This window comes from Scyliorhinus torazame, chromosome 31 (assembly GCF_047496885.1).
Source record: "Scyliorhinus torazame isolate Kashiwa2021f chromosome 31, sScyTor2.1, whole genome shotgun sequence".
NCBI classification, from domain to species: domain Eukaryota; kingdom Metazoa; phylum Chordata; class Chondrichthyes; order Carcharhiniformes; family Scyliorhinidae; genus Scyliorhinus; species Scyliorhinus torazame.
In genome coordinates this window covers 12,918,240-13,062,418 of record NC_092737.1, presented here as the reverse complement: position 1 = coordinate 13,062,418, position 144,179 = coordinate 12,918,240, and the positions used below count along the sequence as shown (strand labels likewise).

The 144,179-nt window shown below is 52.3% G+C and overlaps 1 protein-coding gene across 1 annotated transcript; it reads right to left on the bottom strand.

Annotated features, from left to right (window-relative positions):
- Positions 1–79,472: 79,472 nt before the first annotated feature.
- LOC140404569 (ovochymase-like) lies at positions 79,473–130,611 on the bottom strand. Its single transcript, XM_072493171.1, is given in 18 exon segments — positions 79,473–80,317; positions 80,552–80,626; positions 81,100–81,237; positions 82,018–82,149; positions 83,495–83,672; positions 86,431–86,717; positions 106,715–107,485; positions 107,720–107,794; positions 108,268–108,405; positions 109,186–109,317; positions 110,663–110,840; positions 113,598–113,884; positions 122,240–122,507; positions 122,509–122,984; positions 126,471–126,545; positions 128,374–128,511; positions 129,595–129,674; positions 130,490–130,611. Coding segments are annotated over 17 exon segments (4,161 nt in total). The 5' UTR covers positions 129,632–129,674; positions 130,490–130,611; the 3' UTR covers positions 79,473–79,541.
- Between the last annotated feature and the right edge of the window lie 13,568 nt (positions 130,612–144,179).

The following is a 144,179-nucleotide window of genomic DNA, read 5'->3' as shown; positions in this document are numbered from 1 at the left end:
AGTGAATGATTCAGGTTTGGGGATTGTGAACAGTTTTCCTGAGAGTGTCAACATTGTCCTTTCCCGACATCATAACATTGCAAAATGTGGTGATAAACCCTCTGAATAAATATACTTACCATGGCTGTAGTAAGGAGTGTACCCTGTGGATCAGGAATAGATTTGTATTATTATTGTCTGTACAATTGGCGATTCACATTTTCAACACAATCGATTCAGTATCTGAAACGCTCAGATTAGGGTTTGCAGATCTTTCAAACATTAAATAAACATTCCTATCCATACTTACTACATGAAAATTATTCACCTCTCCACCGTCTTGTACAAATAGCTCACATATTTCACCCAAAACCTTTGCATCTCTGTAATAAGACATAAAACCATAAGGGCTGGGCAGCACGGTGGCATAGTAGTTAGCACTGCTGCCTACGGCGCCTAGGACCAGGGTTCGAATCCCGGCCCTGGTTCACTGGCCGTGCGGAGTTTTCACAATCTCCCCGTCTCTGCGTGGGTTTCGCCCCCACAACCCAAAAGATGTGCAGAGTCGGTGAATTGGCCACGCTAAATTGCCCCTTAATTGGAAAAAAAATAGAAATAGTTGGGTACTCCAAATCTGTATTCAGAAAAAGACAAAAAAAACCATAAGAACTAGGAGCAAGAGGAGGCCATTCGGCCCCTTTAGCCTGCTCCGCCGATCAATAGGATCGCGGCCGATCCGATATTCCTCTCGTCCATTTTCCTGCCCTTTCCCCATGACCCTCGATTCCTTCGCTGATCGAGAATCTATCTCAGCCTTCAATGCACACAAGGACTCTGCCCCCACAGCTCTCTGTGGCAAGGTGTTCCAAAGACTCACAACCCTCTGGGAGAAGAAATTCCTCCTAATCGCTGCCTTAAATTGGCACCCCGTTATTCTGAGTCTACACCCTCTAGTCCTAGACTCTCCCATGAGTAGAAACATCCTCTCGGCATTTACCCCTGTCAAACCCTTGAGAATCCTGTATGTTTCAATGAGATCCCCTCCCATTCTTCTAAATTCCAATGAGCAGAGCCCCCACCTGTTTAACCTTTGCTCAGAAGACAATCCCTCCAAACCGGGGATCATCCCAGTGAAGCTTCTCTGAACCCCCCTGAATTGAACGATATCTTTCCTTAAATAAGGGGGCCGAAACCTCTCACAGTTTTCCAAATTGATTTGACTGCCCACACTCAATGTACTTTATGCCTCCCAGCTGATTTTATGCAGCAAAAGCTTTGGAGTGGAGTTCGATCAGGAATCCTGTGTTCACTTTTTAATGCAGCTGGTTAACTTGGGGAAATAAGTTCACACCCGCGAGAAAAAGACACATCACCTTTTTGTCCCTGTGGCTGAAATGTCAAGTTCCAGCAATTTGCATTGCGGTCTGGTTAATGATCACATCTCAGGGCAGGACAGAGACCTGTGCCACTGAGGAATTTCTGCTCCAAGTGCTTTTTGTTTTTTTTTTTTGCTCGTGCAATTCACGAATGTACCTGATCGACTGGTCAGTGTGGCCTCTTGACCCAGATCACAAGATCGAACCATTTTTCCGCCAGTCAATTTTCAGAGTCGCTGTACAATCTCAGCGGTGGTTGTGTTTGGTTTGGTTTTGTGACTAGGTTTCTCCTTCACTCCCCCTCTTGACATTGTCATCAATGATCTGAAATCTCCGTCCTCTGGTCACTCTCTCTACTTTTGCTTGGAAACAATTTCTTAATCTTCATACAAATGCTCATAAATCTATATTTGGGTTAAATCCACCACCCCCCCCCCCCCCCCCGATATGCTTTATTCAAAGGAGAACAACCTCAGACTCTACAGCCTCTCTCTCTGTGCATTTAAGTTAGAACATACAGTGCAGAAGGAGGCCATTCGGTCCATCGAGCCTGCCCCCCGCCAGTCCCCCTAGCCCTTGCGGAAGCCCCCCACCGGCCAGCGGCACGGACCCCGGACGAGGGTGGCGGCGCCGGACACAGTCAACCTCGCCAACGGGAACTCAGTACATCGGGGGCGGAGCATCACGAGAGGGCGTTCCGATGACGCTCCAACGCGGTTGCAATAGCGCGCGGCATCGCCGTGATTACGCCCGTGACATTGTCATCAATGATCTGAAATCTCCGTCCTCTGGTCACTCTCTCTACTTTTGCTTGGAAACAATTTCTTAATCTTCATACAAATGCTCATAAATCTATATTTGGGTTAAATCCACCCCCCCCCCCGATATGCTTTATTCAAAGGAGAACAACCTCAGACTCTACAGCCTCTCTCTCTGTGCATTTAAGTTAGAACATACAGTGCAGAAGGAGGCCATTCGGTCCATCGAGCCTGCACCGATCCACTTAACCCCTCACTTCCACCCTATCCCCGTAACCCAATAACCCCTCCTAACCTTTTTGGACACTAAGGGCAATTTATCACGGCCAATCCACCCTAACCTGCACATCTTTGGACCGTGGGGGGAAACCGGAGCACCCAGAGGAAACCCACGCAGACACGGGGAGGACGTGCAGACTCCGCACAGACAGTGACCCAGCAGGGAATCGAACCCGGGACCCTGGCGCCGTGAAGCCACAGTGCTAGCCACTGTGCTACCGTGCCGCCCAAAGTTCTTATTCTGAATTCCACCAGTGCAGCTTTTGACAGAGGGAATTGACTATCTCGGCAGGGGTCAGGGTTCCAGGTTGGGGAATGTTGTGCTGTGAAATGGTGGGACAGGGAGAGGCGAATTCATTCTGTCGCCAATATCACCCCGAAGAAATTTAAACCTCAAATAGATTTGGAACACATGAGGAGCAGTCAATGAACAATGGGATGGTGCAGTCGCCCACAATGTCCATCCCGCATTGCCCCTCGGCAAGGTGGGTGGGTGAGCCACCTTCTTGAAACCGCTGCAGTCCATGTGATGTAGGCACACCCACTGTGCTGTTAGGGAGGGAGTTCCAGGATTTTGACCCGGCGACAGTGAAGGAACGGCCGATATATTTCCCAGTCAGAATGGTGAGAGACTTGGAGGGGAACCTCATTTTATTCCATGGAAGCTTATTCATGCCCCCTACCCCTCACATATAAATAGCAAACACCAGGGAGTGAAATAGCCCATCACCTCTTTTTTTTGCAAAATAAGAATTAGTTTCAATCTTTACAAATTCAATGAACGGAACTGGTTCACTGAATTTCAGCTTGAATTTCAGTCGGGAGATAATAGGAGCATAGTCACCAAACAATCGCCCCGCTGAGATTGGACAGAGAGTCTGAAAATTGTGTGGCAGATAAGTGTTTTGATTTTGTGACATGCGTCAAGAGGCTTCGATGATCTGTTGGACAGGCACATTCAGGAACACAATGGGCAAAGGAACCAATTGGTGCAGAAATTCCTCAATGACTCAGCTCTTTGTCCTGCCCTGAGGAGGGATCATTAACCAGACCGCAATGCAAATTGTTCCAACTTGACATTTCAGCAAAATGGTAATAATTCTTCCTCCACATTGTACAGGAGGGGGATTTAATTTCCCCAGTGCAGGATTTAGCAGCTGCTGATAAATACTGAGCATGGGAATGTCACACAGCTCATCCATTGTCCATCCGGAAAACTACAGGTTTCAAAAATGATTGAAGCTGAAATTCAGTGAATAGAAATAGTAACATCCATTTAATTTGCAAACATTAAGATTAATGCTTATTTTGTGGCAAAAAAAGAGATGAGAAACTATGTAACTGCCAGCTATTGGTTCAAGATGTTAGATATTTATGTCACATGGAAAGCATAAATAAAACAGGTAGAAATGGGAATTTTTATTTAATGTTTGAAATCATTTAAAGTGTCTGGTCAGAGGGATCTGGCAGAGGGAATTTCAGCTTGATACAACTTCTGCCTTAATGGTTTTCAGGACAGATAATGAATGAACTGTGTGACGTTTTCATGTCCAGCATTTAATGCGGGTATGAAATTGTTCATTGTGAAAAAGAAATCCCCTCCCGTACAATTTGGAGGTGACATTATTACCATTTTGCTAAAATATGAGGTTGGATCAATTTGCATTGTGGTCTGGTTAATGATCACATCTCATGGCAAGACAGTGTATAATTATCTGAATAAATATATTTACCATAATTCTTGTAAGAATCATATCCTGTGGGGGGGAATAGATTCGTATTAATATTGACCGCACAGCATCAAGTGGGGATTCACATTTCAACAAGATCTGTTCAACATCTGAAACGCTCAGTACGCATAGAACATAGAATATACAGTGCACAAGAAGACCATTCGGCCCATTGAGTCTGCACCAACCCACTTAAGCCCTCACTCCCACCCTATCCCTGTAACCCAATGACCCCACCCCACCGTTTTGGACATTAAGGGCAATTTATCACGGCCAATCCACCAAACCTGCACGTCTTTGGACTGTGGGAGGAAACCGGAGCGCCCGGAGGAAACCCACGGAGACACGGGGAGAACGTGCAGAGATCCGCGCAGACAGTGACCCAGCGGGGAATCGAACCTGGGAGCCTGGCGCTGTGAAGCCACAGTGCTAACCACTGTGCTACGGTGCTGCCCAATTACAGACATTAGGGTTTGGTGTCGACCTTTCAAATATTAATAAACATTCACATTCATACTGATTTCACTGAAGATTCCCACCCCCTCATATAAGTAATTATCATGATCCAACAGCAGGGAGTGAAATAGTTAATCATCCCTTTTTTCATAAATTGAGGATTAAATTCAATCTTTACAAATTCAATCCTACCATTTCTATTCATTTCCTTTCTGCATTGATCATTTTCTGCCTTAATGGCTTTGTTTACACTTGCAGATGGATAACGGACGAGCTCTGCGACTATGCCGACTATTTTGTGCGACTGCTAAATCCTTCACTGGGAAGATAAGTTCCCCCCTGTACGATAAGGAAGCAGAATATTTTCCATTCTCCACACAGTCACATCCTCATAAAACTGCACAGGTGGGCGAAATACCCCCCCCCGCACCGAACATTCTTAATTCTAAATTGACCAATCTCAGCTCCTCAAACCTCTTTGTCACTGAAACCCCCTCAACTCCTTGGCCTCAATTCCACCAACGAAGCTTTCGAAAGAGGTGTCTCGCCAGTGACAAGAGTCCGGGTTTGGAATTCCGCCCTCCACAATGGTGGAAGATGGCCAGAAAAGATTCATCCTGTCACCAATATCACCCCGAGGAAATGTACACCTTTTTTTTTTAATTTAGAGGACCCAATTCATTTTTTCCAATTAAGGGACAATTTAGCGCGGCCAATCCACCTACCCTGCACATCTTTGGGTCGTGGGGGCGAAGCCCACGCAGACGCGGGGAGAATGTGCAAACTCCACACGGACAGTGACCCAGAGCCGGGATCGAACCCGGGACCTCGGTGCTGTGAGACAGCAGTGCTAACCACTGCGCCGCCGTGCTGCCCGGGAAATGTACACCTTTAATCGTTTGTGAGCGAATGTGCAGTGGAATGGGGCAGCGAAGAGATTCGGGTTTGGGGATTGTGGTCAGGGTCTCTGAGAGTCAGCATTATAGTTTCTCGATATCGCAACACGGCCAGATGTGACAATAACTGTTCTGAATAAGAATATTTACCATTACCTTTGTAAGAGTTATATCCTGTGGGGAGGAATAGAATTGTATTAATATTGACTGCAGAGAATCAAGTAGGAATTCACATTCTCAACACAATCAAATGAAATGAAATGAAATGAAAATCGCTTATTGTCACAAGTAGGCTTCAAATGAAGTTACAGTGAAAAGCTCCTAGTCGCCACATTCCGGCGACTGTTCGGGGAGGCTGGTACGGGAATCAGTTCCGAATCTGAAACGTTCAGTATTCGAGACATCAGAGTTTGGTGTAGATCTTTCAAACACTAAATAAACATTCACATTCAGACGCATTCCATTAAAGGTTATTCATATTCCCACCCTATCATATAAATAATTAAGCTCATGATCCAATGACAGGGAGAGAAATAGTTATTCACCCCTTTTTTCGCAAAATAAGGATTATAATAATAATTTTTAAAATAATAATCTTTATTGTCACAAGTAGGCTTACATTAACACTTCAGTGAAGTTACTGTGAAAATCCCCCAGTCGCCACACTCCGGCGCCTGTTCGGGTGTACAGAGGGAGAATTCAGAATGTCCAAATTACGTAACAGATCGTCTTTCGGGACTTGTGGTAGGAAACCGGAGCGCCCGGAGGAAACCCACGCACACACGGGGAGAACGTGCAGACTCCGCACAGACAGTGACCCAAGCTGGGAATCGAAGCTTGGACCCTGGCGCTGTGAAGGCATAGTGCTACCCACTGTGCTACCGTGAAATGTCAAGTTGGATCAATTTTCATTGCGGTCTGGTTAATGATCACACCTCAGGGCAAGGCAGAGACCCTAGTCATTGAGGAATTTCTGCTCCAAGTGTTTCTTGGTCCATCTTGTTCCATCTCTGTCCAACAGAGAGTCATTGAAGTCTCTTGTCACATGTCACAAAATCAAATCATTTCTTTGCCAGATCATTTTCAGAGGTGCTGTACAATCTCAGTGGTGCGTTCGTTGTGATTTGTGATGAGGTTCTTCTATTCCCCCACACCGACACTTACCAATCGTAACAATTGGAAGACGTGAGGAAAATTAGGTTGTAAATGTAGTGGGCAATTTAAGGGTGAAGAGCCTGCTAGAATGTGTTTGTGCAAAAAGAAATCTGTTCTGAAGGGCTTGAGTTGTTTTAGCAGCCAGCAGGTGAAATTGTTGAAGGAATGCGGTTTTTCAGCCTGGGCTAATGCAGAGTGGTTTGCCTGGGGACCTCCGTGGGGGGTTAATGTGATTTACAGCCTGCAGTGATATGTTGTTTTTCAGCTTGGGGAGGTAAGCTCATTGCTGGATGGAGCGTTAGCGAGGTAGCTGGTGGAGAAACTTCGGAGAGAGGAGTTGGATTCTGATCTTCCTGACGGTGAGTCCATAATTCCCCACAGCAGCACGGGACAACACGGTAGCACAGTGGCTAGCACCGTGGCTTCGCAGCGCCAAGGTCCCAGGTTCGATTCTCCGCTGGGCCACTGACTGTGCGGAGTCTGCACGTTCTCCCCCGTGTCTGCGTGGGTTTCCTCCGGGTGCTCCGGTTTCCTCCCACAGTCCAAAGATGTGCGGGTTCGGGTGGATTGGCCGTGATAAATTGCCCTTAGTGACCAAAAAGGTTAGGAGGAATTATTGGATTACGGGGATAGGGTGGAAGTGAGGGCTTAAAGTGGGTCAGACAGACTCGATGTTCTTTTCTTGATAACGGGATATTTTGTACCAGTTGTTAAGGCATAAATTGTAAGCTGTTCTTTTTGGGTTTGAAGTTAAAAAGTTTAATATTGTAGTTGTGATAAACCTTCGTTTTAAAAAGAACCACACCCTATTCCTGCATGCAGTGAATCCTGGAGTGAGTCATTCTTCCTGCACACTCTCAAATAAACTAAAATATTGGCCCAGAATTGTGGCCACTGTTGGGAACAGGTCTGGGATCACTATTCAATGATCTGAAATCTCCTTCCTGTTGTTATTGTACCCCCTGCCTGTGGAAACAATCTCCCGTTCTTTACACAATCAAATCCTCATAAATCTGCTCAGCTGGGCTCAGTCAAACACTTTTAATTCTAAGGTGATCAATCTCAGCTCTTCAAGTTTCTCTGTCACTGAAGAGATCTAGGTGTACAGGTCCACATGACGAATGTGATAGTTACTTTAAATATATTAGTTACTGTAATGTAGATATAGGCCGGTCTGATTCATGTTAGTTCACAGACAAAGGATTTCAGAGAGCATGGCAAGGAAGGGGGGATGGGGTGTTTAGATTATGAGGAGAAAAGGATGCTGGGTAAAAAGAGGCCAGGGGAAGGAATGAGAAGTGAGCCAATTAGGATGTATGGCCAGGTCAGGAGGGGTTTAGGATGACCTATGGGAATCGCGTATGTGAAACTTGATGCCATTTGAATGTGTTGGTAGAGATTTCTTTGTTCTCCAGAGGCACTCGATACTGGAGAGCTAGGAGACTAGTTGTGTCCTGGGTTTTTGTGAAACGAGCCAGACTTGCAAGTCGAATAAAAATAACTAATGCCATGCCTACAAATCCATCTCGAGTTTTATTGAGGCCAGACTGACGGGTAAAGAATTTAGAAATTCTCAGACAGGTCACTGAAAGGGGCAACACAGGTGGAGAAGGTAGTCAAGAAGGCATACGGCACGCTTGCCTTCATTGGCTGGGGCATTGAGAATAGAAATTGGCAAGTCATGTTGCAGCTGTATAGAACCTTAATTAGGCCGCACTTGGAGTATAGTGTTCAATTCTGGTCGCCACACTACCAGAAGGATGTGGAGGCTTCAGAGAGGGTGCAGAAGAGATTGACCAGGATGTTGCCTGGTATGGAGGGCATTAGCTAAGAGGTGAGGTTGAATAAACTTGGTTTGTTCTCACTGGAACGAAGGAGGTTGAGGGGTGACCTGATAGAGGTCTACAAAATGATGAGGGGCATAGACAGAGTGGATAGTCAGAGACTTTTCCTCAGGGTAGAGGGGTCAATTACTAGGGGGCATAGGTTTAAGGTGAGAGGGGCAAGGTTTAGAGATGTACGAAGCATGTTTTTTACACAGAGGGTAGTGGGTGCCTGGAACTCGCTGCCGGAGGAGGTGGTGGAAGCAGGGACGATAGTGACATTTAAGGGGCATCTTGACAAATACATGAATAGGATGGGAATAGAGGGACACCGACCCAGGAAGCGTAGAAGATTTTAGTTTAGACGGGCAGCATGGTCGGCACGGGCTTGGAGGGCCGAAGGGCCTGTTCCTGTGCTGTACTTTTCTTTGTTCTTTGAAGTCCCGTCAAGCCCTGGTGCGAAGCCCACTAACGCAGTTCCGAGAGGGGGGGGGCGAAATTACAGTGGTCCAAGTTGGGAATCCTGTGCCCCGCAATGGTGGGAGGCGGTCAGAAAAGATTCATTCTGTCGCCAGTATCACCCCGAGGAAATTTACACTCTTAACCGTTTTGGAATGCAGGATGAGCAACCAAAGAGCAGTGGGATGGGGCACCGGAGGTATTCGAGTTTGGGGATTGTGGGCAAGGTCCCTGAGAGTCAGCATTATTTTTTCTCGATATCGCAACATGGCCGGACGTCATAATAAATGTTCTGTAAAAGCATATTTACCGTAACCTTGGTAAGGACTATATCCTGTGGGTGAGGAATAGATTTGTATTAATATTGACTGCAGAGAATCAAGTGGGGATTGACATTCTCAACACATAGAATATAGAACATAGAACATTACAGCGCAATACAGGCCCTTCGGCCCTCGATGTTGCGCCGACCTGGATAGTCAGAGGCTTTTCCCCAGGGTAGAGGGGTCAATTACTAGGGGGCATAGGTTTAAGGTGAGAGGGGCAAAGTTTAGAGTAGATGTACGAGGCAAGTTTTTTACGCAGAGGGTAGTGGGTGCATGGAACTCACTACCGGAGGAGGTAGTGGAGGCAGGGACGATAGGGACATTTAAGGGGCATCTTGACAAATATATGAATAGGATGGGAATAGAAGGATACGGACCCAGGAAGTGTAGAAGATTGTAGTTTAGTCGGGCAGTATGGTCGGCACGGGCTTGGAGGGCCGAAGGGCCTGTTCCTGTGCTGTACATTTCTTTGTTCTTTGTTCTTTGACCTGTGAAACCACTCTAAAGCCCATCTACACTATTCCATTCTCGTCCATATGTCTATCCAATGACCATTTGAATGCCCTTAGTGTTGGCGAGTCCACTACTGTGCAGGCAGGGCATTCCACGCCCTTACTACTCTCTGAGTAAAGAACCTACCTCTGACATCTGTCCTATATCTATCTACCCTCAATTTAAAGCTATGTCCCCTCGTGCTAGACATCACCATCCGAGGAAAAAGGCTCTCATTGTCCACCCTATCCAATCCTCTGATCATCTTGTGTGCCTCAATTAAGGCACCTTCTTCTCTCTAACCAAAACAGCCTCAAGTCCCTCAGCACAATTGGTTCAGAATCTGAAACGCTCAATATTACACGGTGTAGGGATGGCTGTAGGTCTTTCAAACATTAAATAAAGTTTCCCATTCATAGAAATATGGAAAATAGGAGCAGGAGGAGGCCATTCGGCCCTTCGAGCCTGCTCCCCCATTCATTCTGATCATAGCTGATCATCCAGCTCAATAGCCTAATCCCGCCTTCCCCCCATAACCTTTGACCCTTTTGGTCCCCGTCGCTATATCGAACTGCTTCTACAAAACATACAATGTTTTGGCCTCAACTACTTCCTGTGGTAGCGAATTCCACAGGCCGACCGCTCTCTGGGTGAAGAAATGTCTCCTCATCTCTGTCCTCAATGGTCTCCCCCGTATCCTCAGATTGTGACCCCTGGTTCTGGACACCCCCCACCATCGGGAACATCCTTCCTGCATCGACCCTGTCCAGTCCCCCCCCACCATCGGGAACATCCTTCCTGCATCGACCCTGTCCAGTAACCTCCCCCCACCATCGGGAACATCCTTCCTGCATCGACCCTGTCCAGTCCCCCCCCCCACCAACGGGAACATCCGACTCAATCTGTTCTCATACGTCAGTCCCGCCATCCCAGGAATCAGTCTGGTAAACCTTCGCTGCACACCCTCGAAAGCAAGAACATCCTTCCTCAGCAAAGGAGACCAAAACTGCCCACAATACTCCAGGTGTGGCCTCACCAAGGCCCTGTATAATTGCAGCAACACAGCCCGGCTCCTGTACTCGAATCCTCTCGCTATGAAGGCCAGCAAACCATTTGCCTCTTTACCACCTGCTGTACCTGCACGCTTACCTTCAGTGACTGGTGCACGAGGACACCCAGGTCTCGGTGCACACTCCCCTCTCCTAATTTATGGCCATTCAGTTAATAATCTGCCTTCTTGTTTTAGCGACCAAAGTGGATAACCTCACATTTATCCGCATCGTACTGCATCTGCCTTTAATTTGCCCACTCGCTCAGCCTGTCCAAATCACACTGAACAATTTCTGTATCTTCCTCACAGCTCACCCTCCCACCCAGTTTTGTATCATCCACAAATTTGGAGATATTACATTTTGTTCCCTCATCTTGTCATGTGAGAGTACCTTTAAGAAATGGGTGTTTATAAATGGGTGTGTATGTAAATATCTGTAGTGAGAGTACCTTTAAGAAATGGGTGTTTATTACTGCAGTGATGTCAGAGAGTGGGTGGAGCTGGGCTGTCTGTCAGCTTTTTACTTTTGTTTTAGGCTGTTTGCTGCAGGGTGTGTTTTAGTTTTGTTTTCAGAGCTGGTCAGCTGCGGTCACAACCAGAAGGTGTATTAGAGTCTCCCCCTGTAATCTAAAGAATGTAAATTGATCCTTTGGTGATTTGAAACTAATAACTGCTCTCAGTAGTGACTTTAACCTGATGTGCTTCTGTTTAAAGGTTTTTTTTTAAAGTCTTCTGGATGTTAAAAGGACAGCTTACGGATTACTTAGTGTTGTATTCTTTGGGGGTTGTATTTGAATTAATGTTGCTAAGATGTTCACTATGTTTTAAAAAGGTTAACTTGAGTTCATAGAATAAACATTGTTTTGTTTTTAAAAATACTTTTCCATTTCTGCTGTACCACACCTGTAGAGTGGGCCATGTGCTCCCCATACCACAATCTAATCAAAGTTGTGGGTCAGGTGAACTCCATGATACATTTTGGGGTTCTCTAAACCTTGGCCCATAACAAATTGGGGGCTCGAGGGGGATAAAAGTTTATCTATTGGATTGGCTCAGTGAACGTAAAGACAGTGAGGGGTGAGCATATTGTGGTTGCTTTTCAGGTGTGGTATTTTAGTTTAAGTAGGGAGTGTTTTGTGGACAATGGCTCTTTCAGAGGCTCTGAAGTTTTTGGGGGTGGAGACGGTCACACGCAGTACCTTACGGACAGAGACTAAAATCAGACTGTTAGATTTGGCAAAAACATTGCAGTTAACATTACCTAACAAAATGCGAAAAGGTGAGGTAATTACGGCGGGGGCTAAGCATTTAAAGTTGCCTGAGAAACAGTTTGACTCATTGGAAATGGCAAAAAATTCAGTTACAAATTAAGCAATTGGAACATGAGAAAGAATTAAAGCAGCTTGAATACGAAAGAGAGGGGGGGAAAAGAGCGAGAACGGCAAAAGAAAAAGAAAGAGAGTGAGCGGAAAAAGAAAGAGAAAGATAGGAAAAAGAAAAGGAGAGAAGGAAGGAGAAAAGAAAGAATAGCCCTAGCAGAACAAAAAGAAAGAGAAAGGGAGCTACAGATCAGGGAAAAAGATAAAGAGAGAGAGTTTGAACTTCAGAAAATGGCCATGAAACATGACAGTCAGTTAAAGTTGGCAGGCGTACAGGGAAACGTACAGTTGGTGGATAGTGATGAGGTTAGTGAGAAAGAGCTTCAAAGTCAAAAGCTTGGTGGGGATCTATTTAAATATGTCCAAGCATTGCCAAGTTATGACGAGAAGGAGGTAGAAGCCTTTTTCATTTCATTTGAGAAGGTAGCTAAACAAATGAAATGGCCACAGGACATGTGGGTATTACTGATTCAAACAAAGCTGGTAGGTAGAGCTAGTGAAGTGTTTGCATCGCTACCGGAGGAGGTATCTGGGTCGTATGAGGAGGTGAAAAAATCCATCTTAAGTGCATATGAACTAGTGCCTGAAGCCTACAGACAAAGGTTTAGAAATTTAAGGAAAGAACCTGGTCAAACATACATGGAGTTTGAAAGGATCAAACAGAGTAATTTTGATAGGTGGATAAAGGCTTTGAAAATAGATCAAATGTATGAAGCTCTCAGAGAAATTATACTTTTGGAGGAGTTTAAAAGTTCAATTCCTGATGTAGTGAGAACTAATGTTGAAGAGCAGAGGGTTAAAACTGCGAGATTGGCAGCAGAAATGGCAGATGATTATGAATTAGTTCATAAATCAAAGCTTGGTTTCCGACATCAGTCCCAGCCGGTGAGGGATAGAAACTGGGGACATGAGAAATACTCAAGGGGTAAAGGTAAAGGTGATCTGATGGGAGACAATAAGGAGAGTGTACCTCAGACTAAAAGAGAAATCCAGGAGGGTGGAAGAGAAATGAAAAGTTTCACATGTTTTCACTGTAATAAACTAGGCCATGTAAAGTCACAGTGTTGGTGGTTGAAGAAAAGCACTGGGAAGGCGCTGATGGCCTCTGCCACCTGCGCCCAGGCACGCTGAACGGTGGCAGCTGGCACCATTTCCCATTGGGGTTGATTGTGTTCCACATGGCGCCGGTACTAGCCCCTGCACAGTAGCTGAATCGGTCCAGGTGCAGCGCCTTACTGTCATGTAAGTCCACAAAGTCTGCATCAGTGTTAACACTTAGTCTCAGGAATGGAGAACCCTGCCCCTTATCTTTCCTCGCTATTGCATTAATTTCCTCTTTAACCAACACTGCAACTCCACCGCCTTCTCCGTTGTATCTGACATTCCTAACTACTGAATACCCCCTGGACATTCAGTTCCCATCCCTGGTCACCCTGCAGCCATGTCCCTGTAGTCCTGATTACATCACACTCGGTTTCATCTAATCGCGCAATTAGTTCATCCACTTTATTGCGAATGCCCCGTGCGTTAAGGCACAAAGCCTTTAAGCTTGTCTTTTCAACATTATTTGTCCCGCTCCCAATACTTTTCACTGTCACCCTGTTTGAATCTAGCCCTAGTTTCTCCACCTATCGCTTTGCTCATCCCCCTTTCTGATTTTTGTTCCTGTCTTTGATTCCCCCTCCTCTGACTCCTTGCACAGGTTCCAATCTCCCTACCATTTTTGTTTAAACCCTCGCCAGTCACTCTTGCGAATGCTCCCCTAGGACCTCAGTCGGGGACCTGCCCAGGTGTAACCACTCCAGTCTGTAATGGCTCCACCTCCTCCAGAACCGATTCCAGTGTCCCAGGAATCTGACACGCTCCCCTCGCACCATCCCTTCAACCACGTATTCATCTGATACATCCTGTTACTTCAACTCTGACTAGCACGTGGCACTGGTAGAAATCCTGAGATCACTCCCTTTGAGGTTCGACTTCTTAACTTTCTCCCTAACTCCCTATATTCCACTTTTAGGACCTCATCCTGTTTTTACCCATGTCGTCTGTATCAATGTGTACCATGACCACTGACTGTTCACCCTCCCCAACCCGAGTCTCCTGCAGTCGCTCTAAGACATCCTTGACCTAGCACCATGTAGGCAACATACCATCCTGGAGTCTCGTTTGTGGCCACAGAAACATCGGTCTATTCCTCTTACAATTGAATTCCCTATAACTATTACATTCTCACATTTTTTACTCCTCCTCGCTGCAACAGAGCCAACTGTGGTACAATTAATTTGGCTGCTTTCCCCTGAGAGGCCATTCCCCCCAACAGTATCCAAAGCAGTATATCTCTTTTGTGGGGAAATGGCCACAGGAGGTTCCTGCATTGCTTGTCCAGTCATCGGGTTCTGCCTGGTGGTCACCCATTACCTATTGCCTGTAGAGATTTAGCCTGCTGTGTGACCACCTCTCTATAAGTGCTATCCACAATACACTCTGCCTTGCGGACACTCCAGTGTCCACAGTTCCCGCTCCAGGTCCGAAACCTGAGTTTCCAGGAATGCTAAGTGGAGGCACTTGCTGCATGCATGCTGGCCCCTGCCCTGGAAATGATTCCGGCTTCCCACATAGTGCAGGAGGAGCACACCATGGCTTTGAGCTCTTCTGCCAGGACTTACCCCTTTGAATTAAATAAAAATACAAAGCTAATTAAAATCGAATAACATCAATGGTTCTGTGGCCCTTCCTCCCTGGTCCTCGTAAGTACAAAATATAGTCCTTAGAAACTGTAGATTAGAAAATATAGGCTTTGCAAACTATAATCATTAGAAGTAGTAAACCCAGCCGACCGTACTTACTCAATCAACTGCTTCAATTTGCCCACGTCTCTTTTGAATCCTGAGGTCACATCAGGAGCTCCAAAAGCCGGACTAGCACTCCACTCTCACTCTCACTCTTTCACGCTCTTTTACCCTCCAGCCTCCGCTCTCACTCTCACTCTTTCTCGCTCTTTATCCTCCTTCCTCCACTCTCACTCTCACTCTTTCACGCTCTTTTATCCTCCCGGTTCCGCTCTCTGTCTCACTCTTTCGCGCCCCTTTACCCTCCCGGCTCCACGTTTGGGAGAGAGTGTTAAATGCCCTGTCCATGACATTTTTTGTGGTGAAGGAATTTTGTGCTGTGGAATGCTGGGGTGATATCAGATGAGTCAATGCTGTCGATAATATCACCCCGAGGAAATTTACACCTTTAACCACTTTTGAACTAGTGAGAAGCAGCCACTGAGGAGTGGGATGGGGCAGTGAATGAATTGGGTCGAGTATTGTAAGGAGCCCCCAATTTTAACCTCTATTAATTTGTGTTTCTCTGAACGGTTACTGAAACCTCTCCTCACAGATCAACTATTTGGTTTGGCCCCTGTGAACCCGCCCCCCCCCCCCCCCCCCCCCCCAGTATCAATGCTATTTGGACTGACCCAGTGGATGATGTTCCGGAATGTTCTGCTGAACTCAGAATGACTCCATTTTGTAGAGTGGAGCACAATCCTTTGAAGAGTCAATGTATCGCTTTCTCGCTCTCTCTCTCTCCTGATGAGCACTCTGTTGATTAATCAGCTTGAAGAAGCAGTTTATCTCTCTCTCCACAGCCAGCTAAAGCTGCAGGAAGATTCAGACCAACACCGGCTGCAGGCAGGCCGGGTTATTTGGAAACCTCCTTTTAAAATCTGATAATTGGCGAACTCGAATCGTACCTCAGTGAGGCTGATAATTGTGAGTTCCGGCTGAATGCACACACCAGAAGATCCAATCCAACTGGTGGTTTTCGAACACTCTTCACCCTGAGAAGATAGCCGACTACAGGGACTTCAACATCAGCAATAAGAACACATCTCTCTTCCTCCTGTATTTTAATCCTTATCATTGTACCCCTCTTCCTCTCTGTGCACCCGTCTTGTGTGTGTTTCGGTAGAGGGTGGGACAGGCACATTGGGGGATGTAATAGATTAGCAGGGCATTATTCTCTTTTAATTATTGCATGTTTTAACCCTTTTCTTGTTGTAAATAAACAGTTCTATTTACAAATCTGGTGTCTGTAAGAGAGGTCGAGGGCCAAGATCTCGAAAGGTTTATGAGAATTATTTGTTAATTCACTTATATTGCGATTCCGGGTCAAGGGGGGTTGGAATTAACCGCACCCTAGCCCAGGGTGTAGTAACAGTATCAAGAACATTTTTGTCCAGAATTTTAGCATTAATGCTTCTCATTATTATAACATGACGAAATGCAGCAAATAATGCTCTGAATAAATATATTTACCATAGCCTTGGTAAGGATTATATCCTGTGGGGAGGAATAGATTTGTATTAATATTGACTGCAGAGAATCAAGTGGGGATTCACATTCTCAACACAATCAGTTTCTGAAACATAGAACATAGAACATAGAAAAATACAGCACAGAACAGGCCCTTCGGCCCACGATGTTGTGCCGAACCTTTGTCCTAGATTAATCATAGATTATCATAGAATTTACAGTGCAGAAGGAGGCCATTTGGCCCATCGAGTCTGCACCGGCTCTTGGAAAGAGCACCCTACCCAAGGTCAACACCTCCACCCTATCCCCACAACCCAGCAACCCCACCCAACACTAAGGGCAATTTTGGACACTAAGGGCAATTTATCACGGCCAATCCACCTAACCTGCGCATCTTTGGACTGTGGGAGGAAACCGGAGCACCCGGAGGAAACCCACGCACACACGGGGAGGACGTGCAGACTCCGCACAGACAGTGACCCAAGCCGGAATCGAACCTGAGACCCTGGAGCTGTGAAGCAATTGTGCTATCCACAATGCTACCGTGCTGCCCTTAAGTACAAATTAATTTACACTATATCATTCTACCGTAATCCATGTACCTATCCAATAGCTGCTTGAAGGTCCCTAATGTTTCTGACTCAACTACTTCCACAGGCAGTGCATTCCATGCCCCCACTACTCTCTGGGTAAAGAACCTACCTCTGACATCCCCCCCTATATCTTCCACCATTCACCTTAAATTTATGTCCCCTTGTAATGGTTTGTTCCACCCAGGGAAAAAGCATTACACGGATTAAGGGCAGGTGTAGATCATGCAAACATCAAATAAACTTTACCATCATAACAATTTCAATGATGCTCATTCATCACAGTGGCATGGGGATACAGTGGGTTAGCACTGCTGCCTCACAACGCCAGGGACCTGGGTTCGATTCCGGCCTCGGGTGACTGACTGTACGGAGTTTGCACGTTCTCCCCAGTATCTGCGTGGGTTTCCTCCGGGAGCTCCGGTTTCCTCCCGCAGCCCAAAGGCGTGCAGGTTAGGTGGATGGGCCGTGCTAAATTGTCCCGTAATGTCCAAAGGTTAAGTGGGGTTACGGGGATAGGGCAGGAGAGTGGGGCTAGGTGGGGTGCTCTTTCAGAGGGTCAGTACAGACCCGGCGGGCCGAAAGGCCTCCTTCTGCCCTGTTAGGATTCTGCGACTCTATGATCTCTCCAACACGAGGCCTCTAGTTGCTGACCTACCTGCCAATTACAATCAGTTCTTCCCTCATTGCCCAATCAGTCCGGTGCTGTGAAATGGTGAGGGGGGCTCAGACCAATTCATTCTGTCGCCACTATCACCCCGAGGAAAACTACACGCTTAAAGGTTTTGTAACTTATGGGATTCGGCGAATATGCAGTGGGATGGCGGAGTGAATGATTCTGGTTTGGGTATTGTAGAGTGTCAACATTGTCCTTTCCCGACATCATAACACAGCAAAATGTGGTGATAAACCCTCTGAATAAATATACTTACCATGGCTGGAGTAAGGATCGTACCCTGTGGATGAGGAATAGATTTGCATTAATATTGTCTGCACAGAGTCAAGGGGAGATTCACATTTTCAATACAATCGATTCAGTATCTCAAACGATCAGTATTACACTTTAGGAATTGGTGTCGATCTTTCAAAAATCAAATAAACATTCACATTTATACTCGTTTCCCGGAAGAATATTTATGCCCCCACCCTCACAGATAGATATCATGCACCAATGACAGGGATTAAAACAGTCAGAAGTCTTACAACGGCAGGTTAAAGTCCAACAGGTTCGTTTCAAATCACTAGCTTCCGGAACACAGCTCCTTCCTCAGGTGAATGAAGAGGTGGGTTCCAATGGCCTGAGACAATCGATGCGTGGCGTACTCTCGGAGTAAGCCGCTTCGGAGGGGGCGGGGCATCACAAAACGGGCGCCGCCCCCCCCATTTCGGCGGAAACGTGGATTCTCCGGCCGATCGCGATTTCGGCGTTGGGGATCTGAGGATCTCCTGCTGGGTGTCAGGCCCGCTAATAATATGCCGGCTGTAAGCTCACCCCGCGCGGCGAGCGACACATTTATGCCATTTTCGGGCTGCCGGAACATCCCGATTTGGCGTCAAGGCGGCGCCCACCGCGATTCTGGCGCGGAAGCTATTCTCCACCCAATCGTGTTTCACGATTTCGGCGTGGGCAAACTGAAAGTCCCGCCCTAAGTGTTGACGCCAACGCAGAATTCGTGGACTCTCACCACAGAAAAACTGGCGCCGCATCTGGATCGATTCCGCTCCCGGTGAGGGGCTCGCACCGGGGCCGCGGGGAACACAATCGATCCCAATGAGGAACGGCGCGGGATTGGCCGGGTCCGTGATCGACACTCGGGAGGCTGACAAGCTGCAGTCGCACATCCGATCCCCACACACACTCATCCCAGCCGCACACACACATTACACTCCCCACACACACTCATCCCAGCCGCACACACACATTACACTCCCCACACACACTCATCCCAGCCGCACACACACATTACACTCCCCACACACACTCATCCCAGCCGCACACACACATTACACTCCCCACACACACTCATCCCAGCCGCACACACACATTATACTCCCCACACACACTCATCCCAGCCGCACACACACATTACACTCCCCACACACACTCATCCCAGCCGCACACACACATTACACTCCCCACACACACTCATCCCAGCCGCACACACACATTACACTCCCCACACACACTCATCCCAGCCGCACACACACATTACACTCCCCACACACTCTCATCCCAGCCACACACACACATTACACTCCCCACACACACTCATCCCAGCTGCACACACACATTACACTCCCCACACACAGTCATCCCAGCCGCACACACACATTACACTCCCCACACACACTCATCCCAGCCGCACACACACATTACACTCCCCACACACACTCATCCCAGCTGCACACACACATTACACTCCCCACACACAGTCATCCCAGCCGCACACACACATTACACTCCCCACACACACTCATCCCAGCCGCACACACATTACACTCCCCACACACACTCATCCCAGCCGCACACACACATTACACACCCCACACACACTCATCCCAGCCGCACACACACATTACACTCCCCGCACACACTCATCCCAGCCGCACACACACATTACACTCCCCACACACACACATCCGAGCCGCACACACACATTACACTCCCCACACACACTCATCCCAGCCGCACACACACATTACACTCCCCACACACACTCATCCCAGCCGCACACACACATTACACTCCCCACACACACTCATCCCAGCCGCACACACACATTACACTCCCCACAAACACTCATCCCAGCCGCACACACATTACACTCCCCACACACACCATCCCAGCCGCACACACACATTACATTCCCCACACACACTCATCCCAGCCGCACACACACATTACACTCCCCACACACACTCATCCCAGCCGCACACACACATTACACTCCCCACACACACTCATCCCAGCCGCACACACACATTACACTCCCCACACACACTCATCCCAGCCGCACACACACATTACACTCCCCACACACACTCATCCCAGCCGCACACACACATTACACTCCCCACACACACTCATCCCAGCCGCACACACACATTACACTCCCCACACACACTCATCCCAGCCGCACACACACATTACACTCCCCACACACACTCATCCCAGCCGCCCACACACATTACACTCCCCACACACACTCATCCCAGCCACACACACACATTACACTCCCCACACACTCTCATCCCAGCCGCACACACACATTACACTCCCCACACACACTCATCCCAGCCGCACACACACATTACACACCCCACACACACTCATCCCAGCCGCACAGACACATTACACTCCCCACACACACTCATCCCAGCCGCACACACACATTACACTCCCCACACACACTCATCCCAGCCGCACACACACATTACACTCCCCACACACACTCATCCCAGCCGCACACACACATTACACTCCCCACACACACTCATCCCAGCCGCACACACACATTACACTCCCCACACACACTCATCCCAGCCGCACACACACATTACACTCCCCACACACACTCATCCCAGCCGCACACACACATTACACTCCCCACACACACTCATCCCAGCTGCACACACACATTACACTCCCCACACACACTCATCCCAGCCGCACACACACATTACACTCCCCACACACACTCATCCCAGCTGCACACACACATTACACTCCCCACACACACTCATCCCAGCCGCACACACACATTACACTCCCCACACACACTCATCCCAGCCGCACACACACATTACACTCCCCACACACACTCATCCCAGCCACACACACACATTACACACCCCACACACACTCATCCCAGCCGCACACACACATTACACTCCCCACACACACTCATCCCAGCCGCACACACACATTACACTCCCCACACACACTCATCCCAGCCGCACACACACATTACACTCCCCACACACACTCATCCCAGCCGCACACACACATTACACTCCCCACACACACTCATCCCAGCCGCACACACACATTACACTCCCCACACACACTCATCCCAGCCGCACACACACATTACACTCCCCACACACTCTCATCCCAGCCGCACACACACATTACACTCCCCACACACACCATCCCAGCCGCACACACACATTACACTCCCCACACACACTCATCCCAGCCGCACACACACATTACACTCCCCACACACACTCATCCCAGCCGCACACACACATTACACTCCCCACACACACTCATCCCAGCCGCACACACACATTACACTCCCCACACACACTCATCCCAGCCGCACACACACATTACACTCCCCACACACACTCATCCCAGCCGCACACACATTACACTCCCCACACACACTCATCCCAGCCGCACACACACATTACACTCCCCACACACACTCATCCCAGCCGCACGCACACATTACACTCCCCACACACACTCATCCCAGCCGCACACACACATTACACTCCCCACACACACTCATCCCAGCCGCACACACACATTACACTCCCCACACACACTCATCCCAGCCGCACACACATTACACTCCCCACACACACTCATCCCAGCCACACACACACATTACACTCCCCACACACACTCATCCCAGCCGCACACACACATTACACTCCCCACACACTCTCATCCCAGCCGCACACACACATTACACTCCCCACACACACTCATCCCAGCCGCACACACACATTACACTCCCCACACACACTCATCCCAGCCGCACACACACATTACACTCCCCACACACACTCATCCCAGCCGCACACACACATTACACTCCCCACACACACTCATCCCAGCCGCACACACACACTACACTCCCCACACACACTCATCCCAGCCGCACACACACATTACACTCCCCACACACACTCATCTCAGCCGCACACACACATTACACTCCCCACACACACTCATCCCAGCCGCACACACACATTACACTCCCCACACACACTCATCCCAGCCGCACACACACATTACACTCCCCACACACACTCATCCCAGCCGCACACACACATTACACTCCCCACACACACTCATCCCAGCCGCACACACACATTACACTCCCCACACACACTCATCCCAGCCGCACACACACATTACACACCCCACACACTCTCATCCCAGCCGCACACACACATTACACTCCCCACACACACTCATCCCAGCCGCACACACACATTACACTCCCCACACACACTCATCCCAGCCGCACACACACATTACACTCCCCACACACACTCATCCCAGCCGCACACACACATTACACTCCCCACACACACTCATCCCAGCCGCACACACATTACACTCCCCACACACACTCATCCCAGCCGCACACACACATTACACTCCCCACACACTCTCATCCCAGCCGCACACACACATTACACTCCCCACACACACTCATCCCAGCCGCACACACACATTCCACTCCCCACACACACTCATCCCAGCCGCACACACATTACACTCCCCACACACACTCATCCCAGCCGCACACACATTACACTCCCCACACACACTCATCCCAGGATGGCAGCGAGGAGAGCAGTTCCGAGGTTTACCGATGCCGAGCTGGAGACCCTCTCGGACGGGGTGGAGGAGCGGAGAGTGACCTTGTACCCCGAGCCAGGAAGGAGGCTGCCAGCTGCCGCCGTTCGCTGTGCCTGGGTGCAGGTGGCAGAGGCCGTCAGTGCCCGTGGGCATCACCGTCCGCACCGGCCAGCAATGCCGGAAGACAGTGCACGACCTCCACTGGGCGGCCAGGGTGAGTGGGCAGCACTGTGCCCCTGGCAGTTACCCACATGCCACACACCTGTAACCCGCACCCCCCCTGCCCAGGACGTCTGAATCCCCGCCCTGCACCACATGACAGCACCCATACCGGCCGCCATGGCCGGGTGACCTGGCCACTGAGGCCACCAGCTGCCCACCCCCTCGGCTGCGGGCATCGGACTGTTGAACACTGTCTCATTCTGTTTCCTCCCCCACCGCATCTGGTGGGTAGCTGGCAGAACAGGGCCGTACCACTTCCAGGAATGGGAAAAGACCGAAGGGGGACTGCCGGATCACCTCCTCGGCCTGTTGTGCAGCCGGCTCTCCAACCTGGGCGGCTGCCACCTGTCCCTCTTCTGCCCGCTCCGCTGCTGCCCGCTCCGCTGCTGCCCGCTCCGCCGCTGCCCACTCCGCTGCTGCCCGCTCCGCTGCTGCCCGCTCCGCCGCTGCCCACTCCGCTGCTGCCCGCTCCGCTGCTGCCCACTCCGCTGCTGCCCGCTCCGCTGCTGCCCGCTCCGCCGCTGCCCACTCCGCTGCTGCCCGCTCCGCTGTTGCCCGCTCCGCTGCTGCCCGCTCCGCTGCTGCCCACTCCGCCGCTGCCCGATCTGCTGCTGCCTGCTCCACCGCTGCCCGCTCCGCCGCTGCCCACTCCGCTGCTGCCCGCTCCACCGCTGCCCGCTCTGCCGCTGCCCACTCCGCTGCTGCCCGCTCCACTGCTGCCCGCTCCGCTGCTGCCCGCTCCGCCGCTGCCCACTCCGCCGCTGCCTGTTCCGCTGCTGCTCACTCTGCCGCTGCTCACTCTACTGCTGCCCACTCCGCTGCTGCCCGCTCCGCTGCTGCCCGCTCCGCTGCTGCCCGCTCCACCGCTGCCCGTTCCGCTGCTGCACGCTCCGCTGCTGCCTGTTCCGCTGCTGCTCCCTCTGCCGCTGCCCGCTCTGCTGCTGCCCGCTCCGCTGCTGCCCGCTCTGCTGCTGCCTGCTCTGCCGCTGCCCGCTCCGCTGCTGCCCGCTCTGCTGCTGCCCGCTCCACCGCTGCCCGTTCCGCTGCTGCCCGCTCCGCTGCTGCCTGTTCCGCTGCTGCTCCCTCTGCCGCTGCCCGTTCTGCTGCTGCCCGCTCCGCTGCTGCCCGCTCCGATGCTGCCCGCTCCGCTGCTGCCCGCTCTGCTGCTGTCCGCTCCGCTGCTGCCCGTTCCGCTGCTGCCCGCTCCGCTGCTGCCTGTTCCGCTGCTGCTCCCTCTGCCGCTGCCCGCTCTGCTGCTGCCCGCTCCGCTGCTGACCGCTCCGATGCTGCCCGCTCCGTTGCTGCCCGCTCTGCTGTGGTCCGCTCCGCTGCTGCCCGCTCCGCTGCTGCCCACTCTGCCGCTGCTCACTCTGCTGCTGCCCACTCTGCTGCTGCCCGCTCCGCTGCTGCCCGCTCTGCCGCTGCTCACTCTGCTGCTGCCCACTCTGCTGCTGCCCGCTCCGCTGCTGCCCGCTCTGCTGCTGCCCGCTCCGCTGCTGCTCACTCTGCCGCTGCCCACTCCGCTGCTGCCCACTCCGCTGCTGCCCGCTCCGCTGCTGCCCGCTCTGCTGCTGCCCGCTCCGCTGCCGCTCACTCTGCCGCTGCTCACTCTGCTGCTGCCCACTCTGCTGCTGCCCGCTCCGCTGCTGCCCGCTCTGCTGCTGCCCGCTCCGCTGCTGCTCACTCTGCCGCTGCCCACTCCGCTGCTGCCCACTCCGCTGCTGCCCGCTCCGCTGCTGCCCGCTCTGCCGCTGCTCACTCTGCTGCTGCCCACTCCGCTGCTGCCCGCTCCGCTGCTGCCCGCTCTGCTGCTGCCCGCTCCGCTGCTGCCCGCTCCGCTGCTGCCCGCTCTGCTGCTGCCCGCTCCGCTGCTGCCCGCTCTGCCGCTGCCCGCACTGCTGCTGCCCGCTCCGCTGCTGCCCGCTCCGCCGCTACCCGCTCTGCTGCTGCTCACTCTGCTGCTGCCCGCTCCACTGCTGCCCGCTCCACTGCTGCCCGCTCCGCTGCTGCCCGCTCCACTGCTGCCCACTCTGCCGCTGCCCGCTCCGCTGCTGCCCGCTCCACTGCTGCCCGCTCCACTGCTGCCCGCTCCACTGCTGCCCGCTCCGCTGCTGCCCGCTCCACTGCTGCCCACTCTGCCGCTGCCCGCTCCGCTGCTGCCCGCTCCACTGCTGCCCGCTCCACTGCTGCCCGCTCCACTGCTGCCCGCTCCGCTGCTGCCCGCTCCGCTGCTGCCCGCTCCACTGCTGCCCACTCTGCCGCTGCCCGCTCCGCTGCTGCCCGCACTGCCTCTGCCCGCACTGCTGCTGCCCGCTCCGCCGCTGCCCATTCTGCTGCTGCTCACTCTGCTGCTGCCCGCTCCGCTGCTGCCCGTTCCACTGCTGCTCACTCTGCTGTTGCCCATTCCGCTGCTGCCTGTTCCGCTGCTGCCCGCTCCGCCGCTGCCCGTTCCGCCGCTGCCCGCTCTGCTGCTGCCCGCTCCGCTGCTGCCCGTTCCACTGCTGCTCACTCTGCTGTTGCCCATTCCGCTGCTGCCTGTTCCGCTGCTGCCCGCTCCGCCGCTGCCCGTTCCGCCGCTGCCCGCTCTGCTGCTGCCCGCTCCGCTGCTGCTCACTCTGCTGCTGCCCGTTCTGCCGCTGCCCGCTCCTCTGCTGCCCGCTCTGTTGCTGCCCGCTCTGCTGTTGCCCATTCCGCTGCTGCCCGCTCCGCCGCTGCCCGCTCCGCCGCTGCCCGCTCCGCTGCTGCCCGCTCCGCCGCTGCCCGCTCTGCTGCTGCCCGCTCCGCTGCTGCCCACTCTGCTGCTGCCCGCTCCGCCGCTGCCCGCTCTGCTGCTGCCCGCTCCGCTGCTGCTCACTCTGCTGTTGCCCATTCCGCTGCTGCCCGCTCTGCTGCTGCCCGCTCCGCTGCTGCCCGCTCCGCCGCTGCCCGCTCTGCTGCTGCCCGCTCCGCCGCTGCCCGCTCCGCCGCTGCCCGTTCCGCTGCTGCCCGTTCCGCTGCTGCCCGCTCCGCCGCTGCCCGCTCCGCCGCTGCCCGCTCCGCTGCTGCCCGCTCCGCTGCTGCCCGCTCCGCTGCTGCCCGCTCCGCTGTTGCCCGCTCCGCTGCTGCCCATTCCGCTGCTGCCCGCTCCGCCACTGCCCACTCTGCTGCTGCCCGCTCCGCTGCTGCCCGCTCCGCCACTGCCCGCTCTGCTGCTGCCCGCTCCGCTGCTGCCCGCTCCGCTGCTGCCCATTCCGCCGCTGCCCATTCCGCTGCTGCCCACTCTGCTGCTGCCCACTCTGACACTGCCCATTCCGCTGCTGCCCGCTCTGCTGCTGCCCGCTCCACTGCTGCCCGCTCCGCTGCTGCCCGCTCCGCTGCTGCCCATTCCGCCGCTGCCCATTCCGCTGCTGCCCACTCTGCTGCTGCCCGCTCTGCTGCTGCCCGCTCTGACACTGCCCATTCCGCTGCTGCCCACTCTGCTGCTGCCCGCTCTGACACTGCCCATTCTGCTGCTGCCCGCTCTGCTGCTGCCCGCTCCGCTGCTGCCCGCTCTGCTGCTGCCCGCTCCACTTCGGCCCGCTCTGCTGCTGCCCGCTTCACTGCTGCCCGCTCCGCTGCTGCCAGCTCCGCTGCGGCCCGCTCTGCTGCTGCCCGCTCCGCTACTGCCCGCTCCGCTGCTGCCTGTTCCGCTGCTGCCCGTTCCGCTGCTGCCCACTCTGCTGCTGCCCGCTCTGCTGCTGCTCACTCTGCTGCTGCCCACTCTGCCGCTGCCCGCTCTGCCGCTGCCCGCTCCGCTGCTGCCCCCTTCGCTGCTGCCCGTTCCGCTGCTGCCCACTCTGCTGCTGCCCGCTCTGCTGCTGCCCACTCTGCTGCTGCCCACTCTGCTGCTGCCCACTCTGCTGCTGCCCGTTCCGCTGCTGCCCGTTCTGCTGCTGCCCGCTCTGCTGCTGCCCACTCTGCTGCTGCCCACTCTGCTGCTGCCCGCTCCGCTGCTGCCCGCTCCGCTGCGGCCCGCTCTGCTGCTGCCCGCTCCGCTGCTGCCCGCTCCGCTGCTGCCTGTTCCGCTGCTGCCCACTCTGCTGCTGCCCACTCTGCTGCTGCCCACTCTGCTGCTGCCCATTCCGCTGCTGCCCGCTCTGCTGCTGCCCACACTGCTGCTGCCCGCTCTGCCGCTGCCCGCTCTGCCGCTGCCCGCTCTGCCGCTGCCCACTCTGCTGCTGCGCGCTCTGCCGCTGCCCACTCTGCTGCTGCCCACTCTGCCGCTGCCCGCTCTGCCGCTGCCCGCTCCGCTGCTGCCCCCTTCGCTGCTGCACGTTCCGCTGCTGCCCACTCTGCTGCTGCCCGCTCTGCTGCTGCCCACTCTGCTGCTGCCCACTCTGCTGCTGCCCACTCTGCTGCTGCCCGTTCCGCTGCTGCCCGTTCTGCTGCTGCCCGCTCTGCTGCTGCCCACTCTGCTGCTGCCCACTCTGCTGCTGCCCACTCTGCTGCTGCCTGTTCCGCTGCTGCTCGCTCTGCTGCTGCCCCCTTCGCTTCTGCCCACTCTGCTGCTGCCCGCTCTGCTGCTGCTCACTCTGCTGCTGCCCGCTCTGCTGCTGCCCGCTCTGTTGCTGCCCATTCCGCTGCTGCCCACTCTGCTGCTGCCCACTCTGCTGCTGCCCACTCTGCTGCTGCCCGTTCCGCTGCTGCCCGTTCTGCTGCTGCCCGTTCTGCTGCTGCCCGCTCTGCTGCTGCCCACTCTGCTGCTGCCCACTCTGCTGCTGCCCACCTTCTGCTGCTGCCCACTCTGCTGCTGCCTGTTCCGCTGCTGCTCCGCTCTGCTTGCTGCCCCTTCGCTTCTGCCCACTCTGGTGTCTGTGGTGTTCTGTTATCCCCCCCTGTTTTCGTGTTTCCCCGCCCCTTTTCTGCTGCCCGCTCTGCTGCTGCCCGCTCTGCTGCTGCCCACTCTGCTGCTGCCCACTCTGCTGCTGCCCGCTCTGCTGCTGCCCACTCTGCTGCTGCCCGCTCTGCTGCTGCCCGCTCTGCTGCTGCCCACTCTGCTGCTGCCCGCTCCGCTGCTGCCCGCTCCGCTGCTGCCCGCTCCACTGCTGCCCGCTCCGCTGGTGCCCGCTCTGCTGCTGCCCCCTTCGCTGCTGCCCACTCTGCTGCTGCCCACTCTGCTGCTGCCCGTTCCACTGCTGCTCACTCTGATGTTGCCCATTCCGCTGCTGCCTGTTCCGCTGCTGCCCGCTCCGCCGCTGCCCGTTCCGCCGCTGCCCGCTCTGCTGCTGCCCGCTCCGCTGCTGCCCGTTCCACTGCTGCTCACTCTGCTGTTGCCCATTCCGCTGCTGCCTGTTCCGCTGCTGCCCGCTCCGCCGCTGCCCGTTCCGCCGCTGCCCGCTCTGCTGCTGCCCGCTCCGCTGCTGCTCACTCTGCTGCTGCCCGTTCTGCCGCTGCCCGCTCCTCTGCTGCCCGCTCTGTTGCTGCCCGCTCTGCTGTTGCCCATTCCGCTGCTGCCCGCTCCGCCGCTGCCCGCTCCGCCGCTGCCCGCTCCGCTGCTGCCCGCTCCGCCGCTGCCCGCTCTGCTGCTGCCCGCTCCGCTGCTGCCCACTCTGCTGCTGCCCGCTCCGCCGCTGCCCGCTCTGCTGCTGCCCGCTCCGCTGCTGCTCACTCTGCTGTTGCCCATTCCGCTGCTGCCCGCTCTGCTGCTGCCCGCTCCGCTGCTGCCCGCTCCGCCGCTGCCCGCTCTGCTGCTGCCCGCTCCGCCGCTGCCCGCTCCGCCGCTGCCCGTTCCGCTGCTGCCCGTTCCGCTGCTGCCCGCTCCGCCGCTGCCCGCTCCGCCGCTGCCCGCTCCGCTGCTGCCCGCTCCGCTGCTGCCCGCTCCGCTGCTGCCCGCTCCGCTGTTGCCCGCTCCGCTGCTGCCCATTCCGCTGCTGCCCGCTCCGCCACTGCCCACTCTGCTGCTGCCCGCTCCGCTGCTGCCCGCTCCGCCACTGCCCGCTCTGCTGCTGCCCGCTCCGCTGCTGCCCGCTCCGCTGCTGCCCATTCCGCCGCTGCCCATTCCGCTGCTGCCCACTCTGCTGCTGCCCACTCTGACACTGCCCATTCCGCTGCTGCCCGCTCTGCTGCTGCCCGCTCCACTGCTGCCCGCTCCGCTGCTGCCCGCTCCGCTGCTGCCCATTCCGCCGCTGCCCATTCCGCTGCTGCCCACTCTGCTGCTGCCCGCTCTGCTGCTGCCCGCTCTGACACTGCCCATTCCGCTGCTGCCCACTCTGCTGCTGCCCGCTCTGACACTGCCCATTCTGCTGCTGCCCGCTCTGCTGCTGCCCGCTCCGCTGCTGCCCGCTCTGCTGCTGCCCGCTCCACTTCGGCCCGCTCTGCTGCTGCCCGCTTCACTGCTGCCCGCTCCGCTGCTGCCAGCTCCGCTGCGGCCCGCTCTGCTGCTGCCCGCTCCGCTACTGCCCGCTCCGCTGCTGCCTGTTCCGCTGCTGCCCGTTCCGCTGCTGCCCACTCTGCTGCTGCCCGCTCTGCTGCTGCTCACTCTGCTGCTGCCCACTCTGCCGCTGCCCGCTCTGCCGCTGCCCGCTCCGCTGCTGCCCCCTTCGCTGCTGCCCGTTCCGCTGCTGCCCACTCTGCTGCTGCCCGCTCTGCTGCTGCCCACTCTGCTGCTGCCCACTCTGCTGCTGCCCACTCTGCTGCTGCCCGTTCCGCTGCTGCCCGTTCTGCTGCTGCCCGCTCTGCTGCTGCCCACTCTGCTGCTGCCCACTCTGCTGCTGCCCGCTCCGCTGCTGCCCGCTCCGCTGCGGCCCGCTCTGCTGCTGCCCGCTCCGCTGCTGCCCGCTCCGCTGCTGCCTGTTCCGCTGCTGCCCACTCTGCTGCTGCCCACTCTGCTGCTGCCCACTCTGCTGCTGCCCATTCCGCTGCTGCCCGCTCTGCTGCTGCCCACACTGCTGCTGCCCGCTCTGCCGCTGCCCGCTCTGCCGCTGCCCGCTCTGCCGCTGCCCACTCTGCTGCTGCGCGCTCTGCCGCTGCCCACTCTGCTGCTGCCCACTCTGCCGCTGCCCGCTCTGCCGCTGCCCGCTCCGCTGCTGCCCCCTTCGCTGCTGCACGTTCCGCTGCTGCCCACTCTGCTGCTGCCCGCTCTGCTGCTGCCCACTCTGCTGCTGCCCACTCTGCTGCTGCCCACTCTGCTGCTGCCCGTTCCGCTGCTGCCCGTTCTGCTGCTGCCCGCTCTGCTGCTGCCCACTCTGCTGCTGCCCACTCTGCTGCTGCCCACTCTGCTGCTGCCTGTTCCGCTGCTGCTCGCTCTGCTGCTGCCCCCTTCGCTTCTGCCCACTCTGCTGCTGCCCGCTCTGCTGCTGCTCACTCTGCTGCTGCCCGCTCTGCTGCTGCCCGCTCTGTTGCTGCCCATTCCGCTGCTGCCCACTCTGCTGCTGCCCACTCTGCTGCTGCCCACTCTGCTGCTGCCCGTTCCGCTGCTGCCCGTTCTGCTGCTGCCCGTTCTGCTGCTGCCCGCTCTGCTGCTGCCCACTCTGCTGCTGCCCACTCTGCTGCTGCCCACTCTGCTGCTGCCTGTTCCGCTGCTGCTCGCTCTGCTGCTGCCCCCTTCGCTTCTGCCCACTCTGCTGCTGCCCGCTCTGCTGCTGCCCGCTCTGCTGCTGCCCACTCTGCTGCTGCCCACTCTGCTGCTGCCCGCTCTGCTGCTGCCCACTCTGCTGCTGCCCGCTCTGCTGCTGCCCGCTCTGCTGCTGCCCACTCTGCTGCTGCCCGCTCCGCTGCTGCCCGCTCCGCTGCTGCCCGCTCCACTGCTGCCCGCTCCGCTGGTGCCCGCTCTGCTGCTGCCCCCTTCGCTGCTGCCCACTCTGCTGCTGCCCACTCTGCTGCTGCCCCCTTCGCTGCTGCCCACTCTGCTGCTGCCCACTCTCCTGCTGCCCCCTTCGCTGCTGCCCACTCCGCTGCTGCCCACTCTGCTGCTGCCTGTTCCGCTGCTGCCCGCTCTGCTGCTGCCCGCTCTGCTGCTGCCCACTCTGCTGCTGCCCACTCCGCTGCTGCTCGCTCTGCTGCTGCCCGCTCCGCTGCTGCCCGCTCTGCTGCTGCCCGCTCCGCTGCTGCCCGCTCTGCTGCTGCCCGCTCTGCTGCTGCCCACTATGCTGCTGCCCGCTCCGCTGCTGCCCGCTCTGCTGCTGCCCGCTCCGCTGCTGCCCGCTCCGCTGCTGCCCACTCTGCTGCTGCCCGCTCCACTGATGCCCGCTCCGCTGCTGCCCACTCTGCTGCTGCCCACTCTGCTGCTGCCCGATCTGCTGCTGCCCGTTCCCCTGCTGCCCCTTCGCTGCTGCCCGCTCTGCTGCTGCCCGCTCTGCTGCTGCCCACTCTGCTGCTGCCCACTCTGCCGCTGCCCGCTCTGCTGCTGCCCACTCTGCTGCTGCCCGCTCCGCTGCTGCCCACTCTGTTGCTGCCCGCTCTGTTGCTGCCCGCTCCGCTGCTGCCCACTCTGCTGCTGCCCACTCTGCTGTTGCCCACTCTGCTGCTTCCCGCTCCGCTGCTGCCCGTTCTGCTGCTGCCCGCTCTGCTGCTGCCCACTCTGCTGCTGCCCACTCTGCTGCTGCCCACTCTGCTGCTGCCCGCTCTGCTGCTGCCCACTCTGCTGCTGCCTGCTCCACTGCTGCCCGCTCCGCTGCTGCCCGCTCCACTGCTGCCCGCTCCGCTGCTGCCCGTTCTGCTGCTGCCCGCTCTGCTGCTGCCCACTCTGCTGCTGCCCACTCTGCTGCTGCCCGCTCTGCTGCTGCCCGCTCTGCTGCTGCCCACTCTGCTGCTGCCTGCTCCTCTGCTGCCCGCTCCGCTGCTGCCCGCTCCACTGCTGCCCGCTCCGCTGCTGCCCGCTCTGCTGCTGCCCCCTTCGCTGCTGCCCACTCTGCTGCTGCCCACTCTGCTGCTGCCCCCTTCGCTGCTCCCCACTCTACTGCTGCCCACTCCGCTGCTGCCCACTCCGCTGCTGCCCACTCTGCTGCTGCCTGTTCCGCTGCTGCCCGCTCTGCTGCTGCCCGCTCTGCTGCTGCCCACTCTGCTGCTGCCCACTCCGCTGCTGCTCGCTCTGCTGCTGCCCACTCCGCTGCTGCCCGCTCTGCTGCTGCCCGCTCCGCTGCTGCCCGCTCCGCTGCTGCCCGCTCTGCTGCTGCCCGCTCCGCTGCTGCCCGCTCTGTTGCTGCCCGCTCTGCTGCTGCCCACTCTGCTGCTGCCCGCTCCGCTGCTGCCCGCTCTGCTAGTGCCCGCTCCGCTGCTGCCCGCTCCGCTGCTGCCCACTCTGCTGCTGCCCGCTCCACTGCTGCCCGCTCCGCTGCTGCCCACTCTGCTGCTGCCCACTCTGCTGCTGCCCATTCCCCTGCTGCCCCTTCGCTGCTGCCCGCTCTGCTGCTGCCCGCTCTGCTGCTGCCCACTCTGCTGCTGCCCGCTCTGCTGCTGCCCACTCTGCCGCTACCCGCTCTGCTGCTGCTCACTCTGCTGCTGCCCGCTCTGCTGCTGCCCACTCTGCTGCTGCCCGCTCCGCTGCTGCCCACTCTGTTGCTGCCCGCTCTGTTGCTGCCTGCTCCGCTGCTGCCCACTCTGCTGCTGCCCACTCTGCTGTTGCCCACTCTGCTGCTGCACGCTCCGCTGCTGCCCGTACTGCTGCTGCCCGCTCTGCTGCTGCCCACTCTGCTGCTGCCCACTCTGCTGCTGCCCACTCTGTTGCTGCCCGCTCTGTTGCTGCCCGTTCTGCTGCTGCCCGCTCTGCTGCTGCCCGCTCCGCTGCTGCCCGCTTCGCTGCTGCCCACTCTGTTGCTGCCCGCTCTGTTGCTGCCCGCTCCGCTGCTGCCCACTCTGCTGCTGCCCGCTCCGCTGCTGCCCGCTCCGCTGCTGCCCACTCTGCTGCTGCCCACTCTGCTGTTGCCCACTCTGCTGCTGCCCGCTCCGCTGCTGCCCGCTCCGCTGCTGCCCGCTCTGCTGCTGCCCACTCTGTTGCTGCCCGCTCTGTTGCTGCCCGCTCCGCTGCTGCCCACTCTGCTGCTGCCCGCTCCGCTGCTGCCCGCTCTGTTGCTGCCCGCTCCGCCGCTGCCCACTCTGCTGCTGCCCATTCCGCTGCTGCCCACTCTGCTGCTGCCCGCTCCGCCGCTGCCCACTCTGCTGCTGCCCGATATGCTGCTGCCCGTTCCCCTGCTGCCCCTTCGCTGCTGCCCACTCTGCTGCTGCCCACTCTGCTGCTGCCTGCTCTGCTGCTGCCCACTCTGCTGCTGCCTGCTCTGCTGCTGCCCACTCTGTTGCTGCCCGCTCCACTGCTGCCCGCTCCGCTGCTGCCCACTCTGCTGCTGCCCGCTCTGCTGCTGCCCACTCTGCTGCTGCCCGCTCTGCTGCTGCCCGTTCCCCTGCTGCCCCTTCGCTGCTGCCCGGTCTGCTGCTGCCCGCTCTGCTGCTGCCCACTCTGCTGCTGCCCACTCTGCCGCTGCCCGCTCTGCTGCTGCCCACTCTGCTGCTGCCCGCTCCGCTGCTGCCCACTCTGTTGCTGCCCGCTCTGTTGCTGCCCGCTCCGCTGCTGCCCACTCTGCTGCTGCCCACTCTGCTGTTGCCCACTCTGCTGCTGCCCGCTCCGCTGCTGCCCGTTCTGCTGCTGCCCGCTCTGCTGCTGCCCACTCTGCTGCTGCCCACTCTGCTGATGCCCACTCTGTTGCTGCCCGCTCTGTTGCTGCCCGTTCTGCTGCTGCCCGCTCAGCTGCTGCCCGCTCCGCTGCTGCCCGCTCCGCTGCTGCCCACTCTGTTGCTGCCCGCTCTGTTGCTGCCCGCTCCGCTGCTGCCCACTCTGCTGCTGCCCGCTCCGCTGCTGCCCGCTCCGCTGCTGCCCACTCTGCTGCTGCCCACTCTGCTGTTGCCCACTCTGCTGCTGCCCGCTCCGCTGCTGCCCGCTCCGCTGCTGCCCGCTCTGCTGCTGCCCACTCTGTTGCTGCCCGCTCTGTTGCTGCCCGCTTCGCTGCTGCCCACTCTGCTGCTGCCCACTCCGCTGCTGCCCGCTCTGTTGCTGCCCGCTCCGCCGCTGCCCACTCTGCTGCTGCCCATTCCGCTGCTGCCCACTCTGCTGCTGCCCGCTCCGCCGCTGCCCACTCTGCTGCTGCCCGCACTGCCGCTGCCCGCTCTGCCGCTGCCCGCTCCTCTGCTGCCTGCTCCGCTGCCTCCCTCACTGCCGCTGCCCGCACTGCTGCTGCCCGCACTGCCGCTGCCCTCTCCGCTGCTGCCCACTCTGCTGCTGCCCGCTCCGCTGCTGCCCGCTCTGCTGCTGCCCACTCTGCTGCTGCCCGCTCCGCTGCTGCCCACTCTGCTGCTGCCGGCTCCGCTGCTGCCCGCTCTGCTGCTGCCCACTCTGCTGCTGCCCGCTCCGCTGCTGCCCGCTCTGCTGCTGCCCACTCTGCTGCTGCCCACTCTGCTGCTGCCCACTCTGCTGCTGCCCACTCTGCTTCTGCCCACTCTGCTGCTGCCCACTCTGCTGCTGCCAACTCTGCTTCTGCCCGCTCTGCTGCTGCCCACTCTGCTGCTGCTCGCCCCGCTGCTGCCCGCTCCACTGCTGCCCGCTCCGCTGCTGCCCACTCTGCTGCTGCCCGCTCCGCTGCTGCCCACTCTGCTGCTGCCCGATCTGCTGCTGCCCGTTCCCCTGCTGCCCCTTCGCTGCTGCCCACTCTGCTGCTGCCCACTCTGCTGCTGCCTGCTCTGCTGCTGCCCACTCTGTTGCTGCCCGCTCCACTGCTGCCCGCTCTGCTGCTGCCCACTCTGCTGCTGCCTGCTCTGCTGCTGCCCACTCTGTTGCTGCCCGCTCCACTGCTGCCCGCTCCGCTGCTGCCCACTCTGCTGCTGCCCGCTCCTCTGCTGCCCACTCTGCTGCTGCCCACTCTGTTGCTGCCCGCTCCGCTGCTGCCTGCGAGCTGCCCGCTCTGTTGCTGCCCGCTCTGCTGCTGCCCACTCCGCTGCTGCCCGCTCTGCTGCTGCCCGCTCCGCTGCCGCCCGCTCCGCTGCTGCCCGCTCTGCTGCTGCCCGCTCTGCTGCTGCTCGCTCTGCTGCTGCCCACTCTGCTGCTGCCCACTCTGCTGTTGCCCACTCTGCTGCTGCCCGCTCCGCTGCTGCCCGCTCCGCTGCTGCCCGCTCTGCTGCTGCCCACTCTGTTGCTGCCCGCTCTGTTGCTGCCCGCTCCGCTGCTGCCCACTCTGCTGCTGCCCACTCCGCTGCTGCCCGCTCTGTTGCTGCCCGCTCCGCCGCTGCCCACTCTGCTGCTGCCCATTCCGCTGCTGCCCACTCTGCTGCTGCCCGCTCCGCCGCTGCCCACTCTGCTGCTGCCCGCACTGCCGCTGCCCGCTCTGCCGCTGCCCGCTCCTCTGCTGCCTGCTCCGCTGCCTCCCTCACTGCCGCTGCCCGCACTGCTGCTGCCCGCACTGCCGCTGCCCTCTCCGCTGCTGCCCACTCTGCTGCTGCCCGCTCCGCTGCTGCCCGCTCTGCTGCTGCCCACTCTGCTGCTGCCCGCTCCGCTGCTGCCCACTCTGCTGCTGCCGGCTCCGCTGCTGCCCGCTCTGCTGCTGCCCACTCTGCTGCTGCCCGCTCCGCTGCTGCCCGCTCTGCTGCTGCCCACTCTGCTGCTGCCCACTCTGCTGCTGCCCACTCTGCTGCTGCCCACTCTGCTGCTGCCCACTCTGCTTCTGCCCACTCTGCTGCTGCCCACTCTGCTGCTGCCCGCTCCGCTGCTGCCCACTCCGCTGCTGCCCGCTCTGCTGCTGCCCGCTCTGCTGCTGCTCGCTCTGCTGCTGCCCGCTCTGCTGCTGCCCACTCTGCTGCTGCCCGCTCTGCTGCTGCTCGCTCTGCTGCTGCCCGCTCTGCTGCTGTCCGCTCTTCCGCTGCCTGTTCCGCTGCTGCCCGCTCCGCTGCTGCAGCTTCCTCCCCCTCGAGCAGCTCCAGCTCGTACAGCCGACGGGCACCCCCAGGGCCGCGGTGTCCAGCAGGAAGGCCACCATTGCTGGTTGAATTCCAATATCCATTGTCAGCAGGGTGCGTACCCCCATGCCCACCTAGGTCCACCGTGCTGCGTGGTGACCCCGGTTGGCACGCGGGCTCTGCCCCCGCATGTCCCTCCCCACCTCCTCCCCCCACCCCATACCCCTGGCCCCGTCAGTGGCTGGCACCAAGGGCTCTGGCACCTGTCCTTGATGTCAGGAGTACCGTTGGCTGGCACTGCCCTCGCCAGGGGTAGACACCGCGGCTCCCACCGGGGCTACTGTGGGTGTTGCCCTGGGTGGGCCGCCAATGGGTGGCAGCCGGTTGGGGGAGTTGGGGGTGCCCATACAAAGAACAAGGAAATGTACAGCACAGGAACAGGCCCTTCGGCCCTCCAAGCCCGTGCTGACCATGCTGCCCGACTAAACTACAATCTTCCACACTTCCTGGGTCCGTATCCCTCTATTCCCATCCTATTCATGTATTTGTCAAGATGCCCCTTAAATGTCACTATCGTCCCTGCTTCCACCAACTCCTCCGGCAGCGAGTTCCAGGCACCCACTACCCTCTGCGTAAAAAACTTACCTCGTACATCTCCTCTAACCCTTGCCCCTCGCACCTTAAACCTATGCCCCCTAGTAATTGACCGCTCGAACCTGGGGAAAAGCCTCTGACTATCCAATCTGTCAATGCCCCTCATCATTTTGTAGACAAAACATACATAGAACATAGAAAAATACAGCACAGAACAGGCCCTTCGGCCCACGATGTTGTGCCGAACCTTTGTCCTAGATTAATCATAGATTATCATAGACTTTACAGTGCAGAAGGAGGCCATTCGGCCCATTGAGTCCGCACTGGCTCTTAGAAAGAGCGCCCTACCCAAGGTCAACACTTCCACCCTATCCCCGTAACCCCACCCAACACTAAGGGCAATTTTGGACACTAAGGGCAATTTATCACGGCCCATCCACCTGACCTGCACGCCTTTGGACTGTGGGAGGAAACCGGAGCACCCGGAGGAAACCCACGCAGACACGGGGGAGGACGTGCCGACTCCGCACAGACAGTGACCCAAGCCGGGAATCGAACCCGGGACCCTGGAGCTGTGAAGCAACTGTGCTAACCACCAAGACCCTGTATAATTGCAGCGAGACATCCCTGCTCCTGTACTCGAATCCTCTCGCAATGAAGGCTAACATACCATTTGCCTTCTTTACCGCCTGCTGTACCTGCGCGCTTACTTTCAGCGACTGGTGTACGAGGACACCCAGGTCTCGGTGCACACTCACCTCTCCTGATTTACAGCCAGTTAATCATCTGGACTCGAAACGTTAGCTCTTTTCTCTCCCCACAGATGCTGCCAGACCTGCTGAGATTTTCCAGCATTTTCTCTTTCATCACCACTACAATTTGGGGGTCTGGAAACGACACCCACTTATGTACTTTTTGTCCCTTGGTCTTTCTCAGCTCGACCCATACAGATTCCACATTGTCTGAGCTAATATCATTCCTGACTATTGCGTTAATTTCCTCTTTAACCAGCAGTGCAATCCCACCGCCTTTTCCTTTTTGTCCGTCCTTCCTAAATACTGAACATTCCTGGACATTCAATCCCCATCCCTGGTCACCCTGCAGCCATGTCTCCGTCATCCCGATTACATCGCACCCGTTTACGTCTATTTGCGCGATTAGTTCATCCTCTTTATTGCGAATGCTCCGTGCGTTAAGGCACAAAGCCTTTAAGCTTGCCTTTTCAACATCACTTGTCTCGCTCCCAAATACTTTTCCCTGTGACCCTGTTGGAATCTGGCCCTTAGTGCCTCCCGGACAGTACTGACTGCTGCATCGTCGTGACACCCACATTTTCCTTGGGTTCCTTCCAATCATTTCAAACCCGATTCTGCTCTTCAGTGAGTTCCTTCCCTTTTCACTTCATCAAATCGTTCTCAATATTCCACATTCTCGTCTTAACCATGATCGACACGGGACAGACAGAGCTCAGTCCTGAGGCTAAAAAGGCAGGCGTGGCCCTCTCTAACAAAAACAGTCCAACATCAGCGAGTGAGGAGGGGTAAAACTCATTGCTCCCTACCTGTCACGACCCCTGCCACCAGGCCGAAAATAAGGAGCACGCCCTGGTACTGCATGGTGGCGATGAGGTGTTTGCCTCCAGGTGAGGTATTTTACTCACTGCGGACTCTGGGTTTATATACATTTTCTGACCAGTCTCTTGGGTTCTGCTGATCTGTCTTTGGCTCCGTTTTGAACAGGTGACGTTCTGTTCTCACCGTGAATCAGGCTTTCTGACAAGTGTGACCGAGGATTAATCACCAGACACTGAAATGTCAGCCAAAAGATAAGACCTTAATTGTAACGTTGAGGAACCTGAGTGCTTTATTCCAGCCATTGACCAACCCTGACCAACCAATCAGAGCCCAGGGACGTATCGCCACAAGGCCCTTGTGCAAGGCTGGAGACGTCAGTTTCCGTGGTTACGGGGAAGAGGAGGATGAAGATTGGCAATGCTGGAGTTGGTCAGATATGTTTGGCACTACCTTGTTCACACGTTCGATTCCAATTCTCTCCCAGTGATGCACTAAGGCAGCCTTTCGTCTGTTCCCATCGGGGCTAATTCCCGGAGTAGTTCACCTGTCTGTCGCCAGGGGCCTTGTAGCCTGAGGGGGCGCCACTCCACAGCAAGCGTGGCTGACCAGGGGTCTCTCCCGGTCTTACCGCCAGCCATTGGTGCGTTTGGAAGGGTTTTGCAGGTTGGCACACTCGCTGTTCGACCGGCTCACGGTGCACCTTCCTCAGCCCCCAAGTCCTGGGGCGGGACTCGAACCCAGAGCTTCCGGCTCAGAGGCATGGACGCCACCCACTGCGCCGCAGTGGGTAACGGTTCGTCGTTCACCCCACCAATTGCGTTAGAACGGGAAAAAAATACTGTTCCCTCTCGACGTAGCGGGCCCAGTCCTCGGCACCAGGTTTTCCAATGTGTGGCATCTCTCGAGGCCTGGGTAAAGTTGATTGGCGGATAACGCACGATGGCTGTGGTGGCTCCACTTCATCCTCGTCGCCAGTGTGGAATCCAACGGTAGAGACGCAGGAACTCACGGGAGGACAGGAATGGACAAAGGTTTATTACGGTATACACAAAATCGCAAAGCTATAACTCCTCTACCCGCAGGGACACCCTCCCTGACCTGTGCCCAGGTCGGGGTTTCTGTACTGAGGGCTTCTCCATCGTTAAGGGGGAACCCTGGGAGTTCATTCACTGAGGTGACGGGGGAATCGTATAGAGCACAGTCCTTGGCCCTCAAGGAGGACGTAACACCATTCATCCCCACATCTGTATCGTCAGCAGATTAGACAGTACAGGCGTCCTGCCTCCAGATCGTCGATATAGATCGTCAGTAGTTGAGGCTCCATCATCCCACCAATTATAGCGAGCCTTCCTCGAGGTGAAATGTTCATCCTGGCTCTCGACCACCTGCTTGTTAGCCAATCCTCTGCCATGTTAATATATCACCCCACAGAGCACCCTAATCTTGCACCGTGCGCAGGAGCCTTTCATGCATTACTTCGCTGGAGGGATTCCACAGATTCGCAACCCTTCGGGAGAAGTAGTTTCTCCTCAACTCTGTCCATACTTTGCCAATGCTTATCGAAGACTATGGCTATTCCAGTGAGAGGGACGATCACAATCTCCTCATTCCTTTATTGTCCCTTCCAATCTACTGTTCTGCTCTAAACAAAATGCACCTTCAAAGCACCAAATATTTTACACGGACTGATGTCTGTAAGTCCCTCTCTCATGGATCTGTACACTGACTGGTGTCCCTCAGTCCCCCCTCTCTCTCAGGGAGATATCTGTACACTGACTGGTGTCTCTCAGTCCCCTCTCTCTCTCAGGGAGATATCTGTACACTGACTGGTGTCTCTCAGTCCCCTCACTCTCTCAGGGAGATATCTGTACACTGACTGGTGTCTCTCGGTCCCCTCTCTCTCAGGGAGATATCTGTACACTGACTGGTGTCCCTCAGTCCTCGCTCTCTCAGGGAGATATCTGTACACTGACTGGTGTCTCTCAGTCCCCTCTCTCTCTCAGGGAGATATCTGTACACTGACTAGTGTCTCTCAGTCCCTCTCTCTCAGGGAGATATCTGTACGCTGACTGGTGTCTCTCAGTCCCCTCTCTCTCTCAGGGAGATATCTGTACACAGACTGGTGTTTCTCTGTCCCCCTATCTCTCTCAGGGGGATATCTATACACTGCCTGGTGTCTCTCAGTCCCCTCTCAGGGAGATATCTGTACACTGACTGGTGTCCCTCAGTCCTCTCTCTCTCAGGGAGATATCTGTACACTGACTGGTGTCTCTCAGTCCCCTCTCTCTCTCAGGGAGATATCTGTACACTGACTGGTATCTCTCAGTCCTATCTCTCTCAGGGAGATATCTGTACACTGACTGGTGTCTCAGTCCCCTCTCTCGCTGGGAGATATCTGTACACTGACTGGTGTCTCCCAGACCCCTCTCTCTCAGGGAAAGGTACAGCACAGAGTTAGATACAGACTAAATCTCCCACCATACTGTCTGCTCAAATACTCTTAGGACAGGTATAGCACGGGGTTAGATACAGAGTATAGCTCCCTCTACACTGTCCCCATCAAACACTCCCAGGACAGGTACAGCACGGGGTTAGATACAGAGTAAAGCTCCCTCTACACTGTCCCCAACAAACACTCCCAGCACAGGTACAGCACGGGGTTAGATACAGAGTAAAGCTCCCTCTACACTGTCCCCATTAAACACTCCCAGGACAGATACAGCACGGGGTTAGATACAGAGTAAAGCTCCCTCTACACTGTCCCCATCAAACACCCCCAGGACAGGTACAGCATGGGGTTAGATACAGAGTAGAGCTCCCTCTACACTGTCCCCATCAAACACTCCCAGGACAGATACAGCACGGAGTTAGATACAGAGTAAAGCTCCCTCTACACTGTCCCCATCAAACACTCCCAGGGCAGGTACAGCACGGGGTTAGATACAGAGTAAAGCTCCCTCTACACTGTCCCCATTAAACACTCCCAGGACAGGTACAGCACGGGGTTAGATACAGAGTAAAGCTCCCTCTACACTGTCCCCATCAAACACTCCCAGGACAGGTACAGCACGGGGTTAGATACAGAGTAAAGCTCCCTCTCCACTGTCCCCATCAAACACTCCCAGGACAGGTACAGCACGGGGTTAGATACAGAGTAAAGCTCCCTCTACACTGTCCCCATTAAACACTCCCAGGACAGGTACAGCACGGGGTTAGATACAGAGTAAAGCTCGCTCTACACTGTCCCAATCAAACACTCCCAGGACAGGTACAGCATGGAGTTAGATACAGAGTAAAGCTCCCACTCGACCCATCGAGTCTGCTCCGCCATTCGATCATGGCTGATATGTTTATCATCCCCATTCTCCTGCCTTCTCCCCATAACCCCTGATCCCCTCATTAATCAAGAACCTATCTATCTCTGTCTTAAAGACACTCAGTGATTTGGCCTCCACAGCCTTCTGCGGCAAAGAGTTCTACAGATTCACCACCCTCTGGCTGAAGAAGTTCCTCTTCATCTCTGATGGTGTCCTCTGCTTCTAGTTTTTCCTACAAGTGGAAACATTCTCTCCACGTCCACTCTATCCAGGCCTCGCAGTACCCTGTAAGTTTCAATAAGATCCCCCTCATCCTTCTAAACTCCAACGAGTACAGACCCAGAGTCCTCAACCGTTCCTCATACGACAAGCTCCTCATTCCAGGGATCATTCTTGTGAACCTCCTCTGGATCCTTTCCAAGGCCGGCACATCCTTCCTTAGATACGGGGCCCAAAACTGCTCACAATACTCCAAATGGGGTCTGACCAGAGCCTTATGCAGCCTCAGAAGTACATCCCTGGTCTTGTATTCTAGCCCTCTCGACATGAATGTTAAAATTGCATTTGCCTTCCTAACTGCCGACTGAACCTGCACGTTAACCTTCAGAGAATCTTGAACAAGGAGTCCTCAGTCCCTTTGTGCTTCCTAAACATTTCCCCATTTAGAAAACAGTCGATGCCTCCATTTCTCCTTCCAAAGTGCATAACCTCACACTTTTCCACATTGTATTCCATCTGCCACTTCGTTGCCCATTCTCCTCGCCTGCCCAAGTCCTTCTGCAGCCCCTCTGCTACCTCAATACTATCTGTCCCTCTGCATATCTTTGTATCATCTGCAAACTTAGCATCAGTGCCTTTGGTTCCTTCTTCCAGATCATTAATGTATATTGTGACAAGTTGTGGTCCCAGTTAAGTTCCACTTATGGAACCCGTCCATTCCCTTGCTACCTGAATCCCCAAATACCTGAACCTCGCTACCTTAAATGGCACCCTCCCCTAATAAGCCCTTTGTCCCAGCTCATTCACCGGGAATACCTCGCTTTTCCCTACATTCAGTTTGTACTCCGAAAACCCTCCAAACCTCCTCAGCAGGCCCATAATCCTTCCCATACTCTCCAGCGGATCTGAAACATACAGCAAGAGGTCATCAGCATAGACACCCGATGCTCCCTCTGTCCCTCATCATCCCCCGCCACTCCACCGACCCCCTGAGAGCCAAGGCCGACGGCCCTACGGCCAGCGCAAACAGCAACGGCGACAGCGGGGACCCCTGCCTCATACCCCTGTATCAGTCAAAGCTTCGCAAACTCACATCATTCATTCTTACCCTCGCCCTTGGTGCCACACACAGCAACCGCACCCATGCCACAAATCTCAGCCCAAACCCAAACCTTCCCAAAACTTTGAACAAATACCGCCACTCCACCCGATCAAATGCCTTCTCCGCGTCCATGGACACCACCGCCTCCGTTACCAGAGCCCCCGACGGATTCATCACCACATTCAACAGCCGCCTTATATTACTCGCGAGCTGCCTGCCCTTCACAAAGCCTGTTTGATCTTCTGCAACCACCCCCAGGACACAGTCCCCTATCCTCCCCGCCAACAGCTTAGCCAATACTTTCACATCCGTGTTCATTGGTGATATGGTTTCATGCGATCCACATACCAGCGGGCCCTTCCCCTTTTTCGGGATTAGTGTGATTGCTGCCTGCTTCCTCGTCTCCGGCATCTCCCCCTTCTCCAGTTCTTCATTAAACGCCCCCAACAGAAGTGGTGTCAGGTCCGCCGCAAATTCCTTACAAAGTTCCGCCCGGTACCCATCCGGCCCAGGGGCCTTCCCCGACTTCATACCCCTGATACTATCCAGCACCTCCCTCAGCCCCAGGGGCTCCCCCAACGCCTGCCTCTTTGCTTCCTCCACCTGGGGAAATTCCAGCTCGTCCAGAAACCACCCCATGTCCGCCTCCTCTCACCCCGGGTCCACCTCGTACAGTCACTGGTTCTACTCCCTAAACGCCTCGTTTATCTTCCCTGGCTCCGACACCACATCCCCAGCCCCAGTCCGTATCGTCAATTTTTCCCTGGACGCGGCCTGCCTCCGCAGCTGGTGCGCCAGCATGCGGCTCGCCTTCTCCCCATACTCGTATTGCACCCCCCTTGCCCTACGTAGTTGCCCTAGCGCCCTCCCTGTTGTCAGCCTGTCAAACTGCCCCTGCAACTTTTTCCTCCTCGCCAATCGCTCCGCAGTGGGCACCCTCGAATATTCCCTGTCCACCTCCACTATCTCGCTCACCAGACGGTCATGTTGCTCCCTCCTTTCCCTATCCGCATGAGCCTTAAACTAAATAATTTCCCCCCGGACCACTGCCTTCAGTGCTTCCCAAAAAATGCCCGCCGACACCTCCCCATTCTGATTCAACTCCACATACTCCTTAATCGCCACCCGCACCTTATCACAAAAACCTCCACCCGCCAACAACCCCGAGTCAAACCTCCACCCCGGCCTCTGTTCTCGTCCCGGTCTAAACCGAATATCCAGCCAGTGGGCACATGGTCCGAGATAACTATCCCCGCATACTCTGCCCCCTCCACCCCAACCAAAATCTCCCGACTCACTACAAAGTAATCAATCCTCGAATACACCTTATAGACGTGTGAAAGGAAGGAATATTCCCTACCCCTGGGTTCTGAAAGCGCCCTGGATCCACCATACCCATCCTCTCCATAAACCCCCCCAGCTCCCTTGCCATTCGTACCCTACCCATCGACCTGGGGCTCGATCTATCCACCCTCTGCTCCAGGACACACTTAAAATCACCTCCCATGATCAACTGGTACGTGGCCAAATCTGGGATCGCTGCCAGCAACCCCCTCATGAAACCACATCATACCAATTTGGGGCATACACATTTACCAACACTACCGGTTCCCCTCCCAATACCCCACTCACAATCACATACCTCCCACCTGGATCCCTCAACTCCTTCACACTCACATATCCCATTTTTCTGGTCATTAAAATCGCCACACCCCTCGATTTCGAATCAAACACAGAGGGAAAAACCTGCCCGACCCACCCCTTCCGTAACCTAACCTGGTCCTTCACACGGAGGTGTGTCTCCTGCAGAAAGACCACCCCCGCTTTCAACCTCCGAGGTGCGCAAAGACCCGCGACCTTTTAACCGGCCCATTCAGTCCCCGGACAGTCCCCGGACGTTCCATGTTACCGTCCTTATTACCGGCTCCGATCCCCTCCACCATCCGTCATCTTCCCCACTTAACTCCCGTCCCCTTAATTCCACCCTGTACCTAGCCCATCCCAGGTGGCCCCCTACTCCGCCCATGACCATGTCATGTCTCACCCCCTGCCACATCGCAACAACCCCCCCCCCCCCATCCCCAACACACCCAACCCTAGCCAGCTCTACTTGCTAGCGTGCAGCCCCTGCTCAAAGGCACCTACCGATGACCCCCTCCCTCCCACCAGCAACCCCCTCGGCCTTCTCCCCCACCACCTCACTTTCATTCACCAGGGTTACTTGCTTGCGTGGCAACCCCTGCCCAAGGGCTCCTCCCGATGACTCCCCTCTCCCTCCCCCCCCCCCCCCACCCCTCAGCTCAAGGAAGAAGACTCCCTGCTGACCTTACCCTCCCCCACCCAAACAAAGGCCTGAACATCCAGGCCTCCCCCCCCCCCCCCCCCGCCCCTCCCCCCAAAAGCAGACAGACAAATTGCCGGCTGGCAGTGCCACCTGGGTACCTTGGCTGTGCCAGGCTGGTGCCCAAGTGGCAATGCCAGGATACCCCAGCCGGAGGCTTCCAGTCCCCTGGGAGACCCCCACGAGTGCCGTTACACCCGGCCGGCCGAGGTCTCCGAGGCGAAGGGGATAGATCCCAAAGTGAGACCACCTGTCTCGCTCTGATGTGCAGATTTGCCAAAAGGTGATCTCGCAAGGCGTTGGGAGTCCGGTAGGTCTTGGGAGCAGGGTCTCCGGGCTTTTATCGGCTACATTGCGCTGTGGCACGCTACCTTTCAGGCACAGTTAGCTGATCAATCACCCCCATTGCCCCCTTCAATATTGTTTAAAAAAACTACCAATTTTTTTTTGTAACATACAGTGCAGAAGGAGGCCATTCGGCCCATCGAGTCTGCACCGACCCACTTCAGCCCTCACTTCCACCCTATCCCCGTAACCCAATCACCCCCCCTCTAACCTTTTTGGACACTGAGGGCAATTTATCGCGGCCAGTCCACCTGACCGGCACGTCTTTGGACTGTGGGAGGAAACCGGAGCGCCCGGAGGAGACCCGCGCAGACACGGGGGGAGGACGGGCAGACCCCGCCCAGACAGCGACCCGAGCCGGGAATCGGACCTGGGCCCCTGGCGCTGTGAAGCCACAGTGCTGTCCACTTCTGCTGCCGTGCTGCCCGAGTGGTTGGCTTCAAGTCCCAGAACGTAGGTTGTCCTGTTTGCGTTCCTTTTTCAAGGATGCCACGTCAGCAATCGGCGTGTCTGCTCCCCCACTCGCCAACACTTGACCCAACAAGGGATCATGTGAGCCATTAGAACGTTCCAGATAAACACAATGAAAAGGGTTAAACTGATCTCTGATCATCTCTGTGATATGAAGAAGCGGTTGTGAGCTTTATGGCATTCCGTCAGGACCTTTCTATGTTCCCTCCATTGCCAAGATGTATCCGGCAACGTGGCACACGGTGACTGCCTCCTGGCACAGAGGGAAGGCGGGGGGGGGAGGTTAATGTGGAGCGAGTTGCGAGGAACAGGCAAGTTTGGGATTATGGTTGCCAAAGCTCTTCCCCGCCCACCCCCTCCCCCGAGATGTTTTCTTCACCTCATACCTGGCTCTGTTGCACATTTGTAGATGGGGATGGATTGCCCCGACTGGCCAAGCATTGCTGGTCAGCACCGCTGCCCTCCCAGTGCCAGGGACATGTCTCCAATTCCGGCCTCGGGTCACTGTCTGTGCGGAGTCTGCACGCTCTCCCCGTGTCTGCGTGGGCGCTCCGGTTTCCTCCCACAAGTCCCGAAAGACGTGCTGTTAGGTGTATTGGACATTCTGAATTCTCTCTCCGTGCCCCCGAACAGGCGCCGGAGTGTGGCGACTAGGGGCTTTTCACAGTAACCTCATTGCAGCGTTAATGTAAGCCCACTTGTGACAATAAAGTGACAATAATAATTGATATTATTATCAATCCCCTGAGAATGGAGGAGAGGAGGTTGCTGACGTACAAGATATTTCGAGTGATTGGTAGGTAGATTAAAGGGGAGTTGAGGCGTGAATTTCCTGTCAGGAGGGCAGGCATGCATATGATGGGCTGAATGGCCCTTCTGAGTTGTCATGATTCTATCGGGCCTCCTGATACCCCAGCGCCAGGTTTTGGGAGGGAGGGCTCATGGTGACGTACCCCAAAGATGTTCTGAGGAATTCCGCAGGGAAGGGTTTACCCGGCAATTTTCTGGATTCACCCCATACCCCCACCCCCCCCCCGCCTCCGCTCCGATGTCTGAATTGAACCCCCCCCTATGCCTGGCCCAATGCCCAATGTCTGAACTGACCCCCTTGTCCACATTGACACCCCCATGTCTGGCCTGACCCCTCCCCAAAGTCCGCCCTGTCCCCCCACATTCGACATGCCCCCCCCCCCATTGCCGATCCGATTCCCCAATGTCCGAACCGGCCCCCCCCCATGTCCAACCCAACACCCCAATGTGAGCCCCAAGCTCTCCCCCAATTTCCGACATGACCGCCCCTCCCTGTCCCACCCAATCCCCCCCCCCCCGCATGACCCGCCCGACACCCCCTCTACATCCAGCCCAGCCAGCCCCTCCTCCCAATGTCTATCCTTTTTCCCAACCTCTGACCTCCCTGAATGTCCGAACAGACCCCCCCCCCCCCCCCCCCCCCCCCCGCTTGTCTGGCTTGACACCCCCAAAGTCTGACCCAACCCTCCATGTATGCCCCGACCCCTCATGTCCAACCTGAACCTCCCATGTCTGACCCATTTTGCCCCCCCCCACCGGATCTGAACTGACCCCCATGCCTGACCCGACCCCCTGTGTCTGCCAGACCCCCAAAATCCGAAGTGTCCAAACTGACCTCCCATTTCCAACCCGGCCCCCTGTGTCCGTCCCGACCCCTCCCAATGTCCAACCTGATCCCCCAACTCTCTGAACATAACCCCCCCCCCCACCCCATGTCCACCCGACACCTCCCCAGTCCGATTCGACACCACCCCCCTTCCCAACGTCCAACGTGTAAAAATGGGGGCGCGTCCTCCTTCACTCCGCACCTTTGGCCCTTCACTGCTGAAGCCTGCGGCCTACTTCGCTTCTTCGGTCTCACCCGGTCTGAGTCAGGAAGGCCGGGCAAGGCAGGCGCTTTGGAATTTGAGCGCAGCTAAGTCGCTCCAGAGTGGCGAGCGGCCATTGATTACCACCCCAAGCAAGTTACGGGCCTCATAGCTACTTTAGGAAGACATGGAAATCAACCCTGGCAGATATGCCTGAAGGATTCCCTTTGGATGGAGAATGGGTTTCCGTGGTTACCGCAGAATGTTTATCCTCTCGGGCCTTAACTCACAAAAGGCCAGGATTCATCACATTCAACCAATGGGATACTTGCCAAAACAGAGGATTGAATAACTGGGAGGCTATGCTGGAAGTGGGCGAGGTAGGCCCCAATGCTGTTCTGGCCATTGACACTTTAGGAATGATGCCACTACACCAAGGAGCAGATTTACAGGGAGGGAGCCAGGCCTGGAGAAATTTAGTTCTGAAGAAAGATTGGATAGACTAAGCTCATTTTCTTTTGAACTGAGAGCCAACTCGAGTGAAGAAAATGATGATGGAAGCAAATTACCGTGGACGCCGGGAACCGAAACAGGAACAGGAAACGCCGGACAATCTCAGCAGGCCTGACCGGATTTGTGGAGAGAGAAGGGAGATGCCGATTCGAATCTGGATGACTCTTTGTCAAATCTGGAGAGAACGGGAAATAGGATCAGAGTTATACTGTTGTGGGGCGGGGTGGGGGTGGGGGGGGAGGGGTGGGGGGGACTTGGAGCAGTGGGGCTGGATAGGGGGCTAGCGATAGGTGGAGTTTGATAAAGATGGCAAGGACAGGAGACGAAAGGAGTGTAAATGGGGGTGATTAAGACTGAGGAGAGTGCTGATAGTGGCACATAAAGAGAGTAGAATGTGTGAATTTCAGTTCCCCGCCCTAACCGCCTACTCTTTACCCTGGCTGTCCATTCCCCACCAGGATGTCCAATCCCTCTATACCTCCATTCCCCACCACGATGTCCAATCCCTCTATACCTCCATTCCCCACCAGGATGTCCATTCCCTCCATACCTCCATTCCCCACCAGGATGTCCAATCCCTCTATACCTCCATTCCCCACCAGGATGTCCAATCCCTCTATACCTCCATTCCCCACCAGGATGTCCAATCCCTCTCTACCTCCATTTTCCACCAGGATGCCCAATCCCTCTATACCTCCATTTCCCACCAGGCTGTCTGATAAGAACATAAGAACTTGGAACAGGAGCAGGCCATCTGGCCCCTCGAGCCTGCTCCGCCATTTAATGAGATCATGGCTGATCTTTGTGGACTCAGCTCCACTCTCCGGCCCGTACACCATATCCCCGAATCCCTTTATTCTTTAGAAAGGTATCTATCTTTTTCTTAAAAACGTTTAAAGAAGGAGCCTCAACTGCTTCACTGGGCAAGGAATTCCAGAGATTCACAACCCTTTGGGTGAAGAAGTTCCTCCTAAACTCAGTCCTAAATCTACTTCCCCTTATTTTGAGGCTATGCCCCCTAGTTCTGCTTTCCCTGACCAGTGGAAACAACCTGCCCGCATCTATCCTATCTATTCCCTTCATAATTTTATATGTTTCAATAAGATCCCCCCGCATCCTTCTAAACTCCAGTGAGTACAGTCCCAGTCTACTCAACCTCTCGTCATAATCTAATCCCCTCAACTCTGGGATCAACCTAGTGAATCTCCTCTGCACTCCCTCCAGTGCCAATATGTCCTTTCTCAGGTAAGGAGACCAAAACTGAACACAATACTCAGATGTGGCCTCACCAACACCTTATACAATGCAGCATAACCTCCCTAGTCTTAAACTCCATCCCTCTAGCAATGAAAGACAAAACTCGATTAGCCTTCTTAATCACCTGTTGCACCTGCCCACCAACTTTTTGCGACTCGTGCACCAGCACACCCAGGTCCCTCTGCACAGCAGCATGTTTTAACATCTTACCGTTTAAATAATAATCCATTCTGCTGTTATTCCTCCCAAAATGGATAGCCTCACACTTGGCAACATTGAATTACATCTGCCAGACCCTAGCCCATTCACCTAACCTATCCAAATCCTTCTGCAGACTTCCGGTATCCTCTGCACTTTTTGCTTTACCACTCATCTTAGTGTCGTCTGCAAACTTTGACACATTGCACTTGGTCCCCAACTCCAAATCGTCTATGTAAATTGTGAACAACTGCGGGCCCAACACTGATCCTTGAGGGACCCCACTAGTTACAGGTTGCCAACCAGAGAAACACTCATTTATCCCCACTCTCTGCTTTCTGTTAGTTAACCAATCCTCTACCCATGCTACCACTTTACCCTCAATGCCATGCATCTTTAGTTTATGCAGCAACCTTTTGTGTGGCACCTTGTCAAAAGCTTTCTGTAAATCCAGATATACCACATCCATTGGCTCCCCGTTATCTACTGCACTGGTAACGTCCTCAAAAAATTCTACCAAATTAGTCAGACACGACCTACCCTTTATGAACCCATGCTGCGTCTGCCCAATGGGACAATTTCCCTCCAGGTGCCCCGCTATTTCCTCCTTAATGATAGATTCCAGCATTTTCCCTACAACCAAAGTTAAGCTTCCCGGCCTATAATTACCCGCTTTCTGCCGACCTCCTTTTTTAAACAGTGGTGCCACGTTTGCTACTTTCCAATCCTCTGGGACCACCCCAGAGTCTAGTGAATTTTGATAAATTATCACTAGTGCGTTTACAATTTCCCTAGCCATCTCTTTTAACACTCTGGGATGCATCCCATCAGGGCCAGGAGACTTGTCTACCTTTAGCCCCATTAGCTTGCCCAATGTGATTACAATCATCTCAAGGTCCTCACCCAACATATCTTTATTTCCATCAGTCACTGGCATGTTATTTGTGTCTTCCACTGAGAAGACTGACCCAAAAAAACTGTTCAGCTCCTCAGCCATTTCCCCATCTCCTATTATTAAATCTCCCTTCTCATCTTCCAAAGGACCAATATTTACCTTAGCCACTCTTTTTTGTCTTATATATTTGTAGAAGCTTTTACTATCTGCTTTTATGTTCTGAGCCAGTTTACTTTCATAGTCTACCTTACTCTTCTTTATAGCTTTTTTAGTAGCTTTCTGTTGTCCCCTAAAGACTTCCCAGTCCTCTAGTCTCCCACTAATTTTTGCCACTTTGTATGATTTTTCCTTCAATTTGATACTCTCCCTCACCTCCTTAGATATCCACGGTCGATTTTTCCCCTTTCTACCGTCTTTCTTTTTTGTCGGTATGAACCTTTTCTGAACACTGTGAAAGATCGCTCGGAAGGTTCTCCACTGTTCCTCAACTGCTTCACCATGAAGTCTTTGCTCCCAGTCTACCTTAGCTAGTTCTTCTCTCATCCCATTGTAATCACCTTTGTTTAAGCACAAAACACTAGTGTTTGATTTTACCTTGTCATCCTCCAACTGTATTTTAAATTCCACCATATTGTGGTCGCTCCTTCCAAGAGGATCCCGAACTATGAGATCATTAATCAATCCTGCCTCATTACACAGGACCAGATCTAGGACCGCTTGTTCTAGGTTCCATTACATACTGTTCCAGGAAATTATCACGGACACATTCTATAAACTCCTCCTCAACGCTGGCTTTACCAACCTGGTTAAACCAATCGGCATGCAGATTAAAATCTCCCATGATAACCGCTGTACCATTTCTACATGCATCCGTTATTTCTTTGCTTATTGCCTGCCCTACCATCCTGTTACTATTTGGTGGCCTATAGACTACTCCTATCAGTGACCTTTTCGCCTTACTATTCCTGATTTCCACCCAAATTGATTCAACCTTGTCCTCCATAGCACCAATATCATCCCTTACTATTGCCCGGATGCCATCCTTAAACAACAAAGCTACACCACCGCCCTTACCGTCCATTCTATCCTTTTGTATAGTCTGATACCCTTGGATATTTAACTCCCAGTCGTGACCATCTTTTAACCATGTTTCAGTAATGGCCACTAAATCATAGTCATTTACGATGATTTGTGCCATCACCTCATTCGCCTTATTCCGTATACTACGAGCATTCAGGTAAAGTACACTTATGCTGTTTTTTATGTCTTTGTTATGAATCCTAACACCTTGATCAGTAACTTTTCGCAAATTATTTTTCCTCTTACCCTTTCTCCTAATTTTCCTTGTCTTTGAACCCATATCTCTACATAATAACCTGTCACGTAACCTGCTGCCTTGATCTCCATTAACCATTATACTGTCCATAGTTTTACCCTTCCCTTCCCCCCAACTTGCTAGTTTAAAGTCCTTGCGACCAACCTATTTAACCTATTCGCTAGAACACTGGTCCCAGAATGGTCCAGGTGAAGACCGTCCCAACGGTACAGGTCCCTCCTGCCCCAGTACTGATGCCAATGCCCCATGAAATGGAATCCCTCTTTCCCGCACCACTCCTTTAGCCACGTGTTAACTTCCCTAATTTTCTCAACTCTATGCCAATTGGCACGTGGCTCGGGTAGTAATCCAGAGTTTTTAACCCTGGACGACCTGCTCTTTAATTTAGACCCTAGTGTTTGATAATCCCCAAACAGGTCCTCTTTCCTAGTCTTACCTATGTTGTTAGCCCCAACGTGGACCACAACAACTGGATCCTCCCCCTCCCTCTCCAAAATCCTTTCAAGCCAATCAGAGATGTCCCTCACCCTGGCACCGGGCAGGCAACATACCATGCGGGACTCTCGATCTGGCTTACAATGGATGCCATCAATCCCCCTAATTATAGAATCCCCTACAACTACCACTTGTCTTTTTGCTCCCCCCTCTTGAATGGCTTCCTGTAATCCCTCTGTACCTCCATTCCCCACCGGGTTGTCCAATCCCTCTGTACCTCCATTCCTGTCCAGGTTGTGTCGCCACCTGGTTGGCCACTTCCCGACTTAAACTGGAGAACCGCAAAGGCTGAAGGGAAATTCAGCCAACACAGGCAAAGACTAGCAAGTACAGAAATCATGTATATTGAAACCTGCAAAAAACAAGACAGCACTGAAACCAGCAGCCATCTGCATAGTAATGAGCAATTCCAAGGCACAATTGCAACAGTTAAGGTGAACAAAGCCATGCCAGACTCCTCGGTGCCAGCAGGAGCCAAGACACAGGAACATAGAACATAGAAAATACAGCACAGAACAGGCCCTTCGGCCCACGATGTTGTGCCGAACCTTTGTCCTAGATTAATCATAGATTATCATTGAATCTACAGTGCAGAAGGAGGCCATTCGGCCCCCTGAGTCTGCACCAGCTCTTGGAAAGAGCACCCTACCCAAACTCAACACCTCCACCCAACACCAAGGGCAATTTTGGACATTAAGGGCAATTTATCATTGGCCAATTCACCTAACCGGCACATCTTTGGACTGTGGGAGGAAACCGGAGCACCCGGAGGAAACCCACGCAGACACGGGGAGGACGTGCAGACTCCGCACAGACAATGACCCAAGCCGAAATCGAACCTGGGACCATGGATCTGTGAAGCAATTGTGCTATCCACAATGCTACCGTGCTGCCCTTAAGAACAAATAAATCTACACTATATAATTTTCCCGTAATCCATGTACCTATCCAACAGCTGCTTGAAGGTCACTAATGTTTCCGACTCAACTACTTCCACAGGCAGTGCATTCCATGCCCCCACTACTCTCTGGGTAAAGAACCTACCTCTGATATCCCTCCTATATCTTCCACCTTTCACCTTAAATTTATGTCCCCTTGTAATGGTGTGTTCCACCTGGGGAAAAAGTCTCTGACTGTCTACTCTATCTATTCCCCTGATCATCTTATAAACCTCTATCAAGTCGCCCCTCATCCTTCTCCGCTCTAATGAGAAAAGGCCTAGCACCCTCAACCTTTCCTCGTAAGACCTACTCTCCATTCCAGGCAACATCCTGGTAAATCTTCTTTGCACCTTTTCCAGAGCTTCCACATCCTTCCTAAAATGAGGCGACCAGAACTGTACACAGTACTCCAAATGTGGCCTTACCAAAGTTTTGTACAGCTGCATCATCACCTCACGGCTCTTAAATTCAATCCCTCTGTTAATGAACGCGAGCACACCATAGGCCTTCTTCACAGCTCTATCCACTTGAGTGGCAACTTTCAAAGATGTATGAACATAGACCCCAAGGTCTCTCTGCTCCTCCACAATGCCAAGAACTCTACCGTTAACCCTGTATTCCGCATTCATATTTGTCCTTCCAAAATGGACAACCTCACACTTTTCAGGGTTAAACTCCATCTGCCACTTCTCAGCCCAGCTCTGCATCCTATCTATGTCTCTTTGCAGCCGACAACAGCCCTCCTTACTATCCACAACTCCACCAATCTTCGTATCGTCTGCAAATTTACTGACCCACCCTTCAACTCCCTCATCCAAGTCATTAATGAAAATCACAAACAGCAGAGGACCCAGAACTGATCCCTGCGGTACACCACTGGTAACTGGGATCCAGGCTGAATATTTGCCATCCACCACCACTCTCTGACTTCTATCGGTTAGCCAGTTCGTTATCCAACTGGCCAAATTTCCCACTATCCCATGCCTCCTTACTTTGTGCAGAAGCCTACCATGGGGAACTTTATCAAATGCCTTACTAAAATCCATGTACACTACATCCACTGCTTTACCTTCATCCACATGCTTGGTCACCTCCTCAAAGAATTCAATAAGATTTGTAAGGCAAGACCTACCCCTCACAAATCCGTGCTGACTATCCCTAATCAAGCAGTGTCTTTCCAGATGCTCAGAAATCCTATCCTTCAGTACCCTTTCCATTACTTTGCCTACCACCGAAGTAAGACTAACTGGCCTGTAATTCCCAGGGTTATCCCTAGTTCCTTTTTTGAACAGGGGCACGACATTCGCCACTCTCCAATCCCCTGGTACCACCCCTGTTGACAGTGAGGACGAAAAGATAATTGCCAACGGCTCTGCAATTTCATCTCTTGCTTCCCATAGAATCCTTGGATATAACCCGTCAGGCCCGGGGGACTTGTCTATCCTCAAGTTTTTCAAAATGCCCAACACATCTTCCTTCCTAACAAGTATTTCCTCGAGCTTACCAATCTGTTTCACACTGTCCTCTCCAACAATATCGCCCCTCTCATTTGTAAATACAGAAGAAAAGTACTCATTCAAGACCTCGCCTATCTCTTCAGACTCAATACACAATCTCCCGCTACTGTCCTTGATCGGACCTACCCTCGCTCTAGTCATTCTCATATTTCTCACATATGTGTAAAAGGCCTTGGGGTTTTCCTTGATCCTACCCGCCAAAGATTGTTCATGCCCTCTCTTAGCTCTCCTAATCCCTTTCTTCAGTTCCCTCCTGGCTATCTTGTATCCCTCCAAGGCCAACGGACATCTAGGGACCGCCCAGCGATCAGGGAACAGCTCCAGTATTGGAGAAATCGATCCAAGTGATCGGAACGCAGTCCAATCATTTGGAACCAGGTACGGGGTCCGCCCCGAAGGGCGGGAAGCCCCTGGGGACTATAAAGTAAAGCCCCCAAGTTCAAATCGTCCTTCTTGACAGGGTCACTCAGCAATACGAAGCAACCCCTGAGAGTGAACTGCCCAGCGGCCGCCAACCAAGTAAGTCTCAAGTCAACGCTCGCTACGAGATAGGCGCTCCTAGCTACCAGTCCATACCAGCTTTTGAATCCTTCAGACTCAGGACCTGAACGAAAGGCCATTTGTTCCCCTGACCTGGTGGGCCAGTCCGAAGCTAAGTATAGGCCTTTTAGTGATAGGAATAGTCTAGAAAGTAGAGTTTATGCATGAGTAGTGATTGACTGTGTATAATAAATGTTTTTTGATTTGAATCTTACTAATTGGTGTGTTGAGTTATTGATCATTACTTGAACTTGAACCTCGTGGTGGTATCATAAAGATACCTGGCGACTCTAGAGCAAAGGTTAAACAAACAGAGCAAATTACGAATTAAGAGCCAACCAAAAGTTAGCAACATATTACTGGTGACATCCTGACGGGACCCGATCTAGAAGTGGCTTAACCACTCCGGGAGAACCCAAAATTTGAATTAGAAATCCAATTGGGAACAGAAAAACCACAAGTGTTCAAGCAGTTCTGATCAATCCTCATAATTTGGAAGTGTGTTAATGCATGCGTAACTAACAGGGCGTTAAGGTAAACTGCTAGATTTTTGTTGCAAAAAACTGTTGGGAGTTTGTATTCCGGAAAATAGCGAAAGCCGTACCCGTAATTACAGCACCGCCTTAACACCCCTCGTTCCAAATTTTAAGATAGTATTTAGAGAGGAAAGATGGCAATGCAACGCCTCAAGAACCCCGAAGAATTTGCGGTCGCAGCGACCAGCAGTAGAGTAGGACAGTGTCCCGTTTGGGAAGAGGAAATCAGAAAATATCTCAAAGGGAAAGGATGGCCCCTTTGGAGTGAGTTCTGTGGCAATGGGGAGAACCTGTCAGAAATTCATAAGAAGAGCTTGGGTAAAGCTCGCAAGCCGATGGCAATCGTGTCCTGTTTGGCACAATTGCGAGGCACAGAGGAGGTCGTTTGGATGCTCCGTAAAGAGATAGAAGGAGTATATCGAATGAGCAAGGTCGATGTAAGTGAGGTTGAGAAAGAAAACATAGAATTGAGAAGGAAGTTAGCAGCAAAGGAGAGGTGGATGATGCCAAGAGGGCACACCAGTCTTGTCTGGCGCACCTAAGCAGCTTCCAGGCACAGTACGAAAAGGCCTATCAGGACTCGCAATGTGCAGTCCTGGTAAGAGAAGAAACAGAGAAACAGGTAGAGGCATTGCAAAGGCAGTGTAGCGACCTGAAAGCAGCATTACGAGCACTCCATGCTACCACCACGGAGCACAGGCAGAGCTCACTAGATCATGCAAAGTGCCGGAAGCAGATTGCAGAACTGCAGTCTTTACTTTCAGTTCAGAATGGATTCCAAAGCACCTTTGGATCCTAGTTAGAGACAGAAGACGGCCCGGATTGGGAAGAATTAAATGAGACTGCGCATAGATATGTTCAGGGAACATGTGCGCAAGGAAAGCCCCAGAAGAGAAAAGTGCCCCAACCCCCCACAGAGCAGATAGTTCAGGCACCAATGAATCCAGTAACCACCCACCGCACGTCACATCGGACGGAGATACAGAATTTCTTCATACCACCCCCTTAACCGTGACCCAATTACGGGACGTGTGCGAGAAAATCACACCGTTCGTCCCCACCTCAGACCCCTACCACTTCTTTGCCAGAGTAAAGCAGCAGGCGACCATGTACGGCCTGGATGAGCGAGAGCAAGTGAAGCTCACAGTTTTAAGCTTAGACCCTTCGGTCGTAGCAGCCCTTCCCGACCCACAGAATGTAGGAGGAGGCACCCTTGCAGAAATGCACGCAGCGATCCTGGACGCGATCGGCTACAACAGAGGTGACCCCGTAGAAGGCCTGAACAAGTGCAGGCAGAAAAAGACGAACACCCCACAGCGTTTGCTGGACGCCTGTGGATTCATTTCACAGCAGTTTTTGGTCATTTAGAACGTGCCCATTTGTCCCAAGACGGTATGGCCAAATGGACCCACACCCTTATCTCCCGTGCCACAGAGGCAGGACAAAAGGCCTGTACGAATTATGACCCCTCAGAGGAAGCGCACCATGAGAAATGGGTTTTAAAAAGATTGTCCCGCGCCTGGGAGCAGTCTGTCCAAAACAAACCCGCAGTTAGGAAACCCGAGGAACAGCAGGCAGAAGCAAACATCCAAGCGGTGAAAATGCACCAGAACCCCGTATGGGTGAACGAAGGCAGGTCCCCCCCCACCCACAAAAGCCACAGGAGTGTTACAACTGCGGACAGTTAGGACACTTTGCACGAGAGTGCAATGCCCCACAAAAGCCACAGAGAGCCCAGCAGACAGGCACTCTGAATAGAAACAGGACAAAGCCATTCCATAGTGTGAGCACCCGTTCAGACCAGACGGACCTGAACGGAACGGACTGACGGCGTTCGGGCTCCCCCAGTTGGGTCTGCGACACCCTTTGGGATAGGTCCGGCCGACCAGTGGTTGCAGCAAAGATACAGGGACAGCCCATCAAATTTCTCTGGGACACAGGAGGGCCCCGCACCACAATTAATTCCTCCACCAAATTCCAGAAAGGCACGTGGCCCACTACAGCCACAATCACCCTCAGCGGCTTCACAGGCCACTCACAGCAGGGACACATCACAGCCCCTGTACCCATTCAAACTGGAAACATTACCACAAAACACCCCGTAGTTTTAGTCGATCTACCCCACACAGCAGAACACATTTTGGGAATTGATTTTATGAATTCCCACCACCTATCTTTCGATCCAGTCAATCAATGTGTCTGTAAAATGGCAAAATCCGCAAGAGCCCCCGCAACGCTCACAATAGGGGAATACGCAAACAAGATTAGCGCAGTCGGCGAATTTTGGTTTGGCCCGACCACGATTAGCACAGACAAGCAGGTTAGGGCAGTTCTGCAGAAGCACAGGACAGCATTCGCGACCCACAAACACGACTGTGGCCGGATGACTGGTTCAGTACAAATCACAGGACCTGACCCGAGACCCCAAAAGCAATACGGATTTCCCCAAGAGGCAGAGGGAGAAATCGCAAAAGTTATCGACAGCTTATTAGAGCAGGGCGTACTCAGATCAGTAGCCTCCACTGATAATGCCCCGATTTGGCCAGTGAGAAAGCCCGATGGATCATGGCGACTGACCATCGATTACCGGGAAATCAACAAAGTCACCCCCGCAGCAGCCCCCACGGTAGCCACAAGTCCCGAGACCATGCTCAAACAGGGACTCAATTCCCGATTCTTTACGGTTTTGGACGTCAGTAACGGATTCTGGTCCATTCCATTGGCAAAGGCGTGCCAGTACAAATTTGCCTTCACCTTTAAAAAGTCAGCAGTACACGTGGACATGCCTGCCACATGGATTCCACAACTCCCCCTCCATTTTCTACCGACAGCTGGCAAATGGATTATCAAAATTTTCTCGCCCCGAATGTCTGGTCCAGTATGTGGACGACCTATTACTGCAGACAGACACCAAGGCAGAGCACATCGAGCTTCTGTCCGAACTCCTGGAACTCCTACATTCAATTGGATGCAAAGTAAACCCCAAAAAGGCCCAGATTTTGGAAAACAAAGTGATATAATTGGGTACGATTATCACGCACAGGAAACGCGAGATCGAGCACAAAAGAATTGGCTCGATTGCCAAATTGCCCCTTCCCCAGAATGTTTCAGCCCTCTGGTCGTTTTTAGGACTGGTTGGCTACTGCCGAAACTACATTGACGGTTTCGCCAGCAAGACAGCGCCCCTCTCAGACCTCCTAAAGAAAGGAGCATCTTGGGAATGGCTTCCGCAGCATACGGATGCTGTGGATGCTTTGAAAAGAGCCCTCATTGCAGCACTACAGGTTCCAGACCCACTTTCCCCTTACGCTATAGAGATAGCTAGCACCGACCGCACCCTTTCGGCCGTGCTCCTCCAGGAATGGCACAAACAATTAAGACCCGTGGCTTACGCCTCCAGACTTTTAGATCCTGTGGAGCAGGGATTTTCAGCCTGTGAAAGGCACCTGCTCGCAGTTTTCTGGGCAGTCCAGTATTTTTCCTACATAACCGGACTAAACCCCATCACAGTCCTCACGGGACACACCCCCACCCAACTTTTACTTGACGGATGACTCAAGGATGGTACAGTTAGTCAGATTAGAGCAGCTAGATGGACCCTTCTTTTGCAGGGACGGGACATCACCGTTAAACGGACCAAGACCCACACTTTCCTAGCCGACAACCTTCAGTACCCAGACACCCCCCACAAATGTGAAATCATCTCACCACACCACAACACAGGCCCCTTTATCGCAAACCCCCCCCCCCCGAAAGATAAGTAGTTCACCCCAGAGCCCCCAGCACACAGACACGTGCGCACCTTTAAGGATTTATGTGGATGGTTCTTCCACTATATTAGAAGGGAAGTACATTACAGGATGCGGCATTTATGTCGAGGACGCGCAGGGACGCGCCCTAGAAGAAATCTCACTGAAACTACCAGGCCACTTAGGCGCGCAGGCGGCAGAACTAGCAGCTGTGGCGTACATTGTGGATCACCCAGATTCCTTCCCCAGCACAGCAGACATATACTCGGACAGCCTCTATGTCTGCAACAGCCTTACAGAATTTCTACTCCTGTGGAAAGCAAGAGGATTTGTTTCCGCAGACGGAAAACCCCTCCCTTCAGCCCCATTGCTCCGCCACATTTTAGAAAAAGCACAGAACAGGACATTTGGAATCGTTAAAGTTCGAAGTCACCACCGTTCCTCCCCACCTGGAAATGTAAAAGCCGACGCACTGGCCAAAGCAGGTTCCAGGCATGGATATTTTTGGACACACACCGAGAGCGCCCCAGTGAATGCAGTTCAGGTCTCGCAGACTAATATCGAGGATTTAGTGCAGGCCCAGAAGCAGGATAGCAATCTCAGGGAGATTTTAAAAGGACAATTTCCAGCACCTTACGTTAGGTTTAAAAATGCACTGACCCCACATGACGGTGTGGTGTTAAAAGACACCTTTTATGTGGTTCCTGAACAGGACAGGAATCAACTTATTTGTTTGTTCCATGACAGTCATGGGCATCGGGGAATTGATCCCACTACAGCCCACCTCAGGCAGCCCTGTTGGTGGCCAAGTTTAAAAAAAGACGTAACGCACTACGTTGAGAATTGCCTTATCTGTGCCCAGAACAATCCGGACAGATACGCAAAGAAGGTTCAGCTTAGTCACACCAGCCCCGTTAACAGCCCCCGGACTAACCTCCAGATCGATTTTATAGGACCATTGCCCCCTTGCAGGAATGGTTACAAATACGTATTAGTCGTCATAGACACTTTTACGAAATGGGTAGAGGCGTTCCCATCCAGAACGAACACGGCAAAGACCACAGCCAAGATCTTAACCCACCACATCTTTACGAGATGGGGACTCCCCCACATCATTGAATCCGACCAAGGTTCCCATTTTACGGGACGTGTCATGAAGAACGTCCTCACGATATTTGGCATTACCCAAAAATTCCACATCGCATACCACCCCCAGTCAAGTGGTAACGTGGAGCGCATGAATCGGACCCTAAAATCCACCCTCAGAAAAATGGTCCAACAAAACAACACCACTTGGGACTCAGTCCTCCCTTTTGCGCTGATGTTTTTGAGAAATACTGTCTCAACATCCACAGGTTACACCCCACACACTCTCATGACCGGACGCCCCATGAAAGGCACAGAATTTTTATTAGGATTGGACTTGACCAGCCCCGAAGTGACGGCCCTCACACACCAGAACGCAGTCAAACAGTTAATGGAGAATGTGAAAACGGCTCAGCTAGCAGCGGCAGTAAGATTAGGCACAAGGAAGAAACAGAGCAAGGCCTGTTTCGACAAGACAGTGCATGCGACTGAGTTTGAGGTAGGACAGCAGGTCATGCTCTCAATCTATAACCCCAGCACGTTCCTGTCACCTAAATATTCGGGTCCGTACTCCATTGCGGACAAAGTGAAATGAAAATCGCTTATTGTCACGAGTAGGCTTCAATGAAGTTACTGTGAAAAGCCCCCAGTCGCCACATTCCGGCACCTGTTCGGGGAGGCTGGTACGGGAATTGAACCGTGCTGCTAGCCTGCCTTGGTCTGCTTTCAAAGGCAGCGATTTAGCCCAGTGTGCTAAACCAGCCCCTCCGTCGATAAAATTAAGTACGGAAAGACTGCGTGGTTCCATATTAACCAGCTTAAGGAATATGGCCCACAGTCCAACCACGCACATCACATCATGCTCGACGCAGCAGACCACACCTCGCCCACAGCTAATGTATCCCTACCCTCCCCCAACACGCCCAGCACATCCACGGACTCGCCCTCGACTCCACCCCCGACCTCTAGACTCCGCCCCGGAATGCCCACAGACAGCAGCAACAGCGACTGTGACTCAGACAATAGCCACAGCACGCCTCCCTACTATCCCCATGCAACAGGCCCCACACCCAGCGAATCTGACCACGATTCGAGTGATCCCTTCCTGATCACGTTCCTCAACAAACCTCACCAAAGGCCACCGCCCTACGATGACGATTCCGTCGCCACAGAATGAGACACCACCTTTTGGCACCGAGATAACTCATACAGGCCCGTCCGGAACAACGAGATGGACCCCAAATCGCACCATCAGCCCTTATACATTCGAGAGTATGGCATCCGGGAGAAGATGACGACTTTGAGTCTGACTCCCAAGGCGAGAACCCCTTTGCGACCCTGTTCGCAAACCGATAACTGAGGTGTCCAGATGATGTTTTAAAAGGAACCGCTTGGGAGAAACGGTGTCCTTTCTGATGGAACCTGCAGCATGTTGTTTAATGTTGTTTGTTACTGTTATTGTTAAATGTTGTTTGTAAGATCGGAAATTTTTCCCACGGCCCCACACCTTATTAATACGGCAACCCCCACGATGACTACATTTTTTGCCCGTTCTTGCTGGTTGCTCAGGCAGTGGAGAAACGGCATTGGTCCCCGCCCTGCCTGAGGACCCCCCCTCTGGTCAGCTACGCTCGGGTAGAGCACGCACGGCATTGGTCGCCGTCCTACCCGGGGATTCCATCCAATTCTTACCCGTCGCGGCCCATACGCACCTCATTTCGGCACTTTTGGTTCAAACGGTTTTGTTTTGTTTTCCAGCAACCCTTAGGTTGCCATCCCTATGCTAGTTACATCCTCAAACATTTGGATGGTGAATCGCACAGCCTGCGAGAGGGTTCGCACTGTTTCAGTATTTTTAAGTGTATCTTGTCCTGAATATTTGGCTTAAAAAAAAAAATGAGGGACTGACACATGGTGACAAATTGTAAAGGGAGAATTGGCACAAAAGGACAGACATACTAACAGACAAGATAGTAACAGAAACTATGCTTGATCCAAAGAACCCCAGATGCTCCAGGAAAAGAGACGAAACGGAAAGGAAGAGACTAAAAGGAAAGAAGAGAACAATGAGGACGTCATGCGTGTTTTTCGTCGTTATTGCAATTTGTACCCGGTTGCGCGCAAATGCGAACCCCCTGCCCCCCAACCCACCTGGCCGTTAATGATTCACTTCGCAATAGCACCCGGAGCCCAGCAACAGGCAACACCACACCATCAAGCTACGTAGTCGAATCCCTATTAGTGTTGGCGATACTCTGCAGCATCGTGCAGACTATCTGCATGAGGAAATGGCGAAGGAGAGCCTACCGCCCTAGCGCCCCGCTATACAGAATGAGATCCCCTATTTTCAGTTCTCACCAGGCCCCCGAACCCCTTGATCTACAATAAAGACCATTTGTGTTGCATCTTTTGTAAATAAAGAAATGGAAATATTGTACAACCCTGTGCTTGACTGCCAAGCCAGCACGGTAGAATTGTGGATAGCACAATTGCTTCACAGCTCCAGGGTCCCAGGTTCGATTCCAGCTTGGGTCACTGTCTGTGCGGAGTCTGCACGTCCTCCCCGTGTCTGCGTGGGTCTCCTCCGGGTGCTCCGGTTTCCTCCCACAGTCCAAAGATGTGCAGGTTAGGTGGATTGGCCATGATAAATTGCCATTAGTGTCCAAAATTGCCCTTACTGTTGGGTGGGGTTACTGGGTTATGGGGATTGGGTGGAGGTGTTGACCTTGGGGAGGGTGCTCTTTCCAAGAGTCGGTGCAGATTCGATGGGCCGAATGGCTTCCTTCTGCACTGTAAAGTCTATGATAATCTATGATAATCTATGAAAGCCAGGAAAAATGTAAATGCTGCTATTATTTTGTATTGTTTAGGAAGTTAATATGACTGAATGTTTAATGAGTGTAGTTTATTGAGGACAGTTAGAGGTACCGTTTTTTTAAATTTTGTAATGCATGTCCCTGTTTTGACATAGCGCCACTTATAAATTGTTAGTTACACTTTTTCTTGCATATTTATGGACAGTGTCAAGGCCATAGAAGAGTGCTCGCTGGGTCAGGGAATAAAGACAACGCGGTTATGTGATCCTTCACGCTTCGCGTTAGGGATCTCAAGGAGGATGTGTTGCCACCTGGGTTGGCCACTTCCCGACTTAAAATGGAGAACCGCAAAGGATGAAGGGAAATTCAGCCAACACAGGCAAAGACTAGCAAGTACAGAAATCATGTGTATTGAAACGTGCAAAAAAACAGACAGCACTGAAACCAGCAGCCATCTGCATAGTAATGACCAATTCCAAGGCACAATTGCAACAGTTAAGGTGAACAAAGCCAAGCCAGACTCCTCGGTGCCAGCAGGAGCCAAGACAAAGGAAGGCCAATGGACATCTAGGGACCGCCCAGCGATCAGGGAACAACTCCAGTATTGGAGAAATCGATCCAAATGATCAGAAGGCAGTCCGATCATTTGGAACCAGGTACGGGGTCCGCACCGAAGGGCGGGAAGCCCCTGGGGACTATAAAGTAAAGCCCCCAAGTTCAAATCGGTCTTCTTGGCAGGGTCACCAAGCAACGCGAAGCAACGCCTGAGAGTGAACTGTCCAGCACCCTCCAAACAAGTATCAAGTCAATGCTCGCTACGAGATAGGCGCTCCTCGCTACCAGTCCATACCAGCTTTTGAATCCTGCAGACTCAGGACCTGAACGAAAGGCCATTTGTTCCCCTGACCTGGTGGGCCAATTCCGAAGCTAAGTATAGGCCTGTTAGTGATAGAAATAGCCTAGAAAGTAGAGTTTATGCATGAGTCATGATTTACTGTGTATAATAAATGTGTTTTTATTTGACTAATTGGTGTGTTGAGTTATTGATCAGTCGTTGAACTTGTACCTCATGGTGGTATCATAAAGATACCTGGCGACTCTAGAGCCAAGGTTAAACAAACAGAGCAAATTACAAATTAAGAGCCAACCAAAAGTTAGCAACAGTAGTCCAATCCCTCTTCCTCCATTCCCCAGCAGGATGTCCATTCCCTCTATACCTCCATTCCCCACCAGGATGTCCAATCCTTCTCCCTCCATTCCCCACCAGGATGTCCATTCCTTCTATACCTCCATTCCCCACCAGGATGTCCAATCCCTCTTCCTCCATTCCCCAGCAGGATGTCCATTCCCTCTATACCTCCATTCCCCACCAGGATGTCCAATCCTTCTCCCTCCATTCCCCACCAGGATGTCCATTCCTTCTATACCTCCATTCCCCACCAGGATGTCCATTCCCTCTCCCTCCATTCCCCACCAGGATGTCCAATCCCTCGAGACCTCCATTCCCCACCAGGATGTCCAATCCCTCTCCCTCCATTCCCCACCAGGATGTCCAATCCCTCTCCCTCCATTCCCCACCAGGATGTCCAATCCTTCTCCCTCCATTCCCCACCAGGATGTCCATTCCTTCTATACCTCCATTCCCCACCAGGATGTCCAATCCTTCTCCCTCCATTCCCCACCAGGATGTCCATTCCTTCTATACCTCCATTCCCCACCAGGATGTCCAATCCCTCTATACCTCCATTCCCCACCAGGATGTCCATTCCCTCTCCCTCCATTCCCCACCAGGATGTCCATTCCCTCTATACCTCCATTCCCCACCAGGATGTCCAATCCTTCTCCCTCCATTCCCCACCAGGATGTCCATTCCTTCTATACCTCCATTCCCCACCAGGATGTCCATTCCCTCTATACCTCCATTCCCCACCAGGATGTCCAATCCCTCTCCCTCCATTCCCCACCAGGATGTCCATTCCCTCTCCCTCCATTCCCCACCAGGATATCCAATCCCTCTCCCTCCATTCCCCACCAGGATGTCCAATCCCTCTCCCTCCATTCCCCACCAGGATGTCCATTCCTTCTATACCTCCATTCCCCACCAGGATGTCCAATCCCTCTCCCTCCATTCCCCACCAGGATGTCCATTCCTTCTATACCTCCATTTCCCACCAGGATGTCCATTCCCTCTATACCTCCATTCCCCACCAGGATGTCCAATCCTTCTCCCTCCATTCCCCACCAGGATGTCCAATCCTTCTATACCTCCATTTCCCACCAGGATGTCCATTCCTTCTATACCTCCATTCCCCACCAGGATGTCCAATCCCTCTATACCTCCATTCCCCACCAGGATGTCCAATCCCTCTATACCTCCATTCCCCACCAGGATGTCCAATCCCTCTATACCTCCATTCCCCACCAGGATGTCCATTCCCTCTATACATCCATTCCCCACCAGGATGTCCATTCCCTCTATACCTCCATTCCCCACCAGGATGTCCACTCCCACTCCCTCCATTCCCCACCAAGATGTCCATTCCTTCTATACCTCCATTCCCCATCAGGATGTCCAATCCCTCTATACCTCCATTCCTCACTAGGATGTCCATTCCCTCTATACCTCCATTCCCCACCAGGATGTCCATTCCCTCTATACCTCCATTCCCCACCAGGCTGTCCAATCCCTCTATACCTCCATTCCCCATCAGGATGTCCAATCCCTCTCCCTCCATTCCCCACCAGGATGTCCAATCCCTCTAAACCTCCATTCCCCACCAGGATGTCCATTCCCTCTATACCACCATTCCCCACCAATATGTCCAATCCCTCGAGACCTCCATTCCCCACCAGGATGTCCAATCCCTCTATCCCCCCATTCCCCACCAGGATGTCCATTCCCTCTATACCTCCATTCCCCACCAATATGTCCAATCCCTCTATACCTCCATTCCCCACCAGGATGTCCAATCCCTCTATACCTCCATTCCCCACCAGGATGTCCAATCCCTCTATACCTCCATTCCTCACCAGGATGTCCATTCCCTCTATACCTCCATTCCCCACCAGGATGTCCAATCCCTCTATACCTCCATTCCCCACCAGGATGTCCATTCCCTCTATACCTCCATTCCTCACCAGGATGTCCATTCCCTCTATACCTCCATTCCCCACCAGGATGTCCAATCCCTCTATACCTCCATTCCCCACCAGGGTGGTCTGAGGGCTCTCCTCTTCTTCCTCGAACAATCCCCATCCACCACCACTCTCCTCCGTCTGGCTGAACTTGTCCTCTCACTCAACAATTTCTCCTTCAACATGTCTCACTTCCTCCAACTCAGAGGTGCGGCTATGGGGACCCGCACGGGTCCCAGTTTTGCCTGTCTCTTTATGGGGTAGGTGGAACACTCCTTGTTCCATTCCTACTCCTGCCCCATCCCACAACTCTTTTATCGGGACACCGACGTCTGTTTCGGTACCACTTCACGTTCCCGTCAGAACCTGGAAAAATGTATTAATTTCACCTCCAATTTGCGCCCCTCTGTCACCTTCACAATGGTCGATCTCCGACACTTCCCTTCCCTTCCTTGACCTTTTTACTTCAATTTCTGGGGATAGGCTGTCCACTAATATCAGATCTACTGAGATTGTCCAATTTGGATCTGTACTTTGTTAATATATTTATGTGTCGCCGCACTGTATATTAATCGGCAGAACTTGAGACTGAGCTTCTTGGGTGAAGGAAAGTATAGCTTTATTTGTGTCAGTTTTAAAGTTCACTGATCAAGTCAAATTTTATGCGAATACAGAATCTAGAGAATGTGTTTGTCCAACGCAAATACAGATAGAACATAGTAAGATACAGCACAGGACAGGCCCTTCGGCCCACGATGTTGTGCCAAACTTTTGTCCTAGATTAAGAACAAATTAATCTACACCCCATCATTCTACCGCAATCCATGTACTTGTCCAATGAGTTGAATTCAAATACAAATCAGTTCGTGGTAATTTCTTCAGATCAAAATGTGCAATACAAAAATGAAACAAAAGAAAATAGCTGTTTGCAAAGCAAAGTAAGAATAGGCTTCAAACGTTAGGTTAAAGATGAATTCGGAGAGAGAGAGAGAGAGAGAGAGAGAGAAGGTTCTCTCCCGGTCTCCTAAGGAAATCATAATCTTTAAGGTTCTACATAGTACACAGTACATAGAACATACAGTGCAGAAGGAGGCCATTCGGCCCGTCAAGTCTGCACCGACCCACTTAAGCCCTCACTTCCACCCTATCCCCGTAACCCAATAACCCCCTCCTAACCTTTTTCGTGACTAAGGGCAATTTATCATGGCCAATCCACCCTAACCTGCACGTCTTTGGACTGTGGGAGGAAATTGGAGCACCCGGAGGAAACCCACGCAGACACGGGGAGAACGTGCCGACTCCGCACAGACAGTGACCCAGCGGGGAATCAAACCTGGGACCCTGGAGCTGTGAAGCCTCAGTGCTGACCACTGTGCTACCGCGCTGTCCCCTTTCTGACTGTGATTGGGTTAAAATAATTAGAATTCATCTAATTCGACCGAAATGTCTGTCTATCAATTTTAAGAGGTAATGTGGCATGAGAAAATTTCTATATGTTTCATGGCTAATATATGATTTTTAATAGTATAATGTCTCTAAAGTTTCTTCCTTGAAACTTCTATTACCTATCAGAAAAGTAGGTTTCTATCAGTCCAGCACTTTCTGGTTTTGTATAAAATGTTGAGGAGTCTAGATAGAGAGGACAGGAAGGCCCTGAGCTCCTTGCTTGAGAGCTCCATAGCCAATAGCCAGGAGATATGGATTTAGAATAATGAGTGGGAAGGTTAGAGGGAATTTGAAGTGATTTTGTTTTGACCTCGAGGCTGAATGAAGAAATCTGGCACTCGCTGTGGTTAGCACTGCTGCCTCACAGCGCCAGGGACCCGGGTCCGATATCCGGCCTCGGGCGACTGTCTGTGTGGAGTTTGCCACGTTCCCCCCCGTGTCTGCGTGGGTTTCCTCCGGGTGCTCCGGTTTCCTCCCACAGTCCAAAGATGTGCAGATTAGGGAGGGATTGGCCGTGCTAAATTGTCTCTTAGTGTCCAAAAGATTAGGTGGGGTTACGGGGATAGGGCTGGCGAGTGGGCCTAGGTACGGTGCTCTTTCGGAGGGTCGGTGCACACTCGATGGGCCGAATGGCCTCCTTCTGCACTGTAGGGACTCTGCGATTCACTATCAGAAAGGAACCCTCAGCACCTTTGAATGGTACTTGAATAGGCCCTTGTAGCATTCTAACCTACAAGGGTACAGGCCAAGAGATAACAAGCGAGATTAGGCTGCGTGGCTTCTTGACGGCCAGTACAGTCGTGGTGGGCCAAAAGGCCTTCGTCCAAGCTTTAAGTTCCTGCAATCCCTGGGTATCACGTGATTTACGTGAGGTTCGAACTTGTGACCTCGGACCACAGGCACCACACAACCCCGATTTCATTGAGGTGGTCGAGCAATGGAGTAAAGTTCCCATTCCATCCTTCCTTTCCCCTCCAGGGACTGAGTCTCCCTGGCTTTGGGGCTCTGCCGTCCCTGCAGGCCTCCTCCTAGTGTAGCAGGCCTCACTTTGGCTATTCAAATGTACAGCGCTGGCTCCTTGGCAGACGCACACACATAACTTCCAGCTGAATAGGTTCGGCGGGGAGTGGTGTTGGTGAAATATAAAATGCTGAAATACTTTAATTTAAACATTGAACAAGAGAATGCAATACGGGGCCCCTGCCAATGACCACACATAAAGCAGCACATGATAGGCCTTTTGATTTCAAGGTTACACCGTTGGTTGTCACTAAATTCTATCCTGCCTTTTCTGCTCACCATATTAAGAGAAAGAGTTGCACCATTAATCAATGTGGCACTGGTGACTGTGGAGTTAAAGAACTAAGAGGTCACACAGAGAGATGCATGAGTGAAACCGGGTCAGCTTATCGTGAAGGCCTCCCTTGCCAAAAGGTTTGGTCCTTTGATGGGGCGAGTGAGCACGGAATGTGCAAACTGGCGCCAAGGTGCGCGTGAAGTGTTGCCAATTGTGTTCGGCACATGGGCTCACAGCACAGGAGCCGGCCAAGGTTTGTCATCTCGTCAATCCTCGGGCCGTGAGCATCGACTTCCCCCTCCCCCCCCCCCCCCCCCCCTACCCACAAGTCGCTCTCGAGAGGGCGACGGTGCGCTGCATTCTCGAACCGCCGCAGTCCCTGTGGATCTTACTCAGGGAGGAAGCTCCAGGAATCTGGGTGACGCGGAATGAATGGCATTATATTCCCAAGACAACTTGGCGTGTGGCTTGGGCGGGGTATGGTGCCATTGACATTCTCTTGCAGCTCATAGAATAGATCCATCGAATTTACAGTGCGGAAGGAGGCCATTCGGCCCATCGAGTCTGCACCGTCCCTTACAAAGAGCACCCGACTCAAGTCCACGTCTCTACCCTATCCCCGTAACCCCCACTTAACCTTTTTGGATACTGAGGGCAATTTAGCACGGCCAATCCACCTAACCCGCACATCTTCGGACTGCGGGAGGAAACCGGAGCACCCGGAGGAAACCCACGCACACACGGGGGAGGATGTGCAGACTCCGCGCAGACAGTGACCCAAGCCGGGAATCGAACCTGGGACCCTGGAGCTGTGAAGCAACTGTGCTAACCACTGTGCTACCGTGCTGCCCACTCTTGTTCTTTACTATTGGATGGGATGTGGGCATCGCAGACTGGGCCTGCATTTAATGCCCGTCTGTCACGAAACATGCTGATGTTATCTGCGAGGGCGTCCCAACTTGGAACACCCATTTCAGGGGGGTGTAGCGCTCTGTTTTGTTTTGGTGCGATGAGACTAAATAGCCCTTTCATCGTGAAACAGGATTTTGAAAACCGATTTATTAAAGCAAAAAAACAGACATATACACACAAACAGGACGACTCTACTCTCACGCAATTAAAGATGTTTTAACAGTTTCTATCGGCTATACCCCCTGTTTACAAAATATATCTACGCTACCTGAACTCTATAATACTTGCCCAGTTTCCCAAACAACATCCAAATTGAATAACCAGCTATAGTTGCCACACAGTACTCAGATTTGGGAACCGTCTTTTTCCTGGTCCAGCGAAGGTATTTTAAAACTGCCGTGATGAAGGTTTTCTGCACTGCCTTGGCTCTTAGGCTTCGAAGCTTGTTTGCTGTAACCTTGGCCTTCAGGCATGGTGGCTGGAAACTGGCCTGTCTGCTTTCTGAGGCTGTTAGGTGGTAACCGCCTTCCTTGCTTCTCAGCGACTGGATAATTATACCTTTGTTTTTCTTTGATTATGCCTTCTGTATATTCGGCTGTCCGCCCCCTTAACTATTCATTAACATACGTATATCTCGGGAACCTCCCGAATTGTCTATAATCTGTTCCTCGTCCATAAGCTGTTCAGAATTGATTATTATTTAAACTATCGTTCTAAACTTGTTACCGGGAGAGACGCCTACCAATTGAGGCCCTTTGAAAACTGTCTGCGCTGTCTCCAAGCTGATTCATGACACTATCCCTAATTGCCATTGAAGTGAGTGGCTTGATAGGCCAGAAGGCATTGAAGAGTCAACCACATTTCTGTGGGGCTGGAGTCACCTGGAGGCCAGACTGAGTAAGGACAGCAGATTTCCTACCCTCTGTTCACAGGAAGGGGTTTCCACTCCCTGAATGTTCACATCGTGTGTGACCACCGCCTCGGAATTGTGGATGCGTGTGTGCCCGCATACCCTGGGAGCGCGTATGGCAGGAACACCCTCGGGGAATCCCGGTGCCTTGGAAGGCTGTTTTGTGATGCTCTTGACACAGCATAAGCTGTTTCCTTGATGTACACTCTGACAAAGGAAGGTTCAGACTTGGAGATAGCTTTAACACGTTTATTAAACTATTAACAATTCTCCTACTTGGATTCAACTCTACTGTTAATCCTGCTATAGCTACTCAGACTGACGAACCAGTCTGCTACAATCCACGTGGTGGGTGTGATGTTCAATCAACCCTGTGTCTGTACTCACTGAGTGTCTCCACTGGAAAGAGACTGAGCATGTGTGCTGTGTCCTTTTATATGGGTTGGTGTAATGCCCCCCTGTGGTAGTGCCACCTCTGGGTGTATCGTGACTGCCCATTGGTCGTGTCCTATCTTACTGTGCTTGAATGTCTGTGGGTCACGTCTCTGGTGCTCCCTCTAGTGTCTAGCTAGGTGTAGTGTGTTCACATTAACCCTTTGTGTACTTACAGTGATGTATATCACCACAAGGGCCACCTCGGAGGGTTAGCTCGAGGGGGATAATGGATACCCGCTGAGGCCATGGCTGATGACACCAATGCAGAGGCCTGAGACCGAGGCGGAGACCCGTTACAATGAGGCCCACGCTGCCAACTGTGCTGCCATTGAGCCTGCTGACGGTGTGGCTCCAACATTCTGGAGGAGGAAGAGGAAGAGGCGGAGGGACATGTAGCCTCATCTGAGTAGGCGGTCCAGGAGGGGCTGGTGGACGAGTCTGAGGAGGAGTCGGAGGATGGAGGACAGGCAGCGACAAAAGTTCGACATGTGAGTAGGACCAGGCCCTCATCGTCTCCAGATTCTCCCAGGGCGAGGCTGTGTCTGTCAGCTCGACACACCCACCCGCATTTCCCTCCTTCCTGCCCCATCCCCCTCATTTCCCATCCTCCCCCATTCCCCCTTCCCCATTTCCCTCCCTCCCCAATCACCCGCCACCCATTTCCCACCCCCATTCCTCCTTCCCTCATCTCCCTCCCTCTCCCAATCCCCACCCTGCCCCTTTGCCCTCCCTCCCCATTCCCCTCCCCCTCCCCCATCTAACCACCCCTCCCCGACTATCCTGCTCCCCCCCCCCTCCAAGAGTCTGTGTAACATCCCTCCTGGGTGATGGGCCTGTGTCGGCTCTGTCAGCGGGCCACTCGACAAGGCAGGAGAGTGATGATCGCTCGCTGTGAGGGAAGCTCTGATGCTCCTCAATTCCTGCCAAAGCCTGACTCCTGTGTCTCTGCTGACAGTGCTCACGCCCTCGGTACGAGGTTTGTATCGGGGGCTTTAGATCCACTGTGCCGGTTGGGGTGGGGGGTGGCGGGACCAGGGGGTGGGGGTAGGCGCCATTGTGACAGAGGCTTCACCTGTATGACGTGTGAACATTTTACTGCGACAGATTTTCATTTCCCCCCACCCCCGGATACAGATAGTGACCTCACCAGCGCCCACTCAGTGCTCCTCGCTCTTCCTGGTCTCCTGTGGTCTACAGCGATGCTCCTCAGTGACTGGGCCATGCTCTGTACATAGAACATAGAACATACAGTGCAGAAGGAGGTTATTTGGCCCATCAAGTCTGCACCGACCCACTTAAGCCCTCACCTCCACCCTATCCCCGTAACCCAGTAACCCCTCCTAACCTTTTTGGAAACTAAGGGCAATTTTATCATGGCCAATCCACTTAACCTGCACGTCTTTGGACTGTGGGAGGAAACCGGGGCACCCGGAGGAAACCCACGCAGACACGGGGGGAACATGCAGACTCCGCACAGACAGTGACCCAGACGGGAATCGAACCTTGGACCCTGGAGCTGTGAAGCCACAGTGCTAACCATTATGCTACCGTGCTGCCCACAATGCGTCAACAATGTCCATCTGTGTCTGGGACATGATATCGGGGCCCTCAGCCATGGGCGTTGCAGACTGAGCCATGCCTTGACACCACCACTCAGGGAGCGGACGCCGTGCTCCAGTTTTGCCGCTGCTGTCCCAGCAGACGAACATCCTACAGGAAAAGGGCCATGTGGTCAGTGAGAGGGAATGCTTATTTTGTCTGATATGAACAACTCACTTGAGACGGGTCATCTGGGTGAAGGAGCACCGGATCCCTTCTCTGGTGCAGACCAACCTTGCTATTGGCGACTGCTCGCTCCTCGGGGAACGCTGCTCGCTCCTCGGGGAGCCGTACCTCATGATGATGATGATGTCATCATGATGATGGCACGAATCTCTGGGACTCCACCTCCTCGTCTTGGCCCTATCCTGTTTATTATGGGCTATAGAACATAGAACATTACAGCGCAGTACAGGCCCTTCGGCCCTCGATGTTGCGCCGGCCTGTGAAACCACTCTAAAGCCCATTTACACTATTCCCTTATCGTCCATATGTCTATCCAATGACCATTTGAATGCCCTTAGTGTTGGCGAGTCCACTACTGTTGAAGGCAGGGCATTGCACACCCTTACTACTCTCTGAGTAAAGAACCTACCTCTGACATCTGTCCTATATCTATCTCCCCTCAATTTAAAGGTATGTCCCCTCGTGCTAGACATCACCATCCGAGGAAAAAGGCTCTCACTGTCCACCCTATCTAATCCTCTGATCATCTTGTTTGCCTCAATTAAGTCACCTCTTAACCTTCTTCTCTCTAATGAAAACAGCCTCAAGTCCCTCAGCCTTTCCTCATAAGATCTTCCCTCCATACCAGGCAACATTCTGGTAAATCTCCTCTGCACCCTTTCCAATACTTCCACATCCTTCCTATAATGCGGCGACCAGAATTGCACGCAATACTCCAAATGCGGCCGCACCAGAGTTTTGGACAGCTGCAACATGACCTCATGGCTCCGAAACTCAATCCCTCTACCGATAAAAGCTAGCACACCGTACGCCTTCTTAACAACCCTCTCAACCTGGGTGGCAACTTTCAGGGATCTATGTACATGGACACCGAGATCTCTCTGCTCATCCACACTGCCAAGAATCTTACCATTAGCCCAGTACTCTGTATTCCTGTTATTCCTTCAAAAATGAATCACCTCACACTTTTCTGCATTAAACTCAATTTTCCACCTCTCAACCCAGCTCTGCAACTCATCTATGTCCCTCTGTAACTTGTTACATCCTTCCGCACTGTCCACAACTCCACCGACTTTAGCGTCATCTGCAAATTTACTCACCCATCCTTCTACGCCCTCCTGCAGGTCATTTATAAAAATGACAAACAGCAGTGGCCCCAAAACAGATCCTTGTGGTACACCACTAGTAACTGAACTCCAGTCTGAACATTTCCCATCAACCACCACCCTTTGTCTTCTTCCAGCTAGCCAATTTCTGATCCAAACTGCTAAATCACCCTGAATCCCATGCTTCTGTATTTTCTGCACTAGCCTACCGTGGGGAACCTTATCAAACGCTTTACTGAAATCCATATACACCACATCAACTGCTTTACCCTCATCCAGCTGTTTGGTCACCTTCTCAAAGAACTCAATAAGGTTTGTGAGGCACGACCTACCCTTCACAAAACCGTGTTGACTATCCCTAATCAAATTATTCCTTTCCAGGTGATTATAAATTCTATCTCTTATAAATCTTTCCAATACGTTGCCCACAACAGAAGTAAGGCTCACTGGTCTATAGTTACCGGGGTTGTCTCTACTCCCCTTCTTGAACAAGGGGACAACATTTACAATCCTCCAGTCTTCTGGCACTATTCCTGTCGACAATGACTACATAAAGATCAAAGCCAAAGGCTCAGCAATCTCCTCCCTAGCTTCCCAGAGAATCCTTAGATAAATCCCATCCGGCCCAGGGGACTTATCTATTTTCACACATTCCAGAATTGCTAACATCTCCTCCTTATGAACCTCAAGCATTTCTAGTCTAGTAGCCTGTATCTCAGTATTCTCCTCGACAACATTGTCTTTTTCCTGTGTGAATACTGACGAAAAATATTCATTTAGCACCTCTCCTATCTCCTCGGACTCCACGCACAACCTCCCACTACTGTCCTTGACTGGCCCTACTCTTACCCTAGTCATTCTTTTATTCCTGACTTACCTATAGAAAGCTTTAGGGTTATCCATGATCCAACCTGCCAAAGGCTTCTCATGTCCCCTCCTGGCTCTTCTTAGCTCTCTCATTAGGTCCTACCTAGCGAACTTGTAACTCTCGAGCGCCCTAACTGAACCTTCACGTCTCATCTTTACATAAGCCTCCTTCTTCCTCTTGACGAGTGATTCAACTACTTTAATAAACCACGGTTCCCTCGCTCAACCACTTCCTCCCTGCCTGACAGGTACATACTTATCAAGGACACGCAGTAGCTGTTGCTTGAACAAGCTCCACATTTCAATTGTGCCCATCCTCTGCAGTTTCCTTCCCCATCCTCTGCATCCTAAGTCTTGCCTCATCGCATCACAATTGCCTTTCTCCCAGCTATAACTCTTGCCCTGCGGTATATACCTATCCCTTTCCATCGCTAAAGTAAACGTAACCGAATTGTGGTCACGATCACCAAAGTGCTCACCTACCTCCAAATTTAATACCTGTCCTGGTTCATTGCCCAGTACCAAATCCGATGTGGCCTCGCCTCTTGTTGGCCTATCTACATACTGTGTCAGGAAACCCTCTTGCACACATTGGACAAAAACGGACCCATCTAAACTACTCAAACTATAGTGTTTCTAGTCAATATTTGGAAAGTTAAAGTCCCCCATAACAACAACCCTGTTACTTTCGCCCCTATCTAGAATCATCTTTGCAATGCTTTCCTCTACATCTCTAGAACTTTTCGGAGGCCGATAGAAAACTCCCAACAGGGTGACCTCTCTTTTCCTGTTTCTAACCTCAGCCCATACTACCTCAGTAGACGAGTCCTCATCAAACGTCCTTTCTGCCACCGTAATACTGTCCTTGAGTAACAATGCCACCCCTCCCCCTCTTTTACCACCTTCCCTGAGCTTACTGAAATATCAACCCCGGCACCTGCAACAACCATTCCTGTCCCTGCTCTATCCATGTCTCCGAAATGGCCACAACATCGAAGTCCCAGGTACCAACCCATGCCGCAAGTTCACCCACCTTATTCCGGATGCTCCTGGCATTGAAGAAGACACACTTTAAACCACCTTCCTGCCTGCCGGTACACTCCTGCAACTTTAAAACTTTACTCATCACCTCACTACTGTCAACCTCCTGTATACTGGAGCTACAATTCAGATTCCCATCCCCCTGCTGAACTAGTTTAAACCCTCCCGAAGGGCATTAGCAAATTTCCCCCCCAGGATATTGGTACCCCTCTGGTCCAGGTGTAGATCATCCCATTTGTAGAGGTCCCACCTACCCCAGAATGAGCCCCAATTATCCAGGTATCTGAAACCCTCCCTCCTGCACCATCCCTGTAGCCACGTGTTCAGCTCCTCTCTCTCCCTATTCCTCGTCTCACTAGCACGTAGCATGGGGAAAACCCAGAGATAATAACTCTGTTTGTTCTAGCTCTAAGTTTCCACCCTAGATCCCTGAATTCCTGCCTTACATCCCTATCCCTTTTCCTACCTATGTCGTTGGTACCTATGTGGACCACGACTTGGGGCTGCTCCCCCTCCCCCTTAAGGATCCCAAAAACACAATCCGAGACATCACGGACCCTGGCACCTGGGAGGCAACACACCAACCGTGAGTCTCTCTCATTCTCACAGAATCTCGTATCTATCCCCCTAACTATGGAGTCTCCAATGACTAATGCTCTACTCCTCTCCCCCTTCCCTTCTGAGCAACGGGGATAGACTCTGTGCCAGAGACCTGCACCCCATGGCTTACCCCTGGTAAGTCGTCGTCCCCCCCCCCCCCAACAGTATCCAAAGCGGTATACTTGTTACTAAGGGGAACGACCACAGGGGATCCCTGTACTGACTGCTTCCTCCCAGCCCCTCTCACCGTCACCCATCTAGCTTCATTCCCAGGAGTAACTACATCCCTGAAGCTTCTATCTATGACCACCTCTGCCTCCCGAATGACCCGAAGTTCATCCAGCTCCAGCTCCAGTTCCCTAACGCGGTTTCTGAGGAGCTGGAGATGGGTGCACTTACCACAGATGAAATCAGCGGGGACACTGACGGCGTCCCTCACCTCAAACATTCTGCAGGAGGAACATTGCACTACCTTCCCTGCCATCCCCTCTAGATAAAACAAGAAAGGCTATCTTCCCCTTCAGGTCAAAGAGAGGGCATTGTGGGTCAGGGGGTTCTATAACAGGTGGCATGTGTGGGCACAGCACCCGGACATGATGAAGGGGTTGTGTCAGTGGGTGCCAGGGGGTCCTGAGGAGCAGGCTGGAAGATGGAATGTGGGGAGGGTGTGAGGTGCCTGCCAGTGAGTTGGGGAGGCGAGGGGCGCGTTGGAAATTTGAGGGGTGCCAGGCGGGACCGATGCCAGGAGAGAGAGAGGTGGTAACGTGCCATTGCAGCTCGATGGAGGTTGGTGGTCTCCTTCCAGCATTGGACAGGCGGTCCTCCTGGTCACGCAATTCACGAATTCACTCCCACCGGTGCAGACGACGAAAGCAACTGAACGGGAGAAGGGGATAGTAGACGGGGTTTGGCTGAATTACGGGGGGATGGAGGCTAACGTGGAATACAAACACCACGGTGGACCTTTTCGCATTTTGTCCGCCCAACATCGCCGACCAGGCCAGCATTTATTGCCGGCTCCTAACTGCCCCGTGAGAAGGTGGCGGTGGGCTGCCTTCTCAACGACGTCATGGAAACGTCGAGCATTGTGCACGGAGTTACGTCACCAGGTTTGTGACAATCTGTTAGATTTCTGCTCACCATCTCTGACGCGGCTTTGCTTAACTGCCTGCGTTTAAATTCCCCCATGTGCAGGTGTTCTATGTTCAATTGCGTGAGTCTGCTTACTGCTGATGCTCACTGTGCTTGACTGGGTGCGGACTCAGAGAAAAGTAAACCGAGCATCGTGACTAAAGCCTGTTGGGCACATTGAAAACTAGCGTCATCGCTGCACATATCAGGGTTACACAATGAACGGCACCGTGGTGGGATTTGAAAACAAGTCACCAAGACTGGTGGCATAGTGGACAGTGAAGAAGGTTATATAAGATTGCAACAGGAACTTGACCAATTGGGCCAGTGGGCCGATGAATGGCAGATGGAGTTTAATTTGGATACATGTGAGGTGATGCATTTTGGTCGATCAAATCAGGGGCAGGACCTACTCAGTTAATGGTAGGGAGTTGGGGAGAGTTACAGAACAAAGAGATCTAGGGGTACAGGCTCATAGCTCCTTGAAGGTGGAGTCGCAGGTGGACAGGGTGGTGAAGAAGGCGAGGTTTTATTGGTCAGAATATTGAATACAGGAGCTGGGACGTCTTGTTGAAGTTGTACAAGACATTGGTAAGGCCACACATGGAACACTGTGTTCAGTTCTGGTCACCCTATTATAGGAAGGATATTATTAAACTAGAAAGAGTGCGGAAGAGATTTACGAGGATGCTACCAGGACTCGATGGTCTGAGTTATAAGGAGAGGCTGGATAGACTATTTTCCCTGGAGCGTAGGAGGTTTAGGGGAGATCTTATGGAGGTCTATAAAATAATGAGGAGCACAGATAAGGTCGATAGTCAACATCTTTTCCCAAAGGTAGAGGAGTCGAGGACTAGAGGGCACAGGTTTAAGGTGAGAGGAGAGAGATACAAGAGAGACCAGAGGGGAAATTTCTTCCCACAGAGGGTGGTGAGCGTCTGGAACGAGCTGCCAGAGGCAGTGGCAGAGGCGGGTACAATTTTGTCCTTTAAAAAGCAGTTAGACAGTTACACGGGCAGGGTGGGTATAGAGGGATATGGGGCAAATGCGGGCAAGTGGGACTAGCTTGGTGATAGAAGCCGGGCGGCATGGACAAGCTGGGCCGAAGGGCCTGTTTCCGTGCTGTAAACATTTGAGACTCTATGACTCTCAGTTCTCCAGGATTTGAGATTTCGAGCTCCAGCCATGATACCGCCCCCCCCTGTGGTGCTGGCCTGTTGTAACTCCACGTGAGACTTTAGTACATGGTCAGAGCTACATAGCCCCCAGCCACTGCCGTCGTTTTACACTGTTTTCACTTGCTTCTCACCCCAGCCATGTTTCATGACAGGGGAAACGAAGAAAGAAGGGAAGCGTTGCTATCATGAAACTTTTATTTGCGATGGGAAAAGATGGTGATCCGGCTGACATCCGAATTAAGAATTGACCTCATTTCGCTGGGGGCATTATTATCTTCCCCGCCATGGTGCTCTCAATCCACTCGAGGTAGTTTAGGACATTGGTGTAGACCCCGTAGGCCCCGCAGCTGACCCCCCAGGATACAATGCCGGCTACATAATACTCATTGGGATTCAGGGGATCTTCAAACACGAATGCGCCGCCCCCATCCCCAGCACAAGCGTCGATCCCCATGGTACCGGCGCACAACATGTTCCCCGTCAGCAAACCAGCCCAAGCAGAGTCAAAGTGGTCCCTGCACCGAGACATTTCAGCCACGGGGACCACCGCGAACCGCAAGGCGTCACTCTGGGCAAAGTGCTCCGTCTTGCCGAAACCCGACACGTAGCCCGCCTTCCCCACCCCCACCTTATATTTGGGGTGCCTGACCGGCAGGCAGACGGGGGAGATGGTGGGCCCCACCTTGACCTTCTCCTTGAGCTTGATCAGAGCGATGTCGTTGTCGAAGTGGGAGCGGGGCCGGTCGCCCAGCAACCGGGCGAAGGACGGATGGGGGGCCACCTCCTCCACCTCCAGCAGCCTCCACTGCGCCAGAGCGTTCCTGTCCGACCCGCCAGCCCACATGCGCATCGTCCTCTCGTGCTCCACGCACGAGGCGCTGGTCAGCACCCACTGGTCCGATATGAGCGCCCCGCCGCACACCGTTGTCTCGAAGTAGACGTGCCAGGGAAAGTTCCCTTCCTCCGCTGGGATGCCTCCCAGGATGCGCTGGGTGAGCGAAGGAGGCCGTTCTGGCTTTCCGCACACTGCCAACCAGAAAGAAATGGGGGTCAGAGGCATCAAATGTGATAAACGGGTGGTGAGGGAGCGGGAGGTAAATCGGTGAATCGCCTTTGTTTCTCTCGAGTGACGGGCAGGGGGTATCCGACAATTTTGCACAGTCTCCAGTCTACGTTCCTGTTCAATCCACGCGACTGGATATCATTGCTTCTGTTATCTCAGTCTGTGGAGAAAGAGAGGGGGGAATAACATTAACTCACCTGGCTCGCAGTACGGGAGGATTTGCCCCACTTTGGTGTTCGTCCACTTGCCGCTGGCTCCGCAGGTGTACAGCCCTGAAGAAGGTGAAGGTGAGAATGAAGAGAGGTCATTCGGACAGAGAATTCTTTGAGAAAACAGTGCGCGGTGAGTTGGAGCCAGGACTGAGTTCGAACCTCCACTCCCGAGACTCGAGCACGGGCTCCAGGCTGACACTCCCAGCGCAGTGCGGAGGGAGCGCCGCACTGTCGGAGCAGGCAGGAATCTACCCCCGTACCTGTATTACAGGGGCCTTACCGTAATACCCTCGTATGCACTATACACAATACAACAGTGGGGACTACCACAGGGAGCTTTCTGGGTGCAAATTGGCTGCTGCCATTTCTACATTACAATCACGACAGCACTTCAGAAGTACCCCCCCATTGGCTATGGACCACCCTGGGGTTATGAACGATGCTACATCATGTCTCCTGTAGCCCTCTCCGCCTGAAGGAGAAGTGTGTTCACGTGGGCCTTGTCTGCAGCCTCCCGTTTTCCCGAAGCTCACCATTTCCATCTCCCGCCATGGCGTAATAAGGTGGGTCACACTTGTATCCGATGACTGACGAGAGTAGCGTCACGTTGCGGGCGGTGACGTAATCGTAGCTGCCGTTTTCAAGATCATCAGGAATGCCGCAGTCCGTGACTGCAAGAGAAAATCATCAAACCTTAAGTTGCTGCGGGAAGAGCCACTTAAATGGTCAAGGTATTGCCCTGGGGAACGAACCCATGGACGGCTGTCCACTTATTTTGTTTAGCTGAAACAGGTGCAATGTGCGTATATGTCCTTTCTGTCTGCAAAGATCAGGGCCCTGTGTACTAATATATGGAGCTTCCAGTGCACGCAAATGTGTCACTCTGTGAGCCTGAGTGACGATCCTAAATTGGTTGTCAGCATAATTCATAGCGCCCCAATTTCACAAATGGTCCTCAGCCTGGTTCATTTAGCCAGCCGGCAATACCACGCCATACTCTTCATAGTCCCGCATCTCACCCTAAGTCAGCTAGAGCTGGTCCTTGATGAGTTCATTTGAAACCAGCTATGCACATTGCTGACATATCTTGGAAAAATAGAAACGTTGACAGCGCAGAAGGGAACCATTCAACCCATCATGCAAATACTAGCCGAAAAGGAGCCACCCGGCCTAGCCTCACTCCTGGCCTGAAGTCCTGTGGTTTACGGCACCTCCAGTGCATGTCGCATTTTGTTTTTAAAATTAGGGGTTTCTGCCTCTCTCAACTTTTCGGGTGTCGAGACCCAGACCCTTACTGCTCCCTCCCTCGAGTGAAAGAATTCTACGTCGTCCCTCCTCCAATCCTTCTGCCGATTCCGTTAAAACCCTGCTTTACTGACATCTCCGCTGAGGGAAGTAGGCCCTACTTCGCCAGGCGATGGGAGCACGGTTTTACACGATGCCCGCGTTACCTTTGCAAGTCCTCTTGTCTCTCTGGACACTGTAGCCTTTGCGGCAGTAGCACTGATATCCTCCAATATAATTGTGGCAAAAATGGCCGCAGGCTGTCTGCATGTCCCAGCGCAGGCCGCACTCGTCGATGTCTGGTCAGGGGGAGAAGAGAGACACGTTACTGACCCATTTCGCAGAATCACGGCCTGGTCAGAGCACAGAAGGAGGCCGTTCGGCCCATCGGGTCTAGGCTGGCTACTCGCGTGGCACCATTCTGCCCCCTTATCAGACTATAAACCGGTTCCCTCTTGAAATCCCAGTTCCAATTCGCTTCCCAGGCCTAAGTAATTCCCGCAGCAGTTCGTTAGGTCGGTCGCCACAGGCTTATAGCTCGAGGAGGTGCCACTTTACATCGAGCGCGGCTGACTAGGAATCTCTCCCGCTCTAGTCTTCTCTATTCTTCTTCTTGCCGTCAGTCGTTGGCGCGTTTGGAAGGATTTTGCAGGTTGACACACCCAACCTGGTTTAGCTGCGTTACGGGTGCACCTCCCTTGGCCACCAAGTCCCGGGGTGGGACTCGAACCCGCAGCTTCTGGCTGAGAGGTCATGGACGCCACCCACTGTGCTTCTTAATTTCCTCTGGAAAGCCCCGATTGAAGCTGCCTCCACCACACTCTCAGGCAGAACAATCCAGACCCTAACCCCTGGCTGGGTGAGATGTCTCTCTCGCCTCTTCGGCCAGTCACCTGAAATCTGGTTCCCTCGCGTTCTCAATCCTTCCACCCATGGGGACGGGTTCTCCATTTCGACCCTCCCCAGACCCCCTCATGATTTTGAACGCCTCGATCAAATCACCTCCCCTCCAAGCAGAGCAGCCCCAGATTCTCCAATCTGCCCCCAGAACTGAAGTCCCTCGCCCCCAGAACTATTCTCCTATATCTATCCTGCACCCTCCCAATGCCTTCACGTCCTCCCTGAAGTGCGTTGAGCTCCATGGAATCCCCACAATGCAGAAGGAGGCCACCTGGCCCATCGGGTCTGAACCTACCCTCCGAAAGAGTACCCTACCTCGGCCCACTCCCCCATCCTAGCCCCGTAACCCCAGTTAACCTACACATCTTTGGACACGAAGGGGCAATTTATCACGACCAATCCACCCGAACCTGCACATCTTTGGACTGTGGGAGGAAACCGGAGCACCCGGAGGAAACCCACGCAGACACGGGGAGAACGTGCAAACTCCACACAGACCGTCGCCCGAGGTCGGAATCGAACCCGGGTCCCTGGCGCTGTGAGGCAGCAATGCTCAGCACTATGCCGCCCTGCCACCCAATTGGTTACATCCTGAACCCCTGCGGTCCATGGGGGTGAAGGTGGTCCCACAGATCGCTCTTCAGCAGGAGGGGGGTACGGTCCTGACTTAGCCGCAATGAAGCAAGGGTAGTGTACAATACCTCGAAGCCAAGTTAACGGTGACCTCAGTGGAAAACACCTTACCAACGGCCTCATAATACAGGGAAAATCCCCGTCGACCTTCCTGACCCACGGAAGTGCAACGGACGCGCAGTTTAACAATGTGCCCATCGGATGCGGTTAACTTTGAGCTTGGCCGATGCAGTTGGATCGAGGTCTTGTTCCCGCACAATGTTCCCAGTCGTTGCCGGTCAGCAAAGACCTGATGAGAAAAAGGTAGGAAAGGAACAGAAAAGGGAGGATCTGGAGCAGTCACAATCATGGTATTATCACAGCTGTAAGAACCGCAAGACTTAATGAAGTGTCTAGAGTCACCACTAGAGGGAGCTACAGTTACAAGTATATAAGGCAGTGATGCTAAGCCTTGTGGAGAGTGTGTGCAGGGGTTAGCGAGAGAGAATCAGAAGGACAAATAGTGTGAGTGAGAGCAGATCATAGTTTACATCAGTATTAAAATTGGCTGGAATGTTACTTGTTGTTTGAATGTTAATAATCAACTGTGAATTCTTTAGGAGTGTGTGTCAAATCCAAATTAGTAGTGTTAATAAATTTATAGCTTTGTTTAAGTTCAAGCTATTTTGTGGTCGTTGGGAACACTGCGCCAACCATCCTGATTTGAGCAACATGAAGAACACCACAGCAGTCAATCCCTCAGAGTCTGCCAGGGCTAGATTTTCTCCTGGAGAAGGTAAACAGGCCACTTGCGGCAACTGTCAGATGCGCAGGTGGCGGCTGTGGGCACACCCGCAATGTGCACTGAGATCTTTTTGGATTCATGGAAATTATAAGCAGGAGGCTTTTGTAATGATGAGTGGGCAATCTGGGACACCTACCAAATGAACGGAGGCACAGAGTACAACAGTAAGAAAGTTCCGATGAAGCTTTCTGAAACACTCAGCTGGGGCAATGTGTCCAACACTTCGGGAAAAAGGTGAAGGTGTGATGAATGTCGGAATTATTGCATTATATCTATTTGGTGCCGTAAGGGTTAAAAGCCGGGTTTTGTGCGTGTATGACCGCTGCGGCGTTGTTTATAAAAATCCTGTTTTGCAAGACAGCTAGGCTTTTTCAGAGCTAGAGGTGCAATTAAAGCATCATAAAAGCTTGGGCTAATGGATTTTTGTTTTTATTAAAAGGGTTCCCCGTGGAGTGGTTAATTGGAGACATTGTGTTCAGTTAGTAAGATGATGTAGTAAATGGGAGGAGCCAAGGGCTGAAGCAGTCAGGTGTTGAGGTTTCAGTTTCAGTTTCAGATTGGGGTGGGAACCGAGGTCAAGTTTCAAGAGAACTCTACACAGCACGTACTCCTGAGTGCTAACAGTATTTAAAAGTGGATTGAGTTCTGAAATGGTTCTGTTCCCTGAGTCGAAGTAAAGATAGCAGTTAAGGATTATTACATCAGGGATGTCACAGTGGCACAGTGGTTAACACTACTGCCTCACGGTGCCGAGGACCTGGGTTCGATCCCAGCCCTGGTCACTGTCCGCATGGAGTTTGCACATTCCCCCTGTGAGTGCGTGGGTCTCACCCCCACAACTCAAAGCTGTGCAGGGTAGGGTGGATTGGGCACGCTAAATTGCCCCTTAATTGGATACTTTTTTAAAAAAAATTTTAAGGGTTATTGTGTCATTGCATTGATTGTTTAAGGGGTAATTGTCAGCTATTATCTTGTGTGATGCTAAAAATATGTTAATACTGTGCTCGCAATAAAGTTTATAGCAAGTATTCCTGGGTTGGCAAACTGTATTTAAAAGTGTTTTTTGGACCAGAGATGGACTTTGCTTGAGTGGAGATAAAAGATAGCAGTTCGGAATAAGTGTTTCATTGTCATTGTTAAACATTGTTTCACTGGTAATTATGCTACTTTCTTTATGATGTTAAAGTTAGTAATACAGTGTTATTAATAAAGTTTGTTTGAATAAACCATATCCCTATTTATTGATGAGATCACTCCTGAAGCGAGGAATCCTTTCCTCAAAGATTGACAAAATTAAACTAAAATATTGGGGTTTCTGTCCAGTCTCCGAGCCACTGTTGGGGTACAGTCTGGGATCGTAATAAAGGCACCAGAGAGGGTGCAGAAAAGATTCACGTGAATGGTTTCATGGATCAGGGGACTTCAGTTCCGTGGATAGATTGGAGAAGCTGGGACCATTCTCCTGGGGAGAGAGGGTTGGGAGGGGATTGGATTGAGATTGTCCAATATCATGAGAGGTCTGTACAAAGTGGATGGGGAGAAACGGGTCCCTTTGATCGGCCAACCAGAGGACATAGATTTAAAGCGATTGGCAAAAAGTACCAGGGCGGTGATTAGGAAACGTGTTTTTTATGTAGCGAGTGGTTAGGATCCGGAATGCGCTGCCTGAGATTGTCGTGGAGGAAGATTCAATCGGGGCTTTCGAAAGGGAGTTATTTGAGGAGAAAATCTTTATCGGGCTATAGGGAAAAGGTGAGAGAGCGGAGCTAAAATCGTGCATGGAAATGATGGGCTGAATGGCTTGCCTTGGGGCTGTAACCACTCGATGATTCAATAATTCTACGTTTAATGACAGGACGGGGGGTGGGGGGGGGGGGGGGGGTCTTCGGGCTGCTGAAGACCCAGCTACCAATAATGAAGGGATTAACATTGAGGATGATGAAGATCTCAGAGTTGGGAGGAGCGCCGAAATCCCGGAGGGCTGTGGGGCTAGAGAGGGCCATGGCGCTAGTGAGGTGCGGGGGCGGGGGGGTGGAGGGGGGGGTAGGTTGGAAAAATCCAAATGGAGGTCACAAAAGGATGGATGAGGGCTTCCACAGTGGAAGAGCTGAGGCAGAGGCAATATGGTGTAGGCGGGCGCCAGTCGTCTCAATGAAGGCGCGGGTGGGTTTGTGGTTGGCAGGTCTTCTCGCGTTGGCATTACAAGGTTACGAGTCCAAAGGCATTAAACTACGGATTTAAATATAATGGAATGTTCCGCTACCTCCACATGGTGGTGTTTGCACGACGAAAATGCCAGCACATCAAAATGCCGGAAATGGAGTTTCAGAGCGAATCCTCGTGGGACAGCGATGTCCCAGGTATTGGTTTTCTTGTGCTGGTAATTAGTCAAGTAGATCTCACCGAATAAACCAGATTGGCTTGAGTCAGCCATTGCACTGGCTATTAAACCCCATAACACGAGCAGTGCCCTGGGTAGAACGAGGAGGTGGGGGGTGGGGTGGGGGGTGGGGGGAGAGAAAGAGATTGAATTAATTGAGGAGGACAATGCTGAGAACAAAGAACAAAGAACAAAGAAATGTACAGCACAGGAACAGGCCCTTCGGCCCTCCAAGCCCGTGCCGACCATACTGCCCGACTAAACTACAATCTTCTACACTTCCTGGGTCCGTATCCTTCTATTCCCATCCTATTCATATATTTGTCAAGATGCCCCTTAAATGTCCCTATCGTCCCTGCTTCCACTACCTCCTCCGGTAGTGAGTTCCAGGCACCCACTACCCTCTGCGTAAAAAACTTGCCTCGTACATCTACTCTAAACTTTGCCCCTCTCACCTTAAACCTATGCCCCCTGGTAATTGACCCCTCTACCCTGGGGAAAAGCCTCTGACTATCCACTCTGTCTATGCCACTCATAATTTTGTATACCTCTATCAGGTCGCCCCTCAACCTCCTTCGTTCCAGTGAGAACAAACCGAGTTTATTCAATCGCTCCTCATAGCTTATGCCCTCCATACCAGGCAACATTCTGGTAAATCTCTTCTGCACCCTCTCTAAAGCCTCCACATCCTTCTGGTAGTGTGGCGACCAGAACTGAACACTATACTCCAAGTGTGGCCTAACTAAGGTTCTATACAGCTGCAACATGACTTGCCAATTCTTATACTCAATGCCCCGGCCAATGAAGGCAAGCATGCCGTATGCCTTCTTGACTACCTTCTCCATCTGTGTTGCCCCTTTCAATGACCTGTGGACCTGTACTCCTAGATCTCTTTGACTTTCAATACTCTTGAGGGTTCTACCATTCACTGTATATTCCCTACCTGCATTAGCCCTTCCAAAATGCATTACCTCACATTTGTCCGGATTAAACTCCATCTGCCATCTCTCCGCCCAAGTCTCCAGACAATCTAAATCCTGCTGTATCCTCAGACAGTCCTCATCGCTATCCGCAATTCCACCAACCTTTGTGTCGTCTGCAAACTTACTAATCAGACCAGTTACATTTTCCTCCAAATCATTTATATATACTACAAAGAGCAAAGGTCCCAGCACTGATCCCTGTGGAACACCACTGGTCACAGCCCTCCAATGAGAAAAGCATCCCTCCATTGCTACCCTCTGCCTTCTATGGCCTAGCCAGTTCTGTATCCACCTTGCCAGTTCACCCCTGATCCCGAGCCCTGAGCTCATTGAGTGGCGAGAGATTGGAGAGCTTCCTGGATTCGGTGTCCCGGATTCTGGCATCGGATTGGCTGCGGGTTTCCCCCACTGCGCCCATTTTTCCGATCTTCCGGGATTTGGGAGCGTCCGCACCTCCGCGGCCATCGACTGAATTCCTGCCCAGTCGGCCCTGCCGATAACCCACCCCGCCCCTCCCACCAACATCAGCATCTTGTGGGTTTGCAAGGTGCTGCCCCAGGAACCTTGGGGGCTTCCTGCAGTGCATCTTGTAGATGGCACACTGTCTGTCAGAGGTGGGGGGGTGCGAATGTTCGTGGCTGGGGTGTCGATCAAGCGGGGCTGCTTTGTCCTGGATGGTCATAGAGGTTCACAGCACAGAAAAGGCCTTTCGGCCCATCGAGTCTGCGCCGGTCAAAACAACCATTCTAATCCCATTTCCATAGCCTTGTCTGCCCTGGGATCGCACATCTAAATACTTCTTAAATGTTCTGAGGGTCTCTGCCTCCACCCCCCCTTTCAGGCAGCGAGTTCCAGACTCCCCCCCCCCCCCCCCCCCCCCCCCCCCCACCCCCCCTCTGGGTGAAAATGTTTTTTCTCACATCCACCCCTGCCCCTCACCTTAAATCTCTGCCCCCTGGTCACTGATCCCTTCACCAAGGGGAAAGGTTTCCTCCTGTCTACTCTCTCTATGTCCCTCATAATTTTATACATCTCAATCCCGTCCCCCTCAGTCTCCTCTACTCCAAGGAAAACAATCCCAGTCTATCCAATCTCTCTTCGTAGCTAAAACTCTCCAGCCCAGGCAACATCCTGGTAAATCTCCTCTGCACCCTTTCCAGTGCGATCACACCCCTCCTGTAATGTGGATTCCAGAACTGCTCACAATACTCTCGCTGTGGCCTAACCAACGTTTGCTACAGTTCCAGCACAACCTCCCCGCTCTTAACCTCTATGACTGGGCTAATAAAGGCAAGCAACGATATGCCTCCACAGCCACGCACGGTAGCACAGTGGTTAGCATTGTTGCTTCACAGCGCCAGGGACCCGGGTTCGATTCCCGGCTTGGGCCACTGTCTGTGCGGAGTCTGCACGTTCTCCCCCGTGTCTGCGTGGGTTTCCTCCGGGCGCTCCAGTTCCCTTCCACGAGTCCCGAAAGACGTGTTGTTAGATGAATTGGACATTCTGAATTCTCCCTCAGTGTACCCGAACAGGAGCCGGAATGTGGCAACTAGGGGCTTTTCACAGTAACTTCATTGCAGTGTTAATGTAAGCCTACTTGTGGCACTAATAAAGATTATTATTATTATTGTATCCACCCGCCCTGCTACCTTTCGGGACGGGTGTACATGCACACCCAGGTCCCTCTGATCCTCGGTGCTTCCCAGGGTCCTGCCGTTTATCCTGTATTCCCTTGCCTCGTTTGTCCTGCCCAAGTGCATCACCTCACACTTATCCGGATTGAACTGCATTTGCCACTGATCAGCCCATCTGACCAGCCCGTCTATATCCTCCTGCAATCTGAGGCTATCCTCACTATTTACCAGCCCGCCAATTTTCATATCATCCGCAAACTTACTGATCAACCCTCCCACATTCATGTCTAAATCATTTATATACCCGGGGATTCCATCCAATTCTTACCCGTCGCGGCCCATACGCACCTCATTTCGGCACTTTTGGTTCAAACGGTTTTGTTTTGTTTTCCAGCAACCCTTAGGTTGCCATCCCTATGCTAGTTACATCCTCAAACATTTGGATGGTGAATCGCACAGCCTGCGAGAGGGTTCGCACTGTTTCAGTATTTTTAAGTGTATCTTGTCCTGAATATTTGGCTTAAAAAAAAAAATGAGGGACTGACACATGGTGACAAATTGTAAAGGGAGAATTGGCACAAAAGGACAGACATACTAACAGACAAGATAGTAACAGAAACTATGCTTGATCCAAAGAACCCCAGATGCTCCAGGAAAAGAGACGAAACGGAAAGGAAGAGACTAAAAGGAAAGAAGAGAACAATGAGGACGTCATGCGTGTTTTTCGTCGTTATTGCAATTTGTACCCGGTTGCGCGCAAATGCGAACCCCCTGCCCCCCAACCCACCTGGCCGTTAATGATTCACTTCGCAATAGCACCCGGAGCCCAGCAACAGGCAACACCACACCATCAAGCTACGTAGTCGAATCCCTATTAGTGTTGGCGATACTCTGCAGCATCGTGCAGACTATCTGCATGAGGAAATGGCGAAGGAGAGCCTACCGCCCTAGCGCCCCGCTATACAGAATGAGATCCCCTATTTTCAGTTCTCACCAGGCCCCCGAACCCCTTGATCTACAATAAAGACCATTTGTGTTGCATCTTTTGTAAATAAAGAAATGGAAATATTGTACAACCCTGTGCTTGACTGCCAAGCCAGCACGGTAGAATTGTGGATAGCACAATTGCTTCACAGCTCCAGGGTCCCAGGTTCGATTCCAGCTTGGGTCACTGTCTGTGCGGAGTCTGCACGTCCTCCCCGTGTCTGCGTGGGTCTCCTCCGGGTGCTCCGGTTTCCTCCCACAGTCCAAAGATGTGCAGGTTAGGTGGATTGGCCATGATAAATTGCCATTAGTGTCCAAAATTGCCCTTACTGTTGGGTGGGGTTACTGGGTTATGGGGATTGGGTGGAGGTGTTGACCTTGGGGAGGGTGCTCTTTCCAAGAGTCGGTGCAGATTCGATGGGCCGAATGGCTTCCTTCTGCACTGTAAAGTCTATGATAATCTATGATAATCTATGAAAGCCAGGAAAAATGTAAATGCTGCTATTATTTTGTATTGTTTAGGAAGTTAATATGACTGAATGTTTAATGAGTGTAGTTTATTGAGGACAGTTAGAGGTACCGTTTTTTTAAATTTTGTAATGCATGTCCCTGTTTTGACATAGCGCCACTTATAAATTGTTAGTTACACTTTTTCTTGCATATTTATGGACAGTGTCAAGGCCATAGAAGAGTGCTCGCTGGGTCAGGGAATAAAGACAACGCGGTTATGTGATCCTTCACGCTTCGCGTTAGGGATCTCAAGGAGGATGTGTTGCCACCTGGGTTGGCCACTTCCCGACTTAAAATGGAGAACCGCAAAGGATGAAGGGAAATTCAGCCAACACAGGCAAAGACTAGCAAGTACAGAAATCATGTGTATTGAAACGTGCAAAAAAACAGACAGCACTGAAACCAGCAGCCATCTGCATAGTAATGACCAATTCCAAGGCACAATTGCAACAGTTAAGGTGAACAAAGCCAAGCCAGACTCCTCGGTGCCAGCAGGAGCCAAGACAAAGGAAGGCCAATGGACATCTAGGGACCGCCCAGCGATCAGGGAACAACTCCAGTATTGGAGAAATCGATCCAAATGATCAGAAGGCAGTCCGATCATTTGGAACCAGGTACGGGGTCCGCACCGAAGGGCGGGAAGCCCCTGGGGACTATAAAGTAAAGCCCCCAAGTTCAAATCGGTCTTCTTGGCAGGGTCACCAAGCAACGCGAAGCAACGCCTGAGAGTGAACTGTCCAGCACCCTCCAAACAAGTATCAAGTCAATGCTCGCTACGAGATAGGCGCTCCTCGCTACCAGTCCATACCAGCTTTTGAATCCTGCAGACTCAGGACCTGAACGAAAGGCCATTTGTTCCCCTGACCTGGTGGGCCAATTCCGAAGCTAAGTATAGGCCTGTTAGTGATAGAAATAGCCTAGAAAGTAGAGTTTATGCATGAGTCATGATTTACTGTGTATAATAAATGTGTTTTTATTTGACTAATTGGTGTGTTGAGTTATTGATCAGTCGTTGAACTTGTACCTCATGGTGGTATCATAAAGATACCTGGCGACTCTAGAGCCAAGGTTAAACAAACAGAGCAAATTACAAATTAAGAGCCAACCAAAAGTTAGCAACAGTAGTCCAATCCCTCTTCCTCCATTCCCCAGCAGGATGTCCATTCCCTCTATACCTCCATTCCCCACCAGGATGTCCAATCCTTCTCCCTCCATTCCCCACCAGGATGTCCATTCCTTCTATACCTCCATTCCCCACCAGGATGTCCAATCCCTCTTCCTCCATTCCCCAGCAGGATGTCCATTCCCTCTATACCTCCATTCCCCACCAGGATGTCCAATCCTTCTCCCTCCATTCCCCACCAGGATGTCCATTCCTTCTATACCTCCATTCCCCACCAGGATGTCCATTCCCTCTCCCTCCATTCCCCACCAGGATGTCCAATCCCTCGAGACCTCCATTCCCCACCAGGATGTCCAATCCCTCTCCCTCCATTCCCCACCAGGATGTCCAATCCCTCTCCCTCCATTCCCCACCAGGATGTCCAATCCTTCTCCCTCCATTCCCCACCAGGATGTCCATTCCTTCTATACCTCCATTCCCCACCAGGATGTCCAATCCTTCTCCCTCCATTCCCCACCAGGATGTCCATTCCTTCTATACCTCCATTCCCCACCAGGATGTCCAATCCCTCTATACCTCCATTCCCCACCAGGATGTCCATTCCCTCTCCCTCCATTCCCCACCAGGATGTCCATTCCCTCTATACCTCCATTCCCCACCAGGATGTCCAATCCTTCTCCCTCCATTCCCCACCAGGATGTCCATTCCTTCTATACCTCCATTCCCCACCAGGATGTCCATTCCCTCTATACCTCCATTCCCCACCAGGATGTCCAATCCCTCTCCCTCCATTCCCCACCAGGATGTCCATTCCCTCTCCCTCCATTCCCCACCAGGATATCCAATCCCTCTCCCTCCATTCCCCACCAGGATGTCCAATCCCTCTCCCTCCATTCCCCACCAGGATGTCCATTCCTTCTATACCTCCATTCCCCACCAGGATGTCCAATCCCTCTCCCTCCATTCCCCACCAGGATGTCCATTCCTTCTATACCTCCATTTCCCACCAGGATGTCCATTCCCTCTATACCTCCATTCCCCACCAGGATGTCCAATCCTTCTCCCTCCATTCCCCACCAGGATGTCCAATCCTTCTATACCTCCATTTCCCACCAGGATGTCCATTCCTTCTATACCTCCATTCCCCACCAGGATGTCCAATCCCTCTATACCTCCATTCCCCACCAGGATGTCCAATCCCTCTATACCTCCATTCCCCACCAGGATGTCCAATCCCTCTATACCTCCATTCCCCACCAGGATGTCCATTCCCTCTATACATCCATTCCCCACCAGGATGTCCATTCCCTCTATACCTCCATTCCCCACCAGGATGTCCACTCCCACTCCCTCCATTCCCCACCAAGATGTCCATTCCTTCTATACCTCCATTCCCCATCAGGATGTCCAATCCCTCTATACCTCCATTCCTCACTAGGATGTCCATTCCCTCTATACCTCCATTCCCCACCAGGATGTCCATTCCCTCTATACCTCCATTCCCCACCAGGCTGTCCAATCCCTCTATACCTCCATTCCCCATCAGGATGTCCAATCCCTCTCCCTCCATTCCCCACCAGGATGTCCAATCCCTCTAAACCTCCATTCCCCACCAGGATGTCCATTCCCTCTATACCACCATTCCCCACCAATATGTCCAATCCCTCGAGACCTCCATTCCCCACCAGGATGTCCAATCCCTCTATCCCCCCATTCCCCACCAGGATGTCCATTCCCTCTATACCTCCATTCCCCACCAATATGTCCAATCCCTCTATACCTCCATTCCCCACCAGGATGTCCAATCCCTCTATACCTCCATTCCCCACCAGGATGTCCAATCCCTCTATACCTCCATTCCTCACCAGGATGTCCATTCCCTCTATACCTCCATTCCCCACCAGGATGTCCAATCCCTCTATACCTCCATTCCCCACCAGGATGTCCATTCCCTCTATACCTCCATTCCTCACCAGGATGTCCATTCCCTCTATACCTCCATTCCCCACCAGGATGTCCAATCCCTCTATACCTCCATTCCCCACCAGGGTGGTCTGAGGGCTCTCCTCTTCTTCCTCGAACAATCCCCATCCACCACCACTCTCCTCCGTCTGGCTGAACTTGTCCTCTCACTCAACAATTTCTCCTTCAACATGTCTCACTTCCTCCAACTCAGAGGTGCGGCTATGGGGACCCGCACGGGTCCCAGTTTTGCCTGTCTCTTTATGGGGTAGGTGGAACACTCCTTGTTCCATTCCTACTCCTGCCCCATCCCACAACTCTTTTATCGGGACACCGACGTCTGTTTCGGTACCACTTCACGTTCCCGTCAGAACCTGGAAAAATGTATTAATTTCACCTCCAATTTGCGCCCCTCTGTCACCTTCACAATGGTCGATCTCCGACACTTCCCTTCCCTTCCTTGACCTTTTTACTTCAATTTCTGGGGATAGGCTGTCCACTAATATCAGATCTACTGAGATTGTCCAATTTGGATCTGTACTTTGTTAATATATTTATGTGTCGCCGCACTGTATATTAATCGGCAGAACTTGAGACTGAGCTTCTTGGGTGAAGGAAAGTATAGCTTTATTTGTGTCAGTTTTAAAGTTCACTGATCAAGTCAAATTTTATGCGAATACAGAATCTAGAGAATGTGTTTGTCCAACGCAAATACAGATAGAACATAGTAAGATACAGCACAGGACAGGCCCTTCGGCCCACGATGTTGTGCCAAACTTTTGTCCTAGATTAAGAACAAATTAATCTACACCCCATCATTCTACCGCAATCCATGTACTTGTCCAATGAGTTGAATTCAAATACAAATCAGTTCGTGGTAATTTCTTCAGATCAAAATGTGCAATACAAAAATGAAACAAAAGAAAATAGCTGTTTGCAAAGCAAAGTAAGAATAGGCTTCAAACGTTAGGTTAAAGATGAATTCGGAGAGAGAGAGAGAGAGAGAGAGAGAGAAGGTTCTCTCCCGGTCTCCTAAGGAAATCATAATCTTTAAGGTTCTACATAGTACACAGTACATAGAACATACAGTGCAGAAGGAGGCCATTCGGCCCGTCAAGTCTGCACCGACCCACTTAAGCCCTCACTTCCACCCTATCCCCGTAACCCAATAACCCCCTCCTAACCTTTTTCGTGACTAAGGGCAATTTATCATGGCCAATCCACCCTAACCTGCACGTCTTTGGACTGTGGGAGGAAATTGGAGCACCCGGAGGAAACCCACGCAGACACGGGGAGAACGTGCCGACTCCGCACAGACAGTGACCCAGCGGGGAATCAAACCTGGGACCCTGGAGCTGTGAAGCCTCAGTGCTGACCACTGTGCTACCGCGCTGTCCCCTTTCTGACTGTGATTGGGTTAAAATAATTAGAATTCATCTAATTCGACCGAAATGTCTGTCTATCAATTTTAAGAGGTAATGTGGCATGAGAAAATTTCTATATGTTTCATGGCTAATATATGATTTTTAATAGTATAATGTCTCTAAAGTTTCTTCCTTGAAACTTCTATTACCTATCAGAAAAGTAGGTTTCTATCAGTCCAGCACTTTCTGGTTTTGTATAAAATGTTGAGGAGTCTAGATAGAGAGGACAGGAAGGCCCTGAGCTCCTTGCTTGAGAGCTCCATAGCCAATAGCCAGGAGATATGGATTTAGAATAATGAGTGGGAAGGTTAGAGGGAATTTGAAGTGATTTTGTTTTGACCTCGAGGCTGAATGAAGAAATCTGGCACTCGCTGTGGTTAGCACTGCTGCCTCACAGCGCCAGGGACCCGGGTCCGATATCCGGCCTCGGGCGACTGTCTGTGTGGAGTTTGCCACGTTCCCCCCCGTGTCTGCGTGGGTTTCCTCCGGGTGCTCCGGTTTCCTCCCACAGTCCAAAGATGTGCAGATTAGGGAGGGATTGGCCGTGCTAAATTGTCTCTTAGTGTCCAAAAGATTAGGTGGGGTTACGGGGATAGGGCTGGCGAGTGGGCCTAGGTACGGTGCTCTTTCGGAGGGTCGGTGCACACTCGATGGGCCGAATGGCCTCCTTCTGCACTGTAGGGACTCTGCGATTCACTATCAGAAAGGAACCCTCAGCACCTTTGAATGGTACTTGAATAGGCCCTTGTAGCATTCTAACCTACAAGGGTACAGGCCAAGAGATAACAAGCGAGATTAGGCTGCGTGGCTTCTTGACGGCCAGTACAGTCGTGGTGGGCCAAAAGGCCTTCGTCCAAGCTTTAAGTTCCTGCAATCCCTGGGTATCACGTGATTTACGTGAGGTTCGAACTTGTGACCTCGGACCACAGGCACCACACAACCCCGATTTCATTGAGGTGGTCGAGCAATGGAGTAAAGTTCCCATTCCATCCTTCCTTTCCCCTCCAGGGACTGAGTCTCCCTGGCTTTGGGGCTCTGCCGTCCCTGCAGGCCTCCTCCTAGTGTAGCAGGCCTCACTTTGGCTATTCAAATGTACAGCGCTGGCTCCTTGGCAGACGCACACACATAACTTCCAGCTGAATAGGTTCGGCGGGGAGTGGTGTTGGTGAAATATAAAATGCTGAAATACTTTAATTTAAACATTGAACAAGAGAATGCAATACGGGGCCCCTGCCAATGACCACACATAAAGCAGCACATGATAGGCCTTTTGATTTCAAGGTTACACCGTTGGTTGTCACTAAATTCTATCCTGCCTTTTCTGCTCACCATATTAAGAGAAAGAGTTGCACCATTAATCAATGTGGCACTGGTGACTGTGGAGTTAAAGAACTAAGAGGTCACACAGAGAGATGCATGAGTGAAACCGGGTCAGCTTATCGTGAAGGCCTCCCTTGCCAAAAGGTTTGGTCCTTTGATGGGGCGAGTGAGCACGGAATGTGCAAACTGGCGCCAAGGTGCGCGTGAAGTGTTGCCAATTGTGTTCGGCACATGGGCTCACAGCACAGGAGCCGGCCAAGGTTTGTCATCTCGTCAATCCTCGGGCCGTGAGCATCGACTTCCCCCTCCCCCCCCCCCCCCCCCCCTACCCACAAGTCGCTCTCGAGAGGGCGACGGTGCGCTGCATTCTCGAACCGCCGCAGTCCCTGTGGATCTTACTCAGGGAGGAAGCTCCAGGAATCTGGGTGACGCGGAATGAATGGCATTATATTCCCAAGACAACTTGGCGTGTGGCTTGGGCGGGGTATGGTGCCATTGACATTCTCTTGCAGCTCATAGAATAGATCCATCGAATTTACAGTGCGGAAGGAGGCCATTCGGCCCATCGAGTCTGCACCGTCCCTTACAAAGAGCACCCGACTCAAGTCCACGTCTCTACCCTATCCCCGTAACCCCCACTTAACCTTTTTGGATACTGAGGGCAATTTAGCACGGCCAATCCACCTAACCCGCACATCTTCGGACTGCGGGAGGAAACCGGAGCACCCGGAGGAAACCCACGCACACACGGGGGAGGATGTGCAGACTCCGCGCAGACAGTGACCCAAGCCGGGAATCGAACCTGGGACCCTGGAGCTGTGAAGCAACTGTGCTAACCACTGTGCTACCGTGCTGCCCACTCTTGTTCTTTACTATTGGATGGGATGTGGGCATCGCAGACTGGGCCTGCATTTAATGCCCGTCTGTCACGAAACATGCTGATGTTATCTGCGAGGGCGTCCCAACTTGGAACACCCATTTCAGGGGGGTGTAGCGCTCTGTTTTGTTTTGGTGCGATGAGACTAAATAGCCCTTTCATCGTGAAACAGGATTTTGAAAACCGATTTATTAAAGCAAAAAAACAGACATATACACACAAACAGGACGACTCTACTCTCACGCAATTAAAGATGTTTTAACAGTTTCTATCGGCTATACCCCCTGTTTACAAAATATATCTACGCTACCTGAACTCTATAATACTTGCCCAGTTTCCCAAACAACATCCAAATTGAATAACCAGCTATAGTTGCCACACAGTACTCAGATTTGGGAACCGTCTTTTTCCTGGTCCAGCGAAGGTATTTTAAAACTGCCGTGATGAAGGTTTTCTGCACTGCCTTGGCTCTTAGGCTTCGAAGCTTGTTTGCTGTAACCTTGGCCTTCAGGCATGGTGGCTGGAAACTGGCCTGTCTGCTTTCTGAGGCTGTTAGGTGGTAACCGCCTTCCTTGCTTCTCAGCGACTGGATAATTATACCTTTGTTTTTCTTTGATTATGCCTTCTGTATATTCGGCTGTCCGCCCCCTTAACTATTCATTAACATACGTATATCTCGGGAACCTCCCGAATTGTCTATAATCTGTTCCTCGTCCATAAGCTGTTCAGAATTGATTATTATTTAAACTATCGTTCTAAACTTGTTACCGGGAGAGACGCCTACCAATTGAGGCCCTTTGAAAACTGTCTGCGCTGTCTCCAAGCTGATTCATGACACTATCCCTAATTGCCATTGAAGTGAGTGGCTTGATAGGCCAGAAGGCATTGAAGAGTCAACCACATTTCTGTGGGGCTGGAGTCACCTGGAGGCCAGACTGAGTAAGGACAGCAGATTTCCTACCCTCTGTTCACAGGAAGGGGTTTCCACTCCCTGAATGTTCACATCGTGTGTGACCACCGCCTCGGAATTGTGGATGCGTGTGTGCCCGCATACCCTGGGAGCGCGTATGGCAGGAACACCCTCGGGGAATCCCGGTGCCTTGGAAGGCTGTTTTGTGATGCTCTTGACACAGCATAAGCTGTTTCCTTGATGTACACTCTGACAAAGGAAGGTTCAGACTTGGAGATAGCTTTAACACGTTTATTAAACTATTAACAATTCTCCTACTTGGATTCAACTCTACTGTTAATCCTGCTATAGCTACTCAGACTGACGAACCAGTCTGCTACAATCCACGTGGTGGGTGTGATGTTCAATCAACCCTGTGTCTGTACTCACTGAGTGTCTCCACTGGAAAGAGACTGAGCATGTGTGCTGTGTCCTTTTATATGGGTTGGTGTAATGCCCCCCTGTGGTAGTGCCACCTCTGGGTGTATCGTGACTGCCCATTGGTCGTGTCCTATCTTACTGTGCTTGAATGTCTGTGGGTCACGTCTCTGGTGCTCCCTCTAGTGTCTAGCTAGGTGTAGTGTGTTCACATTAACCCTTTGTGTACTTACAGTGATGTATATCACCACAAGGGCCACCTCGGAGGGTTAGCTCGAGGGGGATAATGGATACCCGCTGAGGCCATGGCTGATGACACCAATGCAGAGGCCTGAGACCGAGGCGGAGACCCGTTACAATGAGGCCCACGCTGCCAACTGTGCTGCCATTGAGCCTGCTGACGGTGTGGCTCCAACATTCTGGAGGAGGAAGAGGAAGAGGCGGAGGGACATGTAGCCTCATCTGAGTAGGCGGTCCAGGAGGGGCTGGTGGACGAGTCTGAGGAGGAGTCGGAGGATGGAGGACAGGCAGCGACAAAAGTTCGACATGTGAGTAGGACCAGGCCCTCATCGTCTCCAGATTCTCCCAGGGCGAGGCTGTGTCTGTCAGCTCGACACACCCACCCGCATTTCCCTCCTTCCTGCCCCATCCCCCTCATTTCCCATCCTCCCCCATTCCCCCTTCCCCATTTCCCTCCCTCCCCAATCACCCGCCACCCATTTCCCACCCCCATTCCTCCTTCCCTCATCTCCCTCCCTCTCCCAATCCCCACCCTGCCCCTTTGCCCTCCCTCCCCATTCCCCTCCCCCTCCCCCATCTAACCACCCCTCCCCGACTATCCTGCTCCCCCCCCCCTCCAAGAGTCTGTGTAACATCCCTCCTGGGTGATGGGCCTGTGTCGGCTCTGTCAGCGGGCCACTCGACAAGGCAGGAGAGTGATGATCGCTCGCTGTGAGGGAAGCTCTGATGCTCCTCAATTCCTGCCAAAGCCTGACTCCTGTGTCTCTGCTGACAGTGCTCACGCCCTCGGTACGAGGTTTGTATCGGGGGCTTTAGATCCACTGTGCCGGTTGGGGTGGGGGGTGGCGGGACCAGGGGGTGGGGGTAGGCGCCATTGTGACAGAGGCTTCACCTGTATGACGTGTGAACATTTTACTGCGACAGATTTTCATTTCCCCCCACCCCCGGATACAGATAGTGACCTCACCAGCGCCCACTCAGTGCTCCTCGCTCTTCCTGGTCTCCTGTGGTCTACAGCGATGCTCCTCAGTGACTGGGCCATGCTCTGTACATAGAACATAGAACATACAGTGCAGAAGGAGGTTATTTGGCCCATCAAGTCTGCACCGACCCACTTAAGCCCTCACCTCCACCCTATCCCCGTAACCCAGTAACCCCTCCTAACCTTTTTGGAAACTAAGGGCAATTTTATCATGGCCAATCCACTTAACCTGCACGTCTTTGGACTGTGGGAGGAAACCGGGGCACCCGGAGGAAACCCACGCAGACACGGGGGGAACATGCAGACTCCGCACAGACAGTGACCCAGACGGGAATCGAACCTTGGACCCTGGAGCTGTGAAGCCACAGTGCTAACCATTATGCTACCGTGCTGCCCACAATGCGTCAACAATGTCCATCTGTGTCTGGGACATGATATCGGGGCCCTCAGCCATGGGCGTTGCAGACTGAGCCATGCCTTGACACCACCACTCAGGGAGCGGACGCCGTGCTCCAGTTTTGCCGCTGCTGTCCCAGCAGACGAACATCCTACAGGAAAAGGGCCATGTGGTCAGTGAGAGGGAATGCTTATTTTGTCTGATATGAACAACTCACTTGAGACGGGTCATCTGGGTGAAGGAGCACCGGATCCCTTCTCTGGTGCAGACCAACCTTGCTATTGGCGACTGCTCGCTCCTCGGGGAACGCTGCTCGCTCCTCGGGGAGCCGTACCTCATGATGATGATGATGTCATCATGATGATGGCACGAATCTCTGGGACTCCACCTCCTCGTCTTGGCCCTATCCTGTTTATTATGGGCTATAGAACATAGAACATTACAGCGCAGTACAGGCCCTTCGGCCCTCGATGTTGCGCCGGCCTGTGAAACCACTCTAAAGCCCATTTACACTATTCCCTTATCGTCCATATGTCTATCCAATGACCATTTGAATGCCCTTAGTGTTGGCGAGTCCACTACTGTTGAAGGCAGGGCATTGCACACCCTTACTACTCTCTGAGTAAAGAACCTACCTCTGACATCTGTCCTATATCTATCTCCCCTCAATTTAAAGGTATGTCCCCTCGTGCTAGACATCACCATCCGAGGAAAAAGGCTCTCACTGTCCACCCTATCTAATCCTCTGATCATCTTGTTTGCCTCAATTAAGTCACCTCTTAACCTTCTTCTCTCTAATGAAAACAGCCTCAAGTCCCTCAGCCTTTCCTCATAAGATCTTCCCTCCATACCAGGCAACATTCTGGTAAATCTCCTCTGCACCCTTTCCAATACTTCCACATCCTTCCTATAATGCGGCGACCAGAATTGCACGCAATACTCCAAATGCGGCCGCACCAGAGTTTTGGACAGCTGCAACATGACCTCATGGCTCCGAAACTCAATCCCTCTACCGATAAAAGCTAGCACACCGTACGCCTTCTTAACAACCCTCTCAACCTGGGTGGCAACTTTCAGGGATCTATGTACATGGACACCGAGATCTCTCTGCTCATCCACACTGCCAAGAATCTTACCATTAGCCCAGTACTCTGTATTCCTGTTATTCCTTCAAAAATGAATCACCTCACACTTTTCTGCATTAAACTCAATTTTCCACCTCTCAACCCAGCTCTGCAACTCATCTATGTCCCTCTGTAACTTGTTACATCCTTCCGCACTGTCCACAACTCCACCGACTTTAGCGTCATCTGCAAATTTACTCACCCATCCTTCTACGCCCTCCTGCAGGTCATTTATAAAAATGACAAACAGCAGTGGCCCCAAAACAGATCCTTGTGGTACACCACTAGTAACTGAACTCCAGTCTGAACATTTCCCATCAACCACCACCCTTTGTCTTCTTCCAGCTAGCCAATTTCTGATCCAAACTGCTAAATCACCCTGAATCCCATGCTTCTGTATTTTCTGCACTAGCCTACCGTGGGGAACCTTATCAAACGCTTTACTGAAATCCATATACACCACATCAACTGCTTTACCCTCATCCAGCTGTTTGGTCACCTTCTCAAAGAACTCAATAAGGTTTGTGAGGCACGACCTACCCTTCACAAAACCGTGTTGACTATCCCTAATCAAATTATTCCTTTCCAGGTGATTATAAATTCTATCTCTTATAAATCTTTCCAATACGTTGCCCACAACAGAAGTAAGGCTCACTGGTCTATAGTTACCGGGGTTGTCTCTACTCCCCTTCTTGAACAAGGGGACAACATTTACAATCCTCCAGTCTTCTGGCACTATTCCTGTCGACAATGACTACATAAAGATCAAAGCCAAAGGCTCAGCAATCTCCTCCCTAGCTTCCCAGAGAATCCTTAGATAAATCCCATCCGGCCCAGGGGACTTATCTATTTTCACACATTCCAGAATTGCTAACATCTCCTCCTTATGAACCTCAAGCATTTCTAGTCTAGTAGCCTGTATCTCAGTATTCTCCTCGACAACATTGTCTTTTTCCTGTGTGAATACTGACGAAAAATATTCATTTAGCACCTCTCCTATCTCCTCGGACTCCACGCACAACCTCCCACTACTGTCCTTGACTGGCCCTACTCTTACCCTAGTCATTCTTTTATTCCTGACTTACCTATAGAAAGCTTTAGGGTTATCCATGATCCAACCTGCCAAAGGCTTCTCATGTCCCCTCCTGGCTCTTCTTAGCTCTCTCATTAGGTCCTACCTAGCGAACTTGTAACTCTCGAGCGCCCTAACTGAACCTTCACGTCTCATCTTTACATAAGCCTCCTTCTTCCTCTTGACGAGTGATTCAACTACTTTAATAAACCACGGTTCCCTCGCTCAACCACTTCCTCCCTGCCTGACAGGTACATACTTATCAAGGACACGCAGTAGCTGTTGCTTGAACAAGCTCCACATTTCAATTGTGCCCATCCTCTGCAGTTTCCTTCCCCATCCTCTGCATCCTAAGTCTTGCCTCATCGCATCACAATTGCCTTTCTCCCAGCTATAACTCTTGCCCTGCGGTATATACCTATCCCTTTCCATCGCTAAAGTAAACGTAACCGAATTGTGGTCACGATCACCAAAGTGCTCACCTACCTCCAAATTTAATACCTGTCCTGGTTCATTGCCCAGTACCAAATCCGATGTGGCCTCGCCTCTTGTTGGCCTATCTACATACTGTGTCAGGAAACCCTCTTGCACACATTGGACAAAAACGGACCCATCTAAACTACTCAAACTATAGTGTTTCTAGTCAATATTTGGAAAGTTAAAGTCCCCCATAACAACAACCCTGTTACTTTCGCCCCTATCTAGAATCATCTTTGCAATGCTTTCCTCTACATCTCTAGAACTTTTCGGAGGCCGATAGAAAACTCCCAACAGGGTGACCTCTCTTTTCCTGTTTCTAACCTCAGCCCATACTACCTCAGTAGACGAGTCCTCATCAAACGTCCTTTCTGCCACCGTAATACTGTCCTTGAGTAACAATGCCACCCCTCCCCCTCTTTTACCACCTTCCCTGAGCTTACTGAAATATCAACCCCGGCACCTGCAACAACCATTCCTGTCCCTGCTCTATCCATGTCTCCGAAATGGCCACAACATCGAAGTCCCAGGTACCAACCCATGCCGCAAGTTCACCCACCTTATTCCGGATGCTCCTGGCATTGAAGAAGACACACTTTAAACCACCTTCCTGCCTGCCGGTACACTCCTGCAACTTTAAAACTTTACTCATCACCTCACTACTGTCAACCTCCTGTATACTGGAGCTACAATTCAGATTCCCATCCCCCTGCTGAACTAGTTTAAACCCTCCCGAAGGGCATTAGCAAATTTCCCCCCCAGGATATTGGTACCCCTCTGGTCCAGGTGTAGATCATCCCATTTGTAGAGGTCCCACCTACCCCAGAATGAGCCCCAATTATCCAGGTATCTGAAACCCTCCCTCCTGCACCATCCCTGTAGCCACGTGTTCAGCTCCTCTCTCTCCCTATTCCTCGTCTCACTAGCACGTAGCATGGGGAAAACCCAGAGATAATAACTCTGTTTGTTCTAGCTCTAAGTTTCCACCCTAGATCCCTGAATTCCTGCCTTACATCCCTATCCCTTTTCCTACCTATGTCGTTGGTACCTATGTGGACCACGACTTGGGGCTGCTCCCCCTCCCCCTTAAGGATCCCAAAAACACAATCCGAGACATCACGGACCCTGGCACCTGGGAGGCAACACACCAACCGTGAGTCTCTCTCATTCTCACAGAATCTCGTATCTATCCCCCTAACTATGGAGTCTCCAATGACTAATGCTCTACTCCTCTCCCCCTTCCCTTCTGAGCAACGGGGATAGACTCTGTGCCAGAGACCTGCACCCCATGGCTTACCCCTGGTAAGTCGTCGTCCCCCCCCCCCCCAACAGTATCCAAAGCGGTATACTTGTTACTAAGGGGAACGACCACAGGGGATCCCTGTACTGACTGCTTCCTCCCAGCCCCTCTCACCGTCACCCATCTAGCTTCATTCCCAGGAGTAACTACATCCCTGAAGCTTCTATCTATGACCACCTCTGCCTCCCGAATGACCCGAAGTTCATCCAGCTCCAGCTCCAGTTCCCTAACGCGGTTTCTGAGGAGCTGGAGATGGGTGCACTTACCACAGATGAAATCAGCGGGGACACTGACGGCGTCCCTCACCTCAAACATTCTGCAGGAGGAACATTGCACTACCTTCCCTGCCATCCCCTCTAGATAAAACAAGAAAGGCTATCTTCCCCTTCAGGTCAAAGAGAGGGCATTGTGGGTCAGGGGGTTCTATAACAGGTGGCATGTGTGGGCACAGCACCCGGACATGATGAAGGGGTTGTGTCAGTGGGTGCCAGGGGGTCCTGAGGAGCAGGCTGGAAGATGGAATGTGGGGAGGGTGTGAGGTGCCTGCCAGTGAGTTGGGGAGGCGAGGGGCGCGTTGGAAATTTGAGGGGTGCCAGGCGGGACCGATGCCAGGAGAGAGAGAGGTGGTAACGTGCCATTGCAGCTCGATGGAGGTTGGTGGTCTCCTTCCAGCATTGGACAGGCGGTCCTCCTGGTCACGCAATTCACGAATTCACTCCCACCGGTGCAGACGACGAAAGCAACTGAACGGGAGAAGGGGATAGTAGACGGGGTTTGGCTGAATTACGGGGGGATGGAGGCTAACGTGGAATACAAACACCACGGTGGACCTTTTCGCATTTTGTCCGCCCAACATCGCCGACCAGGCCAGCATTTATTGCCGGCTCCTAACTGCCCCGTGAGAAGGTGGCGGTGGGCTGCCTTCTCAACGACGTCATGGAAACGTCGAGCATTGTGCACGGAGTTACGTCACCAGGTTTGTGACAATCTGTTAGATTTCTGCTCACCATCTCTGACGCGGCTTTGCTTAACTGCCTGCGTTTAAATTCCCCCATGTGCAGGTGTTCTATGTTCAATTGCGTGAGTCTGCTTACTGCTGATGCTCACTGTGCTTGACTGGGTGCGGACTCAGAGAAAAGTAAACCGAGCATCGTGACTAAAGCCTGTTGGGCACATTGAAAACTAGCGTCATCGCTGCACATATCAGGGTTACACAATGAACGGCACCGTGGTGGGATTTGAAAACAAGTCACCAAGACTGGTGGCATAGTGGACAGTGAAGAAGGTTATATAAGATTGCAACAGGAACTTGACCAATTGGGCCAGTGGGCCGATGAATGGCAGATGGAGTTTAATTTGGATACATGTGAGGTGATGCATTTTGGTCGATCAAATCAGGGGCAGGACCTACTCAGTTAATGGTAGGGAGTTGGGGAGAGTTACAGAACAAAGAGATCTAGGGGTACAGGCTCATAGCTCCTTGAAGGTGGAGTCGCAGGTGGACAGGGTGGTGAAGAAGGCGAGGTTTTATTGGTCAGAATATTGAATACAGGAGCTGGGACGTCTTGTTGAAGTTGTACAAGACATTGGTAAGGCCACACATGGAACACTGTGTTCAGTTCTGGTCACCCTATTATAGGAAGGATATTATTAAACTAGAAAGAGTGCGGAAGAGATTTACGAGGATGCTACCAGGACTCGATGGTCTGAGTTATAAGGAGAGGCTGGATAGACTATTTTCCCTGGAGCGTAGGAGGTTTAGGGGAGATCTTATGGAGGTCTATAAAATAATGAGGAGCACAGATAAGGTCGATAGTCAACATCTTTTCCCAAAGGTAGAGGAGTCGAGGACTAGAGGGCACAGGTTTAAGGTGAGAGGAGAGAGATACAAGAGAGACCAGAGGGGAAATTTCTTCCCACAGAGGGTGGTGAGCGTCTGGAACGAGCTGCCAGAGGCAGTGGCAGAGGCGGGTACAATTTTGTCCTTTAAAAAGCAGTTAGACAGTTACACGGGCAGGGTGGGTATAGAGGGATATGGGGCAAATGCGGGCAAGTGGGACTAGCTTGGTGATAGAAGCCGGGCGGCATGGACAAGCTGGGCCGAAGGGCCTGTTTCCGTGCTGTAAACATTTGAGACTCTATGACTCTCAGTTCTCCAGGATTTGAGATTTCGAGCTCCAGCCATGATACCGCCCCCCCCTGTGGTGCTGGCCTGTTGTAACTCCACGTGAGACTTTAGTACATGGTCAGAGCTACATAGCCCCCAGCCACTGCCGTCGTTTTACACTGTTTTCACTTGCTTCTCACCCCAGCCATGTTTCATGACAGGGGAAACGAAGAAAGAAGGGAAGCGTTGCTATCATGAAACTTTTATTTGCGATGGGAAAAGATGGTGATCCGGCTGACATCCGAATTAAGAATTGACCTCATTTCGCTGGGGGCATTATTATCTTCCCCGCCATGGTGCTCTCAATCCACTCGAGGTAGTTTAGGACATTGGTGTAGACCCCGTAGGCCCCGCAGCTGACCCCCCAGGATACAATGCCGGCTACATAATACTCATTGGGATTCAGGGGATCTTCAAACACGAATGCGCCGCCCCCATCCCCAGCACAAGCGTCGATCCCCATGGTACCGGCGCACAACATGTTCCCCGTCAGCAAACCAGCCCAAGCAGAGTCAAAGTGGTCCCTGCACCGAGACATTTCAGCCACGGGGACCACCGCGAACCGCAAGGCGTCACTCTGGGCAAAGTGCTCCGTCTTGCCGAAACCCGACACGTAGCCCGCCTTCCCCACCCCCACCTTATATTTGGGGTGCCTGACCGGCAGGCAGACGGGGGAGATGGTGGGCCCCACCTTGACCTTCTCCTTGAGCTTGATCAGAGCGATGTCGTTGTCGAAGTGGGAGCGGGGCCGGTCGCCCAGCAACCGGGCGAAGGACGGATGGGGGGCCACCTCCTCCACCTCCAGCAGCCTCCACTGCGCCAGAGCGTTCCTGTCCGACCCGCCAGCCCACATGCGCATCGTCCTCTCGTGCTCCACGCACGAGGCGCTGGTCAGCACCCACTGGTCCGATATGAGCGCCCCGCCGCACACCGTTGTCTCGAAGTAGACGTGCCAGGGAAAGTTCCCTTCCTCCGCTGGGATGCCTCCCAGGATGCGCTGGGTGAGCGAAGGAGGCCGTTCTGGCTTTCCGCACACTGCCAACCAGAAAGAAATGGGGGTCAGAGGCATCAAATGTGATAAACGGGTGGTGAGGGAGCGGGAGGTAAATCGGTGAATCGCCTTTGTTTCTCTCGAGTGACGGGCAGGGGGTATCCGACAATTTTGCACAGTCTCCAGTCTACGTTCCTGTTCAATCCACGCGACTGGATATCATTGCTTCTGTTATCTCAGTCTGTGGAGAAAGAGAGGGGGGAATAACATTAACTCACCTGGCTCGCAGTACGGGAGGATTTGCCCCACTTTGGTGTTCGTCCACTTGCCGCTGGCTCCGCAGGTGTACAGCCCTGAAGAAGGTGAAGGTGAGAATGAAGAGAGGTCATTCGGACAGAGAATTCTTTGAGAAAACAGTGCGCGGTGAGTTGGAGCCAGGACTGAGTTCGAACCTCCACTCCCGAGACTCGAGCACGGGCTCCAGGCTGACACTCCCAGCGCAGTGCGGAGGGAGCGCCGCACTGTCGGAGCAGGCAGGAATCTACCCCCGTACCTGTATTACAGGGGCCTTACCGTAATACCCTCGTATGCACTATACACAATACAACAGTGGGGACTACCACAGGGAGCTTTCTGGGTGCAAATTGGCTGCTGCCATTTCTACATTACAATCACGACAGCACTTCAGAAGTACCCCCCCATTGGCTATGGACCACCCTGGGGTTATGAACGATGCTACATCATGTCTCCTGTAGCCCTCTCCGCCTGAAGGAGAAGTGTGTTCACGTGGGCCTTGTCTGCAGCCTCCCGTTTTCCCGAAGCTCACCATTTCCATCTCCCGCCATGGCGTAATAAGGTGGGTCACACTTGTATCCGATGACTGACGAGAGTAGCGTCACGTTGCGGGCGGTGACGTAATCGTAGCTGCCGTTTTCAAGATCATCAGGAATGCCGCAGTCCGTGACTGCAAGAGAAAATCATCAAACCTTAAGTTGCTGCGGGAAGAGCCACTTAAATGGTCAAGGTATTGCCCTGGGGAACGAACCCATGGACGGCTGTCCACTTATTTTGTTTAGCTGAAACAGGTGCAATGTGCGTATATGTCCTTTCTGTCTGCAAAGATCAGGGCCCTGTGTACTAATATATGGAGCTTCCAGTGCACGCAAATGTGTCACTCTGTGAGCCTGAGTGACGATCCTAAATTGGTTGTCAGCATAATTCATAGCGCCCCAATTTCACAAATGGTCCTCAGCCTGGTTCATTTAGCCAGCCGGCAATACCACGCCATACTCTTCATAGTCCCGCATCTCACCCTAAGTCAGCTAGAGCTGGTCCTTGATGAGTTCATTTGAAACCAGCTATGCACATTGCTGACATATCTTGGAAAAATAGAAACGTTGACAGCGCAGAAGGGAACCATTCAACCCATCATGCAAATACTAGCCGAAAAGGAGCCACCCGGCCTAGCCTCACTCCTGGCCTGAAGTCCTGTGGTTTACGGCACCTCCAGTGCATGTCGCATTTTGTTTTTAAAATTAGGGGTTTCTGCCTCTCTCAACTTTTCGGGTGTCGAGACCCAGACCCTTACTGCTCCCTCCCTCGAGTGAAAGAATTCTACGTCGTCCCTCCTCCAATCCTTCTGCCGATTCCGTTAAAACCCTGCTTTACTGACATCTCCGCTGAGGGAAGTAGGCCCTACTTCGCCAGGCGATGGGAGCACGGTTTTACACGATGCCCGCGTTACCTTTGCAAGTCCTCTTGTCTCTCTGGACACTGTAGCCTTTGCGGCAGTAGCACTGATATCCTCCAATATAATTGTGGCAAAAATGGCCGCAGGCTGTCTGCATGTCCCAGCGCAGGCCGCACTCGTCGATGTCTGGTCAGGGGGAGAAGAGAGACACGTTACTGACCCATTTCGCAGAATCACGGCCTGGTCAGAGCACAGAAGGAGGCCGTTCGGCCCATCGGGTCTAGGCTGGCTACTCGCGTGGCACCATTCTGCCCCCTTATCAGACTATAAACCGGTTCCCTCTTGAAATCCCAGTTCCAATTCGCTTCCCAGGCCTAAGTAATTCCCGCAGCAGTTCGTTAGGTCGGTCGCCACAGGCTTATAGCTCGAGGAGGTGCCACTTTACATCGAGCGCGGCTGACTAGGAATCTCTCCCGCTCTAGTCTTCTCTATTCTTCTTCTTGCCGTCAGTCGTTGGCGCGTTTGGAAGGATTTTGCAGGTTGACACACCCAACCTGGTTTAGCTGCGTTACGGGTGCACCTCCCTTGGCCACCAAGTCCCGGGGTGGGACTCGAACCCGCAGCTTCTGGCTGAGAGGTCATGGACGCCACCCACTGTGCTTCTTAATTTCCTCTGGAAAGCCCCGATTGAAGCTGCCTCCACCACACTCTCAGGCAGAACAATCCAGACCCTAACCCCTGGCTGGGTGAGATGTCTCTCTCGCCTCTTCGGCCAGTCACCTGAAATCTGGTTCCCTCGCGTTCTCAATCCTTCCACCCATGGGGACGGGTTCTCCATTTCGACCCTCCCCAGACCCCCTCATGATTTTGAACGCCTCGATCAAATCACCTCCCCTCCAAGCAGAGCAGCCCCAGATTCTCCAATCTGCCCCCAGAACTGAAGTCCCTCGCCCCCAGAACTATTCTCCTATATCTATCCTGCACCCTCCCAATGCCTTCACGTCCTCCCTGAAGTGCGTTGAGCTCCATGGAATCCCCACAATGCAGAAGGAGGCCACCTGGCCCATCGGGTCTGAACCTACCCTCCGAAAGAGTACCCTACCTCGGCCCACTCCCCCATCCTAGCCCCGTAACCCCAGTTAACCTACACATCTTTGGACACGAAGGGGCAATTTATCACGACCAATCCACCCGAACCTGCACATCTTTGGACTGTGGGAGGAAACCGGAGCACCCGGAGGAAACCCACGCAGACACGGGGAGAACGTGCAAACTCCACACAGACCGTCGCCCGAGGTCGGAATCGAACCCGGGTCCCTGGCGCTGTGAGGCAGCAATGCTCAGCACTATGCCGCCCTGCCACCCAATTGGTTACATCCTGAACCCCTGCGGTCCATGGGGGTGAAGGTGGTCCCACAGATCGCTCTTCAGCAGGAGGGGGGTACGGTCCTGACTTAGCCGCAATGAAGCAAGGGTAGTGTACAATACCTCGAAGCCAAGTTAACGGTGACCTCAGTGGAAAACACCTTACCAACGGCCTCATAATACAGGGAAAATCCCCGTCGACCTTCCTGACCCACGGAAGTGCAACGGACGCGCAGTTTAACAATGTGCCCATCGGATGCGGTTAACTTTGAGCTTGGCCGATGCAGTTGGATCGAGGTCTTGTTCCCGCACAATGTTCCCAGTCGTTGCCGGTCAGCAAAGACCTGATGAGAAAAAGGTAGGAAAGGAACAGAAAAGGGAGGATCTGGAGCAGTCACAATCATGGTATTATCACAGCTGTAAGAACCGCAAGACTTAATGAAGTGTCTAGAGTCACCACTAGAGGGAGCTACAGTTACAAGTATATAAGGCAGTGATGCTAAGCCTTGTGGAGAGTGTGTGCAGGGGTTAGCGAGAGAGAATCAGAAGGACAAATAGTGTGAGTGAGAGCAGATCATAGTTTACATCAGTATTAAAATTGGCTGGAATGTTACTTGTTGTTTGAATGTTAATAATCAACTGTGAATTCTTTAGGAGTGTGTGTCAAATCCAAATTAGTAGTGTTAATAAATTTATAGCTTTGTTTAAGTTCAAGCTATTTTGTGGTCGTTGGGAACACTGCGCCAACCATCCTGATTTGAGCAACATGAAGAACACCACAGCAGTCAATCCCTCAGAGTCTGCCAGGGCTAGATTTTCTCCTGGAGAAGGTAAACAGGCCACTTGCGGCAACTGTCAGATGCGCAGGTGGCGGCTGTGGGCACACCCGCAATGTGCACTGAGATCTTTTTGGATTCATGGAAATTATAAGCAGGAGGCTTTTGTAATGATGAGTGGGCAATCTGGGACACCTACCAAATGAACGGAGGCACAGAGTACAACAGTAAGAAAGTTCCGATGAAGCTTTCTGAAACACTCAGCTGGGGCAATGTGTCCAACACTTCGGGAAAAAGGTGAAGGTGTGATGAATGTCGGAATTATTGCATTATATCTATTTGGTGCCGTAAGGGTTAAAAGCCGGGTTTTGTGCGTGTATGACCGCTGCGGCGTTGTTTATAAAAATCCTGTTTTGCAAGACAGCTAGGCTTTTTCAGAGCTAGAGGTGCAATTAAAGCATCATAAAAGCTTGGGCTAATGGATTTTTGTTTTTATTAAAAGGGTTCCCCGTGGAGTGGTTAATTGGAGACATTGTGTTCAGTTAGTAAGATGATGTAGTAAATGGGAGGAGCCAAGGGCTGAAGCAGTCAGGTGTTGAGGTTTCAGTTTCAGTTTCAGATTGGGGTGGGAACCGAGGTCAAGTTTCAAGAGAACTCTACACAGCACGTACTCCTGAGTGCTAACAGTATTTAAAAGTGGATTGAGTTCTGAAATGGTTCTGTTCCCTGAGTCGAAGTAAAGATAGCAGTTAAGGATTATTACATCAGGGATGTCACAGTGGCACAGTGGTTAACACTACTGCCTCACGGTGCCGAGGACCTGGGTTCGATCCCAGCCCTGGTCACTGTCCGCATGGAGTTTGCACATTCCCCCTGTGAGTGCGTGGGTCTCACCCCCACAACTCAAAGCTGTGCAGGGTAGGGTGGATTGGGCACGCTAAATTGCCCCTTAATTGGATACTTTTTTAAAAAAAATTTTAAGGGTTATTGTGTCATTGCATTGATTGTTTAAGGGGTAATTGTCAGCTATTATCTTGTGTGATGCTAAAAATATGTTAATACTGTGCTCGCAATAAAGTTTATAGCAAGTATTCCTGGGTTGGCAAACTGTATTTAAAAGTGTTTTTTGGACCAGAGATGGACTTTGCTTGAGTGGAGATAAAAGATAGCAGTTCGGAATAAGTGTTTCATTGTCATTGTTAAACATTGTTTCACTGGTAATTATGCTACTTTCTTTATGATGTTAAAGTTAGTAATACAGTGTTATTAATAAAGTTTGTTTGAATAAACCATATCCCTATTTATTGATGAGATCACTCCTGAAGCGAGGAATCCTTTCCTCAAAGATTGACAAAATTAAACTAAAATATTGGGGTTTCTGTCCAGTCTCCGAGCCACTGTTGGGGTACAGTCTGGGATCGTAATAAAGGCACCAGAGAGGGTGCAGAAAAGATTCACGTGAATGGTTTCATGGATCAGGGGACTTCAGTTCCGTGGATAGATTGGAGAAGCTGGGACCATTCTCCTGGGGAGAGAGGGTTGGGAGGGGATTGGATTGAGATTGTCCAATATCATGAGAGGTCTGTACAAAGTGGATGGGGAGAAACGGGTCCCTTTGATCGGCCAACCAGAGGACATAGATTTAAAGCGATTGGCAAAAAGTACCAGGGCGGTGATTAGGAAACGTGTTTTTTATGTAGCGAGTGGTTAGGATCCGGAATGCGCTGCCTGAGATTGTCGTGGAGGAAGATTCAATCGGGGCTTTCGAAAGGGAGTTATTTGAGGAGAAAATCTTTATCGGGCTATAGGGAAAAGGTGAGAGAGCGGAGCTAAAATCGTGCATGGAAATGATGGGCTGAATGGCTTGCCTTGGGGCTGTAACCACTCGATGATTCAATAATTCTACGTTTAATGACAGGACGGGGGGTGGGGGGGGGGGGGGGGTCTTCGGGCTGCTGAAGACCCAGCTACCAATAATGAAGGGATTAACATTGAGGATGATGAAGATCTCAGAGTTGGGAGGAGCGCCGAAATCCCGGAGGGCTGTGGGGCTAGAGAGGGCCATGGCGCTAGTGAGGTGCGGGGGCGGGGGGGTGGAGGGGGGGGTAGGTTGGAAAAATCCAAATGGAGGTCACAAAAGGATGGATGAGGGCTTCCACAGTGGAAGAGCTGAGGCAGAGGCAATATGGTGTAGGCGGGCGCCAGTCGTCTCAATGAAGGCGCGGGTGGGTTTGTGGTTGGCAGGTCTTCTCGCGTTGGCATTACAAGGTTACGAGTCCAAAGGCATTAAACTACGGATTTAAATATAATGGAATGTTCCGCTACCTCCACATGGTGGTGTTTGCACGACGAAAATGCCAGCACATCAAAATGCCGGAAATGGAGTTTCAGAGCGAATCCTCGTGGGACAGCGATGTCCCAGGTATTGGTTTTCTTGTGCTGGTAATTAGTCAAGTAGATCTCACCGAATAAACCAGATTGGCTTGAGTCAGCCATTGCACTGGCTATTAAACCCCATAACACGAGCAGTGCCCTGGGTAGAACGAGGAGGTGGGGGGTGGGGTGGGGGGTGGGGGGAGAGAAAGAGATTGAATTAATTGAGGAGGACAATGCTGAGAACAAAGAACAAAGAACAAAGAAATGTACAGCACAGGAACAGGCCCTTCGGCCCTCCAAGCCCGTGCCGACCATACTGCCCGACTAAACTACAATCTTCTACACTTCCTGGGTCCGTATCCTTCTATTCCCATCCTATTCATATATTTGTCAAGATGCCCCTTAAATGTCCCTATCGTCCCTGCTTCCACTACCTCCTCCGGTAGTGAGTTCCAGGCACCCACTACCCTCTGCGTAAAAAACTTGCCTCGTACATCTACTCTAAACTTTGCCCCTCTCACCTTAAACCTATGCCCCCTGGTAATTGACCCCTCTACCCTGGGGAAAAGCCTCTGACTATCCACTCTGTCTATGCCACTCATAATTTTGTATACCTCTATCAGGTCGCCCCTCAACCTCCTTCGTTCCAGTGAGAACAAACCGAGTTTATTCAATCGCTCCTCATAGCTTATGCCCTCCATACCAGGCAACATTCTGGTAAATCTCTTCTGCACCCTCTCTAAAGCCTCCACATCCTTCTGGTAGTGTGGCGACCAGAACTGAACACTATACTCCAAGTGTGGCCTAACTAAGGTTCTATACAGCTGCAACATGACTTGCCAATTCTTATACTCAATGCCCCGGCCAATGAAGGCAAGCATGCCGTATGCCTTCTTGACTACCTTCTCCATCTGTGTTGCCCCTTTCAATGACCTGTGGACCTGTACTCCTAGATCTCTTTGACTTTCAATACTCTTGAGGGTTCTACCATTCACTGTATATTCCCTACCTGCATTAGCCCTTCCAAAATGCATTACCTCACATTTGTCCGGATTAAACTCCATCTGCCATCTCTCCGCCCAAGTCTCCAGACAATCTAAATCCTGCTGTATCCTCAGACAGTCCTCATCGCTATCCGCAATTCCACCAACCTTTGTGTCGTCTGCAAACTTACTAATCAGACCAGTTACATTTTCCTCCAAATCATTTATATATACTACAAAGAGCAAAGGTCCCAGCACTGATCCCTGTGGAACACCACTGGTCACAGCCCTCCAATGAGAAAAGCATCCCTCCATTGCTACCCTCTGCCTTCTATGGCCTAGCCAGTTCTGTATCCACCTTGCCAGTTCACCCCTGATCCCGAGCCCTGAGCTCATTGAGTGGCGAGAGATTGGAGAGCTTCCTGGATTCGGTGTCCCGGATTCTGGCATCGGATTGGCTGCGGGTTTCCCCCACTGCGCCCATTTTTCCGATCTTCCGGGATTTGGGAGCGTCCGCACCTCCGCGGCCATCGACTGAATTCCTGCCCAGTCGGCCCTGCCGATAACCCACCCCGCCCCTCCCACCAACATCAGCATCTTGTGGGTTTGCAAGGTGCTGCCCCAGGAACCTTGGGGGCTTCCTGCAGTGCATCTTGTAGATGGCACACTGTCTGTCAGAGGTGGGGGGGTGCGAATGTTCGTGGCTGGGGTGTCGATCAAGCGGGGCTGCTTTGTCCTGGATGGTCATAGAGGTTCACAGCACAGAAAAGGCCTTTCGGCCCATCGAGTCTGCGCCGGTCAAAACAACCATTCTAATCCCATTTCCATAGCCTTGTCTGCCCTGGGATCGCACATCTAAATACTTCTTAAATGTTCTGAGGGTCTCTGCCTCCACCCCCCCTTTCAGGCAGCGAGTTCCAGACTCCCCCCCCCCCCCCCCCCCCCCCCCCCACCCCCCCTCTGGGTGAAAATGTTTTTTCTCACATCCACCCCTGCCCCTCACCTTAAATCTCTGCCCCCTGGTCACTGATCCCTTCACCAAGGGGAAAGGTTTCCTCCTGTCTACTCTCTCTATGTCCCTCATAATTTTATACATCTCAATCCCGTCCCCCTCAGTCTCCTCTACTCCAAGGAAAACAATCCCAGTCTATCCAATCTCTCTTCGTAGCTAAAACTCTCCAGCCCAGGCAACATCCTGGTAAATCTCCTCTGCACCCTTTCCAGTGCGATCACACCCCTCCTGTAATGTGGATTCCAGAACTGCTCACAATACTCTCGCTGTGGCCTAACCAACGTTTGCTACAGTTCCAGCACAACCTCCCCGCTCTTAACCTCTATGACTGGGCTAATAAAGGCAAGCAACGATATGCCTCCACAGCCACGCACGGTAGCACAGTGGTTAGCATTGTTGCTTCACAGCGCCAGGGACCCGGGTTCGATTCCCGGCTTGGGCCACTGTCTGTGCGGAGTCTGCACGTTCTCCCCCGTGTCTGCGTGGGTTTCCTCCGGGCGCTCCAGTTCCCTTCCACGAGTCCCGAAAGACGTGTTGTTAGATGAATTGGACATTCTGAATTCTCCCTCAGTGTACCCGAACAGGAGCCGGAATGTGGCAACTAGGGGCTTTTCACAGTAACTTCATTGCAGTGTTAATGTAAGCCTACTTGTGGCACTAATAAAGATTATTATTATTATTGTATCCACCCGCCCTGCTACCTTTCGGGACGGGTGTACATGCACACCCAGGTCCCTCTGATCCTCGGTGCTTCCCAGGGTCCTGCCGTTTATCCTGTATTCCCTTGCCTCGTTTGTCCTGCCCAAGTGCATCACCTCACACTTATCCGGATTGAACTGCATTTGCCACTGATCAGCCCATCTGACCAGCCCGTCTATATCCTCCTGCAATCTGAGGCTATCCTCACTATTTACCAGCCCGCCAATTTTCATATCATCCGCAAACTTACTGATCAACCCTCCCACATTCATGTCTAAATCATTTATATAAACCACAAACAGCAAGAGACCCCGACACTGATCCCTGCGAGACCCCACTGGACACAGGCTTCCAGTCAGAAAAACACCCCTCGCCCATCACCCTCTGCTTCCTGCCACTCAGCCAATTCTGGATCCAATTTGCCAAATTTCCTTGGATGCCGTGGGCTCTGACCTTCGCCGACAGCCTCCCATGTGGCACCTTATCCAAAGCCTTGCTGAAGTCCAGGTAGACTACGTCAAATGCATTGCCCTCATCTACACTCCTGGTCACCTCTTCAAAAAACTCAATCGAGTTGCTCAGACATGACCTCCCCTTAACAAAACCACGCTGACTGTTCGTGATTAACCCCTGCCTCTCCAAATGCAGATTAATTCCATCTCTCAGAATTGCTTCCAATAGTTTCCCCGCCGCTGAGGTTAGACTGACTGGCGTGAAGTTCCCTGGTTTATCCCTTCCTCCCTTCTTGAGTAAGGGGGCAGAAGGGGGGATTGGGGGAGGAGCAAGAGGATGTCCTCATAAGCCAGCTCCTGGGCCCGGCCAAGTTGCCCATCAACAGGCCCAGGGAGTTGTCCGACCAGACTGCCTGCCTCTCTACCGTGGCTACATCGGCAGCCGGGTTGCCCTGGATGTCGTGTCCAACCGGCTCATTTCTGGCCTTCTGTGAACTATGGTGCCCCCTGGGGGCTGGGGGGGATCAACCCTCACCCCCTCCCCCACACCTGATGATATTTTGGTTTAGTTAGTTAAGTTTCCTTTGATGTTTTGTTTCCGTCACAACTGTGAATAAACCAGCCAAATCAAGAAAGTGTTTGGGGCCTAGTTTCGAACGTCACCCTTTGGTGTGGAATTAATTAATACCGTTCAGGACAGTTTTCCATCAAAACGATTGGGTAGCAACGAGCGCACACCCACAGAATGTAACCTCGGTTGCTTTAACCACCCAGGGACGCCCGGGTTAATTATTGCCTCTCGAGCCCAGCTAAGTCACAACAGAGTATGGTCAGGACCTACGATCTTGCTGGTGACCAAGGATTCATCCCCAAAGGAGGCCAGCTCACTTCTAAAGGGAAGAGTTTCACCACCTTCCCAGGAATCCGTTCCCGCATCGCACTCACCACAACGACAACAATCTCACGTTCATGGCGCCCGCCGGGGTAGCTTGACTTCAGTTTCAGCTCCCGATCAGCGGAAAACAGCAGTTTGCAGAGGTCGAGGGCCAGGGTTTAATCTTCAACTAAGGTCAACAGGCAAAATCTTTCTGGATTGCACAGCTGTTTATTTGGAGCCGCCCCCATTGTTCAGTCAACAAGTAAGCAGAGTACGGGAGAGCGCCTCCCAGTTGGCAGGGTGCGGAATATCCCAACCCCAACCCGCACTTTAATAATAATAATCTTTAATGTCACAAGTAGGCTTACATTAACACGGCAATGATGTTACTGTGAACGTCCCCTAGTCGCCACATTCCGGCACCTGTTCGGGTACACCGAGGGAGAATTCAGAATGTCCAAATTCCAAATTACATCTTTCGGGACTTGTGGGAGGAAACCGGTGCGCCCGGAGGAAACCCACGCAGACACGGGGGAGAACGCGCAGACTCCGCACAGACAGCGACCCGAGCCGGGAATCGAACCCGGGGACCCTGGCGCTGTGAAGCAACAGTGCTGACCACTGCGCTGCCCGTGCCACCCTAACCTAACCCGAAAAGGTAAATGGGAATTGATTGAATGTTAGGGTGTGAAGGAGGGTTGGGATTGAGTGGCGGACGGGAAATTGCACAGCTGTGGGGAAAGAACAGGGCTGGGGGAGGGTGCAATTTAACCTCTGACCTTGACCCTGAACCCTAAACCCTAACCTCTAACCCGAACCTCAAGCATGACCCCAAGATCTGTGCTCAGATGGAACAATCTATAAAGAAACCCTGATTGAACGTTGGAAGCTTGTTCAAAGGTGGGTTTTACGCCGCATGATTCACAACCTCAAAGATGCTCTTGGGGGGGGCCACAGTATTCAAATGGCTGGGTCACGTTCAGTTTCTGATCGATGGTAGCCCCCAGGGTGCTAATGGTGAGGGGGGATTCAGCCGTGGCAACGCCGTCGCATGTCAAGATGGTTCGACCCTCTCTTGTTGGGGGCAGCCTATCATTGAAATGAATGGGGCCACTTGGCCAGCCGTTCCCGGGCCAACCCTCTGGTGGGGGTGGGGTGACCAATGAGCCACGCTCCCCACTCCTCGCCCCCACAAGAGTTTGCTTTCCGAGGATTTGCCCGTTTGGAAAGGCGTGATTAAGTCTGCTTCCACCGTCCTGGCAGGCCAGGGATGTTTGATCATGATTCACGGCATCACAAATTCCACACCATCCCCCCCCCCCCCCCCCCCCCCCCACCCCCCCGCCCCACCTCCCCCGCCACCCCTGCCTCTCCGGAATTCCCTTCCGGTTATTTGACTTAGCCTGAGCGGTGTGGTAGTCACCACTGATGTATAGATTAGGTGATTTGTGGTAAGGCCCTGTACTACAGGTACAGGGGTAGTTCCCTGCCTGCTGGCTCCGCCCAGCAGGCGGAGTATAAATATGTGTGCTCCCCGAGCTGCAGCCATTTCGCCAGCTGCTGTAGGAGGCCACCCATCTTAGTGTAATAAAGCCTCAGTTGCATCCAACTCTTGTCTTTGTGTGATTGATCATGCTTCAAGCGGGAACATCCTCGAGCGACCTACCCTGTCTGGACCATTCACAATTCTCAGCATCCCAGTTGACTCCCCCCCTTCTCGCCCTCTCTGACCCCCCCCCCCCCCCCCCCCCCCGCCCCCCCCACCCTCCCCGTCACGGACGCCCGTACGCTCAAGGTTGTTGCCGCCAAGTAAGACTTTAGGCGGGAAAACTTCACAAACCTGGACCGGAATCCGCGGTCGGGCTGGTTGAGCGGAAGCGCCGAGATGCACCCCGGCTATTGAACGGCACATTGCCGTTTATATTGGTCTCCGGGGGGGGGGGGGCGTCTCTCCGCCGGGACCGCACGTGGACGGAATATCTGCTCACGGGACAGGGTGGCATTTTGATGGGCAGACCCGATCCTCTAACCCCCTTTTCAGGCCCCCCCCCCCACCCCTGCTTTATTGACCCCCCCCCCCCTCCCCCACAACCCCTCCCCCCCCCCCAACCTTGGGGAGGCCCCTGGGGACCCCCTTCTAATTGACAAGACCAGCACTCAACAGAGCCCTGGCGCAGTCCCCCAGGCGCGGGCAGTGAGTACAGCCGGTCGGGTGAAACCGGCTGCCCGGGATTTAAATGAACCATTAAAAGCTCAGTTAAACATGCAGATCTGGATCTCGCCCATTGCCCGCCGGGAGTCGTGAGTCAGGTGGCTCGCGATCGGCCTGGCGCGGAACGCAACGTGGGCCCCCCCCCCCGTGGGACTCACCCGTTGAGCCTGGCTCCTCGCCAGGCACGGTGGGATAGCTGAATCACACCCCAGCCATTCTGCCACGTTGGCCCCGCTCCCTCATCCCCGGAGGATTGCGGTTCACGCCCTTTAGAGCGTTGGATCTTTGCAGTTTGCAAGAGCTTGGCTGTGTGCAAAATGGCCGAGCTCTTCTCCTACCTTAGAACAGCGACCACACTTGGCCAAAGGAAAAATCCCCATGGGCCGTCCGGAGGTGGGGCCATCGAATTGAAAGCCTTTCTCGATGTGGGAAACAGCCGGCGAGACTTGGGTTGGTGCGGTGGAGAGGTGTAGTGTGAGAGCATTGCGAACAGTTTGGGTGGAGAGTGCGAGACGTTGTCATTTGCAAGACAATAAATTGTAAAAACGTAGGACAACGAACTTCTCTGAATTAAAACGTTTGTCCTGGCTAACCTTCACGATTTTGAGGGCTATTGCTGAAGAACGAGACAGACTATTGAACCCTCCCCAGGCCAATCTGCTTCTCAGAACTTGGGCCATACGACACAGCGATTGGCGGACCATATCGAACCACACATCCCCTGGATTGTTCACCAGAGGACAGCCAGACTCAACCGGCCTGTGATTGCAAATCGCAGAACTTAAAGTCTTCACGTCAGACGCGATTCTGCAATTGTTGCAGCTGGATAGAACCTTAGTTAGGCCACACTTGGAGTATAGTGTTCAATTCTGGTCGCCACACTACCAGAAGGATGAGGAGGCTTTGGAGAGGGTGCAGAAGAGATTTACCAGGATGTTGCCTGGTATGGAGGGCATTAGCTATGAGGAGCGGTTGAATAAACTCGGTTTGTTCTCACTGGAACGAAGGAGGTTGAGGGGCGACCTGATAGAGGTCTACAAAATTACGAGGGGCATAGATAGAGTGGATAGTCAGAGGCTTTTCCCCAGGGTAGAGGGGTCAATTACTAGGGGGCATAGGTTTAAGGTGCGAGGGGCAAAGTTTAGAGGAGATGTACGAGGCAAGTTTTTTACACAGAGGGTAGTGGAACTCGCTACCGGAGGAGGTGGCGGAAGCAGGGACGATAGTGACGTTTAAGGGGCATCTTGACAAATACATGAATAGGATGGGAATAGAGGGATACAGACCCAGGAAGTGTAGAAGATTTTAGTTTAGACGGGCAGCATGGTCGTTACAGGCTTGGAGGGCCGAAGGGCCTGTCCCTGTGCCGTGCTGTACTTTTCTTTGTTCTTTGTTCAATTGGATAGCACCTCCTGAGCAATCCTGATTGCGCTCAGATTTACACGATCAGCCAGCTAAGTCGCAAGCGGCTCACTTATGCCTGTCTGAAACGATTGACATTTCGGGGAGGCGGTGGTGTTGGGCTATTGTCACTGGACTAGTTACCCAGAGACCCAGGGCAAGATCTGGGGACCCGGGTTCGAATCCCACTGTGGCAGACGGTGAAATTTGCTTTCAGTAAAAAAAAACTCTGGAATTAAAAGTCTGATTGTCGATTGCCGTAAAATCTGGTTCATTGGTGCATCTTGGGAAGGAAATCTACCATCCCTCCGTGGTCGGGCCCACATGTGACTCCAGATCCGGCATGGCAATGTGCTTGACTCGGAAAGGCCCTCTGAGATGGGCAAACTAACGATGCCACATCCGGTAAAAATGAACTTTTTAAAAATAAGGAGAGACCCCCCCCCCCCCCCACACCATACACACACCCTGCCAACTGCAAGAAAAAGGAACATGTCCAGACATTGAACCTTTCTTGAATGAAGCGAGGGTGGGGGTGTGGGGGTGTGGGGGGGGGGGGGGGCATTAGTTCCCTGGTACATTCTCCATGGAAACGCCTCAACCAATTAGAATGGACCTGCAAACCAATCAGCACCCTTTATTCGTGCAGCACAAATTGCCGTGAGCATTTGAAATTTGGCATTCTTGCATTTGTCCCGCTGAGTGCGAGATGCAAAACCTTGGCGGGCTGTCTCTTTTTTTTCAGCATTGCACAACCTCCACAACCCCGCAAGTCATGAATCTGATGGCGTGCAGTCCGGAGCCGTGCGAGATTTCAGAAAGTGCTGATCAACTTTGTGGGGCTTCAGTTTTAATTCATTGGAAAACGCGCGTTTAAATTCAGATATTCAAACTGGGTGGCGTTTGGCACTTTTTAATGGGTGTGTTGATATGCACGCTTTGAAAGGTTAATTATTTGTCATGATGTCTCCTATCCAGTCCAGGTAATTGGACACTTTTGTGTAGAACCCAACGGTGCCACATCTGATACCCCAAGAGACGATGCCACCCACAAAGAACTCGTTCTGTCTGGGGCGGGGATGGGCAAACACAAATGCCCCCCCGCTGTCACCCTGGCAGCTGTCTGACCCACTCCCGTCGCCGGCGCAGATCATATTGTCAGTGATGGGCATCTGGCGGCCCACGCTTTGCTTGCGGCACTCGTCCAGCTCCCGCACGGGCAGCCCGCACGAACATCAGGTCGCTGGGCAGCGTGTCGTTCTCCGTGATGCCCCAGCCGGAGACCAGCCCCACCTTGTTGACGGGCAGCGCGTGCTGGGGGCCCCCGGCGGGCAGGCAGATGGGCGAGAGATCGGGGCCCAGCTGGACCTTGGATCGGAGCCTGACCAGGGCAATGTCGTTGTCGTAGCTACCGCCTGCGGCCTTGGGCTGATTGTAACCGGGGTGGATGAACACCTGGCTGTGGAGCAGCTGTGTTCCGTGATCCAAACGCCTGGTATTCGTGATGCCCGCCACCATGGACAAGCTGGATGCCTCGTGAACCACGTGGGCGGCGGTGAGGACCCACTGGTCTGAAATAAGTGCCCCTGCGCCGTTTGGCTGCTGGAAGAGGACCTGCCAGGGAAAGCTGCCCCTCGTTGCCACCGAGCCCTTGAGAATCCTCTCCTTGAACATGACGGGGTTGCTTGGCTTCCCGCACACTGTAACACACCCGAGAGCAAAGGTTAGAGCCACTGCCGAAACATCCTCTCTATTAAATCTCCCCCCCACTGCCTCCACCACCCGCCGTCCCAAAGCTGCCCACCCAACCTGCGCGTTGGCGAATGTGCGCGGATTGGATAGATTGGAAAAGCTGGGGCCATGTTTGTTGGAGAAGGGAAGGTGGAGAGATTGGGTCGAGGTGAGGCAGTTGGGACCTGGACAGAGCGGGAGAAGGGAGAAACCGTTCCCGTTGGCGGATGGGCAGAGGATGAGAGGGACACAGGTCGAAGGCCTCTTAAGGATAAACAGGGTCATCTATGTGCAAGATCCACAAGGGATGGGAGAGGTCCGACATGAATATTTCTCGTCGGTATTTACTGTTGAGAAAGGCACAAATGTTAGGGAAATTGGGGAAATAAAAAGTGATGTCTTGAGGAGTGCACACATTACAGAGAAGGAGATGCTGGAGGTATTAAAGCGCATCAAGATTGATAAATCCCCGGGACCTGATGAAATTTATCCCAGGACGTTGTGGGAGGCTCGGGAGGAAATTGCCGGCCCCTTAGCTGAGATATCTGAATCATCGGCAACCATAGGAGAGGTTCCTGAAGATTGGAGGATAGCAAATGTTGTGTTCTTGTTTAAGAAGGACTGTAGGGACAAGCCCGGGGACTACAGACCGGTTAGCCTTACTTCTGTAGTGGGTAAGTTGTTAGAAGGTATTCTGAGGGGCAGGATCGACAGGCATTTAGACAGGCAAGGGCTAACTAGGGAAATTCAGCATGGCTTTGTAAGGGGAAAGTCATGTCTCACCAATTTGATTGAGTTTTTCGAAGGGGTAACCAAGAAGGTAGATGAGGGCAATGCGGTCGGCGTTGTCTACATGGACTTTAGCAAGGCCTTTGACAAGGTACCGCATGGTAGGTTGTTGCAAAAAGTTAAATCTCACGGAATCCAGGGCGAGGTAGCCAATTGGACACAAAATTGACTTGGCGACTGAAGCCAAAGAGTGGTTGTGGAGGGTTGCTTTTCAAACTGGAGGCCTGTGACCAGCGATGTGCCTCAGGGATCGGTCTTGGGTCCACTGGGATTTGTTATATATATTAATGATTTGGATGAGAATGTAGGAGGCATGGTTAGTAAGTTTGCAGATGACACCAAGGCTGGTGGCATAGTGGACATTGAAGGTTATATAAGATTGCAATGGGATCTTGACCAATTGGGCCAGTGGGCCGATGAATGGCAGATGGAGCTTAATTTGGATAAATGTGAGGTGATGCATTTTGATCGATCAAATCAGGGGCAGGACCTACTCAGTTAATGGTAGGGAGTTGGGGAGAGTTACAGAACAAAGAGATCTCGGAGTACAGGCTCATAGCTCCTTGAAGGGGAGTCGCAGGTGGACAGGGTGGTGAAGAAGGCATTCAGCAGGCTCGGTATTATTGGTCAGAATATTGAATACAGGAGCTGGGACGTCTTGTTGAAGTTGTACAAGACATTGGTATGGCCACACATGGAATACTGTGTTCAGTTCTGGTCATCCTATATAGGAAGGATATTGTTAAATTAGAAAGAGTGAAGAAGAGATTTACGAGGATGCTACCAGGACTTGATGGTCTGAGTTATAAGGAGAGGCTGGATAGACTGGGACTTTTTTCCCTGGAGCGTAGGAGGTTTAGGGGTGATCTTATGGAGGTCTATAAAATAATGAGGAGCACAGATAAGGTCGATAGTCAACATCTTTTCCCAAAGGTAGAGGAGTCTAGGACTAGAGGGCACAGGTTTAAGGTGAGAGGAGAGAGATACAAAAGGGACCAGAGGGGAAATTTCTTCCCACAGAGGGTGGTGAGCGTCTGGGACGGGCTGCCAGAGGCAGTGGCAGAGGCGGGTACAATTTTGTCCTTTAAAAAGCAGTTAGACAGTTACATGGGCAGGGTGGGTATAGAGGGATATGGGCCAAATGTGGGCAAGTGGGACTAGCTTAGTGATAGAAACTGGCCAGCATGGACAAGCTGGGCCGAAGGGCCAGTTTCCATATTGGAAAAATTTATGACTCTCAATGGCTCAAGAAGCGGGTGGAGGTGGGAGGAAAAACGATCTCACCCCGGGAGGGTCCAGGATCGGGAATGCGCTGCCCGAGAGGGTGGTGCACAAGTGGTGAGCGATGTGCCTTCTCCAGGTGGCAGAAGGGCAAGGGGGGGCTATCCAGACCATCTCGCCCATTTCGTCATTCAACCCAACCAGGTTTTGCCCCACCCTTATTTAAAGAAATTCGCCCCCCCCCCCATAGTGACCCTGCACTGTGCTACAACCGAGAAGTCATGCTGACAAACTTGTGAATTGGGAACAGAAGTAGGCCACTCGGCCCCTCGAGCCTACTCAGCCATTCAATGAGAACGTGGCTGACCTGATTGTAACCTCCCACCAACCCCCCAGTAACCTTTCACCCCACCTTGCTCAGCAAGAATCTATGCCTGGACTGTCACATGTCATGAAAATATCTTTTGAAATGGACGTTACACATCGTGTGACTGGTTCAATATGGTACAAGTTACCTCACCTGAACGAGAAGCGGAGAAGACCATTCGGCCCCTCGAACCTGTTCTGCCCTCGTCCAGTAAGATCATGGTTGACCTGTGATCTAATTCCATTTACCTGCCTCTGCCCCGTATCATACGGTAGGTTAATTATCTCAGTTTCAAAATTTGATCTTGCACCAAATGCCTTTTGTGGAAGAGAGTTTCAATCCCACTTTCGTCCTTTCCATTTGTACAAGTGTTTCCTCGTTTCAATCCTGAAAGGACTCATTCTGATATTTCGGCAATTACTCCTAATCCTGAATTCCCCAACCAGCAAAATAAAATCCTCCTCCGCATCTACCCTATCCGTTCTCCCAATGTCTTAGAAACATGCATCAAATCACCCCCTCACCTTCTAAATTCCAGGGAATACAATGTTCAATATTGCTGGAAAAGTCATGTTTCAAAAGCTTTTCATAAGCAGGAACCCATTCTCTGCAAACAAAAGCAACATGTTCAAGCCTTGCGCCTGTTTTTTTTCTTTTAATCGCCCTGGAGCTTGGGGAGCCTATCGATCCCCCGTCGGTTTCCCCATGGCAACACCTCAGCCAGTTAGAGTCGACTTGCCAACTAAATAGCGTCCTCGTTTCCCCCCCCCCCCCCCCCGTTGTCACGAGCATTTGAAATTTGGCACTCTAGCATTTGTCCCAATGTGAAATTTGGCGCCCGTGGCCGGAATTCTCCTGGTTTCCCGGCGGCGCGGGGTGGCTTCAGTGGGGAATCCCGTTGACAAGCGGCGGGAGCGGAGAATCCCGCCACCAGTCAACGGCACGTCGCCCCTTGTGTTTGCCTCTGATGAGTGTGAGACGAAAAGCTTCGACAACACATCTCTTTTCAGCACGATTCGACTGCGGGTGCACAAAGGCGACCGTTATTATTGATGACTGCATTCTGAATAACCCGTACCTGGAATGCACTTTGGGAGAATCTGTCCTGATCCAGAACTCTCCCACACAGCATCAGCAGTGCAGGAACGTTTTCCTGCCAAGAGAGCACAGCACATTTGTCAGTAGAGGCATTCAATAAATTGTGACGCCTATTCAGTTTCACACGCACAGTGGAGCCTTCCGTCTTCTGAATTTTCTTGGACTATTCCAGTGACCGTGTCAAACACGCTCCTGCCTGGCACTCGTAACAACCTTGGTCTTAATGAGGGTGGCACAGTGGTTAGCACTGCCCAGGCCCCAAGCTGCTAACTCAGCCCAGATGGTGGAGGTTGCCAGCAGGGCACTGCAGGCAAATGTGAAGTCACATCCAAGAACCATCGGCTTCGCTGATTACAGACTTTCCCAGTTGCACCGAAGGAGCGCTCCCAGCTCCGTACTGGCCTTGGTGGCCTTGGCGAGTCAGCCGGGTTCGATTCCCGGCTTGGGTCACGGTCCGTGCGGAGTCTGCACGTCCTCCCCGTGTCAGCGTGGGTTTCCTCCGGGTGCTCCGGTTTCCTCCCACAGTCCAAAGACGTGCAGGTTAGGTGGGTTGACCAGGATCATTGCGCTTGGGGATAGGCCGGGGGAGTGGACCTAGCTAGGGTGCTCTTTCGGAGGGTCGGGGCAGACTCAATGGGCTGAATGGCCTCCTTCTGCACTGAAGGGATCCTATGGCCTCTCCTGCAAAGACTGCTCTCTCTTCATGGTGACCTTCTGCTCGACTCCTGCTATTTTTGGTTTAATTTCCGCAATGTATCTTACAAGCTATTTGGGAGATCTCATTCCAGCTGTCTGTTTTCTTTACATTTGTTTTTGGGATGTGGATGTCGCCGGCCGGGCCCAGCATTCATTGCTTATCCCTAATTGCCCCTCGAGAAGGTGGTGGGTGAGCTGCTTTCTTGAGCCGCTGCACTTTGTGAGGTGTAGGTGCACCCACTGTGCTGTCAGGGAGGGAGTTCCAGGATTTTGCCCCAGCGACAGTGACGGAACGGCCGATATATTTCCCAGTCGGGGCGATGAGTGACTCGGAGGGGGACCTCCGGGTGGTGGGGTTCCCAGGTGTCTGCTGCTCTCGTCCTTCTAGATGGTAGAGGTCGTGGGTTTGGAAGGTGCTGCCTGAGGAGCCTTGGTGAGTTGCTGCAGTGCATCTTGTAGACGGTACACACGGCTGCCGCTGTGCGTCGGTGGGGGAGGGAGTGAATGTTTGTGGAAGGGGGAGCAATCAAGCGGGGCTGCTTTGTCCTGGATGATGTCGAGCTTCTTGCGTGTTGTTGGAGCTGCGCTCATCCAGTCAAGTGGAGAGTATTTCCTCACACTCCTGACTTGTGCCTTGTAGATGGTGGACAGGCTTTGGGGGGGGGGGGGGGGGGGTCAGGAGGTGAGTCCTGGATGGTTCTGATCTTCTCCAGTGCACATAAGGTGACAAACCTGAAGATCCCTCACAATCTTGTACGCCACGTGATCAAACCTCCGCTCACCCACCTCTTCTCCACAGGGACCAGCCCCAGCTTCGCCCGCGGAGGTGAAGCATTGTCGTGGACAGCTCTCGTTGGGGAAGACTTTGAACTTGACCCTGAGGCTGACGTTATGGAGGGCCCGGCCCTGATGGAAAAGGGGATCGGATGATTGTTTGAAGGGGGGAAGGTTCGCAGGCCTTTGCGGGGAAAGGTGGTAGATGGGATGAAGTGAGTTGTTCATGTATAGAGCCAGCATGGACAAGCTGGGTTGAATGGCCTCCCTCTGCACTGTAACCATTCTGTGTAGCTACAGTAAACTACAATTGTTGAGCATGGGTGAATATTATGTGAATGGCACCCAATGGCTTTCAGAAATTTGCTTCCCTTTTCAAAGACAGATTCTTCTGTTATATATAATCTACTCACGGTATTTGTCCGAGTCTAGTTGGTAATAGGGCTCATTGCACTGGTACTGAATTTCCGATCTGTAGGTGGTTACATTCGCCTTAGTAATGAATCCAACTCCCCCATTGTCAATCGAAGGTGGCATCGAACAATCGACAACTGAAGACAAGCACAAAGAAATAAAGGGAGTCACCTTGTAATTGGGCGAACTTAACTGCACCCTCCCCCCCATGCGCTCGCTGATCTGCATTGGCTCCCGGTCTGCCTCAATTTTAAACCTCTCGAATCTCGCCACGGCCTCGCAACCCTCCCCTCCCCCCCCCCCCCCCCCCCACCCATCTCCCTATCTTTTGTAAGTCCCTCCAGCCCCACAACCCTCCGAGATCCCTGCGCTCTCTCGAGCAACGCAGATTCCCGTTGCTCCGCCATTGGCGGCCGGGCCTTCATCCGCCTTGGGGCCCCAAGCTGTGGAGCCCCCTCCCTAAGCCTCCCCGCCTCTTTGTAATCCTCCAAGACCCTCCTTATCTCTTTACGGGGCGAGGGTTCGCGTTGTGTTTGACGACGCACCTGGTGTGTGCCTTGGGGACGTCGAAGGCGGTATAGAAATGCAAGTCGCCACTGAGGACTGGAACTGGCATTTCAGCTGATGCCACCTGTTTCCTGCCCCTCGAGAAGGTGGCGGTGAGCCCACCTGCTTGAACTGCTGTCGCCCTTTGTGGTGTAGGTACACCCACGGAGCTTGGTTCAAGTGAGTGGCTTGCCCGGCCATGTTAGAGGGGCAGTGACATGACGGCTTTTCAGAGGCTCTTTTGGCAATCAAAAAGGGGGTTTATTTATTGTGGTCCACGAGAGCAGCAGCACTTTCGCAGCCAATTCTAAAATACCTCTGCACTAGTAGAACCTCTCCCCCTGGGGATTCCCCACTCTGAGTCCCGATTGGTCGCCCAAGCCAGGTGACCCTTACTCTGCTGTGTTACCCTCAAAGGGATGATCACCACAGGCAGTTAAGAGTCAACCACAGTTGTGGCAGTCACACGTAGGCCTGACCGGGTAAGGATGGCAGATTTCTTTCCCTAATGGGCATTAGTGAAGCAGAAAGTTTTTTCCAACAGTTTTATGATCACCCTGACTCAGAGAAGATGAATGCAGTGACACTGTTTCACATACTAGAGATAGTTTTGTGTTCTTAAATTTCAGTAACTTGATAAGGAAGATATTCCGAATGATGCAGAAAGCACTTACGCTGACAACTGTACCCGGGGAGTCTTCCAAGTTCCATCCAGTTGACATTCCGCAAGAAAATTGGGAATTGTCTTAAATCCCTAAGGGAAATGTTACAACAACATGTTAGAAAAAACTGCCTTCGCATATCAGTCACTGTATTAATAAATTAACTCAGATTTTCACCCTAGAATCCCCACAGTGCCGAAGGAGGCCATTCGGCCCATCGGGTCTGCACCGACCCTTGGAAAGTGCACCCTAGCTAGGCCCATGGCCCCCACCCTATCCCCAGAACATCACCTAACATTTTGAACACTAAGGTACAATTTATCATGGCCAATCTACTTAACCTACACATCTTTGGACACTAAGAGACAATTTATCATGGCCAATTTACTTAACCTACATATCTTTGGACACTAAGGGCAATTTATCACGGCCAATCCACCTAACCTGCACTTCTTTGAAGTGTGGGAGGAAACCGCAGCACCCAGAGGAAACCCACATCGACACGGGGAGAACGTGCAAATTCCACACAGACAGTGACCCGAGGGACCAGGGTTCGATTCTAGCCTTGGGTGGACTGTCTGTGTGGAGTTTGTACGTTCTCCCCCGAGTCTGCGTGGGCTTCCTCCTGGAGCCCCGGTTTCCTGCCACAGTTCAAAGAAGAGCAGGTTAGGTGGATTGGCCGTGATAAATTGCCCCTTAGTGTCCGAATGATGTGCAGGTGAGGGTGGATTGTCCGCGATCGGTGTTACGGAGATAGGGCAGGAGGAGTTGGCCCAGGTAGTGTGCTCTTATTGGTAGGTCGTACAGGCCCGATGGGCCGATTGGCCTCCATCTGCACTGTTCTGATTCTATATGGACACATTAGGGAACCGGTGCCGATGAGGAATGGGAAAATTGACCTGCTGACCTCGACTATTTCGTAGCCTCGTTCACAGGTTACCATCACCGTGTCTCGGAAATTGAACGTAAGCCACGAGGGTTCCAAAAGGCTATTCGATAAAACACGATTGGGACAAGATGTTTCTACCTCTGTTGGCAAAACACACCATAATCAATTCAACCTGAACAATACAAAAAAAAAACCCATGGTGATGTTGCCGTGACCACGGCCGATGAATAGGAAAGCGCGATTAAAGACCTCGTCCACGACTCAGAGGAAATCTCACTCACTGGGAGTTTTTTTTTTTGTCGGAAGGATAAAATTATCAGCGGAGCACGCTGGTCAACGTTCCGGGGTTATTCCGCGAGGAAATTGACTGGCCGCTCGAGGGAAATACTCTTGGGGGGGGGGATACACAGATAGAGCAGAGGACTGGGGCCCGATTGGGTGGCTCCCCAGGGAGACGGCTTGGGATCGATGGGCCGAAGGGCCTGGTCTGGGCCGGGATGGCTTTCATGACTCCATTTTGTACAGGGGAACGGCCATTGTTCCCAGGCAGACAAGGGGGAGAAAAGGGGATGGGAGGTTCCATTGGTGGAACCAATGCTGGTCTGGTTCGCCCACCCAGTATAAAGAAAATGCGCCCATACTCACTTTTGCAGTTCCGCCGGTCGCTCCGAATGGCGTAGCCAGGCGGGCAGTAGCAGTGGTACCCGCCAATCTTATTCCCGCAGTAGTGACTGCAACCGTGGGCCCCCAGGTCACATTCGTTGACATCTGGCCAGTGGGGAAATCCCCGCCATTGGAGACGGACAGAGAAAAGACAAAGGGAAATCGATCAGAGGGCGGGGCGGGGGGGGGGGGGGGGGGGCAGCATTACAACAACAACTGTGCACGCGAATAGCACCTTTCGCACAACGAAACGTTCCAAGGCGTCTCACGTTCGCCTCTAAAAAGGGAAAGTACGGTCACCGAGCGCAGAAGGAGCTATTCAGTCACATGGCCAATGGCTTGCTCGGGAGGTAGAGTTTGAGGAGTGTCTTCAGGGGGAAAGCGAGCGTGGGGGAGGAGTCGGGAGGGAATTCCAGTTCCCTGGCGACCCGGGTTCGAATCCCGCCCCGGCAGATGGTGGAATTTGAATTCAATAAAAATCTGGAATTAAAAGTCTACTGATGACTATCGTCGATGGTCGCCAAGGCTCATCTGGTCCACCAATTCCCCTTTAGGGAGGGAAATCTGCCGACCTTACCCCGGTCTGGCCTACACGTGACTCCAGACCCCACACAGCAATGTGGTTGACTCTTTAACTGCCCCCTCTGGAATGGCCGAGCGAGCCCGCTCGGTTCAAGGGGCAATTAGGGACGGGCGACAAATACTGGGCCTGTCCGGCGACGCCCACATCCCGGGAATGAATGAAAGAAAAAAAGAACTGGGAATGCCCGAGTGGGCTGACTTAAAAGAGCACAGAGATCTCGGAGGGTGCTGGGGCTGGAGGAGCTAAGGGAGGGAGGGAGGGAAGGAGGGGGGGAGTGAAGGAGAGAGGGAGGGAAGGCGAGAGGTAGGGAAGGAGGGAGGGAGGGAAGGAGAGAGTTAGGGAAGGAGAGAGGTAGGGAGGGAAGGCGAGAGGGAGGGAGGGATGGAAGGTAGGGAAGGAGGGAGGGCGTGAAGGAGGGACGGAGGGAAGGAGAGAGTTAGGGAAGGAGAGAGGTAGGGAGGGAAGGCGAGAGGTAGGGAGGGAGGGAAGGAGAGAGGGAGGGAAGGAGGGAGGGAGGGAGAGAAGGATGGAGGGAAGGAGATAGGGAGGGAAAGAGAGAGGGAGGGAGGGAAGGAGGGACAGAGGGAAGGAGAGAGTTAGGGAAGGAGAGAGGTAGGGAGGGAGGTAGGGAAGGATGGAGGGAAGGAGATAGGGAGGGAGAGAGGGAGGGAGGGAAGGAGAGAGTTAGGGATGGAGAGAGGTAGGGAGGGAAGGCGAGAGGTAGAGAAGGAGGGAGGGAGGGAAGGAGGGACGGAGGGAAGGAGAGAGTTAGGGAAGGAGAGAGGTAGGGGAGGGAGGGAGGGAAGGAGAGAGGTAGGGAAGGAGGGAGGGAGGGAGAGAAGGATGGAGGGAAGGAGATAGGGAGGGAGGGAGGGAGGGAAGGAGGGATAGAGGGAAGGAGAGAGTTAGGGAAGGAGAGAGGTAGGGAGGGAAGGCGAGAGGTAGGGAGGGAGGGAGGGAGAGAAGGATGGAGGGAAGGAGATAGGGAGGGAAAGAGAGAGGGAGGGAGGGAGGGAAGGAGGGACAGAGGGAAGGAGAGAGTTAGGGAAGGAGAGAGGTAGGGAGGGAGGGAGAGAAGGATGGAGGGAAGGAGATAGGGAGGGAGAGAGGGAGGGAGGGAAGGAGGGACAGAGGGAAGGAGAGAGTTAGGGATGGAGAGATGTAGGGAGGGAAGGCGAGAGGTAGGGAAGGAGAGAGGGAGGGAAGGAGGGAGGGAGGGAAGGAGGGAGGGAAGGAGTGAGGGAGGGAGTGAAGGAGAGAGGGAGGGGTGGAGGGAGGGAAGGAGAGAGGGAAGGAGAGAGGGAAGAAGAGAGGGAGGGAAGGAGTGAGGGGGGAGGAGGGAGGGAAGGAGAGAGGGAAGGAGAGAGGGAGGGAAGGAGAGAGGGAAGGAGAGAGGGAGGGAAGGAGAGAGGGAGGGAAGGAGAGAGGGAGGGAGGCAGTGGAAGGATTTGAAAACCAGGATGAGAGTTTTAAGAGCAAGGCGTTGCTCAGCCAGGAAGCCCCTGTGGCTCATCGAGCACAGGGGGTGGGAGGGTAACGGAACCTGGTGCCAGGTGAGACAAGGGCCGCAGAGCTTCAGGGTGACGTTACATTTAGGGGATTGGGGGAAAGGGGGGGGCGGGAATGTGGGAGAGAAGCCAGGGCTGTGTCGGAATAGCCGAGCCTCGATTTAGCCGAGGCAGGAATGAGGGTATCAGCAGCAGATAGTCTGAGAGAGGGGCAATATCGGGGGACAATACAGAGGTCGAAAGCTGTTGACGCCAATATGAAGGCGCAATGCCTCCTCTCACCATCAAACATGGCACCAGGCTTAACCTCAGGCTTGGAGACGGTGGCGAGGGAACTGAGTTTGTAACAAAACAATGGCTTCAATTTTCCCAATATCTGATTGGAGGAAGTTGATTCTCACCCAGACCTGGGTGCCGGGTAGGCATTCCGAAGATTTCGCAGCAGTGAAGGAGCTGGTGGTGAGCTCAGACAGGTGTCTGCCGCTTGCACAGTTCTACGTGGCACCTTTGGGTGTCGCAGTGAGCTCAGCGTCCCTGCCCCTGAGGCAGGAGCTCCTGGTTCAATTCTCACCCCAGGGCTTGATGGCCAAGGAATGTGCGTGTGGAACGGGGCCAGAACAGATCGAGTATCACCCTGCAAATCCTTCCAAAACAGAGGTGGTAAGAGAGGGAGAGAGCACAGCCTGGCGGTAGAAAGATGTGCAGATCAGATGGATTGGCCATGATAAACTGCCCCCTAGTGTCCAGGGACAACGTAGATTATAATATTGAATTTACAGTGCAGAAGGAGGCCATTCAGCCCATCGATTCTGCACCGGCCCTTGGAAAGAGCACCCTGTAGCATGGTCAATATGACACGAGGCAGGTTAAGGTAATGTCAATTGAAGGCTTTATTAAGCAGAACTTTATCCCCAGCAGCGTGGTTACAGAATGCAGCTGCTGAGGGAAATGGAGGGAAAAACTGGGTTCTTATACCGGCATTTCTGGGTGGAGTCCAGTAGGTGGCAGATCATATCAGGACCTGGCATCCCTCCACCAATAGCCTGTCGACACGTGGTGTACCGTATTACCCCTAATACATACCACCACACACCCTATCCAAGCCCACACCGCCACCCTATCCCCGTCACCCCGCCCCACCTTTTTTTGGACACTAAGGGGCAATTTATCACAGCCAATCCACCTAACCTGCACATCTTTGGACTGTGGGAGGAAACCGGAGCACCCGGAGGAAGCCCACGCAGACGTAGGGAGAACGTGCAGACTCCGCACAGACAGTGACCCAAGCCGGGAATCGAACCCGGTTCAAATCCCATCATGGAATTTAAGCTCAATAAAATATCTGGAATTAAAGATGACCATGAAACTATTGTCGACATTGTCACCAATGTCCTTTAGGGAAGGAAATCTGCCGTCCTTACCTGGTCTGGCCTCCATGTGACTCCTGGCCATTCAGCCCATCGACTCTGTGCAGGTATTTGTGCCCCATACAAATCTCCTCCCACCCACCATAATATCATTCTATCATTATATCCCGTTCCGTTCTAACTCTCGATGATAATAGAAAATTATGCTGCCTCTGTCCTGTAAATACATGTTCACAATTGTAAAACCGACAAATGATCTTCAGGATGTGGGCCTCGCTGGCTCGGGCACCATTCATTGCCCATCTCTTGAGAGGGGGGTGGGTGAGCCGCCATCTTGAACCCGCTGCAGTCCCGTGTGATGTAGGTACACCCACAGCGCTGTTAGGGAGGGAGTTCCAGGATTTTGCCCCCAGCGACAGTGAAGGAACGGTCGACCTCTTTCCCAGTCGGGGCGGTGAGTGACGCGAAGGCAGTGGACACGCAACACCCTGACCTGGAAACTCGGCGCTGCTCCAGGGTTGCAATCCACAGCTTCACCACACGGCCCGCGGGGGCTTTGAGGGGACGCGTCACCATGACCACCTCACAGGGTGGGGTGGGCAATTTCCAGTCCTGACGATTGTCACGGATGCAGGAATTTCAGATATATTGTGATAGGTATTTGGTGCAGTAAGGGTTAGAAATCTGGGCGAGCGTGTGTTTGGCCGCTGCAGTCATGTTTTTTCTTTAATCCTGGTTCACAAGACAAACAGATGCTTTTGCTGCAAGGGATAAATAAAGCAATCTAAAAGTTCGGCTAATGGAATTTTGTTTATATAAAGAAGGTTCCCTGAGGAATAGATAATTAGAGACATCGGGCTGGATTCTCCGTCCCACCATTACAGATTTCTGGTGCGGCGCGCCCCCCGGGATTCTCCGTTTCGCCAGCCGGCCAATGGGCTTTCCCATTGTGGGGCAGCCCCACGCTGTCAGGAAACCCCCAGGCGCCGGCAAAACGGAGAATCCCGACAGCGGAGAACCCAGCCCATCGTGTTTGGCCTCAGTGAGATGATGTAGTTGACGGGAGGAGCCAGGGGCTGAAGCAGTCAGCTGTGGGGAGACTGTGCAAACTCCACGCGGACAGTGATTTGGGGCCGGGATGGAACCCAGGTCCCCGACAGCCGTGCTAACCACTGCGTCACCGTGCCATCCTTAGTTACAAATATTTTTGCCCATGAACAGACCAGCAGTTTCTGGGAAGGCTGGCAGGTTAAACAGTAGTTAGACACAGGCAAGAATCTGCTGGCTGGTTTCCTGAAGGATCTCTCTCTCTCTCTCTCAAACCAAGACATCTCTTTACATGATTGTTCCTCGGTTGGCTAACTGTATTTAAAAGTGGATTTTGACCAGAGATGGGTTTTGCTTGAGTGGCGATAAAAGACAGCAGATCGGATTTAGTGTTTTACTGTTATTGTTAAGCATTGTTCAGGGGTAATTGTCAGCTATTTTCTTTATGGTGTTGAAGTTATTTTAATACTGTGTTAGTAATAAAGTTTGTTCCAATATACCGTATCCCTATTTGTGCGCGGAATCATTCCTGAATCGAAGAATCCTTTCCTCTCGGTCTTACAAATTCAATAATATATTAGGCTTTCTCTCTGGTATCCTAGCAACTGTTGGGGTTTGTGTTGTGGAGATTCTGCGAGCCAGTCTTGTAATCCAACGAGATCAATATGTCCACTCCACCCCCACCCCCCCCCCCCTCCTCCAGCCCGTGGGAAACGCTTCACTTTGTGACTTACCAACGCGGGAATAGAGCGCCAGAAATCCAGTGAACGGTTTGGCTTTGGAACCCTGTGACGTGAACAAAACCCTCAGTGTGTTGCTGGTGGAGTAGTATTCATGTAGTCCCGAATCGCTCCCATCATCTTCCCATCCCCCGCACAGCTTGGCTAGCTGCTCGCCTGCTGACAGGATCTGGTGTTAAAAACCACGGCGTCAACAACAATCATGGCATGAGCGGGTCACGGGCTGGGAATTCCGCACTGAGTAATTCACCTCAAAGCAGTCGTCCGCTGGAAGCCTTGACGCCCGACGGTCTTGCTAGGTTATTGATTTCGTGATCCATTGATATATTCATGGTTTTGGGGACTGGTTGATCGCATAGATGGAAAGGTGAACTGATAGTGACGTTTGAGGGGCATCTTGACAAGTACATGAACAGGATGGGAATAGAGGGATACGGACCCCGGAAGTGTATAAGATTTTAGTTTAGACGGGCAGCATGGTCGGCACAGGCTTGGGGGGGGGGGGGTGCGAAGGGCCTGTTCCTGTGCTGTACTTTTATTGTTCTTTGTCACAGTCATTGTCTCAACTATTGAACTTTGGTATCATGTCCGCAGAAGTATTGTTTCAGCGAATGTTTCATGTAATGAATTGACTACAATATAATGTATCAGTGAACGGTTCATAAAATTAAAAGAATATTGTGTTCAGTGCACTTAGTAATAGGAATGTATCAATTAATTAGTTACATCAAGGTCCATGGTCAGCAGTGGTGTGGGAAACCTATTCTCACGCCATTGCCTTGAAATACCCTGATGGACATCAGTAAATCTTAAGTAATGGCCAATGTTTGATTAATAAATCGTCCTCTATGTAACGTACATCTATGGGCAGTACGGTAGCACAGTGGTTTAGCACTGTTGCCTCACAGCACCAGGGGCCCGGGATCGATTCCCGGCTTGGGTCACTATCTGTGCGGAGTCTGCACGTTCTCCCCCGTGTCTGCGTGGGTTTCCTCCGGGTGCTCCGGTTTCCTCCCACAAGTCCCGAAAGACGTGCTTGTTCGGTGAATTGGACATTCTGAATTCTCCCCCACCCCCCGTGTACCCGAACAGGCGCCGGAATGTGGCGACTAGGGGATTTTCACAGTAACTTCATTGCAGTGTAAATGTAAGCCGACTTGTGACAATAATAAAGATTATTATTTGAACAAAGCAGGAGGTCTCAGATGAGAATTAGAAACCAATGAGAGTAAATGATGGATTAGACCATAGATAAGAATACCCTTAAAAGTAGGACCTTGTGGTCAAAGTTTCATTCCTGAATTTCTGCCTTCCTGAATTCTCGAATCATCTATTTGTTCGTGATTTCTTTCTACTTTAACGTTTAATGCTTTTTTTGCCATGTGTTTGACCCTTGTATGTTGTCATGTGAGAGTACCTTTAAGAAATGGGTGTTTAAGAAATGTACCTTTAAGAAAAAGGTGTTTAAGAAATGTACCTTTAAGAAATGGATGTTTAAGAAATGCATCTTTAAGAAATGGGTGTTTATCGGTGATGTCAGAGCGTGGGTGGAGCTGGGTTGTCTGTCAGCTTTTTACTTTTGTTTTAGGCTGTTTGCTGCAGCGTGTGTTTTAGTTTTGTTTTCAGTGTTGGAGCTGAAGCCAGCCAGAGCAGCTGCACTGTTGATCTCTCTGCCATGAAAAGACTATCTCTTGATCATTTGGTGAATTCAGAATTATAAATGTTCTCAGTAGTGAATGTAAACCGAATGTGCTTCTGTTAAAAGGTGTTTCTTTTGTCTTCTGGATGTTGTTTGGGAAGTTATTAAGGATTACTTAGTGTTGTATTCTTTGGGGGTTGTATTTGAATTAATGTTGCTAAGATGTTCACTGTATGTTTTAAAAAGGTTAACTTGAGTTCATAGAATAAACATTGTTTTGCCTTAAAAAATACTTTTCCATTTCTGCTGTCCCACACCTGTAGAGTGGGCCGTGTGCTCCCCATACCACAATCTAGTAAAAGTTGTGGGCCAGGTGAACTCCATGATACACTTTGGGATTCTCTAAACCCTCGCCCATAACACTGTATTGTTTGATATTTTGTTTCTAAATATTGATTCAGTTCTTATTCAAGTGTATTCAAGTGAATAATTAGCAATAAAGTTGTATTTTTGACACCCCCAATCAACCGGACTATCTACTCTCAATAGAAGATAAAATAAGAGATTCTACACCGTACGAAAGACAGCATCTCCGATAGTGCCGCCCTCCCTCACTACCAGCATTGGGAGCGTCCGCCTTGGTTTTTTACACCCAGTTCTCTGAAGTGTGACTCGGAACCCACAAGACCTCTGACTCAGAGGCGGGAGTGCTGACCTGGACATCTAGCCCATGTTTCTGAACCCTGTGCATCGGTTCAGGGTCTATTTCCTGAGCTGCAAGTCATTCTACCCCGCAGGTTTAATATATCCCAATACTTCTACGGACATGACACCAAAGTTCAATCAATCACCAGCCAGATCACGAAGGTGCATCGGAGTACTCCTCCTCCTAGAACTGTAGCAGACCATCTATGCTTGTGTTTATAAACCACAAGAGCCTCCCCCTCCCACCTTATTCTCCTCCCACTTCACCAGGGGATTTGGGAAGATTTGTTCGAGGTGTACAAGACTCTGACAGGTTCAGATCAGGCAGACATCGGAAAGCCGTTCCCGGTATCCCGATGGGACAAGAATTGAGGAGCACAAGTGGATGTGTATTTTTGGCAAGACATGCAGGTAATGCGTGGAAGATTTGTGTTCCGCAGAAAGCGATAATGACGCGGAACTTGGCACCTCTGACCCTGGTGATTTCAAAAGGAAATTGGTTGGGCGTATGAGGGGCGTAAGACCTAGGGATAAGGGAATAGAATGACGGGGCTACCGGGGGGGGTGGGACTGATTGGTCGCCGCATTATAGGAAGGATGTGGAAACATTGGAAAGGGTGCAGAGGAGATTTACCAGAATGCTGCCTGGTATGGAGGGAAGATCTTATGTGGAAAGGCTGAGGGACTTGAGGCTGTTTTCGTTAGAGAGAAGAAGGTTAAGAGGTGACTTAATTGAGGCATACAAGATGGTCAGAGGATTGGATAGGGTGGACAGTGAGAGCCTTTTTCCTCGGATGGTGATGTCTAGCACGAGGGGACATAGCTTTAAATTGAGGGGAGATAGATATAGGACAGATGTCAGAGGTAGGTTCTTTACTCAGAGAGTAGTAAGGGCGTGGAATGCCCTGCCTGCAACAGTAGAGGACTCGCCAACACTAAGGGCATTCAAATGGTCATTGGGTAGACATATGGACGATAAGGGAATAGTGTAGATGGACTTTAGAGTGGTTTCACAGGTCGGCGCAACATCGAGGGCCGAAGGGCCTGTACTGCGCTGTAATGTTCTATGTTCTATGTTCTATGCTCCAAGCCAGCATGTCTTTGATGGGCTGAATGGCCTCGTACTGTGCTTTCACGGCTCTAGACCTTTCTATCCCCTCCTCCCTCATTTGTTTACCCCAGCATCCTTTCACAAAACGCGTGCCATTTCCCTCAACCACTCCCTGCGGGAGCGAGTTCCGCATCCCCCCCACTCTCTGGAGATTCTCCTGAATTCCCCAGTGGGTTTATTTGAGACCGGCGTGTATATTATAGAAAACAGGAGCATGAGAAGGCCAGTCTGTACGTCGACCTGATCAAACTTCGTGTTAATCTTTAACGCGCGACCTCCAGTTTCTCCGCCGTCCCAATACCTGTATGTGACTTGTTTTGCATCCTTCCGATCTTTCGATGTCAAAGTAGGGGAGATACATTTTGACGACATAACCTTCTGGTGCTGAGATCTCCCAGACTTCACTGCTGTTAGCTGGATACTGCAGAGGGTGGTTAGGGGAAAAGAATTCTCCGGAAGGTTGCTTCAGGTCAATGGTACAGCAGGCGGGAATCGCAAGGAACAACAGCAAAGGTGCCCTGTGGAACATCAGTCAGATGTCGCCTGTTAGGTTTGATCAAAGCAACGTGGCCAAAACACAGGAGGAACGCCATGAATAGTTCCATGCGAGCTGACAAAAATAGACAACTATAGCTTGCATTTATATAGCCGGTATAAAGCCACTGGGCAATTGTGTGAGTGTATGTTTGTGTGAGTGTGTGTTTGTGTGAGTCTCTGTGTTTGTGTGAGTCTGTGTTTGTGTGAGTCTCTGTGTTTGTGTGAGTCTGTGTTTGTTTGAGTGTGTGTTTGTGTGAGTCTGTGTTTGTGTGAGTCTGTGTTTGTGTGAGTCTGTGTTTGTGTGAGTGTGTGTTTGTGTGAGTCTGTGTTTGTGTGAGTCTGTGTTTGTGTGAGTCTCTGTGTTTGTGTGAGTGTGTGTTTGTGTGAGTCTGTGTTTGTGTGAGTCTCTGTGTTTGTGTGAGTGTGTGTTTGTGTGAGTCTCTGTGTTTGTGTGAGTCTGTGTTTGTGTGAGTGTGTGTTTGTGTGAGTCTCTGTGTTTGTGTGAGTCTGTGTTTGTGTGAGTGTGTGTTTGTGTGAGTCTGTGTTTGTGTGAGTGTGTGTTTGTGTGAGTCTCTGTGTTTGTGTGAGTCTGTGTTTGTGTGAGTGTGTGTTTGTGTGAGTCTGTGTTTGTGTGAGTCTCTGTGTTTGTGTGAGTTTGTGTTACTGAAGTGAGTCTGTGTTTGTGTGAGTCTGTGTTTGTGTGAGTCTGTGTTTGTGTGAGTCTCTGTGTTTGTGTGAGTCTGTGTTTGTGTGAGTCTCTGTGTTTGTGTGAGTGTGTGTTTGTGTGAGTCTCTGTGTTTGTGTGAGCGTGTGTTTGTGTGAGTCTGTGTTTGTGTGAGTGTGTGTTTGTGTGAGTCTGTGTTTGTGTGAGTGTGTGTTTGTGTGAGTCTGTGTTTGTGTGAGCCTGTGTTTGTGTGAGTGTGTGTTTGTGTGAGTCTGTGTTTGTGTGAGTCTGTGTTTGTGTGAGTGTGTGTTTGTGTGAGTCTGTGTTCGTGTGAGTCTGTGTTTGTGTGAGTCTCTGTGTTTGTGTGAGTCTGTGTTTGTGTGAGTGTGCGTTTGTGTGAGTCTGTGTTTGTGTGAGTCTCTGTGTTTGTGTGAGTGTGTGTTTGTGTGAGTCTCTGTGTTTGTGTGAGTCTGTGTTTGTGTGAGTGTGTGTTTGTGTGAGTCTGTGTTTGTGTGAGTCTGTGTTTGTGTGAGTGTGTGTTTGTGTGAGTCTGTGTTTGTGTGAGTCTGTGTTTGTGTGAGTCTCTGTGTTTGTGTGAGTCTGTGTTTGTGTGAGTCTGTGTTTGTGTGAGTCTCTGTGTTTGTGTGAGTGTGTGTTTGTGTGAGTCTCTGTGTTTGTGTGAGTCTGTGTTTGTGTGAGTGTGTGTTTGTGTGAGTCTCTGTGTTTGTGTGAGTCTGTGTTTGTGTGAGTGTGTGTTTGTGTGAGTCTGTGTTTGTGTGAGTGTGTGTGAGTCTCTGTGTTTGTGTGAGTCTGTGTTTGTGTGAGTGTGTGTTTGTGTGAGTCTGTGTTTGTGTGAGTCTGTGTTTGTGTGAGTCTCTGTGTTTGTGTGAGTCTGTGTTTGTGTGAGTGTGTGTTTGTGTGAGTCTGTGTTTGTGTGAGTCTCTGTGTTTGTGTGAGTTTGTGTTACTGAAGTGAGTCTGTGTTTGTGTGAGTCTGTGTTTGTGTGAGTCTGTGTTTGTGTGAGTCTCTGTGTTTGTGTGAGTCTGTGTTTGTGTGAGTCTCTGTGTTTGTGTGAGAGTGTGTTTGTGTGAGTCTCTGTGTTTGTGTGAGTCTCTGTGTTGTGTGAGTTTGTGTTACTGAAGTGAGTCTGTTTTTGTGTGAGTCTGTGTGTTTGTGTGAGTCTGTGTTTTTGTGAGTCTGTGTTTGTGTGAGTTTGTGTTTGTGTGAGTCTGTGTTTGTGTGAGTGTGTGTTTGTGTGAGTCTGTGTTTGTGTGAGTGTGTGTTTGTGTGAGTCTGTGTTTGTGTGAGTCTGTGTTTGTGTGAGTGTGTGTTTGTGTGAGTGTGTGTTTGTGTGAGTCTGTGTTTGTGTGAGTGTGTGTTTGTGTGAGTCTGTGTTTGTGTGAGTCTGTGTTTGTGTAAGTCTGTGTTTGTGTGAGTGTGTGTTTGTGTGAGTCTGTGTTTGTGTGAGTATGTGTTTGTGTGGGTCTGCGTTTGTGTGATTATGTGTTTGTGTGGGTCTGCGTTTGTGTGAGTATGTGTTTGTGTGGGTCTGCGTTTGTGTCAGTCTCTGTGTTGTGTGAGTTTGTGTCTTTGAAGTGAGTCTGTGTTTGTGTGAGTCAGTGTTGGTGTGAGTTTGTGTTTGTGTGAGTCTGTGTTTGTGTGAGTCTGTGTTTGTGTGAGTCTGTGTTTGTGTGAGTCTGTGTTTGTGTGAGTTTGTGTGTTTGTGTTTGTGTGAGTCTGTGTTTGTGTGAGTCTCTGGGCGGGAATCTCTGATTGTGAGATTGTGCGATTGTGGGATCTTGCTGTGTACAGACGGCCTGCGTTTCGTCAGCGGCTCTGCTTCGAAATCTACCTCACCGGCGGGAAAGTGCTGGAAAGTCCGGAGGTCGGTGGAAAAACATGACGTTAAAAACGCAACCTTTTTAAAAAGGTTGCCGAGCGAATGGTCATCTTTTATTGCCTGCCTCACCGCGCCAGGGTCCCGGGATCGAGTCCCGGCTTGGGTCACTGCCTGTGCGGAGTCTGCACGTTCTCGCCGTGTCTGCGCGGGTTTCCTCCGGGTGCTCCGGATTCCTCCCACAGTCCCGAAAGACGTGCTGTTGGGTGAATTGGACATTCTGAATTCTCCCTCAGTGTACCCGAACAGGCGCCGGAATGTGGCGACGAGGGGATTTTCACAGTAACGTCATTGCAGTGTTAATGTAAGCCGACTTGTGACAATAAAGATCATTATTATCATTAGATGAGCGCCATATTTCAATTTAAATAAAATCACAGACTTCCTGAGCTCAAGACCCGTTAAGCGTTCATTAGGTTGAGGGTTGCTTTCAAACTTACCACATGTTTCCCTCATCACAGGTTCTGCCGGGGTGAAGGATTAACTTATTCAAGACTGAGTTTTGTACTTTCCCCGCTCTCGCAATATTTACTCTGCCTCCAGTAAACAGACTCCTCCGTGACCACATTCAACCTCCGCAGCTCCTCCTCTTGCTCTCCAGCTTCCTGGTTATAAATGAGAGATATTTCTGCACCGATAGTGTTTGCTCATTTACACCCCCCTCCCCCTCCTTACTCCACCCCTTCGCCCCCAATGTTCGCTGCTCTCCCCTGAAGTCAGCACTATCGTCAGTGATTGGAAACCCCCTTTGGCAAGCGGCACGGCAGCTTAGCGGTTAGCACTGCTGCCTCAGGGCACCAGGGCCCCGGGTTCGATTCTGGCCTCGGGTCACCGTCCGTGCGGAGTCTGCACGTTCTCCCCCGTGTCCGCGTGGGTTTCCTCCGGGTGCTCCGGTTTCCTCCCGCAGTCCAAAGATGTGCAGGTTAGGAGGATTGGCCGTGCTAAATTGCCCCTTAGTGTCCAAAGGTTAGGTAGGGAAAGGGCGGGGAATTGTGTCCAAGTAGGGTGTCATTTTGGAGAGTCAGTACAGACGCGATGGGCCACCTTCTGCACTGCCAGATTCTGTGGAAAGGAGAACAGAGAGAGTGATAAAGAGAGAAATGAAAATCGAATGAAACAGGGACACTCAGATGTAAAGCAATGAGAAGGTTAAGATAGATGGTTAGCAGAAGGATGTTGATCAATACTTAGATGGATTGATTCAGTCTTGAATCTTCCAGTGCCAGGGTGCCACAAAGGACTGCTAG